The sequence below is a fragment of the Bactrocera neohumeralis genome, chromosome 5 (genome assembly GCF_024586455.1).
Source record: "Bactrocera neohumeralis isolate Rockhampton chromosome 5, APGP_CSIRO_Bneo_wtdbg2-racon-allhic-juicebox.fasta_v2, whole genome shotgun sequence".
Lineage (NCBI taxonomy): Eukaryota > Metazoa > Arthropoda > Insecta > Diptera > Tephritidae > Bactrocera > Bactrocera neohumeralis.
In genome coordinates this window covers 1913529-2037406 of record NC_065922.1, presented here as the reverse complement: position 1 = coordinate 2037406, position 123878 = coordinate 1913529, and the positions used below count along the sequence as shown (strand labels likewise).

General features: G+C 40.9%; 2 protein-coding genes and 3 non-coding genes across 5 annotated transcripts; 3 read left to right on the top strand and 2 right to left on the bottom strand.

The window, feature by feature from the left end:
• Nucleotides 1-2984: 2984 nt before the first annotated feature.
• Nucleotides 2985-3611, bottom strand: LOC126758103 (alpha-protein kinase 1-like). Its single transcript, XM_050472135.1, has one exon. The coding sequence runs from the start codon at nt 3522-3524 to the stop codon at nt 2985-2987; it is 540 nt and encodes a 179-aa protein (XP_050328092.1). The 5' UTR covers nt 3525-3611.
• Nucleotides 3612-6293: 2682 nt separating this feature from the next.
• Nucleotides 6294-119124, bottom strand: LOC126758102 (broad-complex core protein). Its single transcript, XM_050472134.1, has 10 exons — nt 118418-119124; nt 80025-80051; nt 33018-33592; nt 24039-24227; nt 23553-23964; nt 23201-23468; nt 22996-23138; nt 22768-22818; nt 14814-15545; nt 6294-11999 (listed from the first exon to the last, which is right to left on the bottom strand). Exons 3-10 carry the CDS (start codon nt 33201-33203, stop codon nt 10738-10740), a joined length of 3243 nt encoding a protein of 1080 aa, XP_050328091.1. The 5' UTR covers nt 33204-33592; nt 80025-80051; nt 118418-119124; the 3' UTR covers nt 6294-10737.
• Nucleotides 79797-79868, top strand: Trnaw-cca (transfer RNA tryptophan (anticodon CCA)). The gene has a single exon. It is a non-coding gene; the product is annotated as a tRNA-Trp (tRNA).
• Trnaw-cca (transfer RNA tryptophan (anticodon CCA)) lies at nt 83296-83367 on the top strand. The gene has a single exon. It is a non-coding gene; the product is annotated as a tRNA-Trp (tRNA).
• On the top strand, nt 111546-111617 carry Trnaw-cca (transfer RNA tryptophan (anticodon CCA)). The gene has a single exon. It is a non-coding gene; the product is annotated as a tRNA-Trp (tRNA).
• Nucleotides 119125-123878: the final 4754 nt, after the last annotated feature.

Sequence of the window (123878 nt, the reverse complement as noted above, 5' to 3'; positions counted from 1 at the left end):
ACCAATGTGGTGTGTGTGAGCGCGTGATGACTTCTAGGCTGATTAGTAATGATTAGCTGATGAATTAAGTAATCATAAGCAAAGATAATAGAAGTATTCATTACTTAAATTACTTATGCAAGGACATACGTAGATGACGGTCTGTAAAATATAGCAAAAACTTACCAAACTCAAAGGAGATGTACTAGATACATTCTAAATTAAATATATTCATGTTGAGTTTACAAATATTTCTTAGGGAAGAGATTTAAGAGTATTTTTTATTTAGAAGAAGAACGCAGTAGAGTTCCAAACAACGAGGGCGAGTGACGGAGACAATAGGAAAGAAGACAGAGAGAGAGATACTTATAAATATATAGACTGATTATAGCTACAACTTCTCGCGGCATCAGTCCGAGACTCCGGCAAGAGTATAGGTAGAGTTCAGAAGAGTTCTGGAGAGTTCTGGAGAGTTCATAGTGTCAATATGGCGTTTAATATGAAATAATACGAAGAGATGACTTACAGAAGAAACCCCGTTGAACGACCAGCAAAATCCGAAGAACCGTATTTAAGATTATTTGTATAATGATAAAAAAATAATAAATGTAAATTTTAGAAATTGAAAAAAAAACAATTTTTTGGCGAATTTAATTACAGAAGTAGCAAATAGTCCTCTTAAAATCTTCAATCTTCTAAATCGTATGCACGTCATTATGTACATAAGTACATATGTATGTATGTATGAAGAAGTTAATTCAGTATAAGAGAGACAAATGTTAAAAATAAATAAAAATAGAAATAAAAAGTAAATAACTGTTTTAGTAAAAAAAGAGAGAAAGCGTTAGTCGAACTAGTGATAAATCAAAGAAATAAGCACTACCAAGGAACTTAGCGGTTAATCTCAGCAGAGGCGTGAGGTTGAAAAGTGCAGAGCAGATGTAGATCCAGAAGCTGTTTTACTGGAGCTCCATAGCAGCTATTCTACTATTCTACTTGTGAAAGTATATATGTATGTACAAATGTAAGAATGTACACTAAAGAAAGTGTTCAGGCGGCAATCGAGATATGTATGTACATATGTATATTTACCGCATGTACATATGTATGTATATTTGCATGTATGTATATATGTATGCATTCGTGCTTTCTTCACCAGGTGATTATCTTTCGTATGCACTGTGCATATTTATGTATGTATTATTTAACTACAAGCTGTCAGAATGGATAGTGGAGTGTCTTATAGGATAGCATTTAGATAATTAGCCCAACGATATGCTAAAATCAATATGAGATATCACCAATACAGCAGTGAAATATTATCTATGTATGTATGTAATATAACGTTGTGAATGAGAACGAGACCTTTAACACTGATACCCGGACAGAGGGTCCAACCAGCTTAGAGAGATGTTTATATAGAGAGAGAAAGAGTGAGTGATTGTGTGAGAAGATTCATTATAATTACGGAGAGTTGCACCTTCTAGTGTCGTTGAGTGAGTTTGATAGTGTATATGTGAGAGAGAGAGAGAGAGAGAAAGAGAGGAGATTGTTAGACCCAAAAGGGATAGTGAGGGCCAATAGGTACAGTGAAAGACAACGGTTTAACAGATGAAGATATATATTCATAATTATTTGAGTGGATATAGTCCGTGAACGTGAACTAACTACTTGAAATAGGTCCAGTTTATTTTCGCTACGAGTTTGTTGTTGATGACTTTTTATTTGCTAACCTTGACGTTGGTATCTTCAATCAATCACAATTTGGTATGGTTGACCCAAAACCTCGTTAGGCTGCTTATTTGTAGAGTTGTCATAAGCCACTAATTGCTTGAGTACTTTGGGCTCATCGCTCCAGTGCAAAAAGGGCCCACGGTTTCACTTTGGATGTCTGTTTTGAGGGGATTGGGTCAGGGAATCAATTTTTGTAATTTCTTTGTACGCCGTTAATGTTTTTGATAAATACTTTGCTGAGTACACCAGAGATTGCTCGCGCTGTTGCTCCGCCGATGCACACAAATTCTGCTCGGAGCCGACAAGTTTCCGCGCCGCCCAACGAAGTTCGTAGCTCGAGTCTTTTGTTTCGCTGCGTCTAGGCTTCAATGTGGCGCCGATCCATTTTGCATTTTTTATAATTAAATACTAGTTTTTTATGATTTTAGTTCAGTTTGCAGTAAGCTAAGGCTAGTGAGTTCAACAAGTCCGTTGTCACCGGTATAGTTCCGTTGAGATACATAAGTTATAAAAATGTGTAAAGGGCATTACTATAAATGCCGTAAAAAGGTTTCTAGTTCGAATTGACTACTTAAGGAGTTTATATGCACGCGCACATACACGCTCCGAATGCGTGCGTGTGCGTGTGGTAGACACAATAGAAGGCCACAGTGGGTAGTTGTGAGATACGGTGGTCATTTAGAATAAAAGTCCCGCACGAAAAAGTCGTGCGATGTAGAACGAGTACGTATGCGGTTTCTAATTATATGCTGCGTAAATATAAAGGTTTGCAGCTATATATATGTATATACATTTGTTTGTATGCATGTTGCAAGTAAACCTATGTGTATATGCGTTTGTATATGCTTGAGCTCCTACAAGTATGCACCTAATATTGTACACCTAACCTAAAAATGATTTGTGCTTCCAACATATACACGTATGTCTGTATGTATGTAAGTATTGTAAATAGTTGAGCAGTTATCGTTTTAAGTTGCTAGAGAGCTGAGTTGAGAATCTTATAAGAAAAATTATGCTAACTTCCTTATATGTATGTATATCCATATGTGTGTGTATGTATATATAATTGCTAATGCTTAAATTGTGAATTCTTCGCTAATCTATATACATACATACAGGGGGTATGTATGTATGTGTATACTTTCCTGCAGTTGTGTCAATGTGTGTATGTCGCTAACTTCTAAGGTTTACAGTTATCACTACGTTATGGCATTGCTTTAATGTTATTGTTATATTGTTTTTGTAAGTTTCTAAATCTACGTTTTTTGTCGCTATAGTCGAGCCACTCGTCCGTACTCGGCACGCAAGTCGAGACCCGAACCTAAAGCTTTGGCCTGCGTCGGCATCGGTGGCGACGGGTGGCGTTGGTACATGTAGTAGTCGTACAAGGTCATTATTTGTCGTTGTTTGATGAGATTCTGCAAGTGGAATGCGTCGTCTTGGCGAGAGTGTGGTTGTTGCATTTGTTGTACTGAGTCACCATGCCGCCATTGCTGGTACTCAGTATAGAGGTAGTGTTGTTGTTGATGGTGCTGCTGCTGTTGTTGTTGTTGTAAGTGATATTGGTATTGTTGTTGTTGCTGCTGCTTCTCATCACATTTGGGCAGCTGAGCCAATGTGTTCATCTGTTTGCTGGCAATCGGGCTAGTCTCCCGTGCGGCTTGAGCATGCGAGCTTTTTGTGCTTTCATCCATTGGCTTTGCTAGTGTGGTTGTTGTTGGTGTTTGTGTTGGTTTTGGTTTTGGTTTGAACGCTATTGGCATTGCGGCGATTGTTACGGATGGCAAATTGCAATTATACAAATTGCGCATCGCGTTTCAGATCGACGAGTTGAAGGGGTGATAGAGCTTGATGTCCTTCATCTCCATTTCGCCGGGGCGCGATTTGTGGTATGTGTAAATGTGTGTCATCAGGGAGTTGCGCGAGCAATACACGCGCTCGCAGATGATGCAGCGGTACTCCTCTTGGCGCACGGCGTGCTTGTCGGCGATGTGACGCTTGAGCGAGGCTTTCGAACATAGAAGCTTACCACACAGATGACATGAGAAGAGTTTCTTAGGCGAATGTCCTGGAATTTTTGTAAGTTAAGGATTTTTGGTTTGTACCGATTAACATATAAATGCAAATAATCATTCAAATCACGCAAATGAACTTAAATAACAATTCTTATTCAGATATTTGGTATATGGTACTCATATACTCATAGTAGACGTGTATATGTATGTGTATGTATGTAGTATATAGTAGTATATGCGATAATAGACATTAAAGTAGGTGAGCGTACTCATAGTAGATAAGTATGTGTGGGTGTGTGTGTAGAGTGGTACCATATAATCCAGATACTTATGTATATACTTAAATGATTGAACAACGGTAAATGTATAGCAAAAATTGACCAAAACGGAAAACGTGAAACGAGAAAACGATGGCAAGTTGGCGGATGATTTCGGTTATGCGCTTATTGCGTAACTGTACCTAAACACTTACAGCTACAATTAATAATCGAGTATAACATGTATCCATATATGCTTATATGTAAATGTGTGTGTGTGCATAATGCACACGCTATGGTGACGTGTACCCTTTCAAAATTGAACTGAAAAATAAAAATTGTTCCACAAACAAACCAAAGAATAAGGAAAAATTGCATGAATGGCTTACGTACACTTTTTTGGGATGCAGTTATTACAAAAACAACGAACATACATATATCTGTGAGCAGAAATTTGCGCATAAGCACCGCTGGTGAAACGATCGTAGCCCAAACGGAACAGATTGGGTCACATGTGGGTACACGATACAGAGCGACATTTATGTTAACTAGCTACGATGATATGTATATGTTTACTTATAAAATATGATACCACACACCAAGCCAACTTGTCGAACCCGGTGTTGCGACTGCGGTTTCCTTGGTATTAGTGATTTTATTTCAAGGTAGGCTGCAGTTAGTAGTTAAGATAATAACTCTTTGATCCTTATTCGTAGTACCAGTACCAAGTGATTAGTGCAAAATTCATATTAATTAAATATTGATCTACATTAACACATTAGTCAGCATTCATAGTTGGCAAGACCGCACTAACCCTCTGATACGTGGCCTGTGGTATGAATACAGATATGATTGCTGAAGGCGATGCACCGCAACGATACATTGCGTGCTTAGAACGGAGAGATCGAGGTGCAAAGAGAGCGCGGCAGCCAGAGGCGGGGTCAGGCGCTCACAGCGAAGTCTTACCTTGTTTTAACAGTAATTATTATATACATATGTATGTGTATGTTTACTTAAATATTTGTATGTATATACATATGTATGTATGATATGAATAGTTGAGATTTTGTGAGCGGTAGTATAGCGCTGTTAGCGTAACCGAAAGGGATGTAAGATAAGAATACTGGAAGCTTAGCAATACCACCTCTCATCGCTCCAAAAGATGAGACTCATGTCATACACAGTCTAGCCGAAAGAAAGCTCAAAACAAACGCTCCATTTTATACGTTTTTTCACAGTTGGATTTTTATTCAAAATAATAATTCGATAAATTTCCGTTCTCTACTGCTCTTCCTTCTTCTCTATATTGCAACTTTTTACGAAAATACTTTGTCGCTTTGTTGTTAAGTCAATGTTCTTCTCAGTTTTGCTATAAATACTTTGTTTTCTTTGCACTTTGTAGTGCCATTCAACTTTATCGTGTGTAGTATGTGTTCCTGTGTGCGTGTATATATTTTTTAGCACAAGTGATAACGTAAATATGTATGTATGTATGTAGTCAGTGTTTTCGTGATGTGACCTTGGTCTAATATAACTCAGGAAGAAGATCTTCTAACTCGTTGTTCAACCGAATGGCGTCGGGGGAGGAGAGAGAGGGAGATTCGATTGCTTGTGGCAATGCCAAAATGGGAGAGTAAAAGCGCACAGAAGAGAGTGAGTCTATATCTGAGGCCGTTCAATGCTTTGTGCAGCTGATCAATAAGCAATGATGTGTGCTTAAGCAAATTTCCAAGTTTTATTTTAAGCTCTCTTAATCTTTATATTTTGACTTGTTTTCATCTTAAACGCTCCCTCCTCCCTACTTTGCTGCTTTGAGGAATTTCTCATCCTCACTCTTTAAATAACACTTCGGGATCACAATGAAAACACATTGCAATTTGAGACATACCAATTCACAATTTCGAAAATAAAAGCAGCAATGCGCTCATCGGTCCTCACGGAAAAAATGATTCTGTTTAAATAAGAAGCCATGCTTTTTATAATAAGCACTAACTTCGGGCTGTCACTGTTTATGGCTAAGAGTACTATATTTCTATTGCGGTAATCTTCATTTAGTTTATTTTATTGGAGCTATGGTTATTATAGATTCTTAGTTATTGTTATGACTTAGGAGAGTCTTGCGGCAATTATATTAAAAACCAGTACACTGCCCACTTTGCTCTTTTCATATTTTATCGGCTTATTGGCTCTTCCTTTCTATGGTCTATGGACTATGGCTTATGTCTATGGTTATGTTTGTATTCTAAGAACATGTAGCTCGGAGTTGTACACACATAATTCACTTAGGAAAACAATAAGAGACACGACATTCTATTTTTTTGTTTCGATTACAGTTGTTATGTTTTTATTGTAAGAATTCAATATTTCCATAATGCTATATAGTATGCAGTAGTAATTGTAGTAGTAGTAGTAGCTTGATGTTTGTGTGAGTAGTTTATTGGAGATGGACAGGTGGACTTGGGGTGCTGTGAGAGTGTATGGAGACCTTGTAGTATGAAAGTGTTTGTGCGGGTGTGAGTCTGAAAGGAATTGGGTTTGGGTGATTTGGGATCTGAAGGACGCAGACAGGATCTTTGTGGGTATGTGTTTGTATATATGTATGAATATTTGCATGTTTGTATGGCGGTTGGCTGATGCTTCTGATGGATTTGTCTTATAGCTATTTGGTTTTTGTTTGGGTACCACCGTGTGGTGGTGTGGTACTTTATGTTTCGTTCATATATTATTTGTTTCAATCTCCTACAGTGGCTCACGTTTGCGTTGTATTATGTGTAAAATTAACGTTAAAGGACACAAGTTGAGAAACGTTGAACGTACAAGTGTATAGTATATGTATGTATGTAATTATGTATCTATGTATGTTGGTATTGGTTTGTATATAAATTTGTTTATAAACGACATTTAATAATAAAAAAATCATATTAACAAACGAACATTATTTCTCTGCTTTTAATTACAATAAGCATTTAAAGTATTTACAATAAAATTACTCTTACATACGTTACTTACATGTGTAATGAACTATAAACTTTATTTTGCTTTTGTCACGCTCTGGAGACTTTTGTGTACAAGTTTTAGGTTTACATTTTTATCATATACATATTCATCATATATACATATATATATGTATGTATATACATATATTTATGTATTCGTTTCATTACATACACTTTTTTACAAGTTTTATAAAATTCTATTTGCTATTTAATGGATATTATATATCGTTCTCATACACTTTTCTCATTTACAAAATCAGTTTCTTGCCTTTCCTACTCCTTCATATGCACAAACGCATAATGATTATACTCGTATGTATGTATTTATGTATGTATGTAAAGTATATTATATAAAACATTAATTTTCTAAACTATATTTATTAGTGAATTTAATTCGTAAGTGTGTTAGTAAAGCACTTTAGTTCAAACTAAGTATATACGCATATCTAATGAGAAATGCTGAAATAATGTTAACGGTACCCCATAAATAGGTATGCGTGCGGATCGAAACACTTACTCGCATATCGTATGTGGACTTTTCAGTTGTCAACTATATAAAATCTAATGTGTGTGCGTGTGTAAATATAAACGAGAAATACCGTACATAAAGCATAAAAAAGTTTTGAACTCCTCACAGCGCTGCCGTTCAGGCCAGTGCCATGATAAAGGTGGTAAATCAAAGGTAATAATAAAAAAACTAAATTTAGTAAAAATAAAAACATACATATATTTGATTTTGTGTAAATAATAAAATTTGGTATCAAAGTGTTACAATAAAACAGACTTTCACCTCCAAGAATATGCCTAGTATTTTTTTCCTAAAATTTAGTTCGAAAATTAAATATAAAACCCCAATTTTTTCTGCAATTTCATTTGCTTACTTAATACATGGATATTTACCCAATTTCGAGTTCGACTAAAATTTCAAGTAAATTTTCATAAAATTGTCAATTTTGCACATTTTGTTTTGCTTCTAAAATGTGCCTTCAAAATATAACATAAGTATCAAATATTATTTACGAGCGATTTCTTTTTATTATTTCGCTCAAATTATACAATTTCATAAACAAAATAAAAAAAATTTTGTGAAATAATTTTTGGTTTTTAAATTTTACTTCTTTCGAAATGCCAATTCTCAGTCTTCTTTAAATGAAATGAAAATTGTTAGATTACTTTCTTCATTTTCTCGAATTTCTATAGCTAAGCGCAAAAATTTTGATTCAATATAAGCATGTGTTTGTGTGTCAAACACACTCCACATGCCCTTCATGCCAATCAATCACGAATCACAATTTTTAGTCATAAATTTCACAATACCGATAGAGTTCTATACATACATATACCAAAAAAGTGTATGTACAAGTATACCAATTTGCCCAAGAGCAGAACTAAAAAATAATAATTTTTGCTCGAGATTTAAATCTGTTTTTATAATTTGCCTAAATCTATCAGTTCTTGCTTCCGCTGACATGAAACTGCCTTATCCCAAATAGTAAAAATTTTTTATCGACAATAACTACTCTGCCATCGGATCTTATAAAATTAAAATTTCTGAGTCAATTCAAAACTTTTGAGTTCCGTCAAAAAAGCACGAAAAAAGTGACGAAAAAGGCCCTTGTGATATAATGATTTCTCCATGAATTGTAAAATTGTTAAAAAAATATTTGTTTTAATACTCCAATTTTCGAAAACGTCTTCAAGAACATAAAACAAATAAAGTTGCTAATATTTATACACAGTTATGTACATATGTATGCGTGTACATACCATCTAATTATCGCCTATGTACAAAGGAGTAGTTCTACTCCTTTAGTTCTTTATATAACTACGTGTGTGTGTGTGTGTGTAAATATGTATGAGTGCTTACCGAACAGCAGATGCCCTCCCTACCTATCCTTAGCCTAATTAGTTTAAAACTTCGAAAATCCTATGCTCTGCATGCGAATCTTGAATATTCCGCATAGCCACACACATATGCGTCGTTGCATGTGTATATATACAGTTGTATGTGTGAGTAGGTAAACGCTTAAATGTTATTGGCTATATGAAGAATTTTATAAATGTATGTTTGTATACATATAGTTTTTACAGTGGCCGTCACATATATGCGCAGGCATGTACGTATGTATTTGTAACATTAAGGAGATGCGAAACTATTACAAGTCATATTCCTATACATTTGCAGTAACAATTGTTGTTGTTGCAAGAGCTTTACATATGTACATTTATCTATACCGAAATGAGTCCATTGAAAAGTTCGCATTCGAAATGCGTATGTATGTATGTTTGTATATATGTGTGTGGGTGGTGCTTTGTGCAGCTCGTGGGTCATGTTGGTTAACTGGTAACGGCCGTATTTAATCACTATTTGCTTGCATTAATTCCTTTTTCCCCCTTCACACACATTAATTAGTACATCAATATATATACACATAAAGTTATATATGTATGTATGTATGTGTATATAACGAGAAAACATAGTACTAACACTAAATAAATTTGTATTGTCAACAAATAAAAATTGCACATCTCAATATTATCATTCTACCTACATATGTATGTATGTGTGTATGTTTTAGTGTTTCTGTGTGTGTGTGTATGTTGCTAGTTGTTGCTGTTTATGTCATTGTATTAAAGTAGTTTGCTTTGGGTTCGAATTCGAAACACATGCCTTTGTGTGTGTGTGTCCAACTGCTCTGAGCGCGCCAAGTTGAAATCCCAAAAACTGTGCGCCAACAATATGTTCAATAATCAAAATCAGAATTCGAAAACAAAATAAAATTGCTCTAACAGGCTTCAATCTTCGCCCAACCCCTGATATTCACACAGTTTTGTATTTGTTTGTTTTATGAAGTTTCGGTATGAAAGAGCAGAGAGGGACTTCTAAAAGTCACGTCCCACCATTATCAATACCTAATGTCCGCTTAGTCCTTATCAGAGTGCGTGTGTGCAGTACTCCGTGCCTTAGGGATCTGGACCAAACCGTTATCTCTAGCTTAAATTAAATTAATATGTATATGTCCACAGTGCATTCGCTTACATATAAGAGTCCTTGATGTTGTACATCGAAAAATTATATCTTAATATTTTGTTCATAAACTCAAAAAAGAGATGTAAAAAATCACAGTTTTGCATTCTTGCTTTTTTCAATTCAGTTGTTTTAGTTAATTCCTTTATCAATGTTTTTTTTTTTGCATATTTCTGAGTTTTTTTTGTGTTCCGTTATTTTTTTCATACTAAAATCTTTAGCTCGTTTCACTGTGGGAGGGTCGGTCGGTCTCTCACTGCGCTTAGAACTTTTTAGTGGGAGCCTCAGCTCTATTTTCACTTTTTTGGTAACATTTTGTTTCGAGTTTTGTTTTTATTGCTCATTTTTTTCCGATCACGTGATCGGTACGGTCGGTTTAGTTGGTTGTCGGTAATAGGTTTAGTTTCCGTAGAACAATTTGATCTACTGCTTTGGGGCGCTACTTAGTGCTCTAATAGATTAATGCGCTCATAATGGTCCCCTCCTCGGTCTACACCACCACTGCCGTCGCTGTTCCTGCCAGCTCCGCCGTAATGATCCATCTGTGTTAGGTCTACGGTTGGCGGCAGTTGATGGCCATACTGTAAATCAACCATTGATGTAACTGGCATTGGACCTTGCCCCATGGCGGACAAGGGACTCATGCTTGCAGACAGCGAAGGTGGTGGTGGCGGCTGTGGAGCGTTCAGAGCAACATGGAAGAGCTGCTGCAGCAGATGATGTTGATCTTATAAGAAGTCCATGCAGGGCTTCACCATATTGGGTGAGGACTGTTGCTGGCCACCATGTGAGAGCTGCACTCCGGGTCCGGCGCTGCCCCCACCTGCCACCGCTGCTGCGCCTACTATTGGCGAGAGTAATAACTCGGCTGCTGCGGCAGCGGCCGCTGCTGCTGCTGCCACTGCGTTGCCGTTGCCACCCGCTCCGACGCTATTATTGGCAACTGCTGCGGCACTCAGCGAGCTGAGCGACTGATGCAGTCGGCTACTAGGACTGCCGCTCACACCGCCGCCCACCGCGCTGTGATGAAAGTAGGAGTGGTGGTTCTTCTGACGGCGATGATAGATGCTCTTGTGGTTGTTGAGGCTATTCAACGTGCGAAAGACTTTGTGGCATAAATTGCAAACGGCATTGTTGAGCGGCTGCAAATGTTGTTGTTCCTTGTGCCGCTTCAGCGTCAACTTTGTGCTGAGCAATTTGCCGCATACGTCGCAGCGGTGGCAGGCGTTTAGTGGCAGCGGTAGTAGCAGCCGACTGCTTCCGCCCACCATATCACCTCCACGCGTCGACGAGAGTATGCCTGCTGCGGATCCGCCTGAACCGCGACCGGTGGGCGAGGGTGAGAGCGAGGAGCGGCGGTGGTGTAGTAGATGGTGATGGTCCAGAGGTGAACCGGTGCGCGACAAGTGATGGTGGTGGTGCGAGGACGCGCTTAGTTCGTGATGTGCGTGTAGATGGTGCGATGGCAACATGCCTAGTGGCAGCTGTTGATGGCCAAAATGCGGATGCTGGTGGGAGTGATGCGGTGAAGGTGGTTTCATGTGCTGTGGTGCTGGCAATGGCGGTGGTGTGGACGCAATCACATCTGACGGGGAGGATGCCGTCGAGAGGTGGGATTGTGTGTGATGTGGCTGCTCACTGGCTGGTCGCTTCGGCATTCGGTGGATTGGCGAGTGCGGGCTGCAGTCGGTGTTCGAACGGTCTGAGTCTCGGTCACCGCGCAAATGCTGGGGAAGCAATTGCTGTTGGTGGTGCGGAGATGATGCTTCCGGTTGTTGGTGGTGATGATGAAGGTGTTGGTGATGTTGTTGCTGCTGATGATGGTGGTGGTGGAACTGATGAGCGGAGCTTGTGGTGGCTGTGGTTGTGGTAGTGGTGGTAGTGGTGGAATGGTGGAGATGTTCATGTTGCAGTTTTTGGTTGCTACTACTACTTGTATTGGGACTGCCACCGGGTATTATAACGCCGCCAAGCAGGTTGGTGCTTCCACCTATATGACATATAGGAAGAGAAGAAAAAAGAGACAATAGTGACTTTGTTTGCTTGCTATCAGTTTTCGATTTTGTTTTTAGTTATTTTCTTGTATGTTTGTTTTGGTTTGCTTTTAGTATTCTGTTCTGTTCGATTGTTCTGCTTTAATGTTTAGTTTGTTTTTCAGGTTGTTGTTCGCGGTGGAGAACCGTTCTGTCAGTCTGTAGTGTCTCGTGTTCGTTTTTTGGTTTCGGTGTTGTGTAATTTACGAGTTTTTCGCGTGAGTGATTAGTGTCTACTTTCTGTGAATGTCTTGGTACACTAACAAATCCAGGCTCAAAAATGTATCATAATTTTTTCTTGGCAAATCAATCTTCGTAAAATTTTAATGAAAACTTCGGTCGCATGATTTCTATGCTTGTTGCTGTTCTTGTTGCAAGGAAATTTACCATTTTCGGAGATGCAGTTCGTGTTTTCTTTGACGACGACAAACAAAACAAACCGATGTAAGACTAAATCGTTGATTGGTTTTTCAGCATTCGCTCGCTCAGGTGAATATATCGTAAACAGGACTCGGCGCACTACGCATGCAAACGAAGCGCAGCATCAACCGTGGAGCGAGCTTTGAGAAGACCACTCCACAGCCGCTAACTGCGCTTGGTCCTCATGCATTGATTGCGGGTTGGTCGCTATCTGGAGGTGGACTGCCGAGTCCTAATGCCATTGGAACCAATTGCTATAATTGTGTTGATCAGTTTTTCGTTCTTTCTTTGATTTCGTTGCAATGCAGCGCGTGTTGGAATTTCGAAATAAAAAACGTAAGTCAAACAAAAGGTGTTTGAGTCGGCGTTGGAAATCATCGAAAACGCTGATAGCGTATGAATTTTGCATTGTTTTTTTTTACTCGATACCTTTCAGCAAAGAGTTAATAATTTTTGAAATTTTGAAACATTTTTGGCCTGATTGATTTGTAGTTTTTGTTTTCTGCGATATTTGTTTTTATTTTTTCTCATAATACTTCTCTCTTTTTTAAGCTTTATTGTTATTTGTCACTAGTGTCTCTTTTGAAGCTTCTTTTTCCTTTATATTTTTTGATACAATTTTGTTTTTTTTTTCTCTTTTTGTAAAGGTTAAGGGGAGCTCACCAACCTGTGACCCCCAGCCGTCAGGTTGACCCGGCGGCAGGGCGGCTGGATGGCGAATGAGGGTGTGGTAGTAACAGTTGTTGTAGTAGTAGTAGTAACAGCAGTAGAAGGCACTTGGGTCTAAGGATGTGGTGGGGGGTTGGGGTGAGGTGCAGGGTAGGGCGATGAAGTAGTTGACAATTTTCGGGTTTCACTTAAAATTGCTAGTAATTTTGTATTTCGATTTTCAGATTTTAAATAAATTTCAATTCTTAAATTTAAAAATGAATTTTCAAATAAAAAAAAATAAAAAATGTCTTTTACTTTTAAACCAATTATTGTCTTTGATATATGTTTTGATAGCTCGTTTGTGTTAGATGATAATGAAAATGTGTTTCGATTTGATTGCAAACTGAACTGGGATTGCTTAGCGGCCTTCGGCGAGAAAAGCTGCTTGGCAGATCTGTATATCAATTGGTTCCAACACGACCACACACGATTGTGATAGCGAAGACACACATACTCCCATATTATATACCAATACATACATATACTAATGCTAAATACGCTCGGATGCGACTTGGATGGACTCATTGTGTACTTTCAACATACCTGTTACATACAATGTACTTGCAACATCCATAATTATAGTTGTGGTTTATAGTGGTTTTCAAGCAGTTTCAAAATATTTAATTTTAGTATTTTAAGTTGATATTCAAAACATGTGGTAACATTCTAAGTTAGCTAGTAATGGTATGTACGTATGCATGATTTTAAACAAAACTCTTTATTTGCTAATTAATACTAGATTAACAATACGTTAATATATGTATATGTATATGTATATGTATATAAATATATTTATTAGTATACGATTTTATTAAAAACGAACACAACTGAAGTAAAAAGTATCTCGATCGCTTAAATCGCTTAAAGTGCCTAAGCCTAGTTGAATATAAAATAGTCAATGACAAACATATATTGTATAAAGTATTTACATGTTATGGTTATACCGTTAATTTCCATCTACATTCGTAGTACATCCCTTTCACTGCGTAGATCGATCGGTCGGTCGGTCGGTCGGCCTTTGTATGTGATTTTTGTGGACGTGCATTATACATACTTAAGTTTTCCATTAAATCTATGATTTCTATTTTTGCTTTTTGCTTGCTTTTCTTTTCAATGTACAAAATTCATAGCAAATAGGCGGATTAAAAATATCTAAGGCGTTACTTCTGTTGTAAGTTTGAGAACATTAAAGCCATTTCAGGGTACGCACCTTTGTTTACAATTATCAAAATAATGCGCGCTTCTTGTTGGTAAGGGATCTGTGCCCCGCGAGACGTCTTGCTTACTACGACTACAAATATTTTAATTTTTCTTCGTCTACAGCTTCACTTCTTGTTTCCTATTTGTCCTGTCGGACATACCCCAATGCAGCATATGCCACATGTGTCTGAATGCGTGGAGGTATGTATGTACTATTTAGTTCCGGTCGCGTCTGCGCCTGAACGTGTTCTAATTCTACTTATTCACTTATTTAACATAGGCTAAATATTAACGAGCACCTGAAAACATAACAATTTCACCACACCTGCTTCTAACATCTACAACATGAGGCGCTGGTGGCAGGCACCCGCCTTTTGCGTTCGCTTAAAAATTTATATTGGTCAGGTAGTCAAAGTACATGAAACCCTATGAGGATGAGCGATGGTTGACCGGCGCATAGTAGGAGTTATGCATCACGGCCACGCTGGCTAAGCCCGGTGACTGGGCCATATCAGCGCCGCCGATGGTCTCCTGCTTCGGCTGTTTCAGGTTGCGATGGTAGATGCTCTTGTGATTGCGTAGACTGTTCAACGAGCTGTAGACACGCTTGCAGATGTTGCAGACGGGTTCTTTGGTCGGACGCATGTGCACGTTCTGTATGTGGCGCTTGAGGCGGGTTAGAGATGACAGATTCTTGTTGCACGGATCGCAGCGAAATTCGTCAGCGCCGCCACCGCCGCCGCCTCCGACGCCCGAAGTGTTCAGACTACCGGCGGAGGTGTTGGCAGCCGCGCTGCTGGACGCTGCCGCCATGTTGGCCATAGCGGCAGCTGCAGCGGCGGCGACAAACATTTGCGACTGCTGGACGGCGCTGGTGGCGTTGCTAAGGCCGCCGTTGCCATTGTTGCAGCCATTGCCGGTATTGCTCCCAGAGTTCTGGCCGTGTTGATGCTGCTGCTGCTGATGGTGGTGGTGGTGATGATGGTGCTGGTGCTGGTGCTGGGAATTGGCCTGCATGAGTGCGGCGGGCAAGATGTTGGATGTATTGTTGCTCGAGGTGCTGCCGCTGGCACTGTTGCTGCTGCAATTGGCGCCACCGCTGCCATTGCCGTTGTTCGAGACACTGCAGTTGGCGGTGAAAGTAGTGAGGTTAAGGCCACAGATACTTGAGGCTGCTGGCCGTTCGAAGGGGGGATTATCGCAATTAAGTGGGCGAGCATTTGCATTTGGTTCGGTGTAGCGATGGTCGGCATAGTTGTTGGTGATTTTACAGTTGAGCATGTTGTTGTAGTGAATAGATTTGTGGCATAGGTTTGTTGTAGAAGTGGAATTTGCCGTCAGTTGACCTGACGACAATGTGGAAGAAAGTCATAAAACGTTGGATTAGCCCAAAAGACAACAGTCATTTCAGCGAGTTAGGTATTAACGATTGGAAGAATAAACTAATGGTAACAGTAACGGTAACGGTAACTACGAATAATCTTTAACAAATTTAGGAGAAACCGAATGGAATTTCGACTGTAAATCAAACGATTCTCTATGAAAAATTCTCTCTTATTTTCTCTTTGAATTTTTGCTCTTCTCTTTTGAGTTTTGCCTTTACAGCTGGTTGATTCAGGGCATTACGCAAGCCACCGCCGTTACGGCTACGAAATTTAACTTTGGATTTATTTATTTATTTTAAATTCTTTTGAGAATTCTTTATTCTAATTTATAAAGACTAATGTTGTATTTGCTTGTAAGCTATGAAATGCTGTGCTGTGCCGACCACTTTGTAAAGGTGGACAAATTTATTTCTTCTTTGATTGTTTGCATTCCTTAACTCGAGCCTACGGGGAGTGGGTGATGGGAAGGGGTGTGCAAATTTGTTGCAGTTCACGCTTATCGAGTGTCAACTGTACTTCGAACTTAATTTCACTTGAATATGTTTTTTCGTGCTCGTAGCTATTTCAATTGTATTGAGTCGAGGCCATATTTAAATTTTACATGAAATCCGTTTTGAAATTTCACCGTTACTAAATTTTACTGTTTCGTGTAAATCAGATCTTCAATCAGACTCTTATTTTCAGTTTCATATTATATTTTGCATTTGTGCTTAACTCATTGGCTGGTGCAATTTAAGAGAAGGGGTGGAATTTTATTTTTTTTCCTCAATTTTTGTTAATAAGTGGTATTTTGTGTAGCGTGTGTATGTGTTCAACACCATCACCATTGTGTGTGTAGTGGAGTTTGGATTGGGCAACTGGTGGCAATCACCTGAGGTTACTTCTTCAAATAGATACGTGTCGGTAGCATGGCTTTGGCAATGCCTCATAGTTCTTGCGATTCAGCGGGTAACATAAGTTAATTAAAATATTCAAAACCACTTGGGATTTGGCGGGGCGATTGAGTTGAAACTATTTTGCATTCGGTTAAATTTAGTTTGCATAGTTCTCCTTTCGAATCGTGTGTGTTTTTTCTTATCTTTTTTAATTTTGGTTTGAGTGGGAATGCGGGTGCTGTGGGGTCGGGGGCTAGGGGCAGGAAGTTGGGTGCTTTCGATTTACGACTTCAAATTAGCTACTTATTTTACATTACAATTTACAAACATGAAGCTGATATGAATATTATGCAGTCCTAAGAATTACAGTGTTTGTTCCAAGAAAAAATTACCAATAAATACCGAATATGATTTCGAATACCAAAAGTACAATGTTGACGCATCAAAGCACGTCCAACATTTGGCTACCAAATTATTTCGTTTTTAATTCCACTGCCGATTGACTATTCGGTGGCGCGATCAATTTCTTGCCGAATTTGTTAGTGTACGTTCAGCTTTAGCGTACAGTGTGAGCAGAACATTCGCGAAGTACGGCGTTCGTTTCTATACTTCGGTTGTTCAACTTATGTTGTTGTTGGTTATTTTTGACATTATTTGTGGTTTTGCCTCGTTTTTTAGTGTAAATTTAAAATGTCCTCCTACCAAAGTGTCCATAAATCAATTAATACTGATATTGTTGCGCTTGATTTTCGGTACTTAATAGTGTGTGTTTGTTTTTAATATAATAATAGTTGTTGTTGTAAGCCTTACATGACTAGCCAATACAAAATATAAAAGTATAAGACATACATAACTTAAGCCATAATAATTTGTGTGGAAGTAAAGTTCGGAAATTTGGAAAAGATGCGATTGCGCAACTCGAGCTCAGCGTTGGACGAGTGAACACACCCCAAGGGATTTCATTTCATGAGAAATGCCGAGAATTTTTACGTGTCCGTTTTTCGTTCGGTCTGTGTGAAAGAGACTCCTCGCTTTCAAAACTGAATTCCGAGTCAAGTCGGACCGCGTGAGTCTGTCTGTCTGTGTTTCGGTGATTGGGCGTAAAATTTTTACAGTTAAATCTTGCGTTATTCTGAATTGATTCCCATGCAAATTTTCTCAAATAGGTTGATGCTGATTTTGCTCAATTTTGATTGTTTTCTTTGTTGTTGTGTTTACTTGAACAATTTTGTGAGTTTTCTTGTGATTTTCGCTTAAATTTAATCGTTTGGTGTGTACAATAGCTTCCAATTCGAAATGCAAATACTTAATGATAACTTAAAATTTAATTTTTACAATTTTGTCGTGGGAATTTCGAAACTTAAATCTACAGAAAATATATATCGCTTAACTCCACCAATCATATATGTATGTATGCGTGTGTATGTAATTATGTAATTTTCCATAGCTTAAATAATATGTACTTTGTTTGTGTATGCTGCTGTCACTAATCATAAACTTCCATAGAATGGACAATGTATGTGTGTGGGTGTTTCTATTTCTTTGCCTGAATGTCTTGATAAGAAGTAAATGCTTTGTTTTTGTACTTCATAATCTCGGCTTCATGATTAGTCATCCAATTAAGCGCAACATATGATTAGTAAAGTAGTGTGTTGTTTGTTATTGTTGTTATTATTGTTGTAGTGGTTAGTTTGGAGCTTAAAGCAAGCGTTCGGTGTGATGTGTGGGAATGTTGGAAACGCATTCACAGGTGGTGTGGTTAATTGTGTGTGCTTGTGTGAGTGGAAAAGAGTGGGTGCGTGAGTGGGTTAGTGAATTGGTATGGACCCTGAGAGCGTGTGTTAGTAAAGAGCAAGTGTGAGTGCGTGTGAACGTGGATCTTCGAGGGGTTGCACTTGCAACAACAATTGTTAGATAATTTAGTTTTTTGTTTTTGTTTTTGCGTTAACTGCACTTATTGCTGCGAAGCAGTTATTTTTATATTGTAGGTGTATACATATGCTTATGTATGCGTGTTCGTGTTTGTGGGGCTGTGTGGTTAATAACAATTATTTGGTTTGTTCTCGTTCACCGCCGGGGGGTTAACGGTTTTGAGCAAGGAAATTCGCATCGACTAATATTTTCGAGTGCCAATTTGTTGGGGGCGGTTTGGGGCGTCGATGGGGTGGAAGTGCGAGGTTAGCTGGTCCTTTACTCTAACACGCTTGCTTGAGTTTACAGCCAATCTTTAAAGCTTTGCAAACAATTCATTTAATTTAATAAAAAAAAATTTAAAACAAAAAAAATTAACATATTTTGTGCCTGCCTTTGTTTTTATATGTTGTGCTCACTCTTGTATTCGTACGAAAATAAGTGCGCGCCGATTTGCACGCATTAGGGTGGTTCATACGACCTGTTCGAGTGTTCGCCATACAAACACGTGCATATGTATGCATGTTCGTAAGTATCTCCTATACATATGTACGCATTTATTTATCATATATAAGATATATTGCACAAGAACAGTTAATGTCTTCGAGTTAGTTATTAGGGAGCAGGATGTTACCATCAAATTGCAACACTGAATTAAATCACAACGTAAATTTGTATGAATGATGATGTAAGCAAAAAAAAAAAACAACGGAAAATATTGAATATTAAAAACATGTATGAAACGCAAAAGGCGATCACTGTACAATAAAGCTGTATGTGTTAATGGGAAGTGCGGCTTTCTTTTGCCGCCGGCACCTTCCCTCCTCATTTCACAGCAATTTTAATTAAACAAACAAAACATTTAGAATAACAAGTATATACTTTTAGGCATAACCTAAGGGTTAATAAACGTTCAGTATTGCATTTGTAATAATTTCGAAATCAAAATGCGTTCGCTCTGCTGACACATAGTTTTCTATAGCAATTATATACTGATTAAAACACACATACATGACGTAAAATTTCCATTGTAAAGAGTTAAAAGTGTGTGGTTATGTGTGTGTGGGTTTGAAATTCAAAGCAAAATGGTAACAATTATCACATTTATTTGGAACGAAAATTGAAACACACTTGACTCATGGCTTCAAAGCAACGCTTTTCAGTTCAAACATCGAAAAATAAAAAGGAGTTTACTTAAATCAAAAGTTTCTCTAATTAATTTGGCGCCTTGTTGTTGGCCGGCTCAATTCATACGAACAAATATTTATGTATGTAAGTCTAGTGGAGTACAAAATAGGCGGAATACGTGTAATGTTGCGAAACTAAACATTCAAAACAATATATGTGTGTGTGTATGTATGCGTGTGCGCATGTTTGTACAGAACACAAAAGTATGCAATTACAGTTAGTAAAAAATTGGTAACTAACGAAAACATAAGCAACGAAAAATGTCGAAAATATCACAAATATTTATATTTACTCTTAGGCACGTACGAATATGAATGAGTAAGTAAGAGGAGAAAATTTTCATTTCTTTATATTTCCATAAAATACGAATACAAAATTAGCACACAAAAACAAATATCACGGAAAATATATATTTGGGCTTTTCACTCAACGCCGATGCTGCCGCTCTTATGCGGAGCAGCCTTGCTAAGCAAATGATTCCGCTTTGGAAGCGCGCGAGTTTCGAACACTTGCTGACCTTTCAATATTTTGTTTGCGAATTTCATACTCTGTTTATATTGATCTTTCTATTGCTCGCGCGTAGCCTACAGACGTTGGCGTTGACATTCGGAGAGGCTTTCGGAATGATTGCGAACCGCGTGTTTTGCAAGGGCAACGCGTTAATACTTTTTGTGAACGGAATGCAACGAGGACGGCTTATTATTTAAGTCTCGTGAAGACTGCTTTTTACACTCTTTAAACCTTATAGTAAACTGACCATAGAGACGACTCGTGTCGTGTGGATGAATGAGCGAAGAAGGGGACTAGAAGCAGAGGCGTTTGAGCACCAACGCGAACAACCCAACACACAACACTTATCGAGCGAGCAGCAACACACACGTACAAGTGTGCAGCTTTGGAGTCGCTAGTGTGCGTAAGTGTTTGTGTGTGTGTGTGAGTGTTGGTTTCTAAATAAACTACAAATGAACTTGAATTAATTCGCCGAAAGTGTGAAACTTGTTGCGCGGCAGTTATGTGTTGTGTTGCCACAGCTTAATTAGTCGTTAAAACGCCTGTGTGTATGCAATAAATTTGGTGCGAACGCTTTGAAATATTGTATGTGTGCGCTTGTGTGTGCTTAGCTAATCAAAATTGAAGTTAAACACTTTTGCGCCGATTAACGCAGACATAAAAGCAAATGCCGACGCCACATACGCCACAAGTCTGCTCCAATCGGCTGGCAGTGTGTGGCAAGTGTGAAGCGTAAAGCGTAAAGCGCAAAGCACCAGTAGCCGCAAGCCACAGCACCGAACACACATACACACACGCACGTACGCGCACAAAACATGCGTAATCTCTATTTTACACTTTCACCAGCACCGCATTTGCGTTTGCTTGTGCGTTGGCGGGCAAAATTTTCACATTCACTTAAATAGACAAAACTTTTGCATTGCCGCACTCGCACACGCGCTCACATGTGATGTGTATGCCGCCGCGCGCGCAGTTGGGGCAAATTGTTGAGGTCGGCCACAACATAAAGGCATCAATTAAAATTTCTCCACACGCTCAACGGCAAATGGGAGCAGATAGTTGTTAGAAATCAGGAGGCTAAAGCAGACAGGCAGCCCGTTGTGGCATCAACGCGTGTTGACTGACTGGCTGTCTGCCGGCGCGCTAAGCTAGCGAGTGACGAGCGGCAAGTGCGCGCTAAATAATTGATGAGCCTGTGGCAAGGCACACACGTGGAATACATTGGGAGCAACTCCGGCATATATTAGGGAATTGCGCGGTGCCGGGAGCAGCTGGCAGCCCGCTAAGATTTGAAGTGCGGAAGTGTTGTTTGCCAGTTATTGCCATCATCGATGTGGCGCTTGTGGTTATTATTGTTGTGAATTGCGCTTTGTTTGTGTTATTGTAATGCGGCAAACCGGTTAATTAATTCGAGCACAGTCAGCTGATTGCTTGGTTCTTTGCCAGCGCTATTCTCTATTGCAATGGTGAATTTCGGGAATTTTTCAAACGCGCTTGGCTTCGCTTCTCTTCCTCTTCTTCACTTTCTCATTGTTACAGTTATATATTTTTAAATATTAATTATTGACTCTACGCTCTATGGTCCTTTTACCATTCTACGCTCATGAAGGGGATTCAAATGAAATAAGTATTTACCATCGAAACAATCAAATAAGAAAGAAATTTTCTGCTGCTTACGTAATTCTCTTTTTCTTCTCATTTACCAACCAAATACTTAGCGACTTAGATGATCTTAATTCATGAGATTTATCTGTTTTTAGTTCAAAGTGCTGGAAACCGAAGGAAAATGCCGGTGAACGCAGTGCTCCAGAAGCGGTGCACCAAATAACTGATGAATCTCATACGGGAAAAGTGAGCGTGTGCTGGAGGCATTTGGAACTGTTTATACATATGCTGTGGCATGTATAGATGGGTATGTATGCATGTGGAAATTAAGTTGAATTGGATAATTAAACACCAAAGCGATGAGTTATGGCGAACAAATTCAATTTGCTTTGACTTCCATCGAGAGTTCTCGAGAGAGTGCTTAAATTAGTGGTGAAATTGTTAGGAGATGTGCATTGAAAATCCAGTAAAAGTCTACGAGATGAATTGGTGCATTAATGAAGCGTGTAGCCACCTTAAAATTTAGAAAAAGTCTTAATATTTCTTCCTTTGCCACTGCGTTCCAGGCATTTTTATATTATATATATGTATATATTTCTATTTTTTCATATATTTCGGAAGTTCTTTTTTGTATTTTTTTTCTGATTCCCTAGTTTCTTTCGAGTTTTCCTCACAAAGTCGGTTTAAATTAAATAAATAAACCAAAAGTTAAATTAATGAAAAAAATTAACTGTAATTATCATGTAAAAGAATTTTATGGGTTATTGCAATTTTCTCAAAAATTTTCCGTAGTTATAAATGTAATAAAACATAATTAATTAATTAATATTTGCATTTGATGTAAAAATGTAAAGGAATGAATTTGAATTGAAATGTTCGGAAAGAGCGAGTAGTAGTATGTATGGAAGCGGCGTACTCACCTTGCGGAGAAACTGATATTTCGGCGGCTGACTGTAGTTGCGAGTTAAAACCTGAAAGTGAAAGGTAAAAAATTTGAAAATTTCTGCAAAATTTACAACTCCGAAAGGTAGGTTCTTTAGTGCGAGCTTAAAAGCTTCACAGCACCAGACTGAGCTTTTGTGTAAGGTAAGCTTTCGAAAGGTGTGAAGCTCGAGTGCAGCGCTAACCTTCACTCAAACAGCACTTACCAGCTAACGTGGCAGGATCTAGACCGCTCATGGGAAAATTGAAGGCGGCCGGTGAAAATAATTTGCTCTCTGCCGGTGACATCAGATATGGGGGTGGAGGATGTGTTGGCATGTTGTTATCAATCTCCTCATCGTTTCCCGAACTGTTGTATAAATTGCCGATTAGTTTATAGTTAGTAGAGTCGCTGTCACCGCTTTTACTCACCTCAAAGAACCTTTGCCGCCATCGCCGCTGCTTGATCGGTTCGCTTCATGCTCACCGGTGGAGTCGTTACTGTGCTCATCGACTACTGTCGGATTGTTATTCGAGCATACTAGTTCCATGGGTTCCGATTTGACATCGTCGACGGTGCGTGTAAGCGGTGAGGAAGTTAAGCTACTACCTACTTTGTCATTATTTGCGATACCGTTTCCGTTGCCAGTGTCCGAGTTGCCATTGCCACTATTGCCGTTATTACCAGATGGTCCATTACCTAAAAATGATAACATTTGTTAGACTTCATGACAATTCTCTTCCACTCTCCTTTTATCGCTCTCTATCTGAACCACACACTTACGTTTGTCTTCCTTCAGCGGCGGTGTGTTGTTATTGTTGTGCTTGATGGTTGAGAAATCGGCCGGTGTCAATTGGGGTGATGCGCTGCGTTGATGTACTATTTCGGGACTGTTGTTGTTGCTAGACGGCAAACCGTTGTCGGGTCCTCGCAGGCGTTTCATGGCATTATTCGAGTCCTCGGCCGATGGTGTGGAGTTGTTCCTCTCGCGACGTAGCATGGCCATGCTGCGCTTAAACAACTGGCTGTTGATGTGTGTGGATGCCAATGGCAGCTGTTGGGATGGTGGGGGTGGCGGTGGTGAGCCGCTGTTGCGTGGATATAGCGGCGGCTCATCGAGCAATGTGTGGTGTGAGTTAAGTGGAGTGCGTGTGGCATTAGCGGCATTCGCCAGATTTTGTATTTGAGCTAATTGCTGTGGGATGCAAGCAGAAATGTATTTGTGAAAACATCAATAAACACCTTTATCGCTTGATTATTTGAACTTACACTATGGGTTTCCTCGGCCTGCTGTTGAGTGAGACCCGAGACTCGAAGTACCTCTGCCGTCTTTAGGAAGGACTGCAAAGACTTTTGATGCACGTTCACCTCACCGTGATATATGAATTCCACCAACGAGTGTAGATCGAGAAAGTTGACATCCTGGAGCAGGATCACCGGATGCTTGCAAGGTGTACTCTGAAAGAAACAAAGAAAATGGGAAATTAATGAATCATTTGATGTCACACTCATTCTGTGTATGAGTGTCAGTTGTAAGGTATTATAAAAATTAGTAAAGTGGGAGTGGTTTGTGGACACTTCAAGGCAAGACCTGCGCATTCATCATTTGTGTGTGACAGCCGCATGATTTGAAGTTGGCAAATGCTGCTGAAGTGCGACGCACAATTAATCTGAGTAGACAGCCACATATGTAGATGGCATGTGCATACATATAAACATAATACATACTTGGAGTGAGTGTATGTGCTTTTGCTTTTATTCAATTGGCGCGTTTTGAAGTAGTTTTGAAATGCACAAAACCTGCGAATGTGTGCGTGAGTATGTAGCACTTCATGGTCATGGCGCAACAACAATACAAATAAGCTGAAGTACCTGATTTGTGCGTGTCTTGTTTGCTTAACGATGAACACACACACGCGCAAAGGTATGTGAGCATAATGCGCCTGTGTGCGATCACTAATGTGCTTCGCTTTTTGCTTCTGCCATTGGCAGCGTTTGCAACGATTGTGTGACGACAGCCTCATCCGAGGTAAGCAGAGGTGAACACGAGGGGCCTGACGGTAGAAGTGTAACCAAGGTACTTGCTCGCATAGGAGCTTTAGGCTGCTTGCGCAAAATCACAAACTGGCTATTATCGCAGCCGACTAGGGCTGTCATGTCTACGCTCTGTTCCCTCCGCTACCCGCAATTGTGTAAATATGCATGAGCTACCTTATATATTTACAAGCCATATACATTTACATAGTGTATATACACATTATGTATATTTGCAATGCACGCTCAACTTAATAGCAGCCGCAGTGATCGGTCCCATCGCACTCGGCGCAGTTGCAGCAGCGCTGCCTCAGCAAAAACTGCAATTGAACTGCACAAATAGCAACAACACACATCGAACACTTGGCAGCGATCGCTGTTGCATTGTGCCTCGAAATTAGGTCAGCGAATAATGAAAGCATAAAGGCAAAAACTGATGCTTCACTGCGTGTGTGCCGACATATGTATGCATGTATGTATGTAAATGAAGATGTGCAGTAGCAGAGCGCTGTCAAAGGCGAACGACTAACCGAACGCATAATCGACGGCTGAGATAATGCCCTGCCCGACCAGACACTAGTAACTCAGCGACGATCTTGTTGCTCTGCCGCTTCGATCAGTATGCGCCCATCTTTTTCAGTTTATCGCCTATCCACCACTCCCCACCAGCTCGTATTATTTTTTAGCGCTTACTAAGCACACACACACACCCATACATAGAGACTTTTTCGTTGTGCATTTGTATTTCTGCTCGGCGTTTCGCTATTTAATGGACTTCTTGCAAAGGATTGCATCTATTTTTACTGATTTGTGGCACGATCGCCAAGGAGGTAACGCTGTGTGAGCGTGAAGGGGCCGGGTGCTGGTACAGACGCTCTTAGAGTGTAATGTTGTTGTGTTGATGCGCGCCGCCTTGCAAGTTTGGGAAAATGAGGTCAGCGCAACAGCAGTCGATTGCGAATCTGGCTTAGTATATATTTGTAAATAGGCGCACACGCGCACGCACACCAACGCAGGCGACGTACGAATGCGTGTGAAGTGCATTCAAGCGCCCGTGCCGTGTTTTGTTGTATTGTTTTGCGCACATCTCGGCCTTTGGAATTTATTTGCGATTGTAAATTACCGTTTATGATCTATAGAAAGTGGGACAGCAGCGAGATTGCTTTTTGGGAAACGAATACACACACATATGTACATATATACTCGCATGTTACATATAGTGTGCATGTGTATGTTTGCGTGTAAATGGCATTTGTCTTGATATAATACCAGAAAATAATAAAAAGTAACTTTAAGTAAATAATGAAGCGAAATAATAAAAAGCCACACAAATTACAATGGAATAGCAGTGTTACCAGATGTATAAAAATTATAGGATTTATAAAGCAGCAATAATATTGAAACTTCTACAAGCGTCCGGTCTCCAATAATATTGCAAGAAAGGGTTCTAGGTTCGTTTGAAATATGCGCAGTTTTGCACTGCAGTCTAACATAGCCGCAGAGTTTTGGATCCTACAGACTATCCGGTACGCAATAATGTTATTAGGGGCCACAAAGGGGCAATCATATCTAGGAATAAGTTAAATTTAACCAAGCGCAGAGCACAGCTCGACCCAGCTGTCTTGGCGAGCCAAAAATAATGGAATTAAATATGGCCGAGTGTCGCTTCACAATTCAGTTTGTTTTGCTTGTTTGGATTGGCGAACTACACGGATTTGTAGTTAAAATGAGGCGAGAAATAAAATGAAAAATGTTCAAACAAACAACGCAAAACGTGTGCGGGCCGCTGGACGAAGCGACACGAATTCAACTAACTTTCTGGCTTCTTTTGCCGTTAGCCGTCACTTTGTTGCAGGGTGTGACTGAGTGTTTGCGACTTATTTAAGTGCCACTAGTGCATCGGCCATTGTTTGGCGCCTGTTTTTGTACCGTTTTGTGTAATTTCGTATTTGTGCATTTTAGAGCTTTAGTTCAAATGCTTTTATGCCAAATTGCTGCACTACAAGTGCGTCCGTTGCCTGGGCCTATCGCTATTCGCTGGGTGCGCCAGTGCTGAGCGCTGCCGTATTGCAGTTTAAACCTAATTAAAATAATGCAGCAGTTAATTAAATATTTATGCACCGAGTGGATACTTTAGCCACTTTCTAGCCACTTGAATCCGACGCCACTAACCCCCGATGCCACTCGTCGCCAGGCGGCAAAGCGTGTTATGTTGTAGCGCCCAGTGCTGCTGGGCAGAGGTGTCATTTGGATGCGGACCAATGTGACAGTGGGACAAAATGAGAGAAAATCCAACATGAAAACAGCATTAGGAGATTATTTCCAAATATTCCTCAACCATACTCCAAGAGGACAACTAAACAGAATATCTATATAAATTTTTGTAATAGTGAGTACGTCTTTACTAGATTCTAAGTACAGTCACAGAGGACAATCGTTGCTACGAAAAGCGCCCCATTGCGCAAAGGTTTCTGGTCGCTTGTTTGTTTTTATAACGGTAACGTATAGTAAATACAAAAACAGCAAAAGCTGTCACTTCTAGTGCCAATAAAGTTTTCCCTACCAAGGCTGGGTTCATTACTTTTGTTGCCATTGTCCGAGATACAGCCACTACCCTGTAATCTTGTGCGCCCTGCCCTCCCCCTCTTTTCTACTGCAATTGTTGTGCATTTATTTTGCTATTTAGCAAATTAAATGTTGTCCCTTCTCATATTGTAGTGCCTTCAATTCCCCGTGGCATGAGTGTGTGTGTATGTGCGCAGTGTCATGACTTGTTCGCTCTTATTTGAAAAAGTGTGTTCTTCACTTTGCTTCGCTTCACTATTTTTGCATAAGTAGGCAGGCTGCCACTGGCCTAAGTGCTGACACTGCAATTGACTACACTTTTTTGCGCTGATTTATTTCATTTTTTCGACTTTTCGACGAGTTGTTAATCAGCAGTTGTGCTGTTGCTATATTTTGCACATGCAAAACTTTTAACAATTTAGTGCATGCTTCTTTGTATAGTTCTTTCTTTGAGTTTCTTCTGCATTCAATCGTTCCGCCATAGATCTAATTTGAAGGCAATGATTAACTTGGCAACGGAATAGTCAACTTGGCGATACTTTGGACAATTGTGACTTATATACTACTTTTACGGTTATTATACAACTTAAATTGATTTATTGTGACAAGTTCCGTTACAGCGAGTTTGGCGCTTGGAGGTGAACTGCGATTCGCAATTAAAATTAATCCACATTTGTTTGAGTGATATTCTATAATTTCAAGCTTTAGGGTAAATGATAACAGTAAAGGCGAACCAGTCACCAGTCGTGTGAGAAAATCGAATGTAAATATGTATGTATGTATGTAGATATATAATTTTAGGTTTAAGTCATGAGTTTATGTAAATGTTATATTATGTTCTGTTGTGTCATGTTATGTTATGTTATGTATGTTATGTTATGTTATGTATGTTATGTTATGTTATGTTATGTTATGTTATGCTGTGTTATGTTATGTTATGTTATGTTATGTTACGTTATTATGCCGTCTTCCGTCGATTTATCCTATTGTTTTCTTCCGGTATACTAAAGACAAGCTATCCCTCGTATATAAAAATATTTTGAAAGCAAGTTTTATTCGAGGGCAATAATTTTGCTAAATCTAGTTCATTTAATTAGACCCAGTACTTTGCAAGCGAATTTGCATACAAATGCTACGCTAATATAATGCAAATATGAAGTAGGGAATGTGAATGTGAACGCATTGCAGCAACGTTTGTGACCTTTTCTTCAGAGCCGTACGTGAAGTCATTAAATCACTTTTATTGCAGACGAACTTTTGCATTATTAAATTCTTTGCAAACATTTTTAAAATTCTGTTTATTGCTATGCCCCTTTATCACGACGCTTTTCAGCACCGCCCAGTAGACATTACTTGCTTACGTGCGCACACACATGCACACGCATCGGTGCTTATGTAAAGTATCTATGTGTTTATGAAATAAAAATAATTCAGCAATTCATTATAAGTTGCATGCGAGTCGAATGCGGCTATTGCTTTATGTGTATGTATGGGAGTGTGTGTGTGCTTGCGTCACATTAGACAAAACGGTAAATGGCCAAAGACAGATCCTCGTACGCTTACCAGCGCTCTTGCCGCCACGCCCCGGTTCGCCAAGCACTTTGCTAGTTATATCCTTTCGCCGCAGAATTTGTTTGTTGCTAAAACTTTTAACATTGTACATGTGTGTGTGTGAGCGCATAACCGCATAGTTTTCGATTTTCCTTTTTCAAATATTCAGCAAAAAGCTTTCTTCATGCAAATGCACATACAGTAGTGTTTATGTGTGTGTGTGTGTATGTACGAATTTGCCTGCCCTATTGGTTGCCGAAGTTTTAGTGGTTTTTGTTGTTGTTGTTGTTGGTGCGCAAAGCAAACTTTAATGGCAACCTAATTAATAAAACGAATATATTTAAAATTTGAAATTTCCGTGCAGCGATCCTCGCCCTACGGCACTCGCCACTTGTAGGCCAAAGTTTTACGATTTGGCAAAGCCGCCGCCGCTCGCCGCTGCGCCTTATTTCTAGTCGCCGTTTGTGTAATTTTTGCAGTGACTCTACTTAATTTGCATCGCTGTGCCATTATTTCATAGCTCACTTTTACCCTAGTCTCCACGCCCCACTCTTGCTGTTGCCTTTGTTGTCGTATTTTGTACCGTTGCATTTTTTGTTAACTATTAAATTTATTTAGTCGGTTCTTCTTTGTTTATTATAACGCAACACACACACTTACATATGCGGATGGCGGCTAGGTGAGGCGAGGAGTTGGCGTGTGTGGCGTATTGAAAGAAGTTTGCTGGGATTTTCTTGTCTTTCGGTGGCATTTGCAGGCAAAGTGTGGCACTGCGCCATCGCTAATGGGCCGTGGGCATGACGAATATTTCGCGAGCTCATTATTACTGTTATTATTTGGGGTTTCCAGCTAATGTTTGATGATAGTGATTACTGCCGCGGTTGCGGTGCTGATGGCTGGTGGCGTAGAGGACCTCCATGCCGATGCATGCGGCATAATTTCTATTACGCCCATTCTGCCCATAATACCTCTCCACTGCGGAAGTATCTGAGGCGGCGTATGTTGTATGCGTTAGTGCTTTACAGTGCAAAAGAATTTGTTGCTATTTTCGGGGTCACCCACTGGGAGCTGGAGTCTCTTGTTGTTCGCAAGGGGATTGGCACAAGAACGGTTCAGTGCGAGTTTTGCCTAAGAATTTACCAGTTGCGTTTCCACCAACTGCGGCAACTCTTTGCGAAATAACAAGAACCACGTCACGCCGCACCGCCGCCCCGCCTACTAACATCCGCCACAGTGAGCGCTTGATTCGCCTAATGCATTTTGAATATTCGCCGGCATTGAGACATTAAACTCTACCAAGTTGGCTGCTTGTGGCGGGGGCGGAAGCGGAGTCAGCGGGGATTGCAGTTTGTTGCAAGTATAGATTGCGGAAGTGTGCACGCAATTGTGGCTTTGAGGCAAACAAAAGGGTTAGGCTGTGGCACCTACAAGCATTCCACGCTGGCATTCTATACAAGTGAATGTGTGCGTGTGTGTGCATACTGGAAACCGTACAACATGACACAAAGCGGAAACTTTTTGCCACTGAGCTGCCATCAGCGTCAAATAATAATCGTTAGCGAATTTCCGACATTGCGGTTGCATGCCGCACATGTGCATTGCAGACAAAATGGCTCACTCCACACACACACAAACACATTAGTTGCCTCTAAATTCAACTCAAATGCAGAATTGCTCACTTGGCTGCCGCATAAGCATTTGGGCGTTGCACGTTGGGTGTGGCAAGCACTGTGTAGACAGATTGTACGAGTATGTATTTACCGAGTTTGAAGACCACCCAACGGACTCAAGTGACTTGCTACAAACACAGATATATGCAGTTTGTTATTTTAATTGAAACTGCGGACTAATTTCATTTTATTGTGGTTGCCCGTTTTTGTTGTTGCAGCAAGCAAACATTTATGCAGTCTATTTGATTTGTGTGACTGCTGGTACCTCACTGTTGCATGTGCCACAGTTGCGTGTTGTGGCAATTGTTTAATTGTATTTTTATTGTCCCCATTGTTGTTGTAGTTGTTGTTGAAATCTGCAAATGACTTGTGTGCATAATAAGTCAACATTTTACCTGTCTTGCACCGAGTTTAGAGTCACTTTCAAATAAGTAGCCGTACAAGTGCCACACACACACATAAACAAGCACACTGGAGTTAACGGTTATATGCATCAGTGTGCACACATACGAATCCGAAGATACTCATATTACCTTAGTGCAGATCTGTGCTTTCATTGTCTCCCAGCAACCGCGTAGCGCTGCCACATCGCACATAAGTAGGTCACATCGTCATGGCAGAGGCAGCAGAAGCCCGCAATCTGCCTTAGCACATACTCAATGGCTCTCCGCCTATATAATTATGCATCCTCTGCGCTTTTCCCCTCAGCTTCCCGTGAGGGGTTGGGTCGGGAAGGCGAAAGGGTTTGTCACTGCAGCCGCATCTTCTTCTCTGCTCCTTCTTTCATTTTATCTTCACATTCTTCCCAACTTTGCTTTTCTTGTTTCCTCTTCGCCAACGTTTTTGTGCGACTGATCTTCGACCGATTTGCTCTCTAGCGGCTGAGGTGTTTCCTCTCCTTCGCGATATTCAGGGTGAGCCAGTTTGCATTCTGCCCTTGCATTTTCGCACTATATTTCTTCCATCTACATTTTATCGCATTTTCTACTCATAAAACGATAAAAATTGCAATTTACGCTTTATACTTATATACACATGCGTTTCCCTTGCCCCTCGCAAGTTTGTCTTATGTGTGATTTTCTGTTTCTTATGTTTGCTCAGCCTTTGGCAAATACATACGAGCGAACATTGTGCGACTTTGCCTTTGCTTCTGTATTCGTTTTCACCGCTCCACTTGGCCCCGTCATTAGGTAGTGCAATCGCCGCTTTTGCTTTATTATAATATTTCGATTTCTTTACACGTTCTCCTTTACAAGTGCCTTTGCATGGCAAATGAACGCACTGATGTTTGCTCAACTTATGTATATAAATATATATGTATATATATATATAGTTATATACATATATACCATATATGTAGTATATGTATGAATGTGCCCTAACTAATAAAAATTTGTACTTTATGTGCGAAGTGTCCTCGAAAAAATATATACGAGTGTGTGAGTTGGTCATTGCTTGTTGAAGCCGACGACGGCGATCGGTGACTGTGAGAAAGCTATGCCAGCAAATATATTAAGACAAAGTAACACACTTCAGTTTCCGTGCGTTAGACTTTTCAGTTTTATGCCACATCTGAACGCCCTGTCCGAGAATAGTATTAATCCTTGACAAGAACAGATACATAGTATATTGGAGACTCATATGATTATACCCTGTTCAATGCCACGATGTTTGAAACGCCAAAAAGAAACGTATAAAGTCGACTTAGCCTTGTCCGTCTGTATATAGGCGAGCTATTCCTTCGGTTTCTGAAATATCGATTTGAAATTTTGGTCGGATCTTTTTCTTATCAAGAAGCTGCTCATTTGACAGAACGACCCTGTGGCATATAGCTGTCGTACAAGCTGATCGATCAGAATAAAGAGCTGGTATGGAACACCCTTTTATTTAAGGGGATCTTTTAACGAAACTTTGCATCGAATACTGTTTGGGCGATGAAGCAATCCCCGAAAAGATTGTTCAGATTGAGTCATTATAGCATAAGGAGTATTTTGTATTTGTGAAGGGAGCAATTGAAGTTAGTGAATAATTTTTATTTTTGACTGATCCTATTCAAGTGATATAAGACGCCTTTGGAACGCATTTGCTGCTCGGTGCGCTTCCATTGCGGTGATTTCATAACAATCCACCTACATTAAGCTGGTTCCTAAGCACCGAGGTTCACAACATAAGTTTTATTTCAAAAACCGCACTACATAGCCCTTGCACTAGACCTTGGGTTGTAGTCTCTTGCAATATCATAAGAAAGTTAAAACGGTGAGCCCCAATGGATATCAAAAAAATACCATTGTGGCAGATCATGTAATATGTTAAGAGAAATTAAATTTTCGTCTCTCAAACGGCTTATAAAATCAAATAACCCACAGCATATCTCGTGGGAATTCTTAACCTATAAGTATCTAAATTTTTTGTCATTATTGTCACTCACCTTGAGTAAATCGCGAAAATATGGGCTGCACGCCGACAGGACGACGCGATGCGCTTTGATGCTGCGCCCCTCGCACGCCAGTGTCACATCGACGAAGTCTTCGTCATCGCGCAGGTTCTCAAACGCCGACGTTATGCTGCTTTGGTAGTTGTTCCAGCGCAAACAGAAATGCTGTGTTTCGTCCATCTTCGCGACTGGCTTGACTGTGTCCGTTTCCGTTTCCGTGTCCGTGTATGTGTGGGTGTTGCGTTGGCGCTGTTGAAAGCGTCCCCAAAGACTTGCTTTCACTCTTATGGATATGCTGTTGTTGTTATTCTTGTTGCTGTGACTGCTATTATTTTGAAATTAATTATTTTTCTCCAACTGATTGCAATTGTTTTCTCTTAGTTGTAGTTGTAGATATAATTGTAATGTTATGTTGTTGTTGTAGTTTTTATGGTTGTTAAGAACCGTCTTCTCTAAGTTTTGCGTTTGCTTGTACTTTCCCTTAAGTTTGACTATTTGGGAAGTTTACTTGACTATTTGCGTTTTATGTTTATATTTGTGTAGATATATTTTTCATAAATTTAAATAAACTGCAAAGAGAAAAGACGGAAGTACAATTAGTAAAATGAACACAGTGAAAGATATCCAATGTATGTTAAAATGTAAAATATTCAAAATAATCATAAAAAAATTGCGAATCTACTGAAAAAATTAATTTCACGGCCCAGAAGCCTCAAAAGGAGGCGCATCATTTAACACTAGTTGAGCCATCTTGAAAGCAAGTGACAAAAGAACCCTCGCTAAAATAAGAGAATGCATGTTAGGCAACAACATCAACTCGTTTACGGAATAACAGAACTTTATGTATTACCAACTTGACGGTATTCGGCTCTAGAATCAGAATCGGCTTCGAATCGAAGTTTATAAAATTAATCTTTGGCACATAGATTCTCCGGAATATGGAAAATGTTTACATATTTAGATGGTGTATGAAGTTGTTTTTGTTCGAAGAAATTTATTTCGAGCGCATCTGCTTCGTGTGCAAGTGTCGCACGTCAAGTGGCTTTAAATAGACCCGCAGATTATAAAACGCCCAAAGTGATAAACAAACAATGCATTCGCCGCGTAGAAAATCAAATTAAAATTCACTTTTAATGGGCATAACAAACAAGTTTTATTTGCGTTGGCCAGTGAGGTTATTGACACTCAAGGTTAGCACTGCTGCTCTTGGCATCCCGAGCGTTCTCTCGAGTGCCAGCCATTTCGTTGAAGTTTTATGCGGATTTATTTTCGAAAAATTCATATATTTTTCTGATTTCTATTGAAATTCAACATTTTATCGCTGCACAGCAAAGGCTGTAGCTTTCACATACATACATACATAAGTATATCATGCATTTATTTATACGCACACATACAGGCAAGCACTATAAATAATTGTTGGGTTGCAAATTTCGCCAGCGATTTATCAGCATATGGGTTCTAGTGTGTTTAGTTTTATTCCACTTATTCTTCGGCGATGACTGTTTGTGGGTTTTATGAAAACTAGTCAACAGATTTCTCAGAATGCGATGACCAATCTTTTCTCCAATCTTAGAAGCCGCGAACGACAGCCATTTCTCAAATACGGCTATGTTTTAGATAAAGTTTTGCATTAGTTGTTTACCATATATGTACATTTGTATGTATGTATGTACATATGTATGTAGGTATGCAGTACACACACAAGAATCTCGACCAATATGTTTGAAAGTGAAAAAAGTGTAAGCAAAAAAACCCTACATACGGTCTGATAACCAAGCAAAAGCAATAAAGCTGCTGCAGCTTTCTAAAAGCTCTGCAGTCGCCGCTTCGAAGTGCTCTTGCAAAACGAAAACTATCGCTATTTGTATCTATGTGATACATTCGTACATGAACGCGCTCTGTATCTGCGAGTGAGCGAGTAGTTTTGCTGAGCGCTCGCTTCACGTGTGCTGGCAGTGCAGCAAATGCTGTGCGCTTGCCGATTCGCAAGCCAGTGCGCATGGCAATGCAGTGGGGGAGCGCACGATATGGGTTGCTCGCGCAGTTTGGCACAAAACGCTTGATATTTCGTTGCGTCAAAAATTGAGCGCAAAGAATGCGATGCCTGCCTTTTTGCTGCGCTGCACTTGTGTTGGTGGATTTGTCACAGCAAAAGTTGCTTCGGAAAGTTTAATTCGCACAAATATGTAATCGAAAGACTTTCGTTTACATGATTGATCAGGGACTTAAGTGTTGACTCGACTTAAGTATTTCTATTATTGCATTTAGTATCCAAAACGTTTTCAGTAAATCAAAATAAATGTAAGAAAATTATTGCTTCAATGGAAAGCTTCGTTGAATTGGAATTTGTATATATGTAAATTAAAGTTAGTTTTCTGGTTCAGTGTATCCTTCGCAGAATTCTGCCTACCTGACAGCTGTAGAAGCTTTATTGGTGGCTGCCAATCTTGGCGAACCGATGCACGGTTGAAGGTAACACACTACCGAGCACTTAATAACGCGACCGACGATTAGTGCGACTACTAACTGTAATTACCGAACCCGAATTGTAGTGTTTGTAGTTTTTCAATTTGAATTTTAATACATTTATAAAGTTAAAGAACATATTTTCTGCCCGAACCGAAAGTAGCACGAACTATACACAGATATTCGAGGCACTGCTGAGCGGCATAGAGATACCCTTGGTTTTCATAGGTCGAAAATACGTAAATGCGCTAGGCATAGTTTAATAAAAAAGAACTTCAGAACTTTTTTGATATTTTTTTAGAATAATATGCAGAACTATTCACTTTTGTTCCATCATTCACTTATTCAGTTTGAGAAATCATCAAAACGAATGCGTAGTTGCTATTCACAATAGTAATTTCACTTTTTTGAAAGCAATTTGCGATTTGTTTCCTTTAAGCTAGAGTTTGCTAAGTTTTCACAATTGTTTTAGAATTATCTAGAGTTGTTTGATTTCAAACAGGGATACGCGTTGAATTGTTCTAGCGAGCGACCGACCGACCGACCGACCGTACCGATTGTGACCAACAAAGTACGCGCGACAACAAAATTCAACTGTTGCTTGTGCGGCTGCTGCTTTTGCTGCTACTTCTGGCCCGTCTAGCGACTTTAAAAGCGCATTAGGCAATTGCCAAAAAACTATCCAAAAAATACATGCACAGCGGTGCCGCGGACGGGAGGAGGTTCTGGGAATCGAGAGTTCGAGCGCTCGAGCGCGTCCCGATCGGCAACGAAGCCTCATCAAGAACGCGCGGCCGCGCCAGTCACGGCAGCACACAGCACACAGCACACAGCAAACGCACAACAATGGCATTTGGACGCAGCAGACATACGCGTCGTCGCCGCCATGAGGGTGTTGTTGGCTGCTTAGTATTCGACGCCGCCGTAGTGAACCCCGCGCGCTGCACCGTCAGCAGCAATACCCGTTTGCTCTAGGCTTTTACTAACCGAGCTCTCCCTAATATTAATGCAGCATTTTAATTTTGCTCGGCTAAAGCCGCTTGTTCTGCTTGTTGTTGTGTATGTTTTCGATTAGTCGGTCAGTGTGTTAGAATTCTGCATTTCGCTGTGAAATCGCACACGATGCGTGCCAGTGTGCGGCTCACACACACACGGCGCTTGTACATGGATATAAGGATGAGGCGCGTGTATTAGTGGCAGTCATATCTATGGCTACTCCTCTTACCGGTGGCGTTCGGGTACTATTTCACTTGCATGTGTGAGAACTGTCCAAAATTTGCCAAAAAGGCATTATATGCAAAAAAACGAGTGAAATAAAAATTGAACAACAACAACAATAGTCACTTGCAGCTATTCCGCATAGTTCACACAACGCGCAGCTGAGAATGTTTCTCACACACACACACACATGGTTTGCTGTGCGGCATTTGCCGTAGCAGTGAAGTGAAAAGCATTTTGCATGTGATTCGAGAACAAACAAAAACAAAGAAAAAACTCATAGCCATACACACAAAATTTATACAAGTACAACGAAAAATTCTGCAGTCAAAAGAGTTATACTTCGAGTTAAAATAAGCAGGGATCGATGGGTTTTGCGGAGTGGGCGCGAGGGCGTACCGGGCGCGGAGTTCCACTGTTTCATATTGAACTAAAACATCTGCGTTGACTAAGAAATACCATTTTTATATAAGTTCATGATCTATATACATATAAATATATTTATATATGTTTACCTCCGTATATACACATTATATGGGTGTAAAATAATTTTTCGAAAATAACAGAAACGTGAACAAAATAGGTAATTGAAATCCTTAAGTAATGGATTTATCTTCATCAATTGGGAACAGCTGATAGATCTGGATACTTAACGAGAGAACTGCCGATAGAATAGTAATTTCAAGCTTAGTTCGTAATTATTTTCGCATTAATATCTGTAGGAATAATTTGTAAGCCGCAGTCAGTACCTCAAACTGCTGAGTGATCTAAACTGCGTCAATCTGTCTCCAATTTAGTTCAGAGAAAACAGAATTTAAAGAACTTACCATTCAATCAAGTATACATATTTTGCTTTTGACGAGTGGAGGAATACTGGAGCTTTAAACTAAAATCAGAGCTGTAACACTATTTAAAAATTAAGGGCTTTTGTTCGAAAATAGTAACTATAAATCGTAACTGGCTTATCATTCGTCAATCTAGCTGTTGGGGAGTAGACTCATTGCGTATGCAAACAGCAGAACAAAGAACCAGCGAAGTTTATAGACGCCAATCAGTACAGCAAATGCTCACATACAAAGACATTTGAATATCTACGAGAATAGTTCCAAACATTTTGCCATACTCGAAAAGCTGTAGGGAAGGCATGCGCGGAGTATAGACGTTATACACACCCGCACTCGTGCAAAGGCAACTGTGTTCTGGCAAAATTTATTGCTTGTTGTGTTTCTATGCCATTGGTGTTGTTATTGGATGTTTGACGGCGCTTGTTTGTTCGCTCATATCCCATTGTCGCCCAGCTACCTAGAAATAGCACCGCACATACGAACATCCATAGAAACCGTGTACATACAATGTCTTCACTCTCATGCGAGTGTGTTTGTTGGTGTGCGACGGTCTGTTTGCACTCAACTTCACGTCAAATGCTCGTATATTTCGATGTTTGCTATTTTCAAGGTTAAATTTTAGTTTTGCTCACATAGAATGAGAAAAAGCTTCTTTATCGTGGTAGTGGTTTGCAGCTGTTTCGTTTTAGTTTCGTTGTAGTGACGCGTTCGGACCCAAAATAAAACAAACTCGCTCGCCCGATGCCAAGCTATTCTCCGTACTACACTATCACTAAATGGGGCACTGGGTAATGGGGTTGGCAGAGTGGGGTAGGGCAAGCGAGCGCACGAGCACATGTGAGCGAGTGCGTGTGCATGTGTGTGTGTAGTGATTGAATATGAGATGACGTGGTTGTGCGAAAATAGTTGCGCGACAAAATAGACAAAATAGTAAGGCAGTGGTTAGGCGGGCTCAAGAGAAACGAAATTTCGCCATAGTATTACCTGTGGCCTTATCTGAACGTATGTGCGTATTTGCAGATAAATATTTGGTTATGGTGTGTGTGAGTGTGTATCTAGGCAGCGCGGTTGACGTGCGTGTGGCCGAAGTGCGTATGCCTGTGCGTGCCAAAAAAGGGGCTCGCCTGTCTCGTGAACGCGTAATTTTTCGCATTTTTGCAAATGTGTTTGGAAGCGTGATAGAGTGCGTAGCAGGGAGACCCCAGACTGTTCGGCCTCTTTTTTTTATCTGAGCAATGGAATTAGACTTTAGACAGGTGCGTAATTTGGGTCAGAGAGAGCTCTAATATTAAAACAGTTTCATACATTGAATACACTTTGTATGTAGATAATAACTTTTTATGAGTTCAACTATTCCGAGTTAAACAATTTTTAACAATTCATCGAAAGAAATATAATTTGCATGGGTGTAAGGCCATTAAAAAAAAATAACTCGGGCAGCGGTGCACCTCTACATATGATCCGGTGCAATAATCGTTTTACAATCCACACTCGACATCTCATTGTAATATTCGCTCACTTCTCACCACGTGGCAGGCAGCATGCCAAGCAAAGCACCCCTTTCATTCATAACTTTACCGGTGAAATTCTGCGAAACGAAAAAGCGCACGTAGACTGCTCCCAGACAGCGCCATTCATTGCATTGCCCTCGACGAAGAGTCAGTGAACGAGGCGAGCGAGGCGAGCGAAGCGTCTAATGCGTGACGAGTGCAACACAGCGTGCCACATCGTTGAAAGTGAAAGCTTTACTATTCTACGCAGCCCTGTGATGCTCAGCAAAGAAAAAAGAGAAAAGGCAAAACTAGTCGCACTATAATAGTGGCAGCGCAAAAGCAAAAGAACGCACAAAAGCAAAAGTACAAAGAAAGCGCCGGCAACAACCGATGCCGTCACATGGGCGCAACAGCGTGGCTGAGCAGCCAACGGAAATAGAAGAGGAAGGCCACAAACTAACCCTAATGCCGCGCTGTTGTCGGCACGATTTTATGCTCTTATGTGTTTCTATGTGTTTTCGCATGCACAGCGAGTAACCTGCGCTGTCGAATGCGGCTTGTGCCACCCATCCGCCCAACGTCATTATCATCGCCATCATTCGCCAGTGGCAAGCAGAAAAGTGGACGGACAGCCGCAGCTAGACACCAGCAACGCCAGGCTATCCAAGCAGATGTCCGTCTGCGGACGACAGGAGGTGACTGCCACTGCCGGGAACGCAGAAGGGTGTATACGCAGCGCATCGCTGGCATCGAGTGGCATTCATAGCTGCCACTAGTGCCAGTTGCAGTAGCAACATGATTGCGTGTATATATCACCGCCCACCTCCTCACATCCATTAGGGCAGACTGTGCATTGTTGACGTCACGTGGTTGCAAGACTCGCAGGAGCAAAGACTAGTGGGAAAGCGAACTCTAGCTTCAAAACGGAAGACAGGTTGTGACTGAAAAAAGGAAATAGTCTCGAAAAGTTTGCTAATGCGGCGCTGTAGGAGGGTGACGACGAAGCGCTTCAGCGCGGTGGCAGCGACGCGACGCAACTATACGATTAGCCAGCAGCGCATCGGCAGCGGCACTTCGCCCAGCTGTGCTCTTGCCACCCCAAATGTCATGTGCCACACGTCGGCCACACAAACATGCCAGCATATTCATGAGCAGCAGTTGCATGCAGTGGCGAAGAAAAATCACATCCAACCCGCAGCCACTTTTTCACTTTTCACGGGTGGGTGGCACAGTCTGGTTGCGACTCCACGTTTTATAGTCCTTTTAGTTTCCGACTTTTGCAAGCTTTTATTGCCGCCGTTAGCCCGCAGTGTATGTAACGGTGGACTTTAGGTGTATGTGTCGGTGTTACTTGACCACGTGGTCTGTTTTAGCCGGGTTTGCGACGCAAAAACATGGACTTAGCGCCACAAATTCATAAAACGACTAACTAAATTATGTCAGCATGGTGTTTGGGCATTTGAGAGTGTGGGTGTTGAAGTGGCAGCAAGTGAGCGATTATACGCACTTTGTTAATGCAATTGCGTTGCGGTTTTCTGTGGTCAAAAAATGTTAGTATACTGCCCACATATATAGTAAGGGTTGGGGAGGGACCCTTGCCCCTCAAACAGCAATTCTGTCTACTTTGTTATGGCTTATGGTTAGTATTCTTCGCTAAAGCGGCAAATCTATATTAAATTTATGTTTATATATACATATATAAATCTATTTATCAATCGGTTATATTTTTTCAATACTTTTTGTTGTTTTCTCTTTGCCTTCTCCCCAATGTGTGTATCTAAATTACTGAACTAATTTATTGTGCTGAATATTTTATTGTCAGTTTTGGAAAGATTATTATTGTTTTGTTAATTGCGCTTTGTCCGCGCCAACACACAAGTTTATACTAAGAAGTTTAAAAGTCGCATTCGAAAAAATCAGTTTTGAAGCAAAAAATAAACGAAAAAGCAAATTGGCTAAAAATAAATTTAGGAAGATATACACACGTTTTTATAAGACATTTATAAAATATGTATAAGTATAATGTTTGTTCGAAGAAAGTTGGCCGGCCACTCTAGCGCAAACGAGCAAAATTTAAACAAATTACAAACCGAACAACAATAGAAACAAAACATCGGGAGTCTAAATAACAATAGCGAGGCGCTACACTAACACTAACAGCAACGAAAACCAAAATTTACGTATAACTGAGTCCAAGTTCAAGGTCTCGCGTTCAATGGCTGCGCTCGCCCCCTAGCCGCCGTCGCCCGCCCAACGGGCCTGTTGCCCGCCGCAGTGCCGTCAGCAGCCGCCGAAGCAAGAAAAGCTAGTGCCATTCCATCATGCGCACACACATGGCTTCAAACGTTCTGCATGCACACACTCTGACACATAAACACATGTGTAAACAAGTACATGCATATGCATATTTGCACGGCAGTGTCATTGTTTTTGTGTCAGCAAATCTAATAGCGACAACAACTGCAAGCAAAGGAACTCGAGCTGAGGCGCTATCAGAGCAAAAGCGAATAAAACCTGACAAAAGCAACAAGACCGGGCAACAGTTGCTTCAGTAAGGGAAACAGCAACAGCTTTCAAACTAAATCAACTCAAATGGAAGCGTAATAGACATAGTCTGAGTCCAGTAGGAACTGGGCGAAGGGCTCGGTGTGTTTCGGCAGCAACGGCCACAACCAAAAGTTGAATCTATGCAACAGTGTACATTTGCCAAAGCAAAACCAAAAAAGCGAGTGGACGGAATTTTTCAGTTTCAAATTTAAATGGGGCTAAAGCAAAAGTATAAAAGAAAAAACTACATAAATAACTTATAGTCTGCATTGTGCCTGCTACCAACTATGCATCAACGAATGAAAACAAAGCAAAGCCAAAAACAATAGAAACAACAGATATTCACGATTAATTGTGGCGTTTCACATGTCTTGGCTCCATACAAATCGCATTCAAATGGCATAAATCAGCGCGATCAGCTACACTTCACGCCCCGCACACCGCGACGATCTATTTGTAGGTGCAAATGTGCTTATATTTCGTATACACTCGCTCTTGCATTCAATTTCGCTTTCAAACATATGCTCTGCCATGACTCTCCTCCTCTCTATTTTCATTTCTAATGCAGCCAAATAGACCTTGCTCTCGTCTACTCGGCGCCTCACTCCCGGTAAATCGTAGGGTGCGGGGTGGGGAGGGGTAGCGCGGAGTGGCGGTACCACTGTGCTAGGAGTGTTTGGCAAAAGCTTGCTCTAGCTCACATATTGAGAAAACATTGAACGACGCAGAGCCGATTTCTTGCCTAAGTGTAGTGTGCTAGAATGTAGCGCGCTGAGTAGTCGAGTGTGACCTTCACCTTAACCTAGTCATGTCGAGTCGGACATTCGGTCATTTACCTCAGACGGTGCGGATGTGTGTGTGAAATATCTAATATATAATGAGCGCAATGTGCACTGCGCGTTCGCCACACTGCCATACAAGCGCAGCGCTCATTGTAAACTAAGCATCTGCCAGAAATCGCTGACAATCAACACAGTTAGCATTAGACTCTGAGTAAACGTGTGATCACAGCGCTACATTTGGCTGCTTCTGTGACTACCAAAGGCGGAGAGTGTGAGTCAAGCGCGCCCACCATGTCGTTCTGCCACGAAAGGCAGTCGAGTGTATGCGTTAGAATTTGCTCCCGACGGTTGGCACTCACCAACACAGGAGCGCCGCGTGTGTCGCTGCTCAGCGCTCTCCACAGCTGGCGTCAGTAATAGCTGAATACTATTGGCTATTTCAAATTTCTAAAACACAAAAACTGAAGCAAAGCAAAGAGTAAAGTGAGCGCTCGCAGCGCGTCGCCAAGTCAAGTCTACACATGCGAGGTTGGAGGGAGGCCAGAGTTCCACAAAAAAGAGGTTTAGATCACTATTACAGGGCTTTAATAATAAGTATTGGAAAGGGTAACAAGGGAAGGCAGCGAAGGTAGAAAATAATACAAATCGTAGAACGAAAAGTATTTAGTTGTATAAAGTTTTTGTGGCGCGTCTCAAATTTGCTTCACAAAATTGAATTCAAAACTCGTTTCCGCTTCGTCTGCGTGTAGAAGTGCTGGAGTAACAAATCAGCAAAAAATAGCGCTAGCAAAACAGAAAACTGAAGTTAGCTTATAAGCGATAATAGCAATAACAACAATATCACAGCTTTAATGGGTAATAATAAAAACGATGTTAAGTTTAGAATAAGAGGGTCGGGTCTTATATGTGGCAAGGGCAACACAGTCTGCGACGATCGCCACAATAGACGATAGTAAATGGTGGTGGCTTGAGAACCGAAAAGCAAATAAAAAAAACTCATTCGATGGTAGCTTAAGCAAAAAGTTTGCACAAACGCCGTAGACGGTGCGACCACATCAATTTAAGCTACGTCTGCGACTTTTAAGTGTTAAGTCAGCCAAATTTGTCCAATGCGATTTAGAAGAGGTAGAGAATGGGGGGAAACAGAAGCAAAGTGCCAGACCAGACATTTTAAGGGGTTAAACATTTGCCTATTTTTTGCTTTCAATTTCACAATTAGATTGGTGTGTTTTTGCTGTTGTTCTTGAGGAAGGAAATCGTTTTCAATGGTCTTTGGTCGTGCCAGACTTCTGCTTTCGGCATCATCGGTCTGACCGAGTGTCTAATGACTCTTTTGAAATTTTACATCTTGATCTCACAAACTTCATAGAGTGTTTTTGATCTATATATTTATATGTATAAATATGCTGTAAAAATCAGTATACACTGAGTGCTAGAAAATAAAGAATTTGCTAAATATTCGTAAAATATTAAAAACTTTGCATTTCCTTGCAAGAGTCGAGTAGAAAATCGATCTGACTGACTGCAGTTACCCACACAGATGCAGGTCATGCACAGATGCATTTGAATTGCAAATTCTCTGTGAGTTCTGCACTGCTGCACTCCTGGCTACTCTTTGAGTTGCACTGAAGATGCATTTTGGCGACCGGTTGCATCGGCAATGCAATTCTCTGCCCAACTTCGTCTTTGGTGCAGCGCCCGAAAAGAGGCATGGCAAGGTGAGCTCTCTATAGCTTGCAGCATTCAGCTATTCACACGTGTATATCGCTCGCACGCTAAAACTATTTGCTTGCAAACACACACTAACTTTGGTGGAACTATTTGCGCTTTTGGTGCTCACGCATCGCCGCTTGTGGGGCTTGTCTATTTGAGTGCGCCATTAGCCTAGGCTAGACCAAAGTGGAGCTTGCGACTGAGTGAGTAATGCCCACGTTTTGCTCAGACATTCTCAGCGCGCTCAGCGAACTCATAGACGGAGTCGGACTGCGGCTGTGGTGAAAAACTAACATCATCTTTTCCTCAGCGTCACAAAAAACTAGTGTTGTGATCGCTGGGGTCGGGCATGTGTTTTGGGGCAGCGAGTTTGCCATAAGTTTTCCTATAGTGCGGCGCTGATCGAGTGCTATTTTCCAGTATAGTTTTGGCGGCGGTCGGTGGCGCTTGGCGCATCGAAAGCGGTGGCACTCCGATACCGTGAAAATGAAGTGATAGAAATTGAAACAAATTTCAGTTATAGAAAAAATAAAGAAATTAAATAAAATAAAAATCGAAAATAGTTCGATATCTCAAATAAATTTCGTTGTTAAAGTAAAAAAGTGTTATGTGCGTGTGTGTAAATGCAGAGTGTTTGAAATAAAAATCGGAGGAAAGCATGCCTCAATGCATATTGCCAAAAAATAAAATCAAAATGCAAAGTGGTCAACTCAAGCTACAGTTATTTGGAATTGGAAAAAAATATGAAAAAATTAAGACGCAAAAGTAAAAAATATTTCAGCGTCAGCTGCGCTTGTTAGTCTTGTGTCTATTAGCACACGCACACTGGTGCGCCCTGCGATCTATTGTAAATGTCAGCGTCAAAAAAGTTGTTTTGCTTTTTGCTTATCGTCAGCGTTATATTTATTTTTTGTAGTACGTTTTTTTTGTAAATGAGCGGTATGCCTTCGAAATACCAGACGGTCGAGTTCAAGGCTGAATTTGTGTGAATAGTGTTCCTAGCGCCCGTTCAAATTGAAACGATTTTGTGCTTTTTATTTAAAACTATTAGATTTTTACTGAGGAGCTATATTTTTTAGATTATCGGGACCCCGAGTGTAAACGCATACCATAGTTGTGGGCGTGTCGGTCGAAGACCGATGTCAAGAATTTTATAAAATCGATTAGTTGCGGAAACATGCTGTCTGCTGCACATCGACCTACAATTTCTAGCGATCGATGGCGCAGCACCGACGCGCGCTCGCGGTAAAAAAGTGACGGTCGCGCGTTCATTACCCCCGGTAGATAACGAACGCAAAAAATAAAAGTTTAAGCAAACAAATACCCGCAATCGCAGTTGTGCATTTATACGAACTCACATGGGGCCTGCTGTAAGTACGCATTGCTGTGCGCGTGTTTGTGAGCCACTAACTGAATAATTTGCTTTTGCTCTTTCCATATTTGCTTATGTGTGCAATTGCGAAATATATTTTGCGGTATGATTTGGAGTTGTTGTAGCGCTTTGAACGCGCTATATTTTTTGCTGTTGCAGCGGTAAGAAAATTGTTGTTATTTATTGTGAGGTTTGTTTTCTGACCGCGTTATTAACTTAACCGCGCGCTGTTTACTGCGCGCAGCAAATTTGTGCAAGCGGTAGAGTGTAGCCTATATAGAAGTCTTAGAGTGGGGGGAAAGTGAACACGTCTGCAGTTTGCATGCGTAAAACGCACAGCGCTTTTCGCTGAACGTTCTAAATTTGATTTTGAACTTTTACGGTTCATTGTGCTCAGCTGTCACCAGTGTGTGTGCGTGTGGGAGAGTACAGTATGGAAGAGCAGAAGACCAAAATTTAATTGCTGGTGTGCTAGGAAAAGTACGTGTACATAACTATTAACGCTGTGCGCTAAACGTTGTGTAACGCAATACAATGAACTGTGCTGCGCGATAAGTGGCCGCTGCTGACAAACGCATCATAAAGTGAAGCCGCGGCAAACGCTGCGCATGCTATGCAATTCTACTTCGTTGCGCGCCTCGTCGTGGGTACAAGCTCGGATACAGACGCGCGCGCTTTATAGCTGCGAAACGCCAGCGTTCTGGTAGGCGATTGGTGGGTGGTTGTTGGACGGGTGCGAGCGCGCGGTGGGCGTTCATGCGCCGTCTGAGTAATTGACTGCGCGCCACGTTAGCTACTTTAGCAATTCAGCGCTGGCGATGCGCAGTGCACTTACACATGTTCGGCGTGGATCGCGCACGTACGCTGCGTGTGAGCGCTGCACTGCCGTGTTTGTGTGTTACTCGGCAGCCAGTTTTAGCAGCGCTCGTATTATGAACATTCATTTATTCTGCTTCTGATTTTGCCATTTCAGTTTATTTGCAGTGCGTTCTCTTTTTATTGTTCTTTATATTTATTTCTGTTTGTGCATTGAATATGTGTGAGTTGTATTTTTGTTGTTCTCCTTTGCATTAGCATTTCTCATTGCGCTGAGGTGAAGAAACTTTTTGGGTTTAATAACACTGGACAAGGTTATTAGATAAAAAATAAAAATCGTGAGCAGGAAGAGGCGAACGACAGCGGCGGCAGCGATTGCAACTACAGGCTTTTCGGTAATTCATTCGGCTTTAGCACACATTAGCACACACCGGCGAGAATGGCGTAGAGCGAGCGGTACTAAGTGTTACAATCGTCCGTTGGCCTGTGCCTTCTTCCCCTCGTGACTATTGCCGTATACTGGATTCGCTCTAAGTGCTTGCAAAGATGTTGTTGATCTCAACTGCTGGTTATCACCCCCGCTGCCTTACGTTAATGAACTAAATTTTTTCGTATTTCCTCATTTCGCACACAGCTTGATTGACTATACTCCGATTTGTTCAATGTCGCTTCACTTCCCCAGCACTCGGCGTCATAACCGATGTTTACTGGTTACCGTTGCTGTTGTTGTTACATTGAACTGTGCAGCGCGCATGTTGAACTGTACCCTCGCGAAATTGCGAAGTTCAGTTTTTATGCCATTGACTTATCGGCGCATGCGGCGCTCGAGTTTAGAACCCCATTGATCTTCTCAGAACGCTGATTGATGCGAATCGCAAATCGAAGGTGAATGTGATGTGATGAATCAAGCAGTGAAGCACTCCACTTGTCATTCATATGCAAATGGTCCAATGCTCATGCGTTTAGAGAGGATAATACTACTTTCAATGGGTTTGTTCATTATTTTCGCAAAATTTTGGAAAATTTATGAAATAAAAATTGGGTTCTGAGGGGTTATTATAGATTAATTACAAGTTAATGCAATATTAAAAATAAAAAAATTATTAGATTTCAAGAAGTGTTTGCGAAATATTGAGTAGAAGTAAGCACCGGATAAAATTTGATCAGAAAAGACGAAAAACACTAAGAATGATTTTACTTCAAATCAAGAGATTCGATCTCAGGGTCTCTGCTTATTATATAAAGCAATAAAAATATGTCTTCGTTTTGAAACATACTGGCCTTGACATGATAGCGTCTGCTCGAAGAGTCAGCAACAAAAACAAGTGAAGTAATAATAAAACTGACACATTTCTTTCGATCCCTTCGAGTCGTTACCTCATTACATTGCTTTTTATGGACTTTCATTTATTGGGCCATCGATATTCGATACTTTACATATATACGTATATATATACATATATGTATATATAAGTATGTATATTTGGCCTTTGTGACACTTGTTTTGTTTTGAGTGGGTTAGCAGCACAACGAAAGCGGAAAGCGAATAGCGGTAGACGCGCTCGTGGCGGGTGTCATTACAAAGTCGCCGCATTTATGCAAAGCGTAAATTGAGATGCGATGACGGCATACCTTAATTCGAAGCGACCAGACGTCAGCCCTTCTGGTCAACGCTGTGGTCGTACAACTCCACCAGCTGTTTGACTAGCCATTTGGCTAAGTCGACCGATGGATATGCAGAGTCCCACCGGCGAGGGCTAGCGTGGTGCTGTTACCGCTGGTGGCGGCAAGAAAACCGACAAGCAGCCACTTCAGCCACAACATTCTTACGAGCGACGTCATCGTAACAGTGTGTGACGGCACTCATGACCAACTGACTGACTGACTCGAAATGCAGTTGGAAAGCGCATAAAAATAACAGTCGGCAATAAAAAATCAGAAAGCAGCGCTGTAGACTACAGGAAGCAAAAGCAAAAATAAAACAAAATTGCCGGCAAACACCGGCTTCGGCAGCGACGCTGCTGCAATGTGCCAATGTCAAAGCCAATGTGAGTTGCCGCGCAGACCTCCGATGGCTGGGTAGAACTCTAGTCTAGTAGTTGTAGTTGCCCGTGCGCTTTGTTTCCTGCTTCTCAATTTCTTCGTTTCCTCGTTCTCCAAGCTAATGCCGTTGTTTTCCTGTGTGAACGACGAATCCGCAGCAATTCAATGACGTGAGTGGACAGCGGAGCGCAGGGGTGTTACTCAAAATGCGAGCTGCAATGTGGGTAAAGGATGAACAAATGCATAAACGGTGCTCTATGCAATTTGGCTTACAAAGCAGAATATGTTCCTAGATTCGAATGCGTGTGTGTGGGACGTAGGAACCCGGCATCTATTGAAGAAACGTGTACAAATGGTGCACTTCACTATGAGCAAAGGCGATTTTAATATTGAATAAATAATAAGCAAAAATATTACACTAATACCTACGCGCTCCGACTAAAATCTGTCAGAAAACTTCTAATAAAACCCTGAAGACATTCTTCCATTAAATACCTGCCTTGGAGACATTCTGAATTATGCTTTGTGTATATGGTAACAATGGACGACTTTTTTATATTCTTTGCTCCAAACAATTTTTTTTTCACTTAAATTTTATTGCGAAAATGCATCACGGTGCGACTCATATAGCGGAGTTTCTGCCTCGTTGCCTACGACGACACCATCGACTGGCAATGAAAATTTTCCACAGGCACCGGCACACATTCCCGCTCGCTCCACCGCAAATTCCATATACACAAGGGCCACTCGGCGCCTATCGTCAGGCAAAACAACAGTAACAACAACAATCAGACGTCAGCGCGGCCGCAGCCAGCCACAAGCGGCAATTGCTGGCACTGCATTAGTTGCATGTGCATGTGATTTTATGCATTTCAGTGCAACTGAGTAAATGAAGGGCCAGTGTGCTACATATACCAGCGCACTTCCAACGACATGGATACGAGTCGGAGTTGCGGCTGTGCTTGTGCATGGGTCTTTGTTTATTGTGAGTTGTGTGCGGTTGAGTGTGGCTAAATGTGGTTGGCCTTGGAATCCGTTTCCGAGAATACCAGCACAGCAACGCCGCTATGCCTCTGCGGGCAGAAGCTGCGACTGCGATGGCAGCCATGCGGCACACCATGCGCTTGTTGCATGCACATCGCATGCACTCGGCTAAGCCTGGAGGAATCGTGTTATGTGAGTTTCTATGCACCGCACTGGTGGCTCGCGTGCATCGACTCACATGCATATGACACGTCCTTGAACGGCATTAATGGAGCTGCCACTGCTGCCACCGTTCGCGTTGCTGCGTGTGTTTTATTATTGCTGCCCGTGCAGCCCACACAGCAGTCAGTGTGGAGGTGACAAGCAGTTGAGGCCAGCGATGATTTGGATTATGCGAGTAATCAGCAGGCCCTCGTGAGTCGTTGTGGGCAAACACTGTTTTGAGGCGCAACAGTTGTTCCAAACACCGCACGCCACAGAGCCCACAATCAACGCACATTCCTGTACCAGGTTTGCCATACATATGTACATACGAGAATATTTGCCTGTTTGTAAGCTAAAAAGTTTTACTTGCATTGATTCGGCTGTCCCTTCGTCGCTTGCAGCCGACGCGTCGGGTTTTATTTGCTTTGTCTATCTATTTGTCGGATGGCGGAGTCTCTTCCATTTACCCTGCGCTATTCTATCAAGTTCACAAACTAGTTTGCCGGCATGTCTGTTTGTGAATACATACGTACACATTCGTGTGCACATATTTTCTTTGTTTAGCCTAGCAGCGGAGCGCTTCAGTGGCAAAGCCGAGCTCGACGACATTTTAAACGAGTCAATTAGAGATCAAGGCCAGCCCAACGGAAATGCCCTATGGGAATATATGGTATATGGTGCACTGCGGCGCAGTTGTTGCCCTATTGGCTATCGCAAATTACGCATATACATACATATGTACATATATGTGAATGTGTGTGGTGCTCGCTTTATTGCTACTCGCTGTGTGGCTTCTAAACTTCTGTGGCACATACTTGTTTTTACTTTTCTATTTCACTGCTTCCCATGCATTTTACTCGCTCGCCATCGTCCCGCTGGCATTGTGATGTGTGTTCGTGCACTGTTTATTAACTGTAAATAGCAGCTAATTGCGCTCACTTCCTTCAACTCTGGGTATCGTATGGTCCGAGAAGCCATACATTTGCATTGACCCCGTTCCTCAACAACAAGGATGGCGAAAAAAAGTGCATGTGAACTGAATATGCGTACACGAGGGCGCTTATGGTGGGAGTATCCCTTCAAATTCCACCTCGATTGCTGGTCACTTTTGTTCTCCGCTTCTTGTGGCAACTTAAAGTTTCAAATGAATTCATTATTTCTTGGTAGACCTTGTCGATCATTAATCGATCAATTAGTTTTTGGTCTCCCCCGCTCTTCTTTATGCATTCTGTCGCCTTCTGTCTCATCTAATATTCCCTTATTTTGCAGTTGACAGTTGACGCACAAAGCTTCCTTTATTAATGACTTCGCGTTTATTTGAACGTTGTTTTCGTATTCCTTTCGTTTTTATTTCTACAAATTGATTTGTTTATTTTCCGTCTGAAATACAAAACCTTGAAAAATTATTAGCACCAACTATATTTGCCACATGTCTGTGTGGATAAGTGGCCGCTGATCGGCCGATCCCATATTCATATACCGAGGTACACATGGCACTCTCATACTAGCTTTTGTGCAAACAACCACATACACATCTGTATATATATTCAATGCAATAAAATGCATTTACACAGGCTGGGCATACTCACACTCACAGGTATGGATTGACGAGCAAACTAAATGTTCACGAAGTTTACCGAAAGTCAAGATCACAAACCCAGTCGGAACTGTGGCAAGATTACTGTTAATGATTTTACCTTATCTAAAAAACTGGTGATTTCGAAAGTGTCAATTTCAATATATTTTACAACTTTGAATATTTTTTTAATTAGACAACTCTGGCAGCAAAGACAGCCTCAGAGCTTCGTATTCAGCAACCGTTGCTGATTGTATGCCAACGATAAATCATATTACTTGAGCTCTGGGGTTCAATACTCGAAGCTTTGGAATTTGTCAAAAGAGCATTAGCGCAAGTTTGGTCATTTTAAAAACAACAGGAGTCTGTTGAAGAAACTCTTTAATGAATCATGGAAGAAGTTTTCGCCTGCATTTTCTTGCAGAGCTGTAGTAGGAACTTTATGCAACTCAGAGAGTGTGTAGCTGCGCTGACTGCTTAACCATAAAGCCCGCCAGCTACCCGTCGCCCGTCTGACCTACGCGGACATACATATGTATATGTGCGGTTTTTGAAGCAGAATATTCTTGTTTCTGTACTCATCGTTGGACGTAGGATTTCTTTCAATACTCTGCGCACACTTACACACTTACACACTTTACATACATATGTACATTGCAAATATATGCACGCAACTGCTTTGCTGGTCGCATCTAGTCTGTTCCGCGAGTGTTGGAGCGATAGTGTCTGGGTTTGTGGCACAGTGGCATTGGCAATGGCATTCGTGATGACTAGAGTGGCTCTATGCGTACGACGCACAGGCACGTCGCCTGACATTTGTACGCATTTCCTCCGCTCGCCCTCCGTATCCCCACGCACGCTCATGGTCACACAGTTGTTGGTGTCATTCATGTGAAAATTTACACTCCACTGTTTCTCTATTTCTATGTTGATAAGAGTTGTTGTTGTGTAGTTTGTGCCTGCCGCCGGTTTATTTGCCGGCTATTCTGCTATTCTTGTGTCTACTCTCTCCTCCTTTGCTCCTATTTTTGTGCTGTCTCTTCTGCAATATTTACGACTCCATTCGCTGCAGCTTTGCGTCTAGGCGTGACAGCGCAGCTGCAGCGCTGCAAACGTTGGCTGTGACAGAGGATGTAGTTGCCGCCGTTGCAGCAGGAATGCAGAAAAATGTGTTAGTGGAGTAGTTGGCATTACGTCACCGCTTTTATGGCACACACACACATACAGTTATAGATAAATGTATACAATATGTTTGCATGCGCGCTTGTCGTGTCGTCATATGGCCAGTCTGGGTCTGCTCTACTGGCACTGACACGGTTTTGGCCTCTGTCTTGATCTCGGTCTAGCTGGCAGCTTCCAGCTGCGCACCTATGACTTTGCTCTTGGGGGAGTCTCAGACACACTCTGTTCTCATATTGTTGCCCCTTTCATAGTCGGATTCTGCAGTAGTTGGATTGTCGTTGCTGCATCCACTCCCTTCTGGCCGCACTTCGCTCTTGCCGTTGTTGTTTGGTCTCCCGGCTGATTGTCTTGCCAGACAAGCTTTGCCATGCTATGAGTTTATGTGCATGCTTAAGCTACTGTTGGCTGCCGTGTGCACTTACTTATGTTGCATGCAGCAAATGTAACGTAAACTAGTCGCACAAAACGCCAATTGGCAGCGTGATTTTTATTTAAGTGGATTTTGTCGTCCCACAATTGCACTAACACCAACTTATTTGCACCATGTGTAGACACCAACGGACATAACATATTTACGTAACTGATAAAGTGAAAGTGTGTTGGAGGTGATTGCTGACACCTCTTCCAATGGAGGGGCGCCCCGTTCATTAGTCTCTTATCGGATGGTGATGAGATGGATTACATACATATGGTAGTAAGCACATACATATATATGTGAATGTATTTGTTATATCAGTCAAAGTTAAATTGAATGGATATGGCTTGAACTTGCAACTGACGTCGCATTGTTGAGGCAAACGAAAGCGAAAGCGAATGCAAGAACATTCCCCTAGTCACACCTCGTTCGATTACTAAAGAAGCAGAGCGTGTGCATACTTGAATACTATTTGTAATTTCATGACGATTTGCCACATTATGTGAAAACAACAGTAATAATCAAAAATTTTAAAAAATAAATCTTTTTTAATTTGTGTTGAACGGAAAAAGTTTCAACCAAGGCTTTGGATTCAAAATACTCCAAACACCACAAACCAATTGATCAATTCACTTGATCAATTTGAGCACTTTGAAAATATTCAGATTTAAATCTTGCTTACAGATTCTTGGCATTCTCCATTTTTGTGCTTATAACTATGAAATCCAATTCGGCTTTTAGGAGTACTTACCCGATATGTGATCCTGAGCTGGTTGAGGTTACCTTATGCCTGCGTTAGGGCTGTACTTAGATATTAGATGTATGTATATGGATGTATATTTTATGAGCTATGGCGTTAAAGGTTTAACAAATCGCTTGTTCTCCCCAAGCGAAGGCAAAACAACAATAAATACTAACAAGAAGAACCTGAGCTGTTGCGTTGTAAAGCAATAAACAAAAACAAAAATACTGAAGAAGCCTTCAAATGCTTCACACTGTCCAATTTACGTCCCGTTTCGCATTGCGTTTCCGGTTTGTAGAGTCGCTTTTTCGAGACAACCAATCGAATTTCTGTTTTCCGAAAATTCGGAAATTGAAGCGAAGCTGGATAAAATTCGTAGAAAAATATGTAGCCCACGGCGTCTAGTGTCCAGCTCCACCGAGCGTCGAAAGTCAGAAGCTTTCACTTAGCACTTGTTCGTTTAATTATATTATTGCGGTTCTTAGTATTACTTTTTTTAACGAATAGCGTTGCAACATACACATTTTTTTCTCTTGGTTTCCGTCGCCGATGTTGTTGCACGAAATAAATGTGTCGGACTGAGGAAGAAAATTTACAACGGACGAAATTCGAGTCGAGTATCTGCAGCGCAACGCATCTACTGACTAACTGGCTGAGTGCGGCTGGTCTTTCGCCTCCCTGACTAGATGGCGTACTGACTAACGGCGCTGGCTTCAAGTGGACACACGCACGCACGGATAAACGGACGAAAAAGTGTACGAAACAACGAAAGAGTATAATAAAGCGACGTCGCATGAGAGAAATAGCGAAGACCGTGAACCAGAAAAAGGGAGTGCGCGATCACCAATTGCTAAGTTAAATGGTGTAAAAAATCGCAAATGAAAAGTGAAAACCAAATTGATAATAAAAAGTAGCTGAAGCAAACGGAAAGAGACGACAAAGTCTCAGGGAAGTCGCAATAAAGAAGACGTGCGAAATGTTGCAAAAAAAACATACGAAAAGCCACATAAATGCGCTGCGGATGGGGGTAGGGATGACTCAAATGTCCTTCTACACACACACACACACACACTCATACACACTTGTACGCAAATATATGCAGCCCGAGAGTGAAGATCAAGAAGCACTGCACAAACTTTCAGCTGCATTCACAACACTGCGACGTGGATCGGCACACTGGAGTCGTAAAATCGGGAGGGTGTGCGAAGAACTGATATGCTAAATACGAAACGGACGGATTAATAAAGATATGTGCGTGATGAAATCTAGGCATAAAGGGAAGATGATAAAACGAAAGTTTTCAACCGAACGCATTAGCGAGAACCTTTCGAACGTCAGAGGCTTTGGAGTCGTTGTTGTAATAAGTGGAAGGGTGGCTGCTAAATAAGTCGATTACTCCATATATACTACATACAAGCATATATTTATGCTAAAAAACTTGCACATATTATTATTTTACATTATTTGCAGTCATTTGTGGAATTCCCAACCACTGATTGGTTTAGCGGTTTGTTAAAGAGTAACTTGGAAACTGCGATTCCAAGATAACGGCTCGTATGAATTTAATGCAAGTAGCAACAAAATATTTAGCTTTTTTTCTCAACTAACGAGTAAAGGCCGCTTCAGCATCTCGAAAATGAGGGAACTCTGTAAAGCAATACCTAATGCGCTTAATTCGATTGAAGAATCAGGATTATTTGGGTGGTGATGTTACAGGCGTTCAAGCGGTGGATCCTCGCTTTAGGTCTCACAATGACAATATCGCGCAATATTGTGGAAAAGCTTCAAATGATAGCAATAAAGTCTATGAGGTAGACCTTAGGGAAATAACCTAGACTTGGGTTTTGAAGGCTCCTTCGCATTTCTCATTTCTCATTCCGTATTTTATTATTTAACACTGATTCATTATTTAAATACTTTTAGCTTCACTCTTTCTGTTTGCATTAATTGAGATTTCTTCAAGTCCTTAACTAATAATTAGACCATTAAATGCCATACTTGGTGTAAAACAAATGATTTCACTTTTAATTGTTTTTTGTAAGACAAAAATAATTATATTCCATTTTTAATTAAATGGTGTTCACATTAAAACCGTCGACGTTGTAAAGGGCATATACTTACACTGTTATATCTATGGGTTCCACTACGTAATGAGCAGAATTTTGTTGAAATATTTTGGCAATTTGTGTTCCATTTTTGCCATTCAAGTTCAATGTGGCCGAGGGTAAATGTTTCTGGGCGCACTTTTTTTATATAATTTTTCACTGTTTATTTATTTTTTTTTAGTAAATTCACTTGATACGCCGCTCAATGTTTGTATCCTTTGCATTGAATTTAGTTGAGTTCAATTCTGGTTGTTTCACTGACGATTGTCTAATATTGTTTTATATAACCGTTTAATTAGATCACAATTGTTTGAGGTATTTGACTTTTTCGGGAGCGTTTGTTTTGCTTTTCCGAATTCCTTCCGTTTTGTTGCGCGTCTAAATTTGTTGTGTGGCGAAAAAGTATTCCGTTGCTTGCGTAAAATTTCATATCCGCAAGTCCACTTGCGTGCGCTCACTTAGCTGGTAAGCTAAGCGCCAAGCGTATCAGTACTTAAGCGTGTATGTATCTAAGTATGTAGCTCTGTGCGCTTGTGTTGGTGAGCGCTGTAGGACTGCGCGTATGCTTGTAATTTACGTTCGGCCTGGGCGCACTAAACTGACGCGAATGCGTTCAGCTCACTAACTTTTTAGTTACAGAACCTTTACTGTGCGCCGATCGAATTAAAAAACTCAACTGAATTCGCAAAAAGCGCAGTCAGCCTGTCCAATTGATTCGGAGAGTTGCCTGCTTTTCGTCGCTGTCGCATTGACGGTCGTTGGCGACGTCCCCTTAGCCACTGCCCGCCTTCGTTTCTGCTGCCGCTGTTGCCATTGCAGTTATATGTGAGTGTTACAGCTGTTATTATTGTAATTGTTGTTGTTGTTGTTGGATATTCCAACACTTTTTTTTACGCGAATTTGCACATTTTTGTTTTGATATTGTTTGCTTGTGTGTACGTGTTCTTGAGGTTTGGCAGGCTGCGACGCAGGCGCGTATGTATGTGTGCAAAAAAATCGGTTAACGCTCTCGACATTAGGGAAAATAGCTTCGCACACCGCGGGGAAAGTACTTATCCCCACCAGCAGTGGCGCGAAGAAAAAGCAGCAGAGTATCTAGACTACTTTCGATGAGATCGCGAGAGACCGCTTGAAGACCGCAGCATGTTCACGTACACGCTTACACTCCAAGTTGCGCAGCGCGGGCGATCGCAGCTTTGCAACACTACCCAAGGCAGCGCTAATGCTGCAGCGCAATTACATCAAATATGTATATGGGCATTTGATGAGACAATGTTTTCAAGATTCTCCGGTTCAGTTGCCCAAAATCGAAATGCACCCCATATGCCCGCTCCTTCATCTCCATGCTTGCTAAATACATACATAAGAATGTCTAATTCGCGATGGCGTATACCAATTTGTGTGGCTCCGCCCGTTTGTGACTTGAGCTTCGTTAAGTGCAGCGGCTAATTTTGCGACTCAGTGAGAGTCGCACTGTGAAAGCCCGAAATGATTCCCTTTCCCAACGCAGTCGACTTCACCGAATTCGGCGCGTTGATCGCTTGCATTGCTGAGTTGGCGAATTTGTAGTCACAACAATAGCCGCACAGTCTGACATTAACCCCTGCAGCGGCCGACGACACGACGGCGACGAAAGAGTTTGCTGCATGCTTCGGAGCGCCGCACCGGTCACACCTCGCCGCCTGCGTGTCGAGCTTTTGCAGTGAATGCGACGAGGACTATATACTCGTACTGGCATACATATGTACTGCAGTAAATAGCAACAAAGCAAACGTCACAAAAACGCACTCAGAAAAGTTATGGAAACCGAATTAGCAGCGAAGCAGAGTGTAAAACGCATGCGAAGGCAGCATTTTTGGCAAAATGCACGATCTCATACTTGCACACACATATGAGTACACTTACATTTACAAAGTAAACTGCACACGCACACATGTGTGCTGGCAGAGCAGATTCACACTCACCAAATGCCAGCGATTACATGCCTACCAATCGGCTTGTGAGGCAACCAGGTGGCGGTGCGGGTAGGCGGCAGCGCATTTTCATACGTTTTGACACTTGCATTGCATGCGTGTGTGTGCGATCGTGTAGGCCACTCGGCTGCACGAGTACACACCAAGGGCGGCCGTAATTCGGATGTTTTTCGGCTGCGGTGCAGTGAAGCACAGCGTCGAGCATTTGATCTTGTGTTCCATGTGCTCATGAGCGGGAGAAGTTGTCTTGTCTTTAACCGAATTTTGCTGTAATTTCTGCTACAACGATTCAGAGTAAAAGTTAGAAGGTGGACACTGACGTCAGGGTTGAGGTTGTAAGAGGCCGTTCATCTCCAGAGGCAAACTGTTTCATAAAAGGGCAAGAATATTCAATGACTACAGATGCTCGAGAAACTCTTTCTGAACACCAGCGTCTGTTTTTAAAAAATGTTTTTAGAAAATATACTAAAATTTCGCATGGCTCAGGCTCAACTAAAAAAGGTTCGCTCAAAAAGTCAAAAATTTCCACAAACTGTTTCATTACATCTGAGGTTGCCTTGCTTGAGTTTATCAGTTAAAGATTGATGGGTTTGTTATGTCAAATTTAGAAGTATTTGTAGTCGGATGAAGCTTCAGTCTTAAATGGATCAGTTATACCACATAATTTGTAGAGTATTTTTTCAAGCAATTGAAATAGAAAAAGGCGGAAAGCGGTGTGTATTTTTTAGGCAGGCATTGATCTTTGTCTCACGCTTCGTTGGAGAGTGAGTGGGATAATCGTTGGAAAGAAATACATATTGAGTAGGTGAAGATCAATAGCACCTTTGCCTCATTTACCTACGACCCCCCGAGTGTCGAGTGATCGAGATTTTCGCGAATTCGCTTTTCTTATTTCGGTCGATTTTTATACATTTCGGATAGGTTCTGGCTGATCGTGGGCATTGTTGTTGCTGCTGCTGCTTCTAGCGCCGCTGCTGTGCCTGCTTGCTACTGGGAACCTTATAAACACTTTACAAAATTTGTCTATAAAAATATTATTTTCGTTTGCGCCGAGGGTTCAACGACCGCGCCGACTCGTGCGATTCACAATGATTTCATGATTTCAATTTCACTTCTACACATTCCACATCTCGTACTGCCTCTGTCGCTTTTGTTTGTTGTTGCCGTTGTTATTGCAGTTATATATTGTGTGTTCTTATTTTGCATTCATATCTATGTGCGTATGTTGTTTCTGTAGCTGTTCAGTGCTAATTCATACTGGTTCGCAGTCAGCCACATGTGGCGTCATTTCGCTCAGCGGCTGTGAGCTAGTCAGCGCTGCATTCATGTTCCAGAAAAATGACAAATGATTGTTAATTGTCAGGTTAAATTGTTAGCAAATGAAAGTGTTGACAGAGTGGTAACGCGAATCGCGCAAGGAAGCCGAGGCTGAACAGCTCACAGGTTCCACAAGTTGGCAAAATCGTCGTCAGGGCGTCAGTAATCATGAAAACATTGAGGCGGCGTTGGGAGCGACGACCTCTAATCGGTCAACGGTGACGCATCCGATAATTTGGTCATGAAATTTCCAAATCTACTAATGACAGTTTTGAGTTAATACGTTTTACTCGTGTTACTCCTAACGATCGTTGAATCATTGATTGCTCACCTGAGAGAGTTGTGCGAGTTTTTTCGCTCGTGAAAGTGATATTTCGTCAATTATACTCAAATGATAATTCTCTTCCATGTGAGTCTTGTAAATATGAATATAAATTCCGTAAATTGCTTGCTTTATTCGAATACCGAAAAATATTTTAATAAACGGAATATATTTCGGAAGATTTTAAAAAGCAGTATTTCAGAATTATAAGTTTCCGATACCTTACTATACTCAGATATACCATATGCATCATTATTAAGCAGATACTTGGTAATATACAGCTCACATGTTCTATCGGGAAGGTCATCCCGAACTTTTATCGACATCAAAATGGGCAAACATGGTTTGCATATGCCAATTCTGGTTTTTTCTTCTATCGTGTGACATTAATCAACTAACCAAAAATTCAAGTTAAAGCTTAGGACTTACGTATAAACGGGACGAATGTAAGTTTTTAAAAACTTGCGTATTTGTTGTGAATTAAGGAGACAACTATTTTGGGAATATCAAAAAAAGTGAATTTGGAACATAAGGGATAAGTTTACACCAAATTTCATGGAAGACGATAAAAGAGAAATATAAAAAACTCTAAAATGCTTTTTTGAATTTTTCATATACATTTTGAGGTTATGTGAAAAAGCTCTTGATATAAGAGTTATAGATCTTTTTATTACTAGCTACTTTACTACATATAGTATATGTAATTCGTTTTTCTGAAAAACTCGTAGTTTTGCCAGAAATCGAGATAAACCGCGTTTAACCTTGAAAATTCAACCACGCTCCTCTTTATTCTCTTCCAGGCGTCATATCGTCCGTAATATATATTTTTTTGTAATCTTATCTTCTGTTGCCAGAGGATTTCATTCCACTAAGATTTTTTTGCTTTCAAAAATTGTATACCCTGGTCTCGCTGATTTGTCACTTAGCAATATTTTTTTATTTGAATAATTTCAATTACCAATTTTGAATTCCAAATCTTCTTGCTTCTTAAGAAATGAATGCAAATATATTAAAAAATCGTATTTTAACAAATAAAAGTATAGTGATGAGTTCTCTTATACATTTTATTTGATTGTGAGCGTTATCTTTCATCTTAAAAAATTTTCAAAGTCCATTAAACAATTCTTTCGACAATCATTTTGAAACATAATTTACCAACAGCTGTTTCGAAATAGTGATTTTTGTAGAAATGGTTTAACTCTTAAACTTTAAATTTTTAAGTAAAAATTTTGACAATTTCAGCACTTTCCGTTTATGTTACAAATATATGAGATCCAATTAAAACGCTGATTTTTTATATTTCTGAGAAAAATGTTTACTGCTGATTTTATTTACACACTTTTGAGCATTTTTGACTGGTTAACAAAATTTTAACTTTTTTACCACATGAAATCTCATCAAATTTTGAATGTATTACGGTCACTAAAAAATAATATGTGATTGAAAGAAATTTACACGCCAAATTTTATTATGACGTCAAAATATATATTTTCTTAAAAAATACAAAATTATTGTTTAATAAAGAAAACTTATAATTATAATTTTTTTTATATTCCAATAATAATATGCATCTCCACACTGAAAATGGAAGCCTGATGGAACCTCTCTTTACAGTCGTTATAAGTTATTAGATGAAATTAAATTCCAGTCGTTTAATCTAGACGCTAAAACTTCAGCTTGTTTTTAGATAGATTCAAATCACATACTAAATCGTGGAAATCTCTTTGGCTCTTTTCAAGTTAACGGTTCATAACTTGGATAATCTTCATCGTGCTGACTTAGAACAAGTTCCGAACACAAGTTTGGATACTGGGTAGTGTGTTTGGATTTGGTTCTACTGCTTTTTGTTTCAGCCAAACAGAAATAACAATCACTTACATGATCCTTTGGTTTGGTCCAAATCGTTAGCATAACAAAAGGCACATGTCTCTGTTCTTGTTTGTTTTCTGTCGTGGCTTGTTAACGATGAAGTAATTTAATAATAATAATAAAACATGATGTAAGTTAGCCGAATGCAATAGTTGTCAAATCGTATAAATGAAGTTGTATAAAAAAAGACAGACATAATATGTCAGAAATTAATAAAAAAAAGTAATTGTAATTGTTGAAATATAATTATTATAAATTGTTTATGTGGATAAGCCAACATAAACAAAAATCACCACAAAGCTCGTGTGACACAAACGGTGTTTACCAGTACTAAATATTGGATAGGATTTAATTGAAAGTTCTAGATGGTATTTTTTTAAATCAAAAGGATATTGAAGATAAAAACATCCTTGCTTTATAAAATACTATGACATCTCCCAACTATAAAATTAATTATTTCCTACACTTGTTCCCTGTAACAGCTTTCACAAAGTCGCTGACAACGTGTTGTTGTAATCGAGGACCGAAATTTTAAAACTGTTAGTCATATCTATTAAATAAATTTTAAAAAGAAAAATCCGAAAATATCTATTAAATAAATTCTAAAGTACTCGTACTTACTTCTTTTGTTGCTCGCAGAACTGGATTGGACGCTCTTTTAATCCACCTTTCAAACCATTTTCGTAACTCTTCGACGCTGTTTTTTTTTTTTGGTATGTTTCCTCAATTACATAATTTCGATTTCAATATAGATAAATTATTCATTTTATTAAATTTATATTTTCGAAAAACGCGAATATTGCACAGTTCCACTTAGTATGTATTAGCCTTAACCGAACTTTTTTCGAAACTTTGTTTTTGTAAGGTTCATCGACGAAACTAAATAAAATTAAAAAAAATACTTCAGTTTTGGCTAGTTTTAGAATTTCACTTTCTCACAACATACTAAAACACCAGAAGTTAACTGCATTTGTTAGAAAAATGAAAATGTTGTTTTGAATTAGTTTTTAGTTGTCTAGTCGACGTCCGCTTGAGCGTCAACACACGCACACTAATCGAGCAACAAACAGCAACTAACGTTATTTTGAAAACGGAACTCAATTGAAGTGAACCGAACGACAGGACACGGGACTAAGGACTAAACAATATCAACACGCTAACTGTAACAACAATGGTAACAGCAACAGCAGCAGCAGCAGCGACAGCAGCGCAGATGTCGCGGACTAGCAGCGCTGCGTCGCAGCAGCAGCAACCGTACTGACTGCCAATCTGAAAGCGGAGTTATGGTACGAAGTCTTCGCTTAGTCTATTGGCGGTGCAGCGCCGACAGCGTGTGTGTCCTTTGACTACTTTCACTGTTGCTGCTACTGTTGGTGCTGATGTTGTTGGCCGTTATTGTCGCAAACTTAACTCGATATAACCCCGATACTTCTTAGAAAAAGTTGTTACATTTTTCTGTTATGGCAGGACTTCAAAGTGCGTCCTGGCGAACGGTGCAACAAAAGAACTAAGCGACAAAAAAATTTACCCATCAACAGCGAAGCTTTAGCAGAGATACTAAATCACACAGCAAACGCGCGAGATATGAGCGCCGCTTAACCGCTATGAATATAACGAATGTGCGGCGGAAACGCGCTTACAACTAAACGTGCTGACGGTTGAACGCGTAGTGCGGCTAAATAGTGGTGATTCCTTTTTTCTAACCCAAACAATTTTTGCCGTTTTCGATATGCGATTCTTCTTGCGTGCTGACGCTCAGTTGCCAGCTGATGCTGGCTGATGGCGGCGCGCAGCGCCAATGTGTACCATGACCATTAAAATAATAACTACCATTGATGCAGCAACAACAACATGCCAGCAACCAACTCCAAGCCATTCCACCGCATAGAGTTCAGCATCAACCAATCTAAACAACCACCTTCAAGCCCTTTAAACTACGAGTACGCATCCCCCACCGCTGTGTCTGCAACATTCATCCAACCATTCAGTCATCCATCTACACACGTAACTGCATCCTTTCTCCTTTCACTAGTCAACCCGCCTCCGCGCACCTGCCAACAACGCCGCTCACTACTCATATGCGCTCGGCCCACAACCCAGACGCGCATTCACTCACTCACTAACTCGTTCGCTCACTTGCTCGCTCGCTCATGTCGCCTGCACTAGAAAAAAGGATGTGCAAACAAAAATAAAAACCAAAATTAAAAGAATAAAAATACAATCCTGAAAAAACGAACGCGAATACGAGCGCTTGCTGAGCGCTTGAAATAAAAATCTCTCCAACTATGAAGCAATAATGTAATAAGGCTGTGTGTGTCTATGTGTGTGCACGTGTGCGCGTGTGGAAAAAGCAAAAGGTTGGAAAAGCAAAAGCAAACAAAAAACAAAACAAAAGAAAAAGCATTAAAAAACAGCAGAGAAAAATGCAAATAAAAATACGAAAACACAAACAACCCCACTCGAGCGCGCCGCTCACCACCCCAACGCGCCTCGTCTGCACACAAGCTGTGAGCGAATTGAGGAGAAAACTCGCCCTGCCACGGACGCACAAACAGGGGAAACGTCGCTGTACTGTTATAATGCCGAAGCGGCTTAAGTGGGGTGGCTCTGGCGAATGGTGTGGCTGTAGTGAGTGAATGAGCACGGCGAAAAGAGTGCTCGATTAAAAATAACCAAACGAAAAAGGATAATATTACTCCTGTCGCGATTTGACTCATTTTTATGGTTTGTATTTTTTCGTTTTTTGCGTTTTTTGTGTTGTTTTTTCAATGCTCATAAGTATTTATTCGACACTCATTTCATGCGGCTCGTGCTCGCGTTTTACGCTCAGCCAAATGAGGCGGCAATGGAGAATAGCAATTAATAAGCCGTTTACATATGTACATATACATATATAATATTTGCATAATATTATATAGACAAAATAATTGCAGATGCGACTGATTTTTTCTTAATAGAGAACACATTAATAAGCGAACACAATTCACTACATCGACACAAGAAAGCGATAAGAGCTAGTTTTTCTTCTTAACAGGTCACAAATATCCGCGAACTACGATATTTCTATTCACAAAGTTTTCGTACTCAAACTACCGAAATTGAATTCGTCGCATCGTCCGTCAAAGAGTCACATCTTGTAGGACCAACAGCTAATAATGTCCAACGTGTGATAACCGGCGACGTCTAAACACAAACTAAATGTCCAAGATGTTGGCGATCGCCTTGGCAAATCGTTGTGGCCTTCAGTTATTTATCATCGCCCCACAGCCAGCAGCAGAAGACACAACAACAAGTTCGTACAACAGTTGTTTGAGTCCAGCCCCACCGACGGGAGGCAGCAGGTGGTCCACGCTTCGCTCAGCATCGCAACCTACAAAGCAGACAGCAAAACAAACGAAAACAGAGGCAACAGCTCAAGTTAACAACTACATTGCTGTAAAGCAACGAAACGAATAGGACCAAGGCGAAATGATAAGAAAATCGACAAAACAACGTCCAGAGGAAGCATTGACGAAAGGAAAAGAAGAAGCGCAACAGTCGAAACGCGGACAGGACCTTCTTGGCAGAATAGCAATTGGGCTCACATCGCGTACGCGCGTCCAGTCCGAACCGCCGCGTGAGGAGAGTGCGCAAATTGGGCGATGGCGTAGGGAGGTGATGAGAAGGGGAGACGACGCGCCACCATTTGCAACGCCATCAAAACCATTGCAATCATCATTATCGTCGCCATAATCATCAACGAAAGCACCCACCAGTGGAGTCACACAGCCAAAATATCGCACACCGAACATAAAAAGCAACAATAAATGCAACAACAGTGTCACCAGTAGCATGAACAGAAACTAAGACAACAAACAAAATTACTTAAGACCATTTGAGTGAGTGTTCCCCTGCGCTCCACCCACCACTCACTCAACACTGGCCTGTACGCTCTTCGGCGCCTGCTTTGGGCTGTTCAAGAGCAACATCTACGATAATAATGCGGCCACTGACGATGGCAACGCGCGTGCAAGACATTTTCACGACTTTCTTTTCCTTTTCGCTAAGTTTTTCTTTATTTCCCGCCTTTACTTTGGCCTTCGCAGCAGAAAAGTCCTGTGTGGGGCGCTCTTGTGAGCACACTTAATACTGTTGCTACTCTTAGATTGCAAAAGAGAATATCTTCGTATCGTGGCAGCAAAATAAAATCTGTTGGCCAAGTACAACGAAAAATGCCTAAGTTGGTTCAAAGTTGGGCAAGTAGAGGAACGTTGGGCGAGTGTGTGCGTTGTGGCTTCGAAGTCTTTCTGGGACTGTGTAGTTTTCTTACACACTTTAACACTTTCCCACGAAATCTGAACAACGAGACCGGCTAATGCGGCAGTTTACGTACTTCCGCGCCACATTTACACAAGCATGCATTCGATGAGGTGCACTCGTCTGTTATACGCAAAATGCAACAACAAAAGCAGCACGAGATGCCAAAGTGGTAAAAGGGCAATGGCGGTAACTGAACGCAACTGCAGGGTACACAGTTAGATGAAACGTATGTAGAACCTCTTCCGTGGCATGGTGGGCTTTTAGGCGTTCAAAGCTGTTGTGTGGAATCTATGTGTGCCGGTTGTTCTGGGGGAAAGTGAAATTAATTTATGCTTTTGTGTTATGTGCGCTGTCTTATCAACGTCTCTTATCTTTCAGCTCATGGCGGTTGTTGGCGAAGGAGGGTAGGATCCACCTCTTCGCGTCTTGTCACATACACATCTTCGTTGCACTGCTGGCGTCAACTCTCTTCAGTTCGCTATTGCGCGCCTTGCCAGCGCCATTTTTTGTATTCATACAATATTTTGCTGTTGTTGCACTAGATTGTATTTGTTGTTTGCATAGCAACTTGACGGCTCGTCAGCTGTGGAATGAGCGCCCAGTGAAGGGAATCAAATTGTACTAATTAGATGAGAGTTGAAGTTTTTTGTGAATCCTTGAAAGTTGGAATTATACTAGTTTATTTTCTTTGTCATCGTCGCTCTTATCCATCAGTTGAGTGTTCGGATCTTATTAAAAAAGCGAAAAGTTGCATATATTCGCGGAGAATTCAGAACTCCTTTTTTAGACTTTAAACCTTTTATCCTACATCTACCAACCCCTTAGCAGACAATTAACGAACCCAGAAAACTGATATGTGATTATTCTAGTTAACTTTATTGAGAAACTGTTGCAAAATGTGTTATTGATGTCGAAGAGGGTATATCCAACAGTTTTCCAGCCCTCGAACGACCCCAAGGAGTAGGCTTGTGATACGAAATCTTGGACAGCTTCAACAGACCCAACATCAATAAAGTAGTCATAGGACTTACAGTATGAAATTTTCTCATTAATTACATATAAAGGTATAAAGTTTTAGTACTTGAGCTGCAAATAGAATACAAAAATTGAGCGGTTGGAATCAGAACTATTTTCATAGTGATATCCTAAACAACTCAGCTTAAAAGTTAATAAATCAGACTACATTCTCCCAATGCCGGATTTCAAAAGATACTTCCAGGTGAGGATACCCTCTAGACGAGAATGAAGAAGGGGCATTATAGGGGAGTAAGATACCATCTCTAAGCGGAAGTACTACGCATAGAGAAGGCCTGCGAAGCTCTATTGAAGAACTACGAGAGGATATATAAAGCAGAAATATACGTGGACAGCCAGGCGGGACTCCTGGCCTTATCGTCGCCCATGACTAATTCCAGCATAGTCCTTAACTGCAAGAAAGCACTGAGCTTACTAGAAGACAAGCTCCACCTAGACTTGATATGGGTTCCCGGTCACAGGAACATTTTCGGCAACGAAAAAGCAGACGATTCGGCAAAGGCAGAAGCTTTCCTAAACGAAGCCGAGGCAGAACTAATAACAATCCCGCTAGGATTGATTAGGAGAGAGCTCAATATGCAATTTAAACAAGTTGCAAAGAACAGATGGAAAACAAGTAAGGAAGGGCTAAGTTCGTGTATCACCGAACATTTTATACTCTCGCATGATAAAGTGATATTCGATAGTGATAATGATACATATTTTTCAAATACCGTATTTGTGTAAAGTTTTATTCCGCTATCATCATTGGTTCCTAATGTATAAATTATACAGAGAAGGCATCAGATGGAATTCAAAATAGCGTTATATTGGAAGAAGGCGTGGTTGTGAACCGATTTCACCCATATTTCGTACATGTCCTCAGGGTGTTAAGAAAATGTTATATACCGAATTTCATTGAAATCGGTATAGTAGTTCCTGAGTTATGGTTTTTGGTCCATAAGTGGGCGACGCCACGCCCATTTTCAATTAAAAAAAAAGCCTAGGTGCAGCTTTCTTCTGCCATTTCTTTTGTAAAATTTAGTGTTTCTGACGTGTTTTGTTAGTCGGTTAAGGCACTTTTAGTGATTTTCAACATAACCTTTGTATGGGAGGTGGGCGTGGTTATTATCCGATTTCTTCCATTTTTGAACTGTATATGGAAATGCCTGAAGGAAACGACTCTATAGAGTTTGGTTGACATAGCTATAGCAGTTTCCGAGATATATACAAAAAACTTAGTAGGGGGCGGGGCCACGCCCACTTTTCCAAAAAAATTACGTCCAAATATGCCCCTCCCTAATGCAATCCTTTTGCCAAATTCCACTTTAATATCTTTAGGCTTAGTTATGACACTTTATAGGTTTTCGGTTTTCGCCATTTTGTGGGCGTTGCAGTGGGCCGATTTGCCCATCTTCGAACTTAACCTTCTTATGGAGCCAAGTAATACGTGTACCAAGTTTCATCATGATATCTCAATTTTTACTCAAGTTACAGCTTGCACGGACGGACGGACAGACGGACGGACGGACAGACAGACATCCGGATTTCAACTCTACTCGTCACCATGATCACTTTGGTATATATAACCCTATATCTGACTCTTTTAGTTTTAGGACTTACAAACAACCGTTATGTGAACAAAACTATAATACTCTACTTAGCAACTTTGTTGTGAGACTATAAATATAACAAAATGCAATATAACTAACAGTTATTGCCAATATATGAGAATAAAAGTACTAAAGACTTATAAAATAGGTCCAGGAAAAGTATCTTTAGACTAACTGCTACCATAACAGAGCATTGACCATTTGGAGAACATGCGTCCAAAATGGGTATGCCCTACAACAATATCTGCCGTGGCTGCGAAATAGTAGGGAATAAGGAAACCACTTTCTCTGTGAATGCCCAGTTCTATCGCAGATCCGACACAGAACACTTGGAACCCATCAAGCACCAAACCTTACGTAGTTGTCTACAAAAAGAATATCGGATATTAGTAGCTTCGTCGAAACCACAAAATGGCTCATCTACCCAAGCTTTGGCTTCTCTGAAGAGTACATTTCTGACGCTAAAGCAATCACTTTTACCGATGTTTTAATCCCTCTTGCTTGGTTCCTGTTTAGAATGAACTCGTTTTTTTCCGATATTAAATTCATATTGTACTTTAGGTGATAAAATCTTTAAGAAGAGAAGGGAAAAACAGAAGTTTTGCTAAAATAGTTCTTGTCCTCTGGTGCAAAAAGGGTCAAATTGGGGTCTGTCTATCTAACTTTTGCCCGCTTGTAAGGCCATTTCAATGTTGGTGTCCCTACAGGGAACGGTACATTCGGCACACATATACGAGAAAGCACGCATTCACGCACTCAAAAAGTACACATACGCATGGATTTACCGGTGATACTCCGGTCGCCGTGAAATTATCCTGGTGGTTCTGGTAATGACAGCGCCTACGGTACGCCTGACGCAACGCAGTTGAGATACACTTTTTCGGCTACTGTGTGTATGGGCATTTGGAGGCAAGGGGTGGGACTCTGTGTTGTTGTTATTTTTATTTCGTACGCTTTCTATGCAAACTTTATATGGATATCATGTCGTTGTTTTTATCAGTTTCCTTTCATTCCGTCCAGGAGTGCCACTAACTAATTCGTGTGTTCCCTTTGTTGGGGCGATTCTATTTATCTGCTCGGTAAAAATTCTAATTCAGTCTATATGCGCACACGTGCACACACCTACCCCTCATTGCTCCTCACGGCATTGACGCGGCGCTTTGCATGCGTGGCACACATGAGTGTGTGTGCGTCGGTGCGCTTGAGTGTGTTTGTGTGGCCCTTCGTCGCTGTTGTTCGTGTGCCTCTAATGGGGTGCTTTATGACACACAAATAACTGCAAGTACAACAAAAACAATGTGCAAGCTGCTGCCACAGGCTCCCAGTTAGTTGTGCTTCCAGCCTCGACTTCATTCAAAGACACACACACACACATATATGTATATACACGCGAACAGAGCAAGTTCATTCCCGGTCCGCCGCACCCAACACATGCCGTCGTCAACAAATTAAAATTGCAAAAATTTTCTAACACCGCCCACTAATGCCGCCCCTCCCCTGCCGCTATGTCCTTGCCTTTGGCCTCGCCGGTGCTATTGCTGCTGTTGTTGTGTGTAATTGTGAAAAGTGTGCATGTAGTTGTTGGTGTACCCGTGTGTTAGAATAAAAAGCATATATGATATCCGCCAATTTGTGTGCGTGCTCATGTGTGTGTGCAAAGTTTCGCCTGTTCGTCTGTGTTTGCAGCCGCGCAGCTTTGGCGTAATTTTTTAACTAATTTTCTATGCAAATTTAGCTCATTCTTCTCGCTCGCGCCCTTTCTCCATTTTGTCCTAACAACAGCAACAACAAGTACAACTTATTATACAAAAACATACATACATACAATCATGGATATGCGTACATGCGAGGTGCATATGTGATGCTGTTCGCCACGGGTGTATTTGAATAGCTGCTGCTACCCCAACCCCCCAGCACACACACAACCATATCGCAACCCACTGTAGGTGAGGTGAGGTGACTTTTTTGGCTGGCTCAGCACAGCCGCTTTGTTAGTTGCCACATTTGGGTTCGCACTTTTTGTCGTTTTCCATGGTTTCGCTGTTGTAATTGCTAACGCCGCTTGGTCCTTTTGGAATATCCATCCGGCACTTTTTAATTTTAATTTTTCGTTTCAATAGAATGGCTTATTCCATGTTGCACGATTAGCAAAAAGAGGTTAGTGGTGGCAGTGAGCGGCGTCATATTTTTAAAATACTGTACATCAGAAAGATATCCCAAAATCTTTAGATTCTAAATATGACAGAGCACAAGAACTCCACTATACAGTTTTTCTTTTTAAAACTATTTCTTTGAGCTTCAAGTGGACCATTTAAATTTTTAAAGATAGACCTTACCACTTAAGGTCCAATACTTTTTGTGTAGGATTTGAACAATCCGTATGTTCATACGTTTAAACCATTGTAATGTCTCATAATTAAAATGCGTACGTTCATTGCAGAAAAGTAAATGGACTTTAAAAAAAGCCCATCCAAATTGCTAAGTGATCCTGTTCTAATTTCTACAAAAGCTTCTACGCTTTCACGATCGCGCACAATGTGTAATCAACAAGGAAACTTTTGCTGTGACAACTCGGTGCCGCCGAGGAAAGACGAAGTTCACGTAGTTGCTCGTATTCGGGGAACACGATTTATGCTCTTATTCGTCGCTGCTACGTCATTTGGCAATCTTTTCCATTTTGAAATTCTTTGAATGGTGACAGTTGCTTTTAATTTCAAATAAAGTTTTGTATTTTTTTCTGAAATTTCATTTTTATTACTTATTTTTGAATTCGAATATGCGTAATATAATGTAAAAATTATATTGAACGAATAGCAGATAGAGGGATTGGCAGGAAAGAAATAGGACTGAGTCAAATTAAAGGAAAATTATTAAACCAATCCTTACAAATATTTAAAAACTTTCAAAATAGGCTCCTTCTGTGTCGATGCAGCGCTGCTAGCGCGATTTCCATGCATTGAAGGCGCTATGGAAGGCATTCGAGGTGTATGCTGCTTGGATCCCCTCTGACATCTCGAAATGCTTGCTTTCAACGGATTTTTTAGGCAAGGAAACAAAAAAAGTCCGGGGGGCCACATCTGGGCTATAGGTAGCTGTTCACAAGAAAGGCGGTGTGAGCCGGAGTGTTATCGTGGGCCAACTTCCAATCGACTGCGATGTCTATACGGACCCGATTGATCCTTCGTTTGAGTATCTTGAAGACTTTCACGTAAAACTTGGCGTTAAAGGTTTGTCCAGGAGGAAAAAATGCATGGTGGACGATGCCTTTGATGTCAAAAAAGACAATGAGCATCGATTTCACTTTGGATGTGCTCATTCATCAGCGACCTCTTCCCGGGCCTCCAGAAAGGTCTGGTGCCACCGAAAAACACCAATTATTGCTAAAGCAACATCTGGGTAAGCCTGCTTGATCATATCAAACGTTTCTGTCACAGATTTACTGAGTTTCACACAGAATTCAATCGCGTCTCTCTGCTCCAACGAACGCTGCATTTTCGACTTTCACAAGATGTTTATCCTGACTCTGCAGGTGCTCGGAGACAATTGACCAGCCGCTCGTTCGTTAGCTAAGAATTTTTCTACAGAATACAGCCCATGCGTGCGCGCTCCGAAGTACAGTCGGGGCGGAAAAAAATCAGTCCTATTACTTTCCGGACAAACCCTGTAATTACGTGAATCGTATTGACTATATGAACAGAATGTGCAACACCTAAGGGAAGTTAACGACAAAAGTTTTCTTGTTAGAACCCAGACATCAAAAAGTGAACCTATTTATTTTCGATATGAGTATGAACCGACACACTATAACACAATCACCTATTCTTAAAAATATATTTTTAACACATACAAATGGCATTTTGTTGTTTTCTAGGCCAAAATGCTTAATTTTTTATTTTACTTGAATAGTCTCACATTCCAATTGTCAAAAAAAAAAAAAAATAATGAGAAGGCATAATGCCGAAAGTCATACTATTTAACATAATTTTTAGGCTATTCATATCGTGTATTTGTATATATGTATATGATTTACGAAGTGTTCCTCATGGACTAACTCATCAAACGTTTTTTCCTCTGACTTCCTACAAAAGATCATGACGATTTACTTATTAAAATATTGAAAGACTAACTCGCAAATTACTTATTACATAATAGTCGCGTTAAATCAGAACTTTATCCCAAGAACTCAACAACTGGCTGAAGTATATTTCTCCAAAAATTTCAGAACGATACAGATTTATACACACAACAAACTCCGCTTCGCCTGCACCTATACATCACTCTATATGTACATACATATGTACATATTTAATGGGAATGCATGACTAAATACTAATCACTTGGCTGCTACGATATATTGTATGCGCATGCCATTAATTCTTTTAATGTTGCGAATGAAAAATATTCTAAAAGGCTCCAAAACGCATAGATACATACATACAAAAAGGCTCGTAGACACAGCATACAATGAAAAAATACCCACACATTTAAATAAAAAATATATAATGAATTTCGTTGACGCGCACTAAAAGGGCGGGCAGACATTAAAACCGAAAGTTAAAAAATAAAGTAAAAAGGAAACCAGCAGCATTTGAATATCCCCAAGCACGTTTAGTGCAGACGTTAACGTGGCGGCCTGATATTGTACACACGACGACTAGTGCGCGAATTGCCAAATCGGCAATGAGTGCGCGGCACAAATTTCCTATTTTACACAACATATAGCGCTCGTAAAAAATAAATACCTCCAAACATGTCAGTAACGCACACGTCCCACGCACCTCGTGCCCAATTCCGCGTCGCCAAAAACCCTTCCCTTACTTACAACATGCCACTAGTGGTAGCGCGCTAGTGCGCCGCTACCTTCGCCTGAACCCACTTCATTAAGCGTCGCTGCGCTAGCTCCACGGCATCCGTTAACTTCGCGCTCCACTAATGTCCTTTTTGCTCGCGCTTACGCACCTTCCTTGCTCTCCATAGAAATGAAACGCAATAGAAAAAAGTCGCTCGCAGCGCTCACAGATCCCGTACGCCTTGGGACCTGAATATCCTTGTCTCATATGCGCGCGTAATTCTAAAAAATTAATGTCGCCCCGTAATTTAAACAAAGTAACATAACGCAAAACACCGCAGCGCAACTACTAACATCGCCTTTCAGTTCCCCGCCGCTGCCATTGAAACCATCGGCTTCAAAGTGCCTCGCGCTGGTAATGTCGGCAACAGCATCCTGCAACCTTCACTTTCCTATTGCAATTATTACTTGCTGCTACTGCTGCACAACAGCCAGCAACAAATTTTCCCCATAGCTGTTGTAGTTGTAGTGCGCTTAGTTGTTTTTATTGTTGTTGTTTGTTATAGAAAAATGTAAAAAACCCATAAAATAAAATATAATTTCTTTCTTTCGCGGCGCAGCGCGCTCGTTTCCCTGATGATGGCTCGGCCGACGCAGCAGCGGCAGCGACGCCAGCTCTTCTAATGCTCATCTCTTTCTAACTCGGCAAATTCAAAGTCAGCCCGCTGCGAAGCTGCACAGAAAAGCGCTTGGAGTGCTTTTTACCAAACCATAAAGCGAGCGCTACCAGCACCAACACCAACACCAACCAGCCAGCAAGTGACTAAGATGAGGGCTGCGACGAGCGCGTCTGATTACTACTTTTATTGCCAGCAAATACTCTCTAAGGTAGTTGCTTCTCATCAGCGGTAACGACGCCGGCAGCAGAGGCAAGCGCGCCAAGCGCCAGTTGCAGTGAGGTGAGCCGCTTTTTTACGAACTCAAATTTTGGTGGGTGGTTGGCTGGCAGGTCCTTTTTTACTTACACCTTTTTTTACTACACATTTTTAAAACTTTGCGGCAGCGATTTCTCTGGTACGACATCAGTGCTGTTCCGATTGTTGTTGTTGTTACTATTGCTTTGTGCGAAACGCGAACAATTTTCAAGGGTGGTTTATGAGCGCGCGAGAAGTTTGCCTTTGCCTTCATGCTAGACCGCGTCGCGCAGCGCCGCACTTCACTTGCCGCCAACGGCCTCCCCGCGCGCTCGCGTCAATTCAGTTTTGCTTGCTGCCTTAGCTCGTACTTTGGCTTTCACTTTGCCTTTGCCTTGCCTTAACCGCTGCTGTGTAAGCGCGTTTCTGCACTCCTGTGTGTGTGCGTGTGTGGTCTATGTCGTTCGCTGGCAAAACTTCTATTTAGCGTTGTGGTTGTTGTAAAGGCTGTTATTGTATAGTGTTTTGATTTCCTCCTCTGCGACTCGCTATTCACTTCATCATCTTCCTTTGTGGCTCTCAATATTTTTTAACTACGTGTTCGCAGTTAAAAAATCTCATTTTGTTTTTTATGCTGGTATTTGTTTTTGTAATGCTTTAGACCCACCGTTGTTTTCTTGTTGAGTACACGGAAACAATTCTCTATTACATTGAGAGCTTTTCGAGTTAGAACCACGTCGCTTAGTGAAAACATTTCGGTCGTGGATACGGTGTTTGACCTTTGTGGTCTACAGCATGGAGCTCATCTGCATTCTATGCTTAGATAATCGAAACATGCGCGAAGGTACAATATTAATACGTCCAGCTGACATTATCATAATGTAAATATTTGGTAGTCGAAGAAGTCTTTTCGTATTTCTAATCAAATTTTAACTTTTTTTTTTATATTTATAGTAATAAATAAATAAACAAATATGTGCCATTTTTATCGACGAAATTTTTCCATTTTTCCGCTAGAGACATTATTCCATCCGTGTAAAACTTTCATCAGTGTAAATCAAAATTTCGAAATTTCCAGAACGGAAGCGAGCGAACCATTGTTGTGCTACACGAACTGTTACAGCATCGTCTCCGTAAACTTCCACGATTGCAACGATACGAAAAGACTTTTTCGCCTACGCAATATTATAGTTTCCGGCTATACTAACACTCGAAATAATTTCCCTGTATCTGGACACTTTTTTCTTAACCAACGCAAAATGCCTTATAATATTTTTCAGTGTATTTTACTTTAAACGTTTTTCATATTCTTGTCTGTTGGTTTCGAGCTTCGCTGCTTCCAGTGCTTTCGCCGCCTTGACACAGTAGACACGGCATGTTTATGTCCACACTGTTGTTGTTGTCCCTATATCCACGTTTACAATAAAGGCAGGTGGCGGCAAATCATAGAGTACATATTAGGATCTGTGCTCAAAACGATATGCTTGGCGGTTAAAACTTCATATTTAGAATTTCCAAGTTCTTGAGACACTCACCCATATATGGCAGGTTCCTATGTATGTATATGGAGCAACCAGGTATCTGATGGAAAACCTTTATGGAAAATATATACATATCTTGCCAGCTTTTTTGATTCATATACAGTTACGAGTTGCATTCGTTTCCTCGGAGGTCGAATAATTCTGCGCTCCTCCACTTTAGAGACTTCTTAAAACACATATATTTAATTTCAATACAAAACTCCCGTCCGCACAGAACTTGTTTGCCGACCGCTGTTGCAAACAATTGGAGCAGCCACTACGGTATTAGCAACAACAGCAACCGCAACAACAACAATAACAACAGCAGCGGCAGCGGCAGCTAACGCATACATTCAAAAATTGTTTAGAGAGTTTTGAGTGAATAGATGAACTCAAACCAGAAAGTCTGCTTACCTCCCTCTGCGCTCCCAGAAGCTGTGCAACAACCAGAAAAAATGACGTGTCGAGGGTTGATTTCTTACTGCACCTCGCACCACACAACTTATCTCCTCCGTTCTTTTATTTTCAATTCTTTTACTTTCATTATTTTCCTTTTCATTTGTTATTCTTTTTTGTTCTGAGTTTTGTTATCAACATTTTTACAATACCTAAGTTGTGAACGCAATAGTATGTAGCTGCAGTTGCTGTTGTTGTAAGTGGATGCTTAGCAGGCGTATTCAAATGTGCAGATGAAGTGCTTGTAAATAGATTGTTCATATGTAGGCAAATCAGCCCCTTTTTGTGTGTGTGTGTGTGTGTTGGAGTGCGTGCGGGTAACATGGCAGGCTTTCAGGATTGCTGGTGCGCGATGACGATGACGCTGCCGCTGCTGCCGAAAGTGAGGCCAGCAAAGGTATCCTTTTCGTTGAATTACACAAGCATTCTTCATTTCAATGCTTTTACTCGAACTCGCGGGCCTTATGACAGAGGTAGCGAGTGTCTTGTAGGAAAACGTATTGCATCGCAGCAAAAAGTTTTCGCCTTTACGCTCCTAGGTCAATGTCATATACATATGGGTAATAAGAAGTGTTCTTCTAATTTGTGGCTCAGAATGGAGGTGGAAACTCTAAAAGGCAAATTATGGTTATATTGATAATAATTTGCGAGGTTTCAGCTCAATGGTAATATTGGATCCGGAAAACCGTTGCACTTTGTTGGTTATTCTGTAAAGATATAACAAAACTATAGGTAATTATTTTCTCTAAGAAGCTGCAGCGTGTTCAAAAGTATGTTGCTCGAGAAAGTAGATCTAAGTCTTAGTCAGAGACTTCAGGGTTTGATTGCACCATTACCTAATGGTCAATGTAATTTGATGTCTTTCAAATACTTTTGGCATAATATTCATTTTCATCTTTTCTTGCAGGGCGTGTTAGCCGTGAGCATTTGCGAAGAACGTGTTCGATGGGTCGGTAAGTTTCCACTTGTGCTTGCCAGTAAGGCACTTATTATTATTTTAATATTTGTGCTTTCGTCAAAGCATTATATATGATACGATGTCGTGTTCACGAATGCACGCATCGCTATTATGTAAACGACAGGAAGATGCACGCTCATGCGTACGATGTTTAAATTTACATAATATAAATGCCGAAGATGTGTTTGCGGCCACACAGATAGTGTTGTCCAACTAAGTTGGAAAGAATTTGGATTGCAAAGAACTCAAGGTAGAAGAAGTCCTGCTTACATTCATACATTTGTAATACTTACGTACATATATGGGCATTCATATTAAATTAGCTTCGATAATTGTTTCGTACAAACAAACGATCTTGGTCCCCTCACATTTTGAATTGAGAATCTTCTTTTTCATTCCTTATCAACTGAGATACAAAACTATAATGTTTGTTACCTTCTATACATACATAAGTACATATGTATGCGACGGTAAATCTACATAGACATTTAATGTTGAAATAGTCACACAATAAATACGCATTGCCAATTTCCCAGATAAGATATGAAAATGGGAATTAGTGTGTGAGTGAAGGGGGGTGTGGTCGCGCACGATTCCGAATAGTGCCACAGGGACTTATTCCTTACCGCGTTACCTTCTATCCATCCTCGCACAGCTCCCCCGTCCAAAGCTCACTTACCTAGTTCCCCACAAAGTACCATATTCTTTGACGACGTCAAAAACTGAGTTGCCTTTGTATTAGTTGTCGATAATAAGTTTAAAATTCAGCCAAAGGCATAGGGGCGAGTGCGGCAGGCAAAAGAAAAAATATACTGCGCTCAGTAGTACTTTAAAAAAATCGATATGAACGATGTGTAAAGCGGCAACAGTGTGTGGCAACAACAACAGCCGCAACAACAGCGCGAGCGACTACGACAAAGTTGGCGGCACTACCCGCGTTCGCGGATGAAATTTCAACTAATGTTGTTGGTTAGTGGTTGTTAGGCACCACTACTTACGCACAAGAATATTTCTTTGCTACTTTTGTATCGTAAGCTCTTCGATAAAATGCTAATATAAATGAATAAAAGAATTGAATTTTCATACTCTTTCATTAGAGGAAGAGATTCTCTTTGAGTCGTGATATTCTAATGAGACTGCAAAGAAGACTGAACTCTGATTTAAAATGTTCAATAATTGGGATTATTACAATAACATATTGTATTTTTTAATGTTACGAAAATTGTCTGAAGTAATAATTGTTAAATATTGAAATAATTTTTGTACCAGAGCATCCCCTTGCAATTGAGTTGCAAAATAATACTCGTTAATATAGAAAAAAATACCAATGAGTCATGTGAGGCTGGTTACAATTAAAATGATCAATCAAGGGGTAACTATAACAACAAATAGAAGTGGTATTACACTATAATTCAAAAGAAAGAAAAGAGGAATGATAAAAAATCGAATCTTCAATTAAAATCGATTTCCTAGTTAGAATTAACATACATACATATACTTTCACCATTCTCCATGCGGATGTAGCCGCAATATGTAAATTATAAACGCGGTTATCTCGACCATACGTCTAACATAGGCTTAAGCGCCTTAGGTTAGGTAAATAGGCAGATATTCCACGGATAGACCACGGAGAGGCTTTTCCATTGTGATGCCCAAAAATCCTAAGTATGGATCAACACGATCCAGATAATTCGTCGGATCTGAGATGCTTCAACCTTAGTCTGGTGAAAGCTGGACAGTGAAGAAGAAATTGTTAGATGTTTCCACCTTATCTTTCTCCCTGCAATTTTGCAAGCTGCATCCTCCAAAATCTTTAGCAAGAGTGCCAATTGGAACAATGTCCATTTAGTACATCTGCTGCTACTTTACTCGTCTTAAACATAGGGACGAAAGCCACCTAACAAAACACGATTACCGAAACTCTAAAGTTCCCCTAACTACTTTTTTCCGCTTTTGATATGTAGTACTGAGACGATTTAAAAAATATGATTGAAGCAATCGTTACAATTCTGTAAAAACTTTTAAAATAGGCTCCTTCTGCGTCGATGCAGCGCTGTCAGCGCGATTTCCAAGCATTGAAGGGGTCAGGGAAGGCATTCTCCAAGCATGCTGCTTGGATTCCCTCTGTCGTCTGAAAATGCTTGCCTCTTCCCTGCTCTCCAAAAAGGCCCGGTGCCACCGAAACGCACCAAAATCTGGGTAAGCCTGCTTGATCATATCAAACGTCTCTGTCGCAGATTTACCGAGTTTCACACAGAATTTAATCGCGCACCTCTGCTCTAACGAACGCTGCATTTTCGGCTTGCACCACTCACAGAAACACGTCGCCCGAAATTGTTAGTCCTGACTCTCCAGGTGCTCGGAGATAGTTAATCAGTTGCTCTCTACAGAATCCAGTCTACATGCTACGAAGTCAGTCGCGGCGGAAATAAACCAGTCCTATTACTTTCCGGACAAACCCTGTACACAAGGCGTTCGGTTAGATTTGCCGATTCGTGCTTAATAAACTTTTAGAAAATTGTACATAAATTTCTGGTAGCGCTCTTGACCAGTTATTTAATCGATAGCATTGGTTAAAAAGCATCAAAAAACTATGACAAAGAAATTCGTCCAGAGAGCGAATATATCTATTAATTTTATATTATATATATCAGTATTATGTTGCCATATTGTATAAAATTGCACAATTTCCGTTCACACATAGTGCTTATTTAATCCGAACATACTTTGCCGGTGGAGATATGTTCCGCGCTCTCAGCTGCACTACCTTCAGTCGCTGGCGCTCGCTAGGCTGAATCATTTCAGACACACATTCATATACATATGTATATTTATAATTGCGAGCACTATATGCAAATGTTTGTCGGTTGTCAAGTCGACGACCATCGCCTGGCTGCCCGCTGCATTAATCTCGTCGCGCTTATCAGCCCAACAACTTATTTGCTACTTTTGAAGCATTCTTATTTTAGCTACCCACATTAATGCATTATTTAAGCACCTAATATCGTGCCACTGTGACCAAGGTACAGGGCTGCCGGTGGATCTCTGTTCGTTCCTTAGCTTCGACTTTGTAATTGGGCGGACGGAATCAAAGTATTCATGTTCGTTGTCGGTTTGATTACAGTATTTATTTATTGCATTTGCTTGCCCTTGCATAAGAAATTGCGAAAATATTTGTGTCAACGAATTAGGTTTCGGCTTCACGAATAGAAATTTATATGAAGACTCCGTGGCGCAACGGTAGCGCGTCTGACTCCAGATCAGAAGGTTGCGTGTTCAAATCACGTCGGGGTCAATACATCAATTCTCAAATATTGTTGTAAAGAAAAATTTTTATTGTGATTTCGGAAAATTTAAACTGAGTGCCATACTATACTTTGTTATATTCCATAGACAGACACACCCATGAATACATATTAATGTAAATATATACCGACAAATACCGACTTACTTGCAGCTCTTCACTTGACGAATTTTCCTGAAAGTGAATGAAGGAAATTTCAGTGAGTAATATAATAGAAAATAATTATAAATATTAAGTGGAAGGGATGTGTTTAGAAATGTATTTCTATTAGGATTAGAAAACAAAAACTAAGAGTTTAGTAATCAGTTGAGTAGTACTGAGAATAAAGTCTCAATGAAACACTCGGTTTTAGGGATAGATTCTCAGAAAATTATCGATATTAGCATTCACATAAAATGTTATAGTAAATAACTATTGATTCCAGTAATCATATTTTGTCAAGAAAACTTTTATTTGTTTATGAGGCGAATGTTGCCGAAGACAACCCTTATACACCGATTTTACTAGTATATTCTTTTACTTTTTCAAGGCTTGTAAAAAGTGTTGATTTGTCGCTACTTGTCCTTCGTTAAACAAGAGTTTCATACTAAATTCTAATAACGTTCTAATATTTCCCCGTATATAATATTGAAATATATAAGCTTATTGAAGGAGGAAATTCTCAATAAGATACAATCGAAAGGCATTATGGTTAATAAATATTTTTTTGATATCTTGAAACACTACTACTGATAAACATCTATTGAGTGTAAATAGAATTTAAAATTGGGGAATTTGATTATTAATTCTCGCACTTCGATGACTTTACAAGTATGCTCTCTTAACCTATGCATATTTGCAATTCTTATATTGAGTAAAATGTCCGATTAGAGTCAGAAAGCTAGAATTAATAATCGGTTAGTGGTTTACGCGGTTCCTGAGACAATATTTTTGGAGAAAATTAATTTAGTAATACTGGTTCGTTCTTTAAATTATTTTTGGGTGAAAAATGATAAAAATGTCAAAAACCTGACATGTCTTTATGGGCTTAAGAACGCAGAAAAAACACGATCAAGAAGTATTCTTTAATATTATCTAGTATTTGCTTGGAAAAGCAGGTTGTATTTTCAAAAGGAATCTCGAACTGATCAATAAAAGAGTTCATACTCCGAAGCATGTGATTTTTGCGAAAAAATTATTTCTTCTTCCTTTCCACACAGTTTAAATCAATAAATTTTGGAGTTCTTGTTGCCTCTGGAATAGTTCAGAATGCGCAAGTAAAAAATACATTTATCCGATAAACTCACAAAAATAACAACAAAAGCAATTGAGTAATAGCAGAACTCGGCTGGTGTGCTTAGAGGAGAGACAACACCGAAAGTTCCAACAATAAAATTATCCCCCATCCCGGCCGAAATATAATTCAATAGAATTGGGCAAAAGAAATAAATGATTATAGCAGTGTCTGCACAGGGGTGTGGCGTAGTTTCGCCGTGCTCTACAAATGGCCATCATAAATGTAGTGCTTCGCTTAGAACCTAAGCATCACACCAGCTGCAACAGACCTTAATAAAAGATGTGGGCGAGCGTGGCTGGAATGCGAGTGGAGGAGAAAGCAATAATGGGCACGCCACGACACGTTGCGCCACTCCGCATGGTGCACATCTTGGGCTAATGTTGTTGCTGGTGCGGCGTTGGATTCCACGTTCATCGACGCCATTTGCCGCAATTTATATTTAAACTTGCAACATTCTATTACAACTTTTTTCGCCGCTAAACTATGGTGAAGTAACGAGCTAAATGCTGCCGCTTGAATGGATTTGTTGCTGCTGCTAGCCGCGGCTTTGCAAGATTTATTTCGTAAGCGGAAAAATGGGCGCAGCTGAACGGCTGAGCGGCATATTGCCGAGGATTTCTGAACGGAGACGGGATTGTAGTCACCTAAGTAGCAGTGCAGCGTTCCGAGCATTCTCGCTCGACGATCACAGTTGCGCGTGTTGTGACCTCCTTCAGCCTCACCCCTACTTTAGACTGCAATGTTTAGTTGGTTTAGTTTTCCTTTGAAATTCGGTTCTCCTTCACCACTCAAAATTCCTTACCAGAAGCTAAACTTTGTACAAACTACTTGAAAAGTGGACGGACGGACGCGGCGGGCTAAATTTTTGGATTGTGCGGCAACAGTAGCCGCAAACATTAGCCCCGAGAAAGGACAAACTACAAAGTAGCAAATGGATAAAGAAACCGAAAACTTCACAAGCAAACAACAAAAGTGTAATGAGAAATACCCGTGGATAAGCGCTCAACAACAGCGCCACAAATAACAACAACACAATTCAAATGGTTGCAAATGAAAGTTGTTAGTGTTAGTGTTAGTGCAAATGGTAATGGCCACAGTATGCTGAAGGCGGCCGAGCAGGCGCGACTACAAAACGGAATCTATTCGGCGCTGTAGTTGTTGCCATTGTATAAGCTATAAGTTTTGATCAAATGTACGCGTTCTTGTATTGTGTGGCAAGCTGCAACAACAAGGACGGCTGGAGAGCTATTGCGGCAACGGGGCAGCCAGCCAAGCAGTGAGCCGCGAAGCAGCGACTATTACCTTCACAAAACTTAGAAATAATCACCGAAATAAATCTAAAAATGGGCTCCCCCCGCCTGCCGCAGCAGCCTCTGCAGCGCCGTGTATTTCACCTTGGATTTGCCATTTGCCATCCCGGTTACTTCGAGTTACTTTTCTGGCCGTTATTGTTATTGTTGTTATTATTGCGATGCGTTAGTTGTAGTCGAAACTGTAGCTAGCTGCTCGGCGGTGAATCAAGTGGGTAAATCAGTGAAGTGAGGAAGAAGACAAAGTCGTTTTCTTGAACGCTCTCAGTATGTGAGTAGGGGGTTGAGCAGGAGGTGGGCTGCGAGTGAAATATCTCTGTTGCGCGTTTGGGGTTTTAAGTTTTTGCGCTACTTAAGGGCATAGTGTACACGTTTTGTCGTTAGTGTTAGTTGTGGTGCTATTTAGGCTCCTGCCCCACCGCCCATTCAAGGTACAAACAAGTGCACAAACATTACAGCTATTGTACACCCATACATACTCTGAATTTTTATATCCCTTTAAATATAACGGCTCTTCTCTCTAAACAGACGCCGTTCATATAAACGACGAAAAGCGCAAAAATGAAAATCTAAAATCCATTCAAGAAGGGGATAAAACCAACCAACGAAAGAAGGGAGGGCTCTGAGAGCCAAACTACGGGATTTTCTAGCGCTTATTTTACCGTTTCGAGGTCGATATTTAATATTTGTCCAAACAGTGTTCACGGAAACACACAAATTGCAACCGCTGTTTATTTTTCACTATCGACTTGTCATAATCAGATTAACGCAGTTGAGTGTTCTTGCTCTAGTTATTGTTGTTATGCCGTTGCTCGGCGATCTCTTATGCGGGGACTCCGTGGCGCAACGGTAGCGCGTCTGACTCCAGATCAGAAGGTTGCGTGTTCAAATCACGTCGGGGTCACAAAATAATTATTTCATTTATTTTTAAAATTTACGTTTATAATTAAAAACTATAATTTGCACATACATATGTATGTCGGAAAACAGTTATCTGGCTAATAATAAAAACATTATCTACTTCTTTAGTGAGCAGGCAGTATTTGTTGCTTTTCTTTAGTTCTGGAAATGATCTACATATATAATTTAGTATCTACGTATATAAATCTAAAAATAAAAATATATCCACCAATAGCCCTACACGTGGACTTTGCGTTGACTGCTCAAAATGTTGGATTTAGCTTCATTATTTTCATTCTGCTTTCGATCCAAAATGAACTTTTATGAATTTATCTGTGTTTTAGCCTCGATTTTAGCAATGTTTTGTTGTTTTATATAAATGTTAAACTTTTTAATTAATTTTGTTAAATTTGTTCAATTTAATGTCGTGATTTAACTAAATATTAATGTATTTTTCTATGACCAAATGGATATAATAACCGCCTTAATTTAGATTTTGAAACTATTATGGCGTGTTAGTAATAATCTCTAGACTTTTAAGCACTTTGAGTAATTATTTTGTGCCACAGAACGAGAAATGTGTTAGTAATGTTAAGAGTAGCAAGTAGATAAAAAATTCTGGTTCTTTTTTTAAATATACAGAAACACTGAACTCACTAAAATGGCTTAAAAGTTGTTAGGTGCAAAATAAGTCTACGTCTAAATACGATCTTTCGAGAAAGAAGTTAATCGATTACTAAATGGAATGTATAATTTTTTAGATTTAAAAAATTATCAAATTATAAAAAGTTTTCCTCGAATATTTTAATAATGCCCTAAGTTTTCCTACGAGCCCTTTTCGAAATTATGTCTGTACTAGAACGAAACTTGCAACTTCACTGAACTGTTTAGACGTTCTTGAACTCCACTCTAGGATATTCCAGCAGCTGTTCAAACACAGACTGTACAATGTTTGTGGAATTGAACTTTTCAAACTGCAGTCGCGCTAAAAATATTTGCCAATGCAATCATTGAACTTCGAAAGAAAGCAAGCTATTTGCAATTAATTTGAAATAAGTAAAGGTCGACGGCATAATAGAGGTTCTGCCACCTTTAGCCTTGACAGATTGACAGGCTGAGCTCCATATGCACATCTCAACGCATTTCACAATTCGACATAATCCCGAACCTTGGTTAGTTAAAGATCTATGGGTTTTGGAGAAACGAAAACTATAAACCATAAAAACCCTATTTCACCTTGATTAAGCTTGCCATTTGGTTCATGGAATTGTAATGGATGTTTTAACTGGTTGTGGAGGACTCCGAAAACACTGTGCAAGCGAGTTCGAGCACATAACTCAGTGTTACTGCCATTTCGCTTTTAATGCTTTTTAATATAAAATTTTCTTTTATAGTTGAAAATCCGTTTTCGCCCCACACCATATGCTGCCACACGCCGACCGAATGCAGCACTCCGCTTATGGTTTAGACGTCTTTCTGTAAACGTCTTAGAAATCTAAACTTGCCAACCTTTCCTTTTCATCTTCGCATCCTCATCAGTGGAGGCGCTTGCCTCACTGCCATTTATGCAGTGGCAACTATGTACCTCTACGCTACACACGTTCGCACTCGCATAAGGCAAGTCGTAACTCACCCCTAACGAATCGTACATAAATCTTCTTTTCAAAAAAATAAACACTAATGCCAGAAAGGAAATAAAAAGAACTAGAAAATTTAGTATCTATACAAAATTTTTTATTACAACGAGAAACTTAATGGCTGAAATGGGAGTGAGGCGGAGTGGGAGAGTGTAGAAGCGGCGCGGTGGGGTGGTGTACGGTTAGCGATTGGAGAGCTACTGTAGTCGACGGCAGTGGAGCTTGCACGAAGTAGATTTCGGCAGAGACGCTGACTCTGACGTTAAACTGAGGTGAGCTTGTGTTAGTGGCTCACCAAATATGGATGTGGGAACGGCAGATGCCATCCGATAGCACATAGTAAACAAAACCACTATGAAATTATTGCCGAAGGCAGGCATCTGAAAGCGGTGGCAAGTTTGAAGCATATTTCTTTTACATTCACTAATGTCCTTTGGCTTTGGCAGATGAGCTTTGCAAATGCGCGGGGAGTACTTAGACGACGAACTCTTCCTGAACACGCAATAGATTTTAACTATCAACTTCATTGGCATTTCGTTATTAGCAAGCCACGAACTCAAAGCGCGCTATCGGTTCGCTTCTCAGTGGGCGCCAGCAGTAGCTGTGGAGATAGTTCGCTGCTCCATTATCGACTGCGCTAATGTCGTTGCTTTCATTGATTTCAGCCCAATGCGAAAACCGCGAAAACGCTTCACAACCTCGTAGAGCGTCAGCCTGAGCGCAGTTAGCGAGCTCTCGCAGCGTATGACATGCAGCTTGTTTTAGCGCTGTTGGTAGCTCGCGGAATAGTGTGTATAGTTTAATGTAGTTTTTGGCATATTTTGTAGCTGTACAAGTGGTAGCTACGCTGCGGCAACTTTCACTGCCACTCCACCTCCTCCACAGGACGCTGCGCTATGTCTGCCTGCCGCACTTAAAATTTTACATCGATTTCTTTTACGACTTTTTATTATTATTTTTTCTTAAGCCAAAACTACCCTTAATGATGGTTCGTGCAACACAGAAGAGCACACAAACACACTTCTGACTGCTCACATACAAACTCACACTTAAGCACGTTCATGTACGTAAGGAACGTTAGAATAACGGCATAATAGGGTATAAAATTTTTAGAGGAATGTTTATTGCCTTCGCCCTACAACGAAGCGTTGCCCCGTTCGCCCTTCGCTCTTTCTTCGCCTAATGCCCGGCGCGCTCAAGTAGTTTTCAGCGTCTTTTGTTGCAGAGCAGAAAGCAGCCTGTTGGTTGACGGAGGCTGAGCAGCGCTGCCCTGACGCCGGCAACTAAGCAATAATGCTGGCAGCCGTCAGCAGCCAGCAGCAGTAGTTCGGCTGGCAATTCCAATTCACCCCCTTCTGACCGATTATTGTGGACTGTCTCATTCACTAAGGATTTTTAAGTTTAATTTTTCTCCTTTTTATGTCCTGTTATAAATATTTTCGTTAGGCTCGTTTATGATTCCGCTGCCTTCTAGCCTTTCCAGCTTCCGCTTAGCAGCTGCTCGCCTGCGCTGGCTTTGCTTTCGTTGCGCTTGTAAAATCGTAAGACTGCGATACTATTACATGCTTTATTGTTATTATTTTTTTACAGTCGTATGTCATGCACACACCCATGTACATATATACAGCATAAATAGGTGTATGGTGATATGCATGTGCATTCGCGCTGTTACTACCCGCCGCATGAGCGATTTCTCCGTTCTAATTTTAGACATTTTATTCTCGCTTTTATTATTGGCACTGCCTTTGTTTCTTCAGCGCCTCTGCAATTTTAGTGCAGAGTAAAACTTTTGTTGCCTTCCCGACTGCGCTGCAGGGGTTGATTAGACTGTCGCTATCGACTTTGCCGGGCTGAGCGGCTAAGTGGCTGAATGGCTGAGTGGCTGGCGGGCGCTGGCTACTCGGCGATGTTTCGGAAGTCTGCTTATGGATTGATGCACTTTTGTATAGTCAGCATGTACATATGTATATATGGTCGCGCGTGTGGGTGTACACGGCAGCGCTATGAAGAAACCGTCAATGCCACAATGCACAATGCAAGGATATTGATATGCTCGAACTGCTATGTTGCCTCCGGAGGCTTAATTCCAAGTAATGAAAACCTTGCAAGGGTTATTGCCTGCGAACTGGCACACATTTAATGTCACGGGGCGGTCGATCTATAAGCTGATGGATGTATTGGTATTAGAGATAGGGTTTGTTTGGGTATGTCAAATTGTTATAATCGACTTGAGATGTTTAAAGATTATTTAAGGTGGTCGAACTGCCTTCAATTACATTCATCCGATAATTCTATATTCGAAATGGGTTAGTGGCGTTCTATATCTGAATGGTTCCAAATAGTGAGCTGTGTCATGCTGCAACAAGCGAAATTTTCCGCAGATGTTACTTCAGGTACTGAGAGGGAAATTGTATGAATTTATTATAAATTCTTGTCGAGACTTCAAACGCAGCCAGGTTTTTCTCCACCTGGTCTTTCCAACAGAGTGGAGGTCTTCCTCTTCCTCTGCTCCCTCCGGCAGGTACTGCGTCGAATACATTCAGAGCTGGAGCAAAGGCAGCTCGTTTTCGTGCTGTCAAAAGCAGCTTTGAATTCGACGAAGAGGTAATGTGTGTCGATAATCTTTTCCAAGATTAGGCGCATGGTGAATATCTGGTCAGATGTTGATTTTCCAGGCTTAAAGCCACACTGATATGATCCAATCAGTTTGTTGACGGTATGATTTAATCTTTCACACAATACGCTCGATAGAACCTTATATGCGATGTTGACGCAGATTGTGGGGTTTCCCTTTTTGTGGGCAAAGCACACTTAATTTCCAATCGTAGGGCATACTTTCGTCCGACCATATTTTACAAAGAAGTTGATGCATGCTCCTTATCAGTTCTTCGCCGCCGTGTTTGAACAGCTCGGCCCACCGCTTTGTTGTTCTTCAGACGGGTAATTGCTATTCGAACTTCTTCAAGGTCTGGTTGGTTTCGATTCTTAATGAGGACATAAAATCTTATTTAAGGTTAATTGATATTACGACGAGTAGACTTGGAAAGAGATTATGAGCTGTATGAAGATTCAAATGATATGTCCATAGATAGGTATATCAAACAGTGTTCTCAAATCTTCTAAAAGCATCCCCGAAAACAAATATACTTAAATACTTACATCCAATTCTGCATGACTGTGTGTATAGCACAGTTTTTGTACTCGATGGATTTCCAATGACTTATTTTCTTAGCGAACTTCGGCGGGGTATGGCGGATAAATTTTCTTCGCTTCATCGTTCAGGAGAGGAATAATAATTTTTAACTTTATCGCATTCATTTAAAATTTGCGACTCCGAAATCAACGAAATAGCACAGAAATGCATGCAAGCGCAGAATACATACAGCAAAGAAGAGAAATAAACGCCACTATAGCGATACAACAAAAGCGAATAGAAATGTAACAAATCGAGCGAATTATAACTCAAGTCGCAAGTCGATGTAGTCAGTGCGCCATCTGGGATTTAGTTGCCTCAGCAATAAATTCTCTCTGTGCCGCGACCAAGGATGTTGCAGCTACAATTTCTATGCCACACAATGGAATGGCAATTCGAGCGCCATTCAGCCAGTCGGCAGTAATAAAACAATTACAATAACAGTTGCGAATAAACATGCAAAAGAAATGGAAAAAATGTTTTCTAATAAATTTGCTTTATGGGGCACGGACGCCCAAGACACCTCGCGCCGGCAAGGAGCATCGTTGGATTAATCTGTAAAAGGATGGAGCAGGCAGGGCGGAGTGCTGAACTTAAGTGGGAGGCGCAGTTTTAGTGAAATAAAGTTTTTGTATTCGAGCGCCACAGAAACATACTCGTACAACTAATAGCCGAAAAAGCGTTTGAGGCGCAGTGGAGTGAAGCAGCCGCAGCGTTTCTGCTTGAGCGCTGCGCTAAGCACTTGCCACCCAATTGCGCCGACGAATAGCGCACCTCCTTGGTACACATACGCAGACAAGAAAACATGAAGATAGACAGTAGAGAGAAAGAAGCGCTGCGATTCCTAACCTAACTAATGTTGAATGTACTCGGGCGATGGCGGCAGAGGCGAACGGCTGCTGCTTCTGATTTTTCCACTATCTTAATTTCAAATAGAAGTCTTTTGGCTTGAGAATGGAAGCAAATGAGGAAAAATGCGACAGAAACGAAGAAAGTAAGCAAATTCAAAAAACCGTGTTCCGTCGGTGGTGAGGTCGTCGCGGGGAGCGCGTAAGCTGCAGGTGTACAGCAGGTGAGACGCTGGCACGCACCCAGGTGGGGTATGTACTTAGTTTTCATTGCTGCAAAAAGGATTTTTATTTAAGTTAGAAAAATTTGCAAACGAAATAAAAGACACGAAGCCATAATAGCGACGGCGACGGCGACGTAGGCGTCAACGACTACAACGCGACGCAGGCTGCCAGGAGAGGTGAAACTCTAAGAAGTAGAAAGAAAAAATCGTGGTGAATGCCTGCTGAATTTTCTGGTGTTCTAAAAATTAGTGCTGGAGAGTTTGCGAAAGAAGCTCAATGTATTTCTATTGCTTATGTTAAGAATAGTTATGCTTGGAAACTGTGTCGGTTGTGTATCGCATTCATCATAACTTCCTCATCGAACTAACAAATTTCACCAAAAGACTTTGAAAAGTAAAATTTTCAAGTTCCACATAGGCACCTATAAACCAAAAGACTGCTTGTTGTGTGCGCCCGGTGTTGTGCTTGGGAAACCAAGATCGAAGCGGGCCGAGCACTTGACGCTGCATTGTTGTTGCTCGCTGCCAGTAGTGGAAAACGCCGCGACAGCGCAGTAGTTGCTGGCAACGCCATTGCCAATGCCACCGCTTGCCGACATCGGCATCGGCGTTTCTGCCGCTGCCACCCTCGCGGTCGCAGCCGTCGTCGCATTCAATTTCGCATTTTTTAACAAATTTTTGTTGCTGCGCTCCCCATTAACGTTTCGTTGCTGTTTTTATGTATACAATTAAAAATGTAAATCAGTCGTCCTTGCCGAGCACATAGCGCGCCCTTTCATGCGCCCCAGTGGCGGTGGCGGGAGCAACTCAAGCTTTTTCGGGGCGCAGGCACGAGCGCCGCGCTAATGGCAATTTTTCGTTTCAGCTTTTTGGGCGCTCCGCCGTTCAACTTGTGTGTTGTTGGAGCGGCGCTTATTTGGGTTTGTTTTCTATGCGCACTAAGCGCGGGGCGGTCGGCTGTATTTGTGTTACATACACTTGCGTGTACATATTTATTTATTTCGCGTGCGTAGCCTACACACACATTTACATACTACCAAAGGTTTGCGCTCTTTTTTTGTGTATTATAATTTGGGATTTTAAAATGTGAAGTTTTTCGTCTACTACTCATTTGCGTACTAACACATACATACGCATGCACGTCGGTTGGTATTTGGGTGTGTGTGTGCGTGTGCAGCTAGAAGGGTGTTTTCGGCACATCGTTACAATAACATAAAAAAAACTACAAGAACAACAACGAAGCGCCGCCAGTTAGTGCGTGGTGCTTGGCGCTGAGGTGGCGCGGGTGGGGTTGCGTTCGAAAATATTTCGCATATGTTTGCACAGACGGCGCATAGTCATGTGGGCGGCAGCGAAGTCCTACATTTAGTAAGTACCATAGTGGCAAGTGCGAGGGAAGGTGAAAATGGGTGTGGAAGCGGAATTTAATATGGTGCGTTTGTTCGTTGCTTGGAAGTTTAAGCCGCGGGCGCGCGCCTTCCGGAGTGGGTAATGAGCGGAGGTTGTGCCGTTCCACGTATGTAAAATATATACATAGTGCGTGAGCATTACATAGGATGATGTATGTGCCTGTGCACGCAGAATACATCCAAACGCAATTAGACTGTCGCTTTTATGGCCGTGCGTGTGCTTTAAAGTGTTAGTGTGGCGGTCGGGCGGTGGGGGGATGAGTGACTGCTCATGTGCCTGCAAGCTAGAGAGTGCGTCTAACATAGGGACGCGGGTGCTTGAGTTAAAAATTAGGCAAAGGGTAGTTTTTTAATGAATTTAACGACACTGCCACATGTTCGACTAAATGAAAGACTCCACACAAGGATCAGGTTTTCACATACACATGTACGTCCATAAATATACATGCCTATATGCCTTGGTTGTAAGTATATACTAAATATACTAACTTTTACAAGTGTGTGGAATGAAATGTAGTCTATGTAAGTACTGTGGGTACTTACTTTCCTCTAAGCATGGAAATATGACAACATTTTTTACTTTTATTTTAAGACTTTCCTCAGGAATATCTCTGTTCATACAAGGTTCGCGTGTTTGTCGTGTATTGTCGATTAAACTAGTTGAAAGAACATTCTTGTTTTCATATCTACTACGAAAGCTTTCACTTATTAATTTGGGATTGGCTGAAAATCACAGACTTCGATTTGTAATGTTCTCATATCAGACCCTTCTAGTGTGACCCGGAATAATAGGAATCTTCACTTTTTTACGTCTATTAGGTATACTGTCTCCTGTGCATATGTCACGTGTGCGTTAGTGATAAATATTTCCAGCTATTTGCCATGGAGACATTGAGAGTTTCTACGTTTCTTCGACAGTTTCACATGTTCTCCAGTTGTCTTTCCATTTCCCTCGACACACTTGCTTTTTCGCAACTTTCCGAGTACCCAGCGACGTTCTACGCTCAGATCTACGGCACATCATCATCGCCGACAATTTTTCATTTTAATTTTCATTAGCGTGTACCTTAAGCTTCTTGCGATTTTTTCTAAAATTCCGCACATGTACCTTCCCGCACTTTGAAATTATGTAATGAGCGTATAAAGCGTAGAAGGGCAACAACGTTTTGACAACAACAAAAGCACCGCAAAGGTTGCATGTAGAGCAACCCGAAAAAAGACGACGAAACTTTTTCGTAATTTTTCAATTTGACAACGGAAATTGCCTTGGGAGGTGACACACACATGCACATACACAGTCATACTCATACGCATGTGTTCATATGCTAAGCGTGTATGTATGCGTGGATACGTGCACTTATGGATATGTGAAAGTAGTGTCGCTTGCCACACCGCAAATATATGCAGAAAAGCTCTTTTTGGTGGCGCGCGGCCCCCTCCGCCTCCCGCCAATTCTGTTAAGCCCTGAATGTGTGTGTGTGTGACATGTGCCTGTATTGCAGCAAGTGAGTGCTTACGCGAGTGTGTGTGTGCTACGCTTCGTTACGTTCTTTCTAATAATTAATTTAAAACTTTTTCTTTTAGATTGAACAAAAATGTTTTGTTTTTGTGTTCTTTGTTTGTATGTGTATGCGTGAAAGTGTTGTTGTTGGTGTTGCTTTCGCAGCAACTGCTTCGCACACTTGTTTTTGATGTATGAAAGTGCGCGCTAATTAACATTTTAAAAATTTCATGTGCGGTTCCTTCGGGAGCTTCAGGCTCTCAAAATAAACACAAAAAGTTTGGCCTAAAAAGAAAGAGGAAATGTTCGTAGGTACATACATGAATGCACACATGACGGCAGAGAAAGGGTAACTCCTCAAGCAGCAACACACGGATCATTCTTTGGACTCATTTGGAGCTGCTTCAAACCGCCGAGTTACTTAATATTAACACATAGTCATATTCAAACGTACATACATATACATAAGTGGTATCAAATAATTTTCTAAAGATCGTGTATGTCATTGTTCTAGAAGTCGCAGTCATTTCGATGATCACACCTTGGAACAAATACTAGCGATTTCAGATTTGAAGAAATCACCAGAAGTACTTCCTTATAATAGCCCCCCACTCAACCACTGTTCCAACTGAATTTATCTAAAATCATCAAAATCTCGAGGCTATTAAATACCGTGTAGGCGAAACTAGATCCCTATGAGGATCTCCACAAAAGAACCTTTGTTTCAGGAAAAAGAAGCTTAAGTCGATATTGGTGACTTTAAGAATTTAATATAATTATATGCAGTCTCTTCTAATTTGTCTAAGCTAGCTTAAGCTGGAAATATTATTACACGCACATCACAGTTAGGGCTCTTAAAATGTTCCAAAGTTAACGCAAACTTTAAATTTGCCGGCATTTCAAAATCTCTTTACGATGTCGATTTGTTTATTTTTAGGGTTGTCAACACTTTACTACATAAATGGTGGCAAATTTAAATCTTTTGTTAGTTTTGGGACATCCACTATAATATATAAGATATGAGGCTGGTAATTTCAATCTTGCCTGTTTTATAAGTGAGTTCCAAAAGAACGTTCACTTCAAATCAAATCGGCTCGCCTTTGGAGTACCGAAGGCGAAATATAATACTTCCGCTTGACTCAGTAAAAAGTTCCAGTTTCATATGTCTTCCGTCTCAATCCCGCCCCCATACTCATTATAATGAACGCCATTTTACCATAAATGAACACCCACCAATACACCACTGCTCATTTTGTTGTGAGATTTTATTACAATTTCACCAACTTTCCAGCCGATTAACATGAAGAGCTCTTTTTTGGGGTGAAAGTTCAAGCATTAATTAACCCCGCACACATGATTTAAACGGACACAAGGAAAGGGTTAATTTATATTTATTATCTATTCGGCCTATCCGCAGACGGGAGAATATGTTTGCGCTTTCACCTCGTTTTAGAAAGTAATTTCGAATTGTCCGCAAGTTTTGTGTGAACTTTGAACTTTGAAACTAGTATTTCCCCAGTTCCATTGTCACCGCGATGGTACCATAAGGGCATTATACTACATAAACCGGAAATATCGTAATTGGTACTAGTCCCATTGACGAATCAAAGTTTAACGAGTTGCCATTTCTTTGCGGATCACGTGAGCTACCCTCTCACTTGGCCTTATAACCCCTGCTCCGTAGTTTGCACTGAAATGGATATGGATGGATATGTGTCTCTTCATGCGTGTGCGTATGTAAATCACGGCTGTGTCACTTAACCGGTTGCCCAGCACCATGTGCGCATACGTAGTGAGACACGCGTGACCCTTTTGGTGGCACACACACCCATCCGCACATGTGTGCGACCCCACTTGTCTAAACGTTAACAGGACTCCCGGTAGACATTTTCATTCTTACTTTGTTTACAGAAACTTTACTGTTCATTGAAATTCAATGTTTCGCCGGCTCGGGACCTGCAATTGACATCGAACACACACTCTTACACCAGCATGGAAACTAGTTTGCAATAGAGACACAACGCACACCAGGCGTCATTGATATGCCGCTAGTAGCAAAACGTTGTAACAACAACAATCAAAGCTAAGTGCTGCCATTTGTGTGAATGTTCGAAGGACTTTACGGATTTTCCTATTATCTGTGTTAAGTTGTTTGCGGTGAAATGGCTTCCACCTCCTTGTCAACTTTACCAACAACTCGCTTGCATGGCATTTGGGGTAGAAAACCTCGGAAATTTCCATATTATCGAGACATAACTATCGAGGCGACATACACACAATCACCGGCGCGCACACACGCAGCGAAGGGCGCGCGCCGTCCCATGCAAGGACGAGTGACATATGTTGGTGTCACGTATGGTCTGTGGCAATTTGTACACCAGTTGTCACGGCTGTTGGCTGGCTGGAGCGGGGAGGCAAAAGTCGTGAAGCAACAAGTTGCCTTCTTTGTCATCGACCCAACGAGAGGCGATGAAGATAGCATAAGGAAACAAGGCATAAAGTAAGGCGTTCGCCGACAAGCCAACAGATAAAGGCATCAAGTGAGGACAGTATTTAGCGCCGGACGGCCACACTCGAAGCCGAACACACACATTCGCTAATAAAATCTTGTTTAGCAGGCTGTTGTGGTGGCATAAGGAAACGAAAGACGGCGGCAGCACAAGGGCCGCAGACCTTCAGGCTGTCAGTGGAAAAGGGCAACTAAGTAAGACAGTCGGCAATGGAGAGGTTGGGCTCTGATATGGGTCGTAAGTGTGATAATGTATTCATTGTGGCCGGCATGTGAACTTAAGCTTCCGGCGAGATGAGCTGTGTGCTCTGGCCGGCAAGAAGGGAAGTTGTCAGCTGGCAATAAAATCTAAGAACAACCGACATGCTGTCGCTTTCGTCTGCATTGTACACACATATGTACCTTATGATTACACTTGTAAAAGAGGAGGGGTCCGTGAAAGGTTGCCACACAATATACTCGTGTATGTGTGTGTAGGACAACGTCACACATATGTTCCGGCACGCAGAACCTGGGACATGTGTGCGGCGTGAGTTTGGGCATGTCTTTCGGGTATTCGCATGCCTTCGCCTTGTGTTGGCCATTCAATTACATGTGGCGTGGGTGGGTAGACTTGTGCGTATTTGGTGCTGATTTTGGGTTAAATGCAAGACGACCTTGGCCTTCTTCAGCCAAGGCTGTGCGCCACAAGAAATCAGTCAAGAACGTGTCTGCTGTGGTATTGGTGATTTTATGCGGCATTTCAGTCAAGGCCGTTGGCCTGCTGGCGTGGAAAACGGACAGTCAAAAGCACGGTTGTCGCAAATAATTTGGCATGTGAACCCATATCCCACACACACACACATACACAAAGTGATGAATGCGTATACATGTCTTTAACGGGGCTTGTGCTGTTGGATGGTTGAACTGATGAAGTCGAGGCGGACAACATTTATTCGAAAAACAAACTTCAAGCGTGTGAGAATAAAAACCATTTTTGTAGCAATAGACTAACATTCCTTAGGTGTTGATGCCTTAGAGTGGTGATGTGTTGCTGTTATATTTGGAAGATCACCTACAGCAGTTATGCAATTTTTTGCAACTACCTCTTCGCTTGGTCGTTCTGTTTTTAGTCACGCGTATAACAGACGCGCTGACATATATCTATTAAGCATACACCAGCCCCCCTGCCAGAGACTAGTGTATGTCTGTCGTGATTCAGTGGCTGTTAAGTCTCAGTTTCACTTTCCTCCGCAAAACCGTTCACTCGCGCTGGCTTCTGATCATCTGGCGCGTCGGCCAGACGACGGACAGTGAACGAGTGAATGTCTTGGACTGACTTTCCACGCAATTCTCTGTCTCTGCTCATGGCTGCGCGCTCAAGAGGCGGTCAATAGCTATAGTAATTTCCTTTTTGTTGACTTCGTGTGCTGGTAGTGCGGGAGGTTAATGAACGCGTTAAGTCGCGTTGTCTGAGAGTGTTTTTTTATGTTACCACGCTATCGGCTAGTCGTAACAAGGACAAGGACACGGCTTATATTTCCTTACACCGCGCGTCTACTTCGTTCACTGCGTGGCCTCCTTGCTGGAAAGTGAATGGTGAATGGACAGATACTTTCAATCTGACGACGAAAACGAAAGTGATTGTGTGGAGCGGCTGTGAGGCCAACACCGAAGAGAGTTGGGTGAGGGTGACCAAAGTGTGTCTCTGTGGCGCATACACACAAATATATGTACATCGGTATTTCAGAATTTCGAGTGCCCGTATTGGCTGTATGCGGGCGAAGCTCAAGTGTGGCACACAAGAAGCCCACTCGCAGGCCATAACGAACGTGCAAGTCGAATCGTTTTCACTTTCGTCTTGCCTTACGTTGTCATCATCACCTGTTGCATTGCACATTGCAGGCTGCCGAGCAAAGCGACTCACTAGACTGCGAACTCAAATAGCAGCGAGAAAACAACGAAAACAAGCGCGAAAAGTGGAATGAAGAGGGCAGGGGAGCTGCTGAGAAAGAAAAAGCGAAAAGCAGGAAGTACCAGCAACCAGACGATGACGTCGTTAATGCCAATGGCTATGCTAACGACGATGTGATGTCTGTCAACTCTGACAATTATGACGTTCCTCGTGTTGTTGCTTTTGTTGTTGTCACCCCCCACCCACTGAGCTGGGCAAATATTGTCGTTTAAGAATCATTGACTTTTGCCACCACTGTCCGTCAGCGGAGCGTGCGGTTGACTTGCACAACATTAAATTCTTTTAAAGCACTGCGCGTATTTAAGTGGTTGTCTTCGAAATATCTGTATATGCATGTCCACACTTAATATATTGTACGGGTTTTAAGACCACTGATTGATTTTCACACGTTGTAAAGTGATTTTATAGGACAAAGCCCATCTCTTCATGAGTATGTTCTAACCTTGATTGTAGTGAATGTTTCGGAAGAGATACTCAACGAAAGATGATGGTCTTTCACGCTTTGATTAAGGCGAATGGTGCTTACGATGAGCTGTAAGATGCACCTCGCTCTGGTCGACCTATCGTAGAAAAAGTCGATGAGATTATGAAAATATTGACCAGAATCGTCACATAAGCAGCAATGACTTCGCTAAGGAACTTAACATTCATCACCAAATGGTTTTGAACCATTTAAAAAAGGCTGGCTACCAACAGAAGCTCGATGTTTGGTTACCACATGAATTGACTGTGAAAAATTTAATGGACCGATGGAACATCTGCGATTCTTTGCTGAAACGAAATGAAATCGAACCATTTATGTAGCGAATGGTAAAAGGAGATGGAAGGGGGATCAAATACGACAAGGTGAAGCTCAACAAATGGTCGCAAGGCCAGGATTGACGCCTCGAAAATTTGGTGTGATTGGAAAGGAATCGTCCACTATGAGCTGCTCCAGCCTGGTCGAACGATTGATTCTAAATTTTACTGTCAACAACTGATGAGATTGAAGCAAGCATTCGAAAAAAACGGTCAGAACTGATCATCAGAAAGGGCTTCGTCTTCCATCAGGACAACGCTAGACCACACACATCTTTGATGACTCGGCAAAAACTGGGATAGCTGGGCTGGGATGCTTTGATGCATCCACCATATAGCTCTGACCTTGCACCATCCCTTACTGGAGTGAAATTGGCTTCAAGAGAAGCCTGTGAAAATTACTTGTGGAATATTTTCGCCGAGAAACCTGGAAAGTTTTACACTGATGGAATAACGGCTCTCGTGGAAAAATAGCAAAAAGTCATTAAAAATACAAATATATATACATATATATAAATAAGTTGAAGTGTGATTATAAATACCCTTTTTTTCGACTACCCAATATGTATTATATCTTCACTTGTTGTTTCGAAATTGCGCCAACTTGCGACATAAGAAAACTCTTCTTTCACTTTAAAACATAATGGAACCTCTCAAACTCGAACGGTTAGTAGCAACACGGTATTAATATGACTGTCATTTGAAGAATTATTTAATTTATTTTAACGCAGAAATTTCTATATTACAAAGTTCCTCAGAATCAACACCAAATTATTTCAACAAAATTTAGGAACCGACGTTTTCTTTAATTTTTCTAATGATTTCTAAAAGTTTTCTTAAAAGCTATTTTCCGAAAGAAATTAATTTTCCAATTAATACATATACATACACACGTTTGCCTAAAAACACGCATTAGTCCTTATTGTGGGTAAAAAGCCTACTCAGCCATGTGTTTGTAATGGAAATCGCTTTATCGCCACTCGGAAAGTCAATTGCACTCGAGTAATTTGCACTTTATTTTGATATGAAATCTAACCGCCCACTCATTCACATACATCTACAGCTACAACCACATGCATCTCATGAACCCCTTACCTGCTCAAGTGACGCAAATGTAATGGAACCGACTAAAATGGCAACACATCGGATAATTGTGACTTTGCGAGCGAAAGCCACAATGCGCTTTTTTGTGTGCATTTCTACATGTGTATGTGTGCGTGTGTGTTTGGTTCTATGCAAATGCCTGAAAAACGCCACAACTCCATTGGATTAACACAATACAAGCAACAACAATAACAGCAAAAAAAAGAAAAACCGTTGCCTGTTCCTAAACTGATTTGCCACTACACACATGTGGCTTGCAGCATGAACTTGGCGCGCCGGGCGCCAGCAGTTGCATGCAACTAAACAGTTACGGCCGTTATGCAGTCAACACTGGCGCCAACTATGCATCTAGTTTTGTTGTTCCACTGCAAAAAAGTCCTCACTTTGTCTTTGTCGTTTTGCACGAGTTGCTCTTGTTACACCACTATTTATTGTTGGCGAGTACTTGAAAACATGTTGCAGGATCGCATCACGTCGTGGCATCATCTAAATAAATTTTGTCGGTCATGCCATGCGCCACCCACACCTCCCTTGTTGACTAGCCACTGCTTCGCTAACGGTATGGTTGTAAGTGTGTGTGTAATGAGCGCTACACACTTGTGTTTAAACGCCTACTTAACCCAAAGCATATCCTCTGGGATTTGCAACGACGAAAAAATATCCTTTGAGCGCTCATTTTTCCATTTGCAGTTTTTTCGCTAGCCGAGGAGCGCAAGTTCATGTGGCCATTGCTGCACATTGTGTATTGCCGTTATTTAGCCGCAGCGGCAGCGGCATTATCATTTAATTTTTTCCTCATGTTGGAAATGTGCAAAATCTGAGAAAAAATGTAAGCAGAGCAAATTTGGCGCATCACCGAAAATTATTAGAGTCGGTTTTTTGTCTTCACTTGCATAATTTAACGTTGTGCTTGCCACAGTGGCGGGTTGCGGCAAAAACTACACTGAGCGACTTTAGGGGTTTCGCAAGCCAATAAGAATATTGGTTGTGCTTACCTTTCTTCTCCTAAACCGGACTAAGAATAGTAGTCTTCTATAAAATCAGAGGTTGTCTACCTTTAAAAAATATATGGATCGTTCTTTGTATGTTCGTTCCATGGGCGATTGGCAATTCCAAATTGTTTATTACTTTTTATTTCTGCCAAACAAGTTTAAAAATGCTCTCATTTTAATGACTTTAGATGTCTTAATCATCTGTTAGAGGTATGATGTAATAACGATCTTGGAGTTACCTACCAAAGTTTTTAGATGGGCTTAATCTGGTTTTCTTACTGTTCGCACATTTATTTTGAAATATTTAACCAATAGCTTAATCTCTAGATGTAACTTTGCGAAATTGTCCGCAAATTTCTCTGAGTGCTTTTTGTCCCCTGAGACTAGAAACAAGGGTCGAGGTTGTTTGCTGTGTTTGCGCGAATTTCATTTATTTGAAACGTTATTACTATGCTTTTTATATTAAATTCATTGTTCTGAACGCTGACATGATCATTTGGTCGGCGAGAAGCAACCCAAAACGCCATGGATGCTGGCAGCGCTGAGCACTTCTTCTATTGTAATTCGAAAGTGGATTTAGCGAAAACAAGAAAAACATATTTACATATACTATATATACCCTCAATCGGTGCATCTTATATCAACTATATGTAAACCTAAACCAGAAAGCGTAACCGTCCAACCATCTGTACTGTTACTTTCTAGTCACGAAGTTTGACTTTGAAGATCTTAATCTTGATTTTAATCGGTCAGTTTGTATGTCAGTTATATTCTACAGTATAAATAGGGCTTCTTGACCTTTTACCTCCGAGCTGGTATAAGAAGGCTTTATGGGAGCCAGTGTGAACATTGGACAATCTCAAGTCCAACTTTTTGGTGAAATCACATACCTTCGGGATTTCGACTAAACATATTAAGTGGCATTTTTCTCATAGTACACAGTGAGAAAATTCCCAGTATGTATAGGCTACTTTTGACCGAAAATATTCGATAATGTATGGGATATACAATTGAAATTCAGACAGAAATCTTTCCTGACAATAGTATTTCTGTGTATCAAACATGAGTTGAATCAGGTCAATACTTCCCTGAGTGCAATGGTATAAAATGTTCGGTTGCACCCGAACTTATACCTTTCTTTCTTGTTTTTCTTGTTTTTTAAAATCTTAAGACTTAAAACCAATACTGGTAATTTACAGAGAAGAAAGATTAATGTTAACAGCAACCTTTTTTTTAACGCGAAAAAAAGAATTTCTCCACTAAGCCAGCATGATAACACCATTGCGCATGCGTCAAAAGACATGTTTGTACAGGGTTGCACCACAAGTGCTGCTCCATTATTTAAATATCGAGTATGTTCTGTTCGATTCGTTGGAGAGTAACGTTTAACCTCCGACTTCTCCGACTTTTCCTCCTCCGTATGATAAACTGCTTGTCGAATAGATATAATATATACTCCTTGTTCAGGGTATAAAAAGGTTGAGAATAGCAAATAATCAGCAATGTTTGTATAATTTTCCTTTTACTCCAAATGTGTGCATCAGAATTGAAAAATGCCAAAATTATAAATAACAACAAAGCAAATTCTATGTCCTCTGGATAATAGCGAATTCATCTGGCGATAATTTCGCAAGCCTTCAGCTCCTCCCTCCTTTTAAGTGTGTGTCCTTGTGGGCTATTTTGAGCTTGACGCTGTGACGTGAGCGGTGCGGCTGCCGCAACTCCGCCGTGCATTATAACTCATTACATAAGTGCATATGTAAATATATAAGTGTATATGTGCTTATGTATTATAATGATTTTTTGAATTCATGTGAGTGCGTTTGTGCTCATGGCACTTCGCCTACTTTTTGACTGCAAAACCGTTGGCTTATATAATTTGGACTTATGTGCAGTGCCGGAGCTGTTTATGAACATTTGCGATTTTCCACACTATTTTAATTTCATAGATATTACACACCGAAAAAGAGGCTTAAAAAGCTGCACCATTTTTTGCCCCCGCATAAGTATTGATTACGGACGGGAGTGAAGCCAGCAATTTCGGTGTTTACCTCACCAGTGTGTTTGTGTGTGTGCATTCATGTAACAAATATAAGTTTTTCGATTATTTTAGTGTGCACACACACACATGCAATTGGCAGCCAATATGTCCTCATATATATTCATAACTATCATGCAAAACCAATATTGAAATTTGAAAGCTCCACTGCGAGGGGTTGATCGGCATCACACACACATATGCACATGCACTCATTGTCGGAAGGAAATGAGGTGGCGTAAGTAGAAATTTGCTTTGCAATTGACGCCGCGCACCCCGGCTCCGCGCGCGGCATGCCACTCACAAATTGACTAAAAATCTAAAATGCATCTAGGCTGGTTGGCCGCTGCTCCCGTCCGCTTCTGGCTGCTGTCTGATTTATTGCGGTTCATTTATCGCCTCGCGAAAAAGTCATACAAAAGTGCGGCATTAACTTTTTCAATATGCGCTAAATGACGTTCGTCGGGGGCAAGAGCGTGGACCCAGCGGGGCGGAGAGCAGGCGGGTGTGTGCTTATTTTGAGTGTATTTGTGTGTTTAATCGGCATCATTGTTATTTGCCGGATTCTTCACTACTCTGAAGTGGCAATAATTCATTACATTGATAATGTGTCTATCCGTGCGGCCATCCATCCATTCATCTATCTATCGCAATTGCATTTATTGTGCTCGCTCTGGACGAAATTTAAAATTTATTATTCACATTTTTATATTTTTCCATTTTTATTTACATTGGTATAATTGGATTTTTTTCGCGCTCAGTGAAAAGGTCATTGGTTTTCTGATTATTTCGCCTAGTAGGCATAATGCAATTATTAAAAATAATAATATGATTAAGAAAAATTCACGGTTCACTCAGTTTCCTCTCTGACTTGAACTTTGGTGTGATTAGTTGGTCTTGGTATACCCAAGAGGCTTTGGAGAAATGGGACCAGACTCATATTAACACATTAGTTGTTGGTGTTCGTTGATTACATTCCTGTATTTTCTTACCTCGAGTCATCTTTTTCACTTTCCTGCTAAACTTTATTTCACTCTGCTTATGCAGTTGACGTCGTTTTTGTTATTTCTCAGTTGCTCTACATGGCAAGTACGAAAATGAGCTTTCGATGAAAAGATTTAGTTAGCAACACCCAAAAGATTTTGAATTTTTATAGGCCATCTAAAAAAGCCAAGTCCTCTTACTCCATCTCAAACTTCCGAAGTAATTGCCTCTGTGCAAATTTTATGTATTTTTGGAGGGTTGCCAATAGTACTACTCTGGAAGTTCGCTGCTTATTGAAATCTAAGAATGCTTTCGATGAGAAAATATTATATAAACACGATGCTGCGTGCAACCACAACGAAATATTGGTATAATATCTTAAAGAGTGCTTTACGTCTGGGGTAAATATGGGTATCTCAGTGGCGCAGCTAGGGGGGGCGAAGGGGGCCGTCGCCCCGGGCGCAACGTCTTGGGGCGGCAAAACGATATTCATAAAATACTTCAGAAAAATATTTCAACAACTTTTTTTTACAAAATTTATTATAAAAGATAAAGAGTTGTACACTCACTGTAATAATCTGAATAACAATGAAAAATATTAAGTTTTACTCGAATACTCTTCAGTCTTTGAATTTGTCTTATATCTTTCTTAAAAATAGTGATAGAACTTAAAGGTGCACTTTTCTAGCTTTGTCTAGCGACGTGTCATTCTCAAGTTACCCTATACTTTGAATGTAACAAACACTTTTATTTTTTCAAATTTTCAAAAATGGTAATTAAAAACTCCAATTCGGGCAAAAATTCCTGCAAATTGTGTCAAAAGTGTATAAGATGTAGGGCGAAAATGGGTTTTTTCTATCAATTTCCTCAAAAACCGTATTGTGAGAATTTTGGAACTTCAGAATTTGAGTGGCTTCTTGTTCGTAAATTGTATATACTTAATATCGAAGATATTTTGTAAAAATTCACTTTTGTTCGAACCACCTCATGAAACTTGTAGGTAGGTAGATAAAGGGGGGCGGCGGAACATCCTTGGCCCCGGGCGCCCGAAGTTGTAGCTACGCCACTGGGGTAACAACACTTTGAACTGGTTGAAGAACAATAATGTTTTAACCGTTATGTGTCTAGATAACTTGTGCGTCTTACACGCCCTTTCACGCACAGGCAGCAAGAAATGGTGTTTGTTTGGATCGACAATGTAACGGTACGGCAATTATGTGAGGAGCCTCATTGGTAGCAAGCGTTCGCATTCATCTCATTCCGACGAAAACATATTTGTTTTTTAGTTTTAGTTGTAGGGAAATATTTTTGTATTGATTTTGTGGTAGCTGCACCAGCTTTCTAAGAAAAGTTTTTATTGACTATGATGGCAATACAATATTAGAAAATTAAATGAAATACAAAGAGCAGCATGTGCGGGTGTTACGGGTGCAATCAGGTCATGTCCGACTGATGCGCTCAATGTGATCCTGCATCAACTACCAATAGACATTTTTATTCACAAAACAGCAGCTATTGCGGCGATAAGAATAAAAGAATTGGGAGGTTGGAATCAGCAGAACTACGGACATAGTGTAATTCTAAACAAGTTCACTATTAACAAATCAGACTACATTCTCCCAAAGCTGGATTTCAATAGAGACTTCCAGGTGAGGATACCATCTAGACGAGAATGGAGAAGAGGTTCAATGGTAGAGGAAGATACCACCTCAATCTATACCGACGGCTCCAAAATGGACTGCGGAGTAGGCACGGGGGTATTCTCCGCTGATCTACGCATATCTCTCTCTATACGTCTACCGAACTCGGCTAGCATCTTACAAGCAGAAGTACTAGGCATAGAAAAAGCCTGCGAAGTTCTATTAGAAAACCACGGGAATATACATAAAGCAACTATATTTACGGACAGCCAGGCGGCCCTCCTGGCTTTGTATTCACCCATGACAAATTCCAGTACAGTTCACAACTGTAAGAGAGCACTAAGCTCAATAAAAGACAAGCTCCAGCTAAACTTGATCTGGGTTCCCGACCACAGGAACATTTTCGGTAACGAAAAAGCAGACGAGTTGGCAAGGCAGGAGCTTTTCTCAATGAATCCAAGGCGGAGCTAATACCAAGCCCGCTAGGATCGATAAAAGGAGAGATCAATAGACAATTTCAGCAAATTGCAAACAACAGGTGGAAAAACATTACAAAATGCGTCATAACTAAACAATTATGGCCAACATATGACAGGAAAAGAACCAATGACTTATTAAATAGGTCAAGAAAAAGTATTTACAGAATAACAGCCACCACAACAGGGCACTGGCCATTTGGGGAACATGCGTCCAAAATGGGCTTGCCCTAGAACGACATCTGCCGTGGCTGCGGAGTAGCAGGGAACAAGGAAACAATTTTCCACTTTCTCTGCGAATGCCCAGCACTAGCACAGATCCGACACAAAACACTCGGAATCCACCAAGCACCAAACCTTGAATGGATTTCCACCAAAAGCATATCGGACATAAGTAGTTTCATCGAAACCTCAAAATGGTTTGAGAGAGAAGGTGAAACGTAAGAGCAGATGCAGGAGGTTCTACGAATAGTGTATCAAAATGGCACATCAAGTGCTAATTGAACCCGATAGGGCTGCACTCCTACCTACCTACCTACCATGATGGCAATGCGAAATATGTGATAACAGTTTCAATGTTCTACAATGCTCTTCTCTTCTCTGCATTTATACTGGCACATAAAGCTTAAGTTTTGTCTGCCTTAGCTTCCGTCATTAATGTGGTACCTGCAGGGGGTTGTGGAAAGAAGCAATCACGTTCTAATGAATTTTGCTAACGGTTCGAACCTTTACTTGGGTTTGGCTTTATGAAAGTGCTCCATAGTTTCTAAATTGTTTTTCATATCAGACGGCGTGCGGTCTATGGAATTTCTTACCATTGGCGACTCTTCGTTCTCGCAATATTTATAATTTTTTCAAATGCTTGTCTCAGTGGTAAAAATTAATTTCCATGCTTCCACATTCTTTTCTCTTTTTCAAAAACCGTTAACGTTTAGACTATAATTCCTTAAATATTTATTCCACATAGCATACAAATAGTACTAGCAGCGCCATCTGTCGCAGTTATTTCCTCGCTATTTATTTCAATTTCGATAAGTAGTTATTGAAAGATCCAAGAAGGCAACATTATTCTTGTTTTCTTTGCATCTATATTCCCCATTCTCATCCTTTATATGTACATATGTCAGATGCAACTATGGGAATATAAATGTTTTACTGTGCTTACTGTAATTCTGAAAAACACTGGCTTACGGAAGGAGAATATTCATTACACCCGCCAAACAGCTTGGGCCACTACTCATTCGCTCACTCGTTCGCTCACGTTCGCAACAGCCCAGCCGCTCGCTCGTTTGCCATTTCAGTTGCTCTAATATCAATCGATATTTTTTTATTTATCCAATTCATCAAAAAATAAGTAATTATAAACTTTCCATTTTTTCCTCATCGTCTTCTTCTTCCTTTGCCTCTTTTGTTGCCTTTATTTCTTGCTTTGCAATTCGCTCATAATTCGAATGGTTTGTGGCATACATAAGCGTATGTGCGCGCGTGTGTGTGTGTGCTAGTGAAACAACCCTGAAAAGTTGTCGTAGTAAGTACAAAAACTAAACGCGTTTCTATTCAGGAATCTACTTACAAGCTCCGCACCCCCACCACCCTACCACCCATAGCTGAATCTGCCCGTCATTACTTTGGGTAAAATAGTAGCTGCAGTGCTTGTTGTGTTGTTGTTGTTGTGGGTTTGTGTTTCGGCTGAGCGCTGTGAAAGAAAGTTTCCGATTTCAGCGACACCTCAGCTCACAGTCGGCCGCCCTCTGCACCAGCGAAACACTTGCGCAACTTATAGGACCACTTTGCATTACGGTTTCGGGGGGTGGTGGGCTGTTGGACTGGCGCGTATGAGCGTAGTAATGTGAACAAGAAAAAATGTGGCATTAAGAATTTGAATATGAAGCGCAGAGGCGCTCACTAACGTCCCGCTCTCATCTGGTTGCGTTAAGCGTCAGCGTGGGCGTTAAGCGAGTGTTTGGGCAAACGTGCGCGCTGCGGCAGAGCAGAGTCAGCTTTGGTGGCTGTGCAAAATGCTAAGTTCTTTATTATTTTCCTTCCAAACATTTTTTATTTATACTCATTCTTAGCGGCTGGTGGATTAGAAAGGCGCTATTGCGTCTGCTAGAGCGCCTTCCACCACAACAACGCGCCCATACAAATGCTTTCCCAGTCATCATTTCAAGTTTGGTTTAACGAAGCTGGGGGTGGCAACCTCATGGCGCACATTTTGGCACATTTTTCATTTTTCAATTTTTTTTGGCGCTTTCACTAGTCATTGTTGTTGTCATATTGGTATAAAAATGGTTCTCTTTTATGCATTAAATCAAAATCAAAAACGCAACAACAGCAAAAACTTGTACATATGTACATAGCTCATAATACGAAATGAGGAACATAAGGAATGTGTAAAATACAGCAAGAAAATGGAATATTTCTGCATTAGAGACTCGAATAGTTGCTGACGGGCGAGGGGTAAGGCAGTTCACAGCCGATTGGTTTGTACAAATTGTTGTTGCTGAGGAAGCCAGTACAAATCGGAGGATGAGTATTGTGAGAACAGTGCGACGACAAGGCAACGCGAGGGAGAGGAAATGGAAACTTCTCCTTTAGTTAAGGATTAATATATTTCAAAAGTGTATTCGTTTTCCTCCAGTTTTGCTTTGTAAGCGTATTTGCTTATCAAAAGCGCAGACGGGTGCGACTCACGGGACGAATGTAGTGGGGCCTGCGGTGATTTAGTAGTAAGTTAAACCGAAAATGTTGAAGGTTTGAATGCAAAAAGGCCGAAGCAGAAGATGAATCTGCTCCTATTTCGTCAAAGCGACAACTAGTAGACCAGATAAAGTTCGCGCAGTATTTGGTGCGCGGAGCGCAAAGTGGCGGGAATGCACCTAAAACCGCGAAATGCATACGCAGCGTCAGCGATGATTACAACGGCGTGGCATGGAACAGCTGGTCGCTGTTGGGTGTGAGTAACGGCGCACTATTATCGCTGACACGGCTGTGTTGCAACACGACATAAGATTTCGCACATTGCTTTCTGCGCTTCTCAATCGCTCGACTTATTTGCATTTGTTTCCACTGCCGTCTTAGTTAATTTAATAAATGAATTTGTCTCTAGCGGATACTGCAACGACGACATCCTTTTTAATATATTTTATTCAATTTGCCCCCACCACCACAGCATATAGACGCCAGCTACACAGAGGTGGCGGTGGCAGTGTAGGTGAAGTGGAGTGCGAGTCATCAGCTGAAGGCGCGCAACGCGGAAGTGCCGGCGCAAGGCATATCTAGAAGACGCCACAGCGGAAGAGCCGTATTTTTAGCCAATCACGCATACCCAAACGCAAACACATATGTTCGTGCATACATATGTACATAAGTATATGTAAACCTGTAGAAGAGCGGGCATCTCTGATTGCTTGCTTACATTTTATTGTGCATAAATTCGACGGCGCAGCGCACTTTTATCGGTCAAACCTAGTGAGTTGGCAGGCTTGCTCATTTGTGTTCCCTGACGCTGTTATCGTACATATTTGCAATGAAATAATATTTGCTATCAGCCAACGTGTTGTTTTTATTTTCATTTAGAGTATGTGTATTTAATTCTTGTCGTATTTTGGCACTTTGGAATGCAGCGAAATAAACCAGAAAATACCGAAACAACTCACGCTCTAGTCTGCAGAAGCAAAAAGTGCAAAACCTTCATCCAATACCGCTGCGAAATCAGAGAAAATGCTTATGCAGTTTCAACATTTCTAAGTAGTAATTAAATAGTTGTCGTCGCCTTGGAACTACCCCCCTTTAGATCAAAGTAGTGCATAATGAAACCAAGTGATAATTGCTTTAAGATCTCCTGAAAACATTCTCCTACAAATGACTTATCCATAATATTTCCCTAAAACGAATATTTTTCCGCATATGCATATGTATGTCTACTCGAGCTGGATATTACTCAGCTAAATTCGCAACATCTGTCTTTATGATCACATGATTGCGCGAGCGACATTTACAGCGAGATCGGTGCAAAATAATCACAACCAGCGTGGCATTAACAAGGAAAATACAATTGAATTTAGCAACTGCTCCAGTTATGGCGAGCGATTATATTTTTCCCTTTATATACTTGTAGAGTTTGCTTTCCTGACTTGATAAGCGCAGTGCCAGTTGTCAAGATAGGTTCACTAATAACTGTGAGTGCCCAATTATAATTATTTGTACTGCTAAGATTATTTCGACTTAACTGTTATCAGGCCACTGAGCTAAATGTGTCGGGGCAACACATACTTCTCAAATGAAATTACATGAATTTGTTTTTGTAAGAATGCAATTTTAATCAAAAAAAGCAAACACCAAGTTCGATTATTGCTTCAATAAAAAAATCAAGATTAGATACCAAGCCGATAAGAATAAAAAACATGCAATACATAAATATAACTTTTAGGGAAGTAGCTGTCTTTTTTGATGGAGGGGAGCAGTTAGAATATTTCATCATAATTTTAACAGAATTCTAAAAACACAGGCAAAATCGCAAACCGATAACGGTATACTAATATAATATCGCTGCAGCTCATTGAACTCTCTTCGAAGTTAAAATATTCTCAAATAAAAAGTTCGTTTTCTAATTGTCTTCCTTTATCAGTGGAAACGTAGCCAATATTATCGGTCATCAGTCAGTTTGCAGTCGTGAAAATTTCTAAATAAAATATAAAGTATGTAGCTACTGAACCCTCCTTATCAGTGATTGGTGCGAGGAAAGGAGAGTTCTTACGAATTGCCTAATTGAAGTTTATTTGTACGTGGGTTTCTCCGAGTGTAAAACGAAGTGCCTAGAGAAATCGTATTTCAACTTATAGAAAATATTTTTTATTCAACAACAATTTTCACTAATTAACGCTAACAAATTATAAAATTAATCCCTTATTTACAAAATAACTGAAATAACTGAAAAATACATGCTATATTATACCATTCATGTAAGAAGGAGGGCTTCTTTTCCTCAGGAAAAATATTACTCATGAAAAGGGTTTTCTTACTTAGATCGAACCAGCCCGAAAACGGCAAGATCTGCACTTCTTCTACAATGATTTGTGCAAAATTTTGGAAAAATAGAATTCAAATTCAGGAAAGAAAAGTGTAAATATGATGTAAGCTAAATAAATAAATATGTAAATAATAATGAGAACTCTAACTCAAGCTCAAGCAAGACTGAAAGCACAAATTAATCATGTTTATAATTGAATTAATTTTCAAGAGACTAAAACCTTTTCCACTACTAATTAAGAAAGTTCTGCAAAGTCTGGTTTTCGTGCCGTAATTTAGCTCTACGCCAGTGCAAGGGGCTGGACTGGCATATCGGGCTAAAGTCATGTGTCATTGGTATTTTTTTCATCTACATACATAAATATACATACATTATATGAATAGGAATACGCATAAAACGATCACACTCGACTAGCCGCACAGCGCGGCGAACACGCCCGCACGTCTAATCACCTTCCCACCACTGGGTGGAGCGGTCGTGGACTTACTTATCACCTGTACCTTACGCCACAAATTCAAGTCGTACGCTCTAGGCAATCGGTGATCTCCAGCGTGCCAGTGCGAGTGCGAGAGCGAAGTGAGCATGAATGCGGATCTGCGTAGATCGCGGTTGGGTGGGACGACGCGAGAAGATTCTACAGCCGAAATAATATTTACATTACTCGTTGTTCTTATTGTTTCTGAGTTTGTTTTGCTGTTTCACTACACAATTCTCAGCACTGAGGTCGATGACTGCCAAAAACTTTTGACTTTGTTTGTTTGCACACGCTGTTCGTCCGCGGGTGAACCGCCTTTCGCCGTTCGCACTGCCATTAACTGAAATAGGTACATATTTACACAATTGTCTTTGTTGTTGTTGTTGTTGTACACTCTCGCTGCAATGCCTAAATTTGTTTTTAGAATACAACGAACGTGTTTTGGCAATTGCCCTTCTTCGGTGCGAACGATTCTTAGCTTTTTTTGCGTGAGTAATGAGCTGCGCGCACTCATATGGGGGGATCGCCAGCTTAGCAGTACAGTCTAATTTCGGGGAAATAAATTCACAACAAAAGTTTGCATTTGGAAGTTTTGCTTGAGTTACTTTGCATTTTGACAATTACACTATTTATCCCGAATTTCGGCTGCCACGCTGAGGTTGTTGTTGTTGGTGTCATTATTTAAAACCCGAATTCCTAGTTTAGCCGGATGTAAGGTTCAGTGCATTCACGGGCATATGTATGTATGCATGCGGGTTTGTGTGTGCGCATATGGCTATATCAGACGACTCTCCAAAGCAGCGCAAATAATAAAATGCAAATTCTTTTTCGGCGCAACCAACCCAAAACGCTTTGTGAAATGAAAAATAAAAGCTGTGTAAACAAACGTCGCCTTTTACTGCATCATTCCATTTACTAGAACCGCATTATCTGCGCCTTTGTTTTGACGATTTGCAAAGCGACTCACCTCAGCTTCGCAATGGCTGCCGGGCGAAAGATCCCGCTCGGCGGTGTTAAAGCGGCAGCCGCTGTCGGAATGGACGTTGGTCACTCACCGCACCGCCGCAACCAGAGTAAACAATGCACGTACATATGTATATGTGCGTGTGTGTCATAGAATTCTAATTTTGTACTCAACTTGTACGCTCGGCTATCGACAGCACTGTCAACATTATGCATATTTGTTTTTGTTTTTGTGTGTGTTTTATTAATTTAAATTGTTTGTATTTTAGTGCGCGCTCTCTCTTTGTTCTACTTGCTTGCTAGTTGTTGCTAATTTACATTCGCATTTGCCTTATGTTTGTAGAATTGAAAGTCGTTGTTTTTGTTTGCATGTCGCGGTACGCCGTTAGTTGATAATATATAGAGGACTCCGTGGCGCAACGGTAGCGCGTCTGACTCCAGATCAGAAGGTTGCGTGTTCAAATCACGTCGGGGTCAAGTATGTTAACAACAAATTTTTTTTTATTATTTTTTATTAGCTAAAGCAAAGGGCTTTATTAAGCCTTTTGGTTAAACGCTTCTTCTTGAGATATATTTTAATTATTAATTCATTTTATATTTACAAACGGCAAGAATATTTCAAGGCTTCGTTTCGTCTTTCCGCCAATTTTATCGATGGCCAAAAATCGATCATCTCTCTCTTGCCTCTGAAAGTTTCTGGCACAGTTAGAGTGGGAACGCACAATGCAGAAACAAAGTTTGTGCTCTTCTATTAGCAGTTTTTGAATGGAAAGTACATGTAAATTTAAAAATGATGGCTGAGAAGGGTTCAGTTAATTCTTGGCAACATCGCTGAAATGTTACCATATCTGAGTCAATCTATTTTCTACGCTTGTTCTTCAGTGCTTACAAATTTTCGATACACTCACACCCATACTTCCTATTATTTAAATCTCACTCAAAGAGAGATACTATCAATATAGTTTCAAGAGGGCTTATAAATTGTGCCTTCAAGTGGTTCATATTTTCTTTGGTTATAACATTAAAAAAATATATCTGTGTAATATGTATATGTAATGATCCGATATCAAAACGAGTGTTCCAAAAATATAGTTTCTGAGGAACTACATAGCGCCTTACAAATAATCGAGTGTTATATCACAGACATTACTATCATTCTATAAGATTATGATTCAATTGTTCTCGCACATTCTCTCCCTTGCTTTGAAGATTGGGTATGGCCGTTCTTACCAATCCTCAGACCAACAACAATATATACATATGTATGTATATTTAACTCTTATACTCTTTTACTCTTATAATCATTAGAACCTGTGTAACGTTGGTTTTAAAATATAATATATATGACTATGATTTGGCAGCTTGTATTACCAGCGAAACTTCCTCGGATAGTGCTGCCCATATTGGGGTCTGGGAAGAGGTTTAATAAATACAATGTACTATTTATTATTGTCTCATAAGTTCACTGTTTTACATCGGTGCATTTTTGAGACAGTTTTGCTATCACAATTCTTTCTGGTTAACGTCGCCTTTCAAAATTCAAAATTAAAAAGGCCATAGCTTGGCGAAAAAAGACTTATGTTTTGCACTTGACAATCTGCCAGAAGTGCTAGTAAGGGGTACAACGATCTTGCGGCCGTAGCATGCCTATGGCTTCACTTCCTCTTCACACAGTTTTCGTGTTCTGCTGCCTCAACGCATTTGCAGTTTGTTCCATCAACTGGCAGAGAGAGGTACTGCAGTGTGCTTTTAGTGTAAATTTGAATGTGTGTAGTGTTTGTGTGCGTGATTTTTTGGCAATTCTCTGCTCACATGTATTTGATGCATTTGCTTTCTCCACTTTTTGTGCCATTCGGTTCTACTAAGCACTGCGTCTCTTCGGTGCCGCTTGCCTTTCTTGCCACGTCTGGCGCACCATGCAACCAGGCACATGAGTAATTTGCTATTTGATACTTTTCAAAAAATACTTCTGCTGTTTGCTGCTACATCTGGCGACGCTGCAGCCGCTGCCGGTAGCTCTGCCGGCTTCGAGCGGAGCGCTGCCTCAGGACGAAGACGACAAGTCAGTAAGGAGAAATGTACTGAAAGTTTAGTTCACAACTGCGATTTGCTGACGTGTGTACTCAACTTTTTTACCACCGCTGTTGTTGTGGTTGTTTTTAGTGTTGGAGTTTTGGCAATCCTGATTGCCATGGCTTTCTAGACAATCTGATCTGGCAGCAGCGCGCACACATACTATACCATATGTGCATGCTGTGTCTTTCGTGAATATGGAGGGCGATCCCCACATGTGCAATTGAGAGCTCCATCACCTTCGTTTGTATTCCTACGCTCCCTGCTTGTAAAGAGCTTCATTGTAAGATCATGCATTTTTTCGTCTACCATCTGTTGTTGTATTTCTCTTGTTGTTGTTGTTACGTACACATTTCCTATGTGTTTGGGGCAATGACCGTCAAAAATTTGCTGCTGCTGCTGCTCCGCGTTCGTCTTATGAGATCTGTACTTCAGCTTTGCAGCCCAAATGAGCAGCAGCAAATTAAGCAAAATAGCAACAGTAACAGTAACGGCAAGAAGCAGCGCTCAACTGTAAGAAAGCAACGATGATTGTAAATACAAATAAATAAAAATCAAACATTGAATTGTTAAATATTATTTCAGCGAAACGCTGGATGTTTTCATTAGACTTTAAGTATCTGCTCATCTCGCAGATTAAAAGCAACTACATACATACGTACATAAATAAATATATATGTATGTATGTATATAGTTCATGAAAGGTTCTCAGGTTTTGCCGAATTTTAAGGCCTCTACTATCTCTCGTTTGCATAGGAAACCTGAATGGGATCAGCAGGTTTGCGATTGTTGTGCAATTCAATCCAATACAAGGAGAATGAGTTTGTAAATATACATATTTATGTATGTATGTATATATAATCGTATAGGTATTTACAATTATATATGATTGTATGTATGTATGTAAAATGTGCACATACTTGTGGTAATAACCACATATAAGCTAAGCATCGCAATTATTTTGGTGTGAATTTACTCAAAAAATTCTCAGAATTAATTTAATGCAGATTTATGACCGCCTAAAAATGTAAAAAGCTATATATGTACTTGTATAATAATATGTGTACAAACATGAGCAAATTTCAACACTGTTTTTCAAAAATGTTTTGAAGTGAAGCGGTCTAGTGGTCGACCTGGTCGCCACGGAGCCAATCCAACATTTCGTTCGACAGATCCGTTTTTCTCTGTTTGATAGTAGAACTTTTGGATTTATCCTTCCATACTCACTGTTTAATCCAGGTTCGAAACGATTTGCTGGGCAGCCACCGCAAGAGGCCGCTTGGCAACAACAGTCAGCCATCAGCTCTAAGCTGAAGAACCAAGAAAAACGTCGCAAAGTGAATAATTTCATTAACCTATAACGAAGACATCAAAACAGAAACAAGAGCAAAACGATCAACAACACTTTATCGTGTTGCCACATGCAACGCCGCCGTGTGGCGTTGAGTTGTGGCTGCCGCAACGACGTGTGAAGACGACAAGCCGACACACCAGTGAAAGAGCGTACAACTTCGGATAGTCGAATGCTTTCCTGTTCCTTGTTTACCGTTATGTGCCGTTTTATAGCAAACCTTTTGCTTTTTTTGCTTAGCATAAATATTACGTAAGTTCAACTGCCGCCACCTTAATGGCCATCAACACCAGTGGCCGCAACAAAACGCAATAAACACTTTGGTGTTGTTGTGTGTTGCAACGTATGCCCTGGTTGCACGCACTGCGTTGACGAGCAGCTGTCATATGCAACATGAGTACCGCATCAGCGGACGCCCTGGAATGTACCCTTAGAACTGTGCCACATACAACGTGGCAGGTCAATAACAGCGAGGAGTGTCAAAACAGGTGCATATTGCAACAATCAAACTAGTTGCCACATTGCCACTAATGCCACACAAACACAGCTGAAAAGCCAAAAGCCATAACAGCCGTGCTACAATAAAGCGAAGATGCAACCGCGTGGCAAGCGCACAAAACCTAATGAGCCAACAATAAATAGTAATTTATTTGGGTATTAATTATTTTGCCACAACGCCGTCTAATTGAAATTAAGCATTTGTGGCGTAACACACGCTTAACTATATGGTCGCTATTGGCCCGTAGTGGATAACGGAGATAGTAGAGCGCCTTTGTGCGATTATTTGTGCCATGAATGTGCTGCTAATTGCAACGCATTAAATTTAATGAGATTGCTGTGCAATCAGCTGCGCTTAGTGCCGCACGACAGAGGTTGCAACTTGCTTAGTGTTCATATTAGCAACTATCCTATAATCTATATGCTGCACTTGCAACAACAACACATTAAAACTCATTCCAGCAGCCTGCAGCTACTGGAGCGCCAATCGGATGAGCATAAAAGCCAGCGCCGTGTTGCGTCATAAAAACGTTGGGTTATAAAATGGGCGCTACTAAGCTAGACTCCACTATGCGTGCAGCAACAGTATGAATGAGCTTATGGAGATAATATAAAACAACACCATTTTCCTGATACGAAAGCAATTTATATGCCGGCTAAGTGGTTTGCCCTGTACTATTGACTCATTTCGCACTGCAGCGATTGCTGAAACCTCGACTTCATCTATCAACCGTGACCCTGACAGGCAGCAAAACAACAAATGTTGTTTCACAATGCCAGCCCTGCTCCTACGCGCGCTGCGATGCAACATGCCACACGACCTCTGCTCCGCGTCAACATGTTGAGCTTCCGTCCATTTTATCATCTAAAAATGGCGATTTTCTAGCATAATGTAGCTTGGCACCGGATATGGTGTGTGGCACGTGGCATGCAGTATGGAGCATTCGGGATGCTGCACATTAGCGCCTTTAGGTGCCGGCTTCGTCGTACGATGCATTTTAGTTTTTGTTCGCAGCTGGCAGCCACAACAATTGCATGACGTGTGCGCCTGTGTGTGTGTATGTGTCTGAGTGTGTTGGCGTCAAGTGTTTCCTTTGTTCTCGGCATTTGTGGCGCTCGTTTGTTGTTTTGCTATTTTCATGCTATTTTCTACTCGCCCTAAAGTGCCACTATTGAGTGCCTTTGCGTTGTTGTTGCTGCTGCGGCTGGCGGTGTTTATGGCCAAGTGTTTGTCCGCATCACCTTTCTGAGCATCAAATCGCGCGCGAAATTGTTAGGCGTTTTTTCTGTTGTGAAATTTCCGCCACTTTGAATTTTGCTTATTTCTGTTAATTCGTTTGTTTTTGTTGTGCCTTGTGCCACAACAGCTGTGCGGCTGTTGTATTGTTGAAGCTTGTTGAAGTTTCTATTACTATTTGAGTTGCGCATTGTTTGATTTCACCTGCTCTTGAGCTTTTGTTGTTTTAATTCGATTTTTGTCGCCACAGAAGCGAAATTATATTCACAGTGCCAAGAATTAAAAGTGCTTAATCCGTTTTAAATTAGTTCATAGCTCCAGCCTCAGAGCCCAGGACAATTGTGATAAACACTCTGATTTATAGCTCATTTCTCACACAAACCTCTTTCTATATGTTATCAATAAAAATATTTTACAAACTTTTAAATAAATATTTGCTGAAAGAAATTACATTTTCACTTGTGTAATTAGAAAGTTAAGCATTAAGAGAATAACATAAAATGTGTCGCATAAAATTCACTATTCGTTGCGAGATTTGGGTATTTTCTAAAAAAAATTTTAATTCAAACTTAATTTTAATATTTATACCGCCTAGATGAACCCAACAACAAAGAGTGTTTAAGGCGAAGGTTTTATTTGTTTTATGTGTTACACCGTAAATTATAGCCTTCAAACCTCACTGAGAGATAGAGCGTATATTTTAAAGTACGATAATATCAGAGCATTAGTTTATGACTTTTAATGTATTTGAGGTGTCCTGGTTATGAATTTGAGTTTTTGGACCACTCCTACACCTCCTTAAATACTGTCATATTCGGTTTTTGCAACCTCAAATTAGCAAGAAACAGCACCTAACATCACAGTCGCAAAATGACTGTAAACTAGTGTAACTAGACCATAAAAGTATAGTTTCATATTTTTTTACAACAAAGAAAGAAAATCTAATTATTAATATTCACACACCTCTATGAAGTATATTTGGTAAGGTCAGAGGGCCAGTATAGCGTAAAATCTAAAATGCAAAACAACATATCAGCAAAAAAATCGAATTAGAATTTACTATATCACATTACATAAATATTGAGTAGTCGAAAAAGTCTTTTCGTATTTTGTTAATAGATGTCATTACAGTCGTATATCTCCAGTGCTACCAATCACAGTGAGTCATACCATGCTTGAAAGGTGAGATTTGAAGCTTCATTTAACCAAGAAAAACTAATTTCCGTTCTGGAAATTTCAAAATTTCGATTTGCCCTGGAATAAAGTCTCTAACGAAAAAATGGCAAAAAGTGGTCGACCAAAATGGTACATATTTGTTTATTTATCTATAAAAATAAATATAAAAAAATAAGTTGAAGTTTGATCAGAAATACGAAAAGACTTTTTTGGCTACCCAATATGGGTGCAAAATTTTAAAATTCTGCTATCGGATATAACCAAGTTATAACCAAATTTTAAATCAGTTTAATATAGTTTTTCCTTCTCCTAAACTTAAAAAAATGTATGCTAAATTATTTTGAATTTTAGGTGTCAATATGGCATCACAAATTATTGTCAGCGGTTACGGTGGTTTAGAAAAGAATCCACGAGATCAGACCACACATAGGGGGGTATTAATATTAGTATTGGGCTTCAATGAATAAGCTCGATTGGACTTTTAGCTTGCTTTCCCCGTTAATCCTACTTGTGGTTCGTGACTCCGCTTCGTCAGTTCAACAATATGTTTACTAAAAACTAAACTAAATTTGATCTACTTGAAAATAGTGTCTTCGTTCAGAAAATAATACGAAATGCTTGGTTAGAAGCGATATGTTGGCAGCAAAGCGTAATCTGAGAACTTTGAGACCAAAAAAATTTCCTAAGTGGAATAAGAATTGTGATTCGACCTTGTGTCTCTGACGAACATAGTTCAGACTCCTATCTAGCCAATATCAAATTGTAACATTAAGAATATTATATTGCTTGGGAAATGAAAGTGAGACATGAATCCAAAATTATTTATAGAAAACTTGCACTTTTACCGCTGATGATAAGCAGAGAAAAGACAACGTAATAGTTAATAACTAACATCGACGGCAACCATGTGTAATTTTCAGGGCTTGGAAAAGCTCAACTTACCGCTTCAATTGGCATCTTCGCCCGTGATATCCAAATCGTTAATGGTTTTACTACTCTGTACGTCCCGATTAATCGCTCGGTGTGCTTCACTAGCTGACACTATCGAATAACTTAGATTCACTAAATTCAAGTTTTGAGACTTTCACTTTTAAGCACTTCTGAATTCAACAAGTTTGCTCTTCGTTTTAAGTACTTCTATTTGTTTTCACATTTGTTTATGCGTTCGAAATGTTCGAATTGAAGACAAGATTTTTTATAGCACTTTTATTTTTGAAAATCAACTTCATTGTTTGAGATCCTACAACAGCATTGTGACTTTTAGTATGCCACATCAGTAATTTTTGAACAGTTTCAATCGCCTTATTTTCGAAACGGTCTAACTTTCACTGTTCACTGTTTGTAACATTTCAAAAGAATTTTCTTCTCTGAAAATCTGGGACTTCAAAATTTTTTTCACTTGCATATTTTCACATTTATTGGCTGTTCTATACTTGGGGAAAAATCCAGTTGCTTGCAGTGTTTACTACTTTGATTTTACTGGGATCGCTCGGATACAAGGTAAGCTCCAAAAAACACGACCAATCCGAAAGCTCACTGATGTTCATCTAAACTGTTCTGAACTATTTCAAAATAATTTTGGGTACAAGTTTTTGATCTCCATGTCGAGTATAGTCGCTTGATTGCATTGTCGTGCGTTGCTGCGTCGCGCCGCCGTTGTTATATCTGTTGCTGCTATGGCCGTGTCTGCCGTCCGTGGTCGGAACCAACCAAGTTAAGCTGAGCGCCAAGCTGAGTTGCGTTGCAGTTGTGCCGCTGCAGCCGCTTCCGTGTGCTTAGTGACCGCGCGCAGAGCCGATTTGCAGCAAGCTGGGAACCGATGCGAACCGAGCTGCTGTTCTGCAGAGATCGCAGTGCATAAGCCTTGGCCATGCAGGGTCTGAGCGGTGGTACGCTGTCTGTGGTGTGCCCAGCACCTTCTCATATCTCGAGGATGTGCATGTATGCGTGCGCTCTGCGGTTGTGTTGTCAATGTTGTCGCCGCTGATGTTGTTGACGTTGCAGGCTTTGATTTTTTCTTTTGCACTTTTTTCTACTGCGTTTTTGGATTTCGGCATTTCTCCTGCCACCATTTCGTGCACATAAGTGAAGCAGAAAAATAAAAATCAATCAGTAGGCTCATACATAGCACCGTTGCAGTCTGTCCTCCAGCACGGAGCGGCCTAGCCAACTCTCCACTCAAACTCGAGCGGAATGACGAAACTCAATATTATCGTTGAGTGCGACATACATACATATGTGCATGTATACGTATTTATATCAGTGTGTTGTGCAATTTCGTGCCACAACTTCCATCTCCGGCCCTTCACTATGGCGTAAACGCACACGGTTGCATATGCGCGCTCCACATTATCCTCGCTTCTCTATCGAGTGCAATTTACGAGTACGGAAAAAATCGAAAAAGTATTAAAAATATAAAAATCAAACAAAACCTGACCAGTCACACCAAAAAGATGAAAAAACTTAATTGAAACCATATAAAAATTTTGTTCTGCGCCTGCAACACCGCCGCGTTCCTTGCTAAACATCCTGCAGCATGCGCTGCTGCAGTTTGCGGCGCTGCCCTCACGTGCGTCTCTGCTATTCATGTTAGTTTAGCGCAATAAATAAAAATGTGCGCTCCGAAACGGGAGCAATGGAGCGGCAGTGAGGCAGAGAGCGCCACGCCGAGCCAAAAAATAAATTAAAAAAGATAATCACAAACGAAATGGGAGTCGAAAAAGTGATATAAGATGAACCAAAACTAAAAATAAAAAGTGTAAACGTCGACGTACATGTTGCAGCGGGGTGAGGGCAGTTGCCGCTGTTGTGGGGTGCACGGACGCGCTGTGGACGCGGAACGCGCGAACAGCTGTGTGCGTGCTCGCTGCACTGGTCGCTGGTCGGTGGCCTCGCGTCGCCGATAAGGATAGGCGTTGCATTGGTCGTTTTCGCGGTGGTTGTGGTTGTCGCATTCGCTGTTGTTGTCGTGCACTTTTTCGGCAGCCTAACGCACGCTCACACATGCACACTCACGCGCTCCGCCACATTTACGCACGTGAGAGCACCAAAAAGTGCATTGCAAAAAGGCAAATGGAATACGGTTGTGCGGATTGTTTTCAAAGCAGCCCCTATATGCGACACAGCAAAAAGGCCCTGCATTCCCAACCCCAAGTGTGGGGACTCTGCCGGCGCCGCTGCTTAGCCGCTTAACAGTGGAGAAAATCAAGCAAAAAGGAGGCGCATTTAATTGAATTCGAATTCAAATTCAAAACAGTGTAGAAATCATTCAAATTTGCTGCCATGGCAAATGTGACAGCTGCTCTATTTGCAATATTTGCGTCATTGGGTGGTAAACAAACACCGCCCGTCAATTGACTTTTGTCATTCTATGTTTTCGTGTGAATATTAGTTTTCCTTATTTTAATTGAATTTCGAAATACTATGAGGTTTGGGAAGACTAAAAGTTCAACGGCCAGTTACAATGTATCGATTTAGGAGTCATCCATTTTTACTTTCCAAATTCTGGTTTCTCTGATTACTTGTTAATACGCTCTCTTAATTTAAGCACTGGACCAAACCGCACATCGGGTCTAAGGAAGTCTGCGATCATTACCGATATTCTCCTTGTGGTTATTCCTGTTTATATATGTATTGTTGCCAACCAACTTGACAAGTGTCGTTTGGACTTAGCGCATCCGCCAACTGTCTCTGTAATATTTGAAACTCACAATGTTTTTGCAGGGTTTGACCGCCGCGTCTGTACTTTGAACGAAGGAACGGCTGGTGTTGTCTGCGAGCACCTGGATAGTCAGGACAAACATTTTCTGTAAGTGGTGCAATCCGAAATTGCAGCGTTCGTTAGAGCAGAGGTACGCGATTGAATTCTGTGTGAAACTCGGTAAATCTGCGACAGAGACGTTTAATATGATCAAGCAGGCTTACCTAGATGTTGCTTTAGCAAGAATTTGTGTGTTTCGGTGGCACCAGGCCTTTTTGAGGGCCGGGAAGAGGTCTCTGATGAAGACCGTGCTGGAGACCTGCGACTTCGACAAACACCGACAATATGACTCGTGTGCGCAAAGTTTTGAACTCAGACCGTCAACTAAGTATTCGTTTAATTGTCATAGAGCACTTGAACATGCCCAAGGTGTGCGCGAAGATGGTCTCAAAAGTGCTCACTGCTGTGAAAGTGCGCCCCAACTTTTGAATAACGTAATCTCAGGTGACGAGTCATGGATCTTTGAATATGATCCTGAGACAAAGGCCGATGGAAGGCAAGCGTTTTGAGACGACAGAGGGGATCCAAGCAGCATGTATCTCGGCTCTCAAGGCTATTTCGGAGAATGCCTTCCGTGACGCCTTCAATGCTTGGAAATTCCGCTGGCAGCGCTGCATCGACGCAGAAGGTGTCTAATTTGAAAGTGTTTAAAGAATTGTAACGATTGGTCGACTCAGTCCTATTACTTTCCGGACAAACCCCGTAGTCTAATTTTATAACTATGTATGCTTTTTATACATTTCTGGGAAGTTCGAATATTAAATTTAATTGACATTTCTGGAAAGGTGTTTTTTGTTTATAATGGGTCAATCGATAAAGCGTATAGCCAGAGCTCTCTAATTGATAGATAAAGTATGACTAATTTAATTGAGAGTTGTTATGATGAGAAGTAATCTATCTGCGCCCACTGTGTCCAACTCATTAAATCTATTAAGTTAGTTATATATTTTTACAATGGCATTCGTACGCATCGCGAACATAAACACACTTTTCAAATCCTCCTTCAATGCAACAACTATTCATGCACAAGCGAGATTCATTTGCCAACTCAGTCATGCAAAAATGCAACAACAATAATAATGATTGCAACAAAAAACCATCAAAACAAAACTACACCAAATAAAATCAAACCCTCTCCTCCCTCGACATAAAGCAGAAAACGACAAAATAAAAACAAAACAAAACAAAAATAAGCCTAAAAATAAAAATCGAACAAACATCGATCATGCTCGCTCGCTCTAATTGGCATGCTCTCCCGCTCGCCTACGCACCACGAAGCACTACGACAGCCAACTACACACACATTTGAAAGCACACTTACTATGTGGAGACTAGATGGCGTGCGACGCAAACGGCCACGGCTGGCCGCTGGAGCCCGGCCGACCCGTGGGCCGCGAGCAAATGCGCATTTTTGCATATTCGGCCTATGCCGCTGCCCCACCGCCGATGCTTTGCATTCTATTCGCTTTTTTTATTTTGCCCTTGCTGTTGTTGTTAATGTTGTTGACGCATTTGCCACAAAACTTGTAGGCTTTTTTGTGAATTTTCGTGCTGCCTGCACGATGACATTGAACGCGGCGGTAAGCGCGGCGACGGGATGGGCGCTCGATTGCCGGAATGCTCTATCGGCTGCAGTCGACGATGTGTGCAAATTCACATGCATGCGCGCCGCGTGTGTATGCGTCAGTGTGATTGTGAAAAATAGAAAAAGTAGAAAAATCACAAAAAGTTCTCCTATTAAGCTTTTTTGTTTATTTGCTTTTTGTGTCACGCACACAAATGCACTTGCACGCATCCGAAATGCACACGCACATAAATAAAGTAATGCTGCAACCAACCCCCAGTGCAGCCGGCTGCCTGCAAACAACCCCAGTGAAAGGCCGCGCGCCACTTGCCACTCGCCGTACACATAGCCGATGCAGCAATGCATGCAACAAACGGCAACAACAAAGCGCGCTGCACTGACCGACCATCGCGCCGGTGTGGACCAAGGGATGATGGCGCGCGCGGAAGCAACCGCGGAAAATGCAAACAAAAAAGGCGCGAAATAAGGGCAAAACAACGAAAATTCGCAAATAAAATAAAAATCAAAATAAAAGTGTGACATGGAAATTATATAAAAATGCGCTAAACTCACACGCACGCAAGCACGTGGACATGAGATTGTGAGCTCACGCACGCATAACGCATTGTTGTTAGGCGACAACGGCATATATAAGGCGCGGGGTGGTGCTGGGCGCTGTAGGTGGGGTCAGCGCGTCGGTAGGTGGCGGCGAATTGATGCGTCGAATGGACATTTTGCATTCTGCTGCAGACATGCAACATGGAATATTTTCAGCGCGCGCATACACAAACAAACAACCTGTCAGTGTGCGTGCGTTTGTATACATATGCGTTTATGACGTGATATGTATGTGTGTGTGGAGTGTTTGATTAATAGACGTAATGATTAAAAATGGAATAATATTTGTATATGTAGGCGAGTCCTGGTGGACTCTGGCGGGCTGCAGCATTGCAGATGGAGGCGTATGGCTGGAGGATGCGTTGATGAGTTTCCGAATGTAAGTGGAAAAATACCGAAATACAAAAAAGTAACACTAAAATAAAAAACGACGCAGCGCATTTTTATAAATGATAATCAAC

Coding starts and splice junctions, on each gene's coding strand:
- LOC126758103 (XM_050472135.1), bottom strand. CDS start 3,524: ATGCGCAATTTGTATAATTGCAATTTGCCATCCGTAACAATCGCCGCA.
- LOC126758102 (XM_050472134.1), bottom strand. CDS start 33,203: ATGGACGAAACACAGCATTTCTGTTTGCGCTGGAACAACTACCAAAGC. Junction 24,228..33,017: donor ATTTTCGCGATTTACTCAAG/GTGAGTGACAAT, acceptor TGTTTCTTTCAG/AGTACACCTTGCAAGCATCC. Junction 22,819..22,995: donor AGATCCTGCCACGTTAGCTG/GTAAGTGCTGTT, acceptor TTTCACTTTCAG/GTTTTAACTCGCAACTACAG.